The sequence below is a fragment of the Triplophysa dalaica genome, chromosome 3, assembly GCF_015846415.1.
Source record: "Triplophysa dalaica isolate WHDGS20190420 chromosome 3, ASM1584641v1, whole genome shotgun sequence".
NCBI lineage: Eukaryota > Metazoa > Chordata > Actinopteri > Cypriniformes > Nemacheilidae > Triplophysa > Triplophysa dalaica.
The window spans coordinates 5,461,790-5,590,162 of NC_079544.1; the positions used below are offsets into that span (position 1 = coordinate 5,461,790).

The following is a 128,373-nucleotide window of genomic DNA, read 5'->3' on the forward strand; positions in this document are numbered from 1 at the left end:
ATCCTTTTTTGCCATCAAACTATTATCAACAAAGTAAAACATATATATCTTTTCAGGTTTTTGTTTGTATTTTTTATTTGACTGTGTCACATATCTCATCTAAAAGGTTTCATTAAAGGTTGCGTGTTTATCTCAAGCAGCACTCATCGGGAACTGTGTTCCATAAAGCAACACCTGTTGCACATTTCCTGTCAGTGCCCCATCCATCCATACCATCATTAGCACAATCATCGTTTGCCTTTAGTCTTAAGCCCCGGGTAGTTTGTCATGGTCAAAATTTAGTGCTGTAGAAGAGTAGATAATGACTGGAGAAGTGTCCGTGGTCTGGACTGAATTTTATTACCACCTTTCCTTGAACCAGATCCCAATACTGTAATGGCAAAAATATTTCCATCTGTATGTACTGAACAGCTTGTAAATAAAGATGAATTGGAGGAATTTGAACATAAAATCTGCAAAATTGCAGGATTGAAGGGATGATAGTTGCCAGATTGTGATCAGATGTGATTTGCATCTGGAACTTTTGACCCAGATAGAAATGTGTTGAAGTGAGAAGTGAAGGTTAAACATATTCATACTTTTGTGGAGTAACATTTTTAACATTTAATACACATTACTAAATTACATAAAATGTAATACTCCGGCAGCTGGGGCACCAGAAAAAAAGCACATAACAATTGTTTTTTTAGTCAAGCAAAATTACACGATTATTTTATGACCGATTGTAAATTTTCTGTCATTATTTAACCGCATTTAAAAAAAATATAAAAATGACAGGGAAATAAATCATAAAAAAACAAATTCTGTAAAATATTGTGTTTTTTAGTCACTGAAATTAATGAATGTACTATAAAATACATGAATGTAAGTGTAAAACTAATATTTACTGCAAATATAAACATTTATTAATTCCTGAAAAAATCTGAAAAACTTTCAGTAGACGAGAATTATACTTATTAATTATATCCATCAGTTATCACAAACACTATTTTGTGTAGATTTTTTTATTTAAAGCCCCTGATAGAGTTTTGCACATCACTAACATTTATCATCATTTCCCCTTACAGCCAAATCTTTTTTTAGCTGTACATGAAGATAAACATGATAGTTGATGATTGTTTTTACTCTGTTTCTATGATCATTTAATATGACCCCACAGAAATGTTAGTGGTCTGTTAAGGCAGTGCAGCAGATATTACATTTAGGTCACATGATACAAATGAGATTGTTCGGGTTGTACTGTACAAACGTTGCTTCTCTGTTGAAATGAAGAAAAGATGAGGTGGCCAAAGTTTTTTGGAGATGGTGAATTATAAACAGTCTTGCAGCCAAGGGTGTTAGGAAGCATAGCAAAGGTGTAAATTCAGCACACAAACAGATTTAACATCAATATTTCCTTTGCTTCTGCTTTTTTTCTTTTGGAGGCAGCCCGCCCTGTTATAAAGTTTCTTCTGCAGGCGGCGACCAATGAAGCTCATCTCCTGTCCAGAGAAAACAAAGCCAAGCCACATTCCCAGAGTTCAATTTGCTGTTACATCGGAGGTCTGTGAATTGGGGTTTGAGCCATGTTGACTGAGGGGATCTGGCTGGAGGGAACTGGGCTTGACTGGAGACTTTATATTTTTAGTGTGAAACTGGACGTTTTCTTAATACTCTTAGATTTCCAGTGAAGTGGATAAAGAAGAATCAATAATGTGGGAAAGAATAAACTTTTAAAATGTCATCCATTTTGCTAAAATACAAGAGTTACAGATATTGTATATTTTTTTTGTAATGCAGGCGTGACTACCACAATTCATTAGGTTAACATGACACTGGATGCCACACTGGAAAATGAATGATTAAATATTTATCAATATTTATCAAATCGTATACTGCATATGTACAAGTTTTAGTCAGTAAAGTTTGTTTCACATTTTAATAGTATTTTATTATCTTATTCCTAAAACACATTTAGTACATTTGGGTACAAAACGTTTTTTTCTTTTCTTTATAAGCACAAAATAACAACAATCACCACAACACTTCTAAACACATTACCATATGCTGCATCTAAATATTCATGATTCATGATGTCAAAGAAAATGAAATGTAATCTTATTTTAACGTTTTTAATAATTTTTGTTTTTTAAAAATAACAATTATTTTTGTAAATATGTTTTTGGCTAATGCTAATGAGACTTTTAAAATGATCACGTATATTTTTAGACAAAAGGCTTGATCGTGATTTTCACTAACTTTTGAATAACTGCAGGGATACTTGAAACAAAATGCCTTTATGTGGAGGACTAATGCCATATTAAGATGTTTTCGTTCATATGTTTTAGAAATCAGCGAAAACATTTGCATTTATTTTTAACTTATTTCTCAAAATCTTTGATATATTTATCATTATTATGACCGACACATATCATTCAGCAGCAAGGCTAGGAACCAAAGTTACCGGTCGAGATTCCCCTACGACTACATATAACGTAACTCCTTTCGCTATCTCCTAATAGCATGAGAGTTATTCTAACTCCCACAGATAAATTATCCTGGTTTTCGCCAGCTCGATTTTATTTATCCCAAAGTACGTGTATTCACAGACTTTCATTTTATTTTAAGGAGTAGATTTATTTGAAAATAGCGATATATGAATGTCAATAACATACGAACCCGCATGAGCGTCTGCTAGAGATCGTGACGTATACCGACTGCTTAACGTTACTTGACAAAACATAAACATCTACAGATAAAGGTAAGGTGCGCAGTAAATGTGCTAAACGTTATCGTTTTGCTAAATAAAAACCTTACGTGATAATGTTTTCGAGTGCACCGTATAGATGATGAAATAGTCTCATCGTAATGGCAATGTTTGAAAACATGTTGAATCGGAACTGATGAAAACACTTGCATCTGTCAGACCGTAAAGCCGGTTATGTTGTTAATGTTATTATATGTGTGTAAGCGAGTTGTTGGGGTTGTTCTGCAGGTGTTTTGGGATGGAGCTGCAGGCGGTGCTGATGGCAGCTGGTGGAGGCTCCAGAATGATGGACCTCACCTATAACACCCCAAAACCATTGCTACCTGTGGGCAACAGACCCCTTATCTGGTACCCCCTCAACCTGCTGGAGAGAGTTGGCTTTGAAGGTAAACATCCTGTCACATTGATAAAGGATGTTCAGTAAATATTTCAATAAAGGGGACAGTTTGTCTTGTGTTTTTTCTTTCGGATACGAAGCCCCAATGCCAACGGATTTGCTGGTTTGATAAGATATATTTCACAAAGCGCCAACCCCATAATCAAAGTGAACAATGTTCACTGTTTTTATTTTTCTGCCACATTTTAGTTTGTGTTTGCAAACTCATAAAGAGGTTGCAGTTTGAAGTTCGATTCATGTTTTTCAGATTGACGTGTTAAAAATATTTAAATACAATCTTATAGAGACATCAGTAACAGTACTACTATCAAAATGTTGGCTTTCATTCATAAAATGATTGCTGTTAAAGAAATGTGTTGTTTCTACATTAATTTGAAGATTAAATGTGTTATTATTAGACCGTAAAAGTATATTTTAACACATTAATGTTAAATGCGATTAATCTTGATTAATCACAGAGAAAATGTGTGATTAATCCGATTTTTTTTAATCGATTGACAGCACTAATATTATATATAATGAAATAATAAAGATACAAAAAAGACACATTATTTTAAAACTAGGGTGGTTGTTGTGTATGTCGTCCATTTAAACCTATTGGTTGAGCTGCCAACATGTGATTTACGTCAACATAAATTAGGGTTAGGAGATCTTATTTTTTTTACAAGTTTTACGTCTATCAATTTACATACAGAAGGTTCAATTAAACCTTGAATATTGTCAAACTTTAACAAAATAACAAATAATACTACAAATAGTTCTATATTTTTTATATTTAAATACCTATAACGATTATATATCTATACCGATGAGATATTAAAATTGTTCAACAAATACGTTTTTTTTGCAGAAGTAAATTCGAAAATGATTAATTTATAGCCTAATCTTCCGTTCATTGCTTTAGCACATTTGAGAGTCAGTAAAGGTGGCATACATTCTTGGGTCTTTTTTATTTAATGCCTTAATCATAATTAAATGTTTATTGTTCACACCTAACAGTATTGACTAACCGTACAATCCAGCTGGTGTGGAGTTTGTGGGTATGGCCCTCTGCCTGCCCAGCAGTACAGTGTGCACCTTTATGTGTGGCACAGTCTGCCTTGTTTACAGTCTGAGTGCCAGCCAACAAGACCTTGCAATTAGCTTTTACAAGTCTTAGTACAAAATATAGTAAGCTGCTTTGCTAGAAAATATTTACCCAGTAAAGCAAGATTCGGGTACCACCCTTTTCCAACTGACCGAAATGCATATTCTTACTGGGCATACGGCAAATAATTCACAAAGACTTGATTGAAGGTGTCTGTGTAATATATTTCTTGCTGACTATTTTTCGTGAAGCCCGTGTAGTCTAAAGTGTTGCCAGCAAATGTTTGCCCTCGACAACTAATGGGAGCACCATTTTCAATAAAATCAAGTTGAATTGTTGTCATGTGCAAGTTTAGGTGAAATATAATTGTTTGTTATATTTTTTTCCAGAGGTGATTGTCATTACTACAAAAGAGGTTCAGAAGGCCCTGAGCACAGATCAGCGGCTGAAGATGGATGTGAAGATGAAGCTGGATGTGGTATGCATTCCGGAGGAGGGTGACATGGGCACTGCGGATGCCCTTCGACACATCCAACAGAAGATCAAGGTGTGTGATGTAAAATCATGGATTCTTGATTTGATTTTAAAGGAAAGATAAGCGATTTCAGAGAGGCTACAATATGGCATGCTAGCATTAAGTATAAGATTCCACCTTCCCATCTCATTGCTCACCAAAGCCACACCTCCTTTTTGCTGTGCTAGATTATGTTTTAGGATATTATTACAGATACAACAAAAACATTGCCGAGAACTTCATCTCAGAGACCTATAAAACCCCTTTCTCTGAGCTCAGAGTTTTTAACGGACAAGTTCAAGTTTGCTTTCAAAAAAGGGTGTTAATAGTCACTGGTCTCACGATTCGATTCCGACTATTATGTCAAGGATTTGATACCCCGATGCATCGTATCATCCATTTGTAATATAAGTGCACATGTAAGTCGGTCTCCTTAACACTCTGTCTACACCGCCACGAATGGCATGATGCGACACTACAAAAAACAACAGAAACAATTAAAAACAAGGCGTTTGATTCACCGCATCCAGTGGGGATAATAGTCTTTTGTTACGTTGCGCCGCTTGTGTGCGGTGTAGACAAGCTGTAACTGTTGCGGCTCTTTCTTGTCAAAGCCCCAAATATACGCTTCAGTGGCATGTGGTTCTTTTATAACGCGAGTAGACACTTCTAGAACAGTGTGGTGTCTTTAACATGTCGATCAATCGCTTTACATCTCTAACAAATTTAAACAGCGTTCCAAGTTAAAAAATATATTAAAATTTACTTTATTTACAGTACACATAGCTTCCTATGCGCACACACACTTCTGAACGGGGCAGAAAGAAGAGAGCAAGAAAGAGAGAGATGCACAGATACGCAAGCACTGTTCGCTCTGATACTACAGTCTGAAACATGCATTTTATACTTTCTGTCAAAAGCAACGTTTTCATATAAGATAAGACACTACACTACTCTACGATGAAATGATTTGGGCATATATGATGTTTAATTGCATGTTTTAATAATACATTATTTGTTTAGTAATTGTTTAAGTCTGGATCGCGATGCACCGTATAATTGTTTTTTAGCAGACCTATTGTCAAAGATGCCTTACAGAAACAATATGGGTTGTTCACCGGGATAAAGTATCAATATTTGTTAGTTTTTCTGTTCAATTTTTTGAAAATTGTATGGCTCTTGTTCTAGTTAGCATTCTTAGTGTGAACGGGTCATTAGAGTTGGTCTAGTAACACAATAATGTGTTATAGCTTCATTAGATGCTTCTGTCCTTTAGTTAACCCTATCATAGAGGAGGCATGTTAAAGCCTGGCATACATAAACAGCCTCACATCGCATGTGAACTGGCCTGGGGTCAGTGAGATGTTGTAAGGGACAGATCCTGTGTCCCACAGGGGGATCTTTGATCCGTGCAGTGCTGGGCCCAACTCCACAGAGTGCCTTATTTCGCCTGTCGAAAAACTCTCATACACATGATGTCAGAAGCCTTTCACAGTCTTAACAGACATTCCCGGGTCTGTAGGACTTGTGTGAGGTCGGGTCGATGGAACGGGCAGTTTAAGTGTGTGCAAAAAAGCAAAATGACCCGTTAGTAATTTGTTTCCTACCGAGCTCAAAATATTGTGTCTGTCAGATGCATTAGCGCTCACACCCTGCCCAACTTTAATACCACATTTGTTCATTATAAAGCCCACCATTGCAAACGATACCACAAAACTGCAAAGTATTCGAGAGCGGGATGTTTCAAACATGTGCGAACGCTCATCGCAGGAGATTAACTCTGCCACAGTAAATATCAATGCAGTGGAAAGGGAATGTTGAGGAGGAAGGCCTGCTGGTGCACGCTAACAGCGCAGATGCGTTTATTTCTAATCCTAGAGAGAAATGAGAGATTAAAAGCATTGAGTTTCAGAGCCCTCCAGTGCACGAACAGCCACGCTACGTGTTGAGAGACGAGAACTGGCTATAGGGGCCCTAAATCCCCGTTTATTGTACGGTCTAAACACAGAGTCTACTCCCTCACTTGAGCAAACAACACGGACATAATGGAAGAATGCGACGGTGTGCCTGCCTGTTAAACCTCTCTTTCATTAGCTCGTGTTTGTCTTCATACTGATGCATTGAGTCAATGTTTGTACAGAAACTGAATAATCTTCGCGTTGTGTACCTTTCTGTCAACTTTTGTTAGCAATAAGGCTCCGAGTTCAACGAGATCAAGAAGTTGTTCCCAAATGGCTTGAGTACTGAAAACACGTGTAAACATTTGATCATAATTTAAAGTCAAATATGCCAGTAAATGTCAGCATTTGATGTCATGTTTTGTTGTCCCTATTCAAGACCCAACACGGTCACGACCGGCCAATTATGGGCGAGTTTACATGTACGCTCGTAGCGTCAGATAAGTGTGAGCGTTTCTTCTTTTATTCCCTCTTATCCTGTGCTCTTTCTCCTCCCTCTTCCCCCCCTTTCTCTGCTCCCCTCTTGGGTGGTCTCACCTGGTTGGCCCAGGGGGCAGCCAAGCAGAACTGCAAGTGTCTGTGGGTGGCCTGACCTCCCTGTGCCTCTATAGCGCAGGCACAACTCTGGCCCGCTGAAAGGCCTGACGGCGGCGCTCCGATGATCCAACAGCTGACGCCCACTACAGACCTTCAGTGGCTCTGAGACTGAGGCAAGCCACGGATTCAATCCGCCCCCCGTGGCAGCCGAGAGGGCACAGTCCTTTGCCGTTCGGCCACATGTCGGGTGTCCTCAAAAATAGTGACCTCCGTTATGAAATGCTAAGTGGTTAGAGCAGCAGTGACGGATCGATTTACTTGGGTGGTTTATGATGGGTGGGCTAGCATTGGTCGCATTTTTTGTGTTTTAACGCTGCGCATTCCTGGCTAGCTGTGAAGTCATCGCAAAGGTTTGCTTGTAGAACTATAGCTGTTATGCGGTCGCGTTTTTTTCGCTCTGTGTTTCTTTTATTTACTCTGGGACTGATCGAGTCCACATTTCCAGACATCGACTGCTTGGTGCTTTGAGCCGCAGCAGTGACCGGGTTTGATCTAGTGAAGGGGAAACTGTGTGTAAAGTGGAGAGCATAATTAAAAGATTGCCCGTTTTTACCCACTCCGATGAAGAGGCATGAGCCAAGATGGGTTTGGCTTTTCGTCATCAAATACATCTTCCGAATGCCAGTGCCACTGTGGGTCTTTGTTTCAGATGGTTTGTTCCCGTTGCCTAAAGTTGCAATCTGTAACTTTTTTTAAGCGAAAATCAGTTGAGGAAAAACATAAGTGCTTAAAAATCATCTCTTACCTTACCTTGATTGTCAAAGGTAAGCTTATCATAGTGATTTATAAGTTGAGATGCAGGAAATGATGTCTTTTGACTTTTTATGTGTCAGACAGAGAGGGCTATAGAGAGGTGAAACTAAAGTATCTGCACTAAATCTATATCAACAAGGTTTTTTGAGCAATGTATAGAATTTCAAATTATTCGTACAAAATGATGGTATTTAATACCAAATATAACAGCCTGATACATTAAATAAGGAAATAATGCTTATGTCGGTAAGAATGTCTATAAGTTGTAATATTATGTAAAGTGATGTAATATTAGTTATAAATTATATAATAAATGATTCACAGGGTTTTTGATTAAAAACTACCCCCAAAAAAATTTGAAGGTAAAAATCTAATATTTTGGCTAATATGATCATATGTTTAGCTTTCCATTAACGTGTACTGCTTAAATGTGATTAAAATATGAGATTAAAGGGATAGTTCACCCAAAATTATTCTCCAGCTGTCCCAAGCATGTGTAAATTTTGTTGTTCTGTTAAACACAAAAAAGATATTTGGAAAAATGTTTATAAACTAACAGTTTTAGGGCACTTATGACTACTGTAGTAAGAAAAAACCTGCTATCGTAGTCAATAGTGCCCCTAAACCTTTTAGTTTCCCACATTTTTTAACTATTTAATGTAAACAGGTTTGGATCAACTTGACAGAATATTCTTTTTTGGTTGAACTATCCCTTTAAAGGACAAATTAAAATATGTAGATTTTGTTTAAACACTGCTAGAATACTAGCTACAATATGAGATGGGAAGGCAGTGTTGTCCTTCTTCAGTAGCCGTGCACCCTGTTATCTTTTAAGCATGTGTGCTGTAATGGCTTATGGGCCTTCAGCCACAGGGCCAGAATAAGAGAACCAGAACTGTATCGAAGCGGTGCGTCACAGCAGGGCCTCTCCCTGGGCCTCCCCAATGAGGCATGCAACGCCGCCTGAGCGGGCGCGCTCTAGCGGGCCGTTCCTCTCCCCCGCTCCCATGTTTATTTATCCACAGACCTGAGATGGGCAGACCAGATGGGAACCAGACAACTCAAACAGTAACAATGGCAAAGGCGAGCAGGATTTATCGCTGGTTTCCCCTCCACGCCTGCGCTCATATATATACACACACACATGTACACGCAAACTATGGAAGAGCATTTGGCCTCTCTGTCTCTCAATTTCTCACGCCATACTCATAAGAATTTTCGTTTGTTGAGACCGTCTTCTGGTAAAATACAGTTTGGAGGTGGTGTGTGAAGTTTTTATGGCGCACCATAGCAGGTCATGGAAAAGTTTGCTAGCTCTTTAACGTATGCCATTGTGAAGCTCATGGGGTTAAAGTTAACAATAGTTGTTGAAAAACGCTGTTAAGTAACATATTTACTGTAACGTTTTGATCTTAATAATATTTCAAGAGCTATCGGTTGTTTTTCAATTGGTATTTCCAAGCAGCTGAAAAATACAACATTGATAGTAAAACGGATGGTTAACACAAAAATAAAAGTATCATTTATTCAGCCGTATATCCTTCCACATCTTTTTGACTTTCTATCTTCTGCAGAACACAAACACAGCATTGCCACCAATTGACTTCCATTAACGGACAAAAGCATTTAGCAAAATATCTTCTTTTGTGTTCAACAAAAGAAAGAGTTAAATACAGGTTTTAAGCTACATGTATTGTCAAAATATCCAATAACTATTGTTATGTTTATCTAAAAGAGCAAGGAAAATATTGTTTTTTGAAGTGTTAGAGATGATACTTGGCCAAAATCTATGTTCTTTTGCACTAGTGGGCAACGAAAAAGTATTTCAACCCAACTGCTGATTTCAAAATCTGTAAGTAATCATTATTATTATGTGCAGGGAACACACAGAACCTCCAGTGGGCTTCGCAATCACATTGTGGCTGGAATAGCTGGGCCGTCCTGCATTTTATGTTGGTTTAAATATAACTTGCTTTTATTCGTCCACAGACAGACATCTTAGTGGTGAGCTGTGACCTGATAACAGAAGTGGCCCTGCATGAGGTCGTGGACCTCTTCCGTGCCCACAACGCCACGCTGTCCATGCTCATGAGCAAAGTGAACGACTTCACAGAGACCGTCCCCGGCCAGAAGGGCAAGAAGAAAGCAGGTACTATCATTCACCCAGACGGCTGTTTAACAGAGCAACACCAGCTGCCAGAGATCAGCTCCCCAATGATCAGCTAATTGCTCGCTTGAGCAGGAAAAGGCCGGTGTGGTTTTGAAATAAGTGCTGTTTCAGACTGGATGTTGGTGCACTGTTTCCAAAAGCTATTTAATGACCATTTCCTCTTTTCCTAATATGAACTCATTTCAATGGGCTATATTATTTCACATTCCTGCTAATCCAGCTTGTCGATTAGCTGAAATATTGTTTGATTATGGTGTGTTACAAGCAAACTGTGACCGATTGAAATTGTGGCCTGTTGCAGCGGAACAGCGGGACTTCGTGGGCATTGATGGCACTGGGAAGAGATTACTCTTTATGGCAAATGAGGCAGATTTAGAGGAAGGCCTTGTTATCCGAAAGTCCATCATGCGCAAGTGAGTCTCAACTTTATACTCATCTTACACTACAGTTCTCCTTATATCACATTTAGTCCTTCAATGATTTCGACATAGCAGGTTGTTTGCATCGTATGCAATTCATCCTATAGTAGAGGAGCTCAGATAAACCTGAAGACAGGTTTGGGGTCGTCCCTTTTTTACCTTCTCTCCTTCATCTGAGCAATAACAAAAAGTCATATATTTATGTTCCCATGTATTAAATCTAGCAGCATCTAGCGTTGAGGTTTTGAATTGCAACTAACGGTTCACTACACCGCTCACCCCTCCCTTTCGAAGCACTACGGTGGCTGACACAACTAAGATGTTGTCGTTTTCGCTTATTTGTTAAAGGTGATAACGTATTTACAAAACACGGTCTGTAGAGCAGTTTGTCTGTTTAGGACTACTGTAGAAACAACATGGTGAATTTTATGTAAAGGGTTGGTGTAGATAGAAATCGCTCATTCTAAGGTAAGAAAAACATAACGCTTTATAAGTTCTTTATACACCTCTGAAGACATAGCTTTTCTGTCAATAGATCCTCCGAAAAAGAACACACTGGACCTTCAAAATTAATGTTATTTTATATTGGACTCAAAATGATGAAACTCCAAAAGCACATGCATCCGTTATTATCCTCTAAATGAATTCTATTAAATCTACTTTACTTTAATAATTTAACATAAATTGTTCCCTTTAAAGCAAAATTACACTTTTTGTAATATTTTTTTGAGCAGATTAATCGCAGAAAAAAATTGTTAATATATATGGCAAGCAACATTGCAATCTGTTGTTTAGTTATATATATTTGAAGAGTTTGGTTCCAGAATGAGATAAAAAATCATGCTTTTTATTATGATATCATGTTTTTATTGTGTAAGTTAGCTCTATTTTTTGTTATTATGGCTTAAATCAAAACAAAACAACTGCTGTTTGATTGAAATTAATTGGAATGCATGATGAAAAAACATGATTTAAAATATAAATAAACAGAGTTATCTCATGTTGAAACCAAACTCTTAATTTATAACTTGATGAAAAAGTGCAAAATATCTGAACATTCCCTACCCCCAAATTTTAACCAAAATAAGAAAAAAAAATCAAAATTATATATTTATAAGGAAAATTATACATATTTTTTGCTTATTTACATTTAGTCATTTTGCAGACGCTTTTATCCAAAGCGACTTACAAGTTAGGTAAACAATGGAAGCAATAGGGTCAACACTAGGACAACAAAAAGCATAAGTGCAATAAGAACATGTCTCATAAAGCCTACTACAGTGTCCAGAGCTAAGTTTAGTTTATCTAAGTTTAAATAAACATGAATTTTTTTGATATCGTAGAAAAGATATTGAAATCAGAAATGAACGGTCAGGTGCTGACGGAAGAGATGTGTTTCAGCCGATTTAGCAAAATGTAAGTAATCAGGTCTGAGAAATACGTTCAAATAGGAAGAAAGAAAAAAAATACATCTGGGATGGCAAGTAGGTAAGATGATCACAAATGATCTGAAAATTAAACGATACAAATCATGGCCATTTCTATAGTACATCGACATTTTATCATCTATATTTAACGTCTCTGAAACATCAACAAAAAAATATTGACCTAGACAGGTCAAGGTTTTGGGTTTGAAGCACAGGGGTTCGTAGCGTTGTTGTGAAAGATTTGGACTTGGTCTAAACCCAGCTGAAAGCTACTGGCCTCATTGCAAGAAGCCGAAGGAGGTGGTGTGTGCTCAGAACAATGGTGACCTCACAGGGTGATGACCTGCTGTTTATGTGGGCCTGCTAATAAAACAGGGGCCTCCTCCACACTGGCCTGTCTTGAAAGCTGCCCGTTAGCCCCGCTTCAGCAGGCGGCTGCCTTTCTTAACTGTTGATCCTGCCTGTTTTCAAACCCGCCACCCTCCCTGACTCACGGTGAAGTTTCTTCTGCTGTTCTGCTTTCTCACAGTTTTCTCTTTTCTTTGGGTTTCTCTGCGTCTGAGGTTTTGGAGAGGCGTTTATTAGGTCCCAGCTGAAGGACGTTGGGAAAACACCATTCTGATCTTACGAATTTGTTATGTTATGTATGGATGCTTGATTTTACAATCCTTTTCATCTTAAGTGCAAATTCATCATTATCTCCTCCAGCCTTTTTAATGCTGTCTGATGGCAGTGATTTGTGAAGATTAAACTGATTTTGGAAAGGTTTTGTCAGCACCTAGTGTGCAGCCCTGCGGTCTGGGCTCTGGAGGCTGAAGGTCAAGCCCTTCTCGGTTCTGGATCAGACGTGTGCACAGGGAGATCAGGACTCTGGGAGCAATCGAACCAGGATGGGGCTCCGTGTGCGGCTGTTTTGGGAGCTCATAAATAATTTGGGGAGCCGTACCCACTGTAAATCCTGCCCAATAATAAAAGGGCTGAGGCAGCTGTAAGCAGGATGTCCTGTGGAGCAGAAGTGTGAAACACACACACACACAAAACTGCCTAATATAATGTCAATGATAAAAGATTTTATTGAACCGGACCAATGAACTCGCACTGTTCATATGAGCAAGTATTAGAAAGTATTAAGTATATTTAAAAACAACAACCAATGAGCGTATTTCACAATATTTGCGAAGAACCAAACACGTCCGGGTCATATTTCGCTCTAAAATTGATCATTTATTTCTTTTGAAGTATAACCTGGGTATTTTTTGCCCCAATAGTAAATTGAATTATTCTATAGTAAATAGGAGATAGTGGTGACCGAACTGTTAGCAGTCTTAAAACAAAGTTGTCTTTAAGAATTACAAATCTGCATGAACAGTGTGCAGAATTAGTTTTTGGATGAACTTTTCCTTTCAAGTCATCTGTCATCTTTTCTTTTATCAAACTCTTGTTCACATATTTGCTGTGATTCAAAGCAACTGCTTGCATTTAAATTTTTGTTCTTGTCAAGGACACACAGGAATTCTCAGTTCGGTACGAGACGTCTGCTAATGTTTAACAGCACTGCAGATTCTCCTCTGTTTGTCTGGGTCGTCTCTCAGCCTTGGCGTTGTCTGCATGTGTGTTTATACAGACACGGTGAAGCCTATATGTGCAGTCCACAAGTCTAACACCACTCCATTTTATTTATAACAGCTATAAAAACATTAGGTCTCATTCACTAATAATTGTGATTTTGCAAATGTTCTCAGAAATGGTACTTGAGCAGTTTCTGTTGGATTCATCACCAGTGCACATTGCATCATTATCACACTCTTGAACAACACTGAAGTACATCTTACAGGCGACCTTGCTGAGTTAATAACTGTTGAAATGTGAGAGATTTAAAGATCAGTTTTCACACCTTTAAGTGAGTCCTCTTGATTCTGGTAGTAGCAGAACTGTGTTACATAGAATACCGGTCGAAAGTTTTTGAACATTTAATCGAAACGCTTCTCGTCATCTTAAAAAGGTTTTGATCTGAAGGTGTATGTTTAAATTTGGGCTGATTTATCGCGATTATTCACATCCAGAATAAAAGTTTGTGTTTACATAATATATGAAGAGTTTGGCTCACAAATAAAATAACTCCGTTTAAAAATCATGCAGTTTATTATGTTATCATGTTTTTATTCTGTTAGTTAGTTGTATTTTTTTGTTATTATGGCTTAAATCAAAACAACTGCAGTTTGATTAATAGTAATAGGAATGCACAAAACCAAACTCTTAATATGTATGTGTACTGCGAATATTAATTGTGTATTAATTAACATAATATGCATATATTAAATACAAATATAAAAATGAATAAACTTTTATATATCATTTCAATTATTGGTTAATATAAATAAATACATGTAAATATTTCCTAAATATGTAATCATGTATGTGTATGTTTTTTGTTTACAAATACAAATTAATATGCACAGTCCACAGACATATCTTATGTAAATAAAAACGTTTGCATGCATTTGATCGCTATTAAACATTTCACAGCCCTAGTTTCAATAACCGAAGTTAGTTTTCTTGACAAAAATATAATTAATTTTATTTAATAAAAGTGTCTTTAAAAGAGATCACATAGATATATTAGAAAAAAGAGCAGCCAGTAAGATTACAGAATGGGTGGGAACTACTTTCATATTGTTTAAAAAGCCTCTCAGGCTGAAACCAGAGAACAGTTCTGCAAATTCTAAGCAAAATGTGACTTTACTGAAATATACAACAAAATAAATAAACATTCTTAGTTTAGGTTGTTTAGTCGCTACATAATTCTCATAGCTACCTTTGTAATATTCATTTATTTGGATGAGTTTACTATTTATCTAAAATGTGGAAAAATATAAATATGTGAGTAAGTGTTCAAAAACCAGTACGTAAATTCATAGGTGTATGTGGTGTAAATTGACGTTAGAATTCATTTTACGGTTTCCTACAGATTTGAAACACATCTTGCTGCATTTTCTACCTCAAATTGTTGACAGGTGAGGTCTCTCGCTCTCTATGCCTTTCAATGATTGGATATCTTGTTGTATACATGTTGAGCACACCAGATTTTCTCTTTCTATACAACAGAAATCTAGAAAGATAAACAAATTTAAGTCAGTCAAAGGAATGTATTTAGGGAAAAAGCTAAATTGCCCAATGCTGTCTCTCTCCATCAGTAATACTGTTTAACCCATGACACAAACACTTGAGCATGACATCATCGCTTGTACATGGGGCCCCTTTCTCAAGGTGGGGCCCCACGATTTGCCTGTATGTGTCTCATACCATCAGCAAAAGTAGAAAAATAACACAAACTAATAGTTAATATGACTTTTCTTTGACATTTAACAGTGTTTGTAAAATATCCATTTTCACGCTCACTCTCCTATAGACATAGTTTCATCGGAACGCGTGTGCGCCTGACCCCCAGTTAACTTCCGGTTTGTGTTTGGCTAGTTTCTATTTATATTACTATTTATATTTAATTTAATTCATAAATTTTCATTTATATTATTATTTAACTGTATCATAATTTATTTAATAAACAATTTGTTTTATTTTGTTGTATGTTTATTTTAATGAATAAATTATTTATTTCCTGTATTTACCTCTAGAGGTAGAGCTTGGTATCGCAGTCTAAATTCTAAATTATTGGAGAGACAAGTTTAGCCAAGTAACGGTTCTTCTCGGTTTCTTCTGCTTGTCATCAGAAATAATCTACAATCACTCTATTGTTTGTGAATGTGTACTGGAAGTTCAGATGGGGTCTCCAAAGTGCGTATAAGCAGTTTATGTTGTTAAGATGAAACCGCCTACACGTGTTGCTTAAAATGGACTTCACAGTCATCTGAGGATGTTTGAGGAAGGTGTCAGCTGTGCTACGATTTACCAAACCATCTGTTTCTTTCTCTCACACTTTGTTAGTTATTTACCTCGCCGGTTAAAATGGGCGAGCAGAGAAAAAAAGGACCTGCATCTTTGTCTCAGGCTCAAAGAGGCCTGGGTAAATTTGCTTGGGCTCCATGTCGATGTTGACAGCTCGCTGTGTAACGTATGAATGACCTCACTGCGCTGCTACACTCTTCTTATTGTCTGGCTGTTTAGTAGTAAGCCATTAAACTAATAGTGTGAGTCAGTCGGCAAGCCTGGAGACTGTTCGCAGATTTTTGTCGTCGTCGTCGGGAAGTTGAGAGGAATGCCAAGAGGAAACAGAAAGACGTTTGGTTTTCACTGCAGTGATACCTCACTGTGTTCTTCCAAACAGCACCTGTTGCTCCTTGTTTAACTGGTTTCTCGTGTTCCTCCTGACACTCATTCCTCGTCTGAAACCACGAGGATCTGTATCCGTTACTCATCACTCCTCATTCACCTCATCTTTCTCCGACTCACTCACTCTCCTGCCCGCAGGTGCCAAACCATGAGGTCACATGTTGGGTGTTCCAATAAATCAGCGTGTCACACAGTTGTTCATTCCTCTGGATCTCTCCCCGCAGTCCGTGTGTGCCGAGCACATTGATGCCATATGTAGCCGAAACTATCCGCCGCACGCACTACTCCTGCTTTTCAGGAATTCAGTCGCTGCTGGTTAATGGAACGGCTTAGTGTCATCATAATTTATTTCTAATGCGTCCGCACAGGAGCGAGTCTGTTTTTGAGTTTTGGGAGAGTAAACAGCACAGTGTTTCAGGGTCTCAGCGTGAGGTGTCGGGTGGCGGGAAGCAGTTATAGTGAGGGATGAGATGGTTCTCTTACGTTCTCGCTTCGTAAATGTCACCGGGAGGGAGACAGGGATTCAGTGCGGCGTCCAGCATTGTTTGTCAGGTGGTGGGTCCGCATAGACGGGAGTGTTTGGGTAGTGGGGTAAGATGTGCCAGTCTTATAATTTAGGTAGTAATATGTTTAAAAAGAACTCTTTATAAACAGTAAGGGATAGTTCACCCAAAAATTACAATTCTGTCAACATGTTTTCACCCTCATTCCATTTGAAACTTTCTATATGACTCTTTCTCAGGTGAATACAAGATAAGATATTTTGAGAAATGTCTCCAGGGGTTTTGTGTGCATACAATGGAAGTCAAAGGGTGTCAATGTTGTCTGGTGACCAATGTTCTTTTGTGTTCTGCAAAGTTTAAAATCACTCGAGGGTGAGTAGATGATGAAATAAATTTCTTATTGGGGTGAACTATCCATTTAAGAAGTTTTGTGCAATTTGCAAAAGTGAATTTTATACATTACAGGCATTGCTTGATGGACTCGCCATTATAAGTTACACAGCAAAACCTTTACCCCAGTAAACTTGGAGTACTTACTAATCCAACCAGACACAGCCTGGATGTGACTGGAAGTCCTCAAATACATTTGACAGCTGAACTCGCATTGCTGTCTAGTCTGCTTTGGCTTTGTTAACACTTCAGGACGGACTGGACTCTTTCTCCATGTGAATCGCCCCGGGGCGGCCATTTTGTGGGTCTCTCGCCCCACTGTGGATGGGCTCCAGGAGTATTTTCATGTCAATGGCACGCTATAAAACAGTCTGGGGGGTCCGGTGGAGCTCCTGACATCTCACAACATGCAAGCTGGGGCAGCAACCTTAATCCGCCATGTAAACGTTTGTTATGTAAAAAAGTTACAGTTTTTTGTTTGTTTCGGGACTGTATACAGATGCAACCGCGTTTCATTTCTTTGATGTCATGTCACTTGATTTACTTGTTATTCTTAGTTTGGGGGGGTCATTATAGCTCTCTTACCTCAAAGTGCCCCGAAAAGACCAATTAGAGTGGGAGTGAGACAGGAAAATGAAAGACTCCATGGAACGTTAAGGCGAGCTATATACTCTAATTATAAAACATCTGAGGAAACAAGGGTAGCAGGGTGCCTTCCAATGTTTTCGTCTGAGCGGTTATGTATTGACTTTTTTTCACAAAGACGTGTTCCACGCTCGCCCTACATGCACGGCCGCAGCCGTCTTCCGCACACTTATTGTCATTATTTTTTATATACCAGTCTTCGCTGTCCGCCTTGTGTTCTCGGATTCTCACACGTTCTTTTCTTTCACAGACATCCCAGAATGCTGATCAAAACAGGCCTGCTGGATGCCCACCTATACTGCCTGAAGAGATCTGTGGTTGATTTCTTAGTAAACAACAAGTAAGTTGGAGTTTCCTAATGAAACTAGAATTTATCCTTATTTCCTTCAGGTGCGTTGTTTACCAAAAATTTGCACTCACTGTGTTACTGCTGCAATGTTAAATGGTCACCAGGGAATATAAGGAATGTTTTAATGTGTGTTTATGTTTGTCTAGTGTGTAGATGTCATGTATAGTGACATATTTCTTAATTTGATCACATTTTGTGTTAAGGTTATAAGTAATGCGTGTTGTACGAAAGCATTATACTTGTCAGGAGCCTTGAATGCTCCACAATCTCACTATCATGTGTGGGATAGGTTGGCCCAAAAAAAAAATTCTTCTAAGTACATCATCATTTACTCACCCTCATGTCATTCCAAACCTGTATGACCTTTTTCTTCTGAAGAACATAAAAGAATATATTTTGAAGAATGTCGGTAACCAAACAGCAATGAGGCACATTGACTTCCACTGTATGGCCCAAAACCACTGAAATATTTCGTAAAATATCTTCTTTTGTGTTCTACAGATCAAAGAGTCATATACAGGTTTTAAATGACACGAGGGTAGCAAATCCTGGCCAATTTGCCCTATACATCCCCATATGTACTAATTGGCTTCGTAACTATGTCTCTTCTCCACCAATAAGCTGGTGTGTGGTGGGCGTTCTGGCGCAATATGGCTGCCGTCGCATCCTCCAGGTGGATGCTGCACATCGGTGGTGCTTGAGGAGATTCCCCCATCCATGTAAAAGCGCTTTGAGTGTCCAGAAAAGTTCTATATAAATGTAATGAATTATTATTATTATTATTAAATGACAGATTTGGTGAACTATACCTATAAGAAACGTCTTATTTTTTTAACTGGTGAATAAAGAAAACGAGAGACAAATATTTTTATAGATCCCTTAAACTTCAAATGCCTTTTATGCATCCAACCAAGACTCAATTTAAAGACAGAATCTCTCACAACAAACATCTTTTTATAAACAGTTTTCACTCCATCTGGTCGTCTCTCCGTGTCTGTAATCGTGGATTCGCCCAGTGTCCTCTACAGCCACCCCTCCACTCCACCCTCAGCCCTCCATTCATCCTCTCCAATAGCCCTCCGCTCCCCTGCCCCTCAAGTCCCCTTTGTGCTCCTGTAACTGACATTGTGAGGCCGGGCGGCCTGCTGTAAAGTGGTGCCGTGCATGGCCTCTCTTAGGTCCTCTCACATGCTTCAGAAAAGCGAGAGGCTTCTCTCCCCGCTTTGACATTTTAATTCGCTCTCCGCTGATATAAATATCATTTCATCTAATCTGGCCCGCAGACCCCCGTCTTCCCCTCTTCTGCTCCCCACTTTCCCTCATCAAAGTAGTTTGACTTTTTTATGCTGCCTTTTCTCTCTCCCATTCACATTCTTTTCCTCTCCCTCTCTCTCTCTCTCTCTCTCTCTCTCTCCCTCTCTATCACCCTTGAGCCATCAGTACCATGGAGTACTGAAGGAGAAAATGGACATAGTAACTGTTGTTTCTCTCGCCGCATTCAGATGGAAATTCTAATCTAGCCTTAAAGAAAATAAAGAAGGGAGATTTGAGGTTTAAGGATGTGGTGTAGATTCTGAATTGCTCCTCGAGCTTACATGGTGTTTTCGAACCATGATTCAACCCCTTTAACTCTTTGAAGACTGTAGATTTAACATTTAAATGTAGAAGTTCTCTCTTTTGCTCCGATTTTTGTCTTTATTTTGTGTGTAGGGCTGTTTGTGTTTGATGTATTACACACGTGCGGGCGTTGTGGGAGGCAGTGTGCTGTCTGTGTAATGCTTGACTGTCCGTGTGCTCTGTGTGGTCGTATTTGTAGTAAATGACAAATAGGATCTGTATGTTTTGAAACTTCAAAAATCTGCCCACTTTTTTGATTCAACTTAATTCGAGTTTGTGTTTTGATGTGTTTTCAATCGAAGTATTTTCAGAAACGTTTACTCCTGTGGACGTTTTCTTTTCGCAAATCCTATTGCTGTGAATCATTGATAGGTTTATTTTCAATGATGTGAAAATAATGTTCCACTTACTAGTAATGTTCCTGTTCGGTTCCTTAAAATGTTTTCAACGTTCCATGGAGGCAACTGGCAGAGTGTAGGATCAGCACATCAGGATCATGGGTTTGATTCCCAGAAAACACAGTTTTGTTTAGTGTCTTTGCCTACCTCAGTAATGTCTTTTTTATATTTTAATTTTATTAGTTATTTATTTGTATTTATTTTAATAAAAAAGAAATGCAAATATTGAGAAATGCAAATATTTACCTTTAGTTTTCTTGTGATGTTTCCTCATTTTTAAGTCCTTTTGGAGAATGTGTATAATCTGCGCAATTTAATACATTTTTATATTTACATCTTATATTCAAATACAATTGCATTTGAATCTCAGAGTAGTTTTTTGCTTTTTTTCAGGTCTGTCACTTCTATCAGGGGTGAATTGGTGCCTTTTTTGGTGCGTAAACAGTTCTCGAGGACCTTTAATTCTCAAAACACCACAGAGGATTTAGAGAAGAGTCAGAAAAAAGAGGATGTTCATGCAGGTTTGGGTAAGTTTCTTCTCTTAATATTTAAATGACATCACAGTAGCCCTATATTTCTATTTTTGGGGATTTTTTTCCACCTTTATTATTGAGAGAACAGTAGAGAGAGGCATGAATCAAATAGAGAAAGAGAGAAGGCAGTAAGACCCGGAAAGGACCATGAGCCTGGACTCGAACGTGGGTCACCCGATGCACTTTTTCTGTTTTTTTAAGCAAATATTACATACGTTTTCTTTCATAAACTGGCGTTTGCAGAGCTCCTCAGCATTGGCAAAGATGACGCCCTCCTTCAGCTTGCTCAGGAGAGGTCGTGCTGGAACGACCATCGCGGAGACATGTGCGATGCCTACCACGGAGGAAAGCTACGCTGCTACGTTCACATCATGGAGGAGGGCATGTGCTATCGCGTGAACACCCTGGCGGCTTTCATAGAGGCCAATCGTGTGGTGAGAGAAAGCAGCCGTACCAACGACTGTGGTTTAAATTGCACAGATTTTGAATGAGCGATATTTGAGACGCTGGTTTATTGCCAAGGAGTGCGCTAAATTTTGAAATGGTTTTCCTTCAGGTCCCTAAGCTGTTTGAGGAGCCTCCCATCCACCCGACTGCGATTGTCTCAGAACGATTTCTGGTTGGTCCATTAGACAGATCACTGATATGACATAATATATGTGTGTATGCTTAAAAAGTTTATATGGGGTCCACATTAATGCTCCACATTGTAAGTCTGGGATTAAAAATCGAATATAATTCTGGATATATTTAGATTTTTATTAGATTTCTATATATACCGTATATTTATGAAATATGATGTAAAATAAAGATAAAGAAAAATTTAAGAAGTTATAAATAAGCGTATGTTTTACATTTACTACTTTAACTCTTTTGTATGAAGTTCTTTGGTTCTAGGTAAGCAAACTAACATTCCCAAATCATGCTGGGATAAAAGGGATCATCATGTTTTGCACAAATTTGTGAATGCCATTAAAACAAAAAAGGACCTACCAAAAAATGACTACTTGTGTAGTTTTCAATTAATGATTCAGTTTCCTATTAAAATAAATATTATTTGTTCTTGTCTCTTTTATCAAGGTTGGAAGCGATAGCATTGTTGGGCCGAACTGTCAGATATCAAACAAAACATCAGTCAAGCGTTCAAACATTGGTGCATCGACTACGATCAAGGAGAAGGTCAAGATTATAAACTCCATCATCATGAATGGAGTGACTATTGAAGAGGGGTAAGAGATCTCACTTAAGCCCATGCTGCTCTTTACGGTAACAGTATTGAGGAAATTGTAGCTTGGTAAACGTATATTCATAATTTATGATAATTTATAAAGAAAAACAGTCATTGTTAAACTGCAATTTCCGTTGGATTGCAGACGGAGGAAACGCAAACTCTCAAAGAAATTTCACTTTTTGATGTTTACTGAAATTCAAGTTTGGTGAAACCTGACATGCAAATCTGTACCAATAGAAGATCAATTCTCTAATAACACTTATTTCATAATATGAACTTTTAATTTAATTTGTTTAATTTTATTATTTTTAACCCAGTGTGTGTTAATAAATTTTATAAAAGTCCCCGCGAACCAGAAGTTGCGATCGTTTTTACTTCTGTATTTTGACGCATTTCCGAGTGAAATGGAATTTCGAATAAGAAAAATAGAGGGCGTGGCTTTTTTCTATCTCTGCAATTTGATTGGATGTATAAAAGCAGCCGTTGCATTTTGAAATAGAACTTGCAGCAGACTGACAGTTAAAGGGGAGGAGTTAACGGATGCTCCGCCCAAGCCATCTTACTTATAAAATGCATAGTCACTACAGGTATGAAATGCATTTTCAGATCTTAACTTTCAGAAGGGTACATGAATTTTAAAAAGAGAATGACACACATTGATAAACTATTTACAATAAACTTTGTCTTTAAACTTTTTATTTTAAGAAAAAATAGGGATTGGAATTTTTTATTTCATTGGGACTTTAAGGCTATGCACCAAATATTGCCTCCCAGGTTGAGATCTGACGTGACCTCTGACCTCCCGCATGACGTAATCGTATTGTGAAGCTCACGAGTCTCCTTTAATAGTGTGCTACTTTTTTTTAACGACTGCAACATTTGGTAAATTCACTTACTGTAAAATAACATTAAATATTATGCGCAATTCCTTGCCCAAAAACATAACCCAGCCAGAAAAACACATTAAATAGCCATCAGATATCTACTACCATCAGCTTCATTATAATTAAGTTATTAAGAAATTGGCGGATCAGTTTGTGTTTAACTACATATAAGGTAAAACATAACCAGGATTTATGGCAAGGTTTTGGCACTTCCACACCCTCTTGTGTTCCACATACATTCACAGTCCAGGATGATAGACAGGTCTCCAGGGTATTTAGTGGTCGGGATCAGACGGTTAGCATGTTCGAGACAAAAGATCAGATTTTGTCTGTTAGGTTAAAAGCAGGCTGTAAAGTACACGTAATGTGCAGACAGCGCACTGGATAATTCCTGAGCCTAACCAGCATCTGCCTGCGGGCGGTGTCGGGGGGTGCTTGCTTTTTGTTGTGTTGAAAAAACAGAAACATGCGTTGTCAAACCGCTAAAGGTGTTCGCTGACCCGGAACAGACCCCCGGTACAACAAATTACCAGAAAAGTGATGAATGTATATGTAATGATTGCTTATGTGTGTTAATAGGAGCATCGAACGTCACCTATTGCTAAACTTCTTATTCAAGAGTTTTACATGGATGTCAGATTAAAAACTACTGAATGAGACGTTTTTCCTCACGTTTTTCCCAGAATTGTTTAGATTTAAGCTGATTTAGGTGAATGACAATCTTGTTCGCTATTGAAAACATGGAGGATCACATGAATTGCCGAAATCAGCTGTGGGCGGTAGGAGAAGTGTTGATCGGACGGAAGAGCTTTGGTTTAAACCAGTTTTTCCCAGAAGCAAACAAGCTCGGAGCCAGCATGTACAAATTAGGCCGTGCATAAAAACTAGAGCGGGGAAAAGAGTGTAGAGAGGATGGAAAGAAAGGAACGGCAACTCTTTCAAAACAGAAAAATGTAAGAAGGGATTAGGAAATCCTTGGCGTTTTGAAGCGCCACTTGCATTTTTCTGCCTTTGTTTGCATGTAGGAGTGGTTGTTTACAAAGCTTGGATGGTTCGGGGTGGGGGGCATGATGGTGGCTTGTGGGGGTGGAGGGCAAAGGGGGGGGTCACAGCCAGGAGGAGCATAGTGTCAGTAATTAGTGGTGTTTCAGTGCTGCATCTTTGGTGGTCTCTCTGTTTAAAAGTCCAATCCTTGTAATCTCCCATATACCCCCTATGTCTCACCCACTCTCTCTCTCTCTCGCTCGCTCTTGTACACACCCGTGCACCTGAATAGAGCGCCCTGTGTAGCTGCCAATAGAAACCTGCCTCCGTCAGCCATTACATGGCCTTGCTGTCTACCGCTCCTTGATCTTAAAGACAAGACTCCCTGTCTCTCTTCTTTGAGCTGAAAATCTTGGAAGGCTGTTTGACAAGAAGTTGCGGTTATACGTTTCGGTTCACTGGATCCGAGGTGCAGACGGGGAAAGTGTGAAACAGCGCTTAATGTTGGTCCTTTGACATCCGGACAGTAAACCGAAGAGCGTATTTAAAAAGCAGCGGGCCGGCTTTCTTGCCTTACGTCAGACGTCGGTGTTGTTTTTAATATATATGCTAATGAAAATAAATTAATGTAAGCCGGTTGAAACAAGCTGTGATATCAGGTTTCTCATTGGTGTGGGAGGTGGACTAGCGCAGGGGGCAGTAGGGGTGGGGGGGTGTGGGAGGGTCGGGTGAGGGAAGGACGAGACCCTAAGCTGTGCAATTAGTATAAAGACATGAAAGCCGAATGCTCATGGCAAATATGTTTCACCGCAAGAGAGTGCAGACAAAGCTAAGAGTGGGCCAAGGCACTGCAAGTAAACATAAAACTGGGCAAATAAAGTTTAATGGTGCCAAAGCGATCCTAGGAAAATATTATTCTTTGTATGGTGTAAACAGACAGCAGCACAGAGATGTGTGTGTGGGGGGGAAAAGTGTGTATGTGTTTGCCGGTGTGTGTCTAAGTGAACACGGTTTCACGCTGGGTTGTCCACAGCTCAGATATACAAATATCAGCTCTTTATTACATTTATAGACATAAACTGTTTTTTTTTCAAGAGGAGCCATGATGCATATAAGCACTGTCAGCCATTCTTTAGGGGCTGTGTCCACCGAGGCGCATTTACGGGACTGAAAACGGCAGGAGCTCGGCTGAAAACGGCAGCGGCAGGCGCAGCATTCTGTCCAAAGTTGAGCATTTTTTAACTCTGCGCGCCTGGTCGAATGCAGCGCTGAGCGTGGGAAAAATGCAGAGCGCCGGCGCTGAGCGCGTATAAAAAACCGGCAGCTGCTCGCGTCTTTAAAAAACGCGGCGTTTCCATTGGAAACAATTGAAAAGATACGCCCCTTACTCATTTACTTCCTGTACTATTAAAATGTAGCGTTTCTATCTGGTTATTATTTCTAAATAGACAGACATTTACATTGTAGAATGATTTTTTTTCACACCAGTCGTCTTTCCTTTTTATTAAAGCTGCAATCTGTAACTTTTTTAATAAATATAAATAAGAAATAATAGTTATTGTCATTTGATTTATGAGTGTGATGTGACTTAAACCCACGTATTATGTAAATTGCCCTGCAATGGAGTTTTAAACCGAGGTGGCGATAACGGGGCAAAAGTTACAAATCGCAGCTTTAGGGTATAACAAAACAATGTTCTAAAAACAGAATTTATAACTTTTGCATTTTTTATAAAGCATTTTTGAAAGCTTGCTTGGTCAGGCTCCCAAAACACATTCCGCTCTCTATATTACTTGCGGTATTGGTTTGTTTTATTTACTCGGAGAGCGTAGAAAAAAAAAACATGCGACGTGTATTGTCTGGACGGGTCCAAGCAGTAGGTATCAATGAGCTCTTCATGCAAATTTCCCACAAGTTGAAATTTTTCGATGTCATTGAGGCAAACAAAATGTGTTTGTGGCAATTGCGCCACCTAATTCACGTTAATGCCCTGCGCGAGTTTGCGTCTATTCACATCTTTTCATCTATTCACATCTTTTCATCTATTCACATCTTTGCGTCTATTCACATCTTTGCATCTATTCACATCTTTGCGTCTATTCACATCTTTGCGTCTATTCGCATCTTTGCATTGACGTTGTATGTAATTTACTCGCTCAAATTGTTCAATTCGCTCTTGATGTGAACACAGCATTATGCTACAAATATCAACAGAAAAAAAAAAAGATGAATTATTTTGTCAATCATTTCTGTCAATTTTATTTAAAAAAAGTCTAGTAGAACATCCAATTGTTTATTCATAGAATATTTCATTTTACTTTGTTTAAATTACAACTTGTAATGCACTCAGGACGCGTTATGATTATGAGATTATCAGCAGAAAAGCAATAAAATACATAAATCATTCATGATATGTCAAAACACAATTATCTTTATTATGATACTTGTTTGTGTTATCATACTGTATGTTTTATCATTCAAATGTTTACTGCCATGATGTTTTGCCGTTTTTGTGAGAATGACCCTAATAGAAAAATAAGTTTTAACTTCTGAGAGAAGTTGAATGTGCCTGCTTAGATAGAAAATATTATTATAAAAAGTATTTCATTTTTTCAGTTTGTTATTTACCTCATAAATAACAATATTTTTTTGTGTTTTTTTCGTGAAGCACTCTTTATATACACACATACAGTATATGATTCTCGTACAACATCTAGTGTATCACTAATCTGAGTCTGTGATATCTGTTATTATGAAATCTGTTTTATGGAAGCCGATACCATACTCAACCAAAACCTTCTCCACCACCAGGTGCAACATTCAAGGTAGCGTGATCTGCAACAATGCTGTGATTGGACGCGGAGCCGACATCAAGTACTGTCTGGTGGGGAGCGGTCAGCGTGTGGAGCCGGAGGGTGAGAACACCTCGGCCCGGTGCACTGTGTGTTACACTACACGCACAGAAAACACACACACTCTAAACTTCTGTAGTTCCGCTGTATGCGTATTAAATCCGCCTTTTGTGTTGGTGTTTATGTGCGCAACCTCACCGCCATGTCTGCCTTTTCGTTTGTGTGATCTTGTGTGTGTATGTGCGTTTTAATCTGTTTTAATAGCGTATTAAAACCTAAGCTTGTGTGTACAATTGAGCTTTATTTTTTAATATGCTTAATCCTCGCAGTCTCAGATCGCTGCTAGGTTTGTGTGCGTCTGTTTGTGCGTGTGTGTGGCTTCAGGCTCTTGTATTCCGGGTGGTCCGCGCCTGGTCTCTAACCTCTCCATCAATGACAGTGCCTTAAGGCGGCCCTAAGATGTCCAGAGGCTGCCCAGTCTAATTGACTGAACAACAGGGTGTTGCTGCCGCGACCGAACATCCCCTCCGACATCTCCACCCCCCACCTCTCCATCATCACTCGTGAGCTGGACTCGATTAGTTGGCCATAACCTCTAAAAATGCTCAGGCTTATTGAAGTGCTCCCAGAAATCCCAAATTACAAGCTAGACCCCCTGTACTTCCCCCAGCACACACACGCATACACACCCTCAAGCTTCACTGCTTAAAGCGCAGCCAGAAACCACGATTCAAAGTTATCCCAGAAAAACCCAGAACAGAGGTTCATGTAGCCTATTATTTAAAAAGCATTGCTTATAATAACTGCAATAAATTTCTCGCAGTAGCCATAGGGATGACACTCGTGCTTTTGTGCACGGGGTCCAAAATTAAACGCTCACTAAAATGGGAGAAATCTGTTTGTTAATCGACAGTGTTGGTTTGTTTTTGATGTTCACCCTGCTGACAGAAAGAGGATGCCAGGTTAGAAAATTGCTGAAAAAAATGGGAAATAAAGCTGACAAATGTTATGTCTACCTTAACAACGGAGACAACGGGTGTTAAAGTGATTAGTAGATAAAATTGATGTTAGAGACTTAGTTAAAGGCAGTGTTATCTTTTTCGTTGATTCATAGATTGTAATTTCAGTGTTCTCTCCTTAGTTATATTTTAAAGCTGCAATAAGTATTATTTCGGTTCAAAATCAGAATCAGTTATTGAGCAAGTTGATAAAAGTCAGTGTTCAAAAAATCAGTAGCAATGTTTCCATCGCCCTGTTTTATGTGCATTTTGAAGTTTCGCTTCAGAAACGAGTGGTGGAAAAGCCAAATTTAGGGAAAAACTTGGCTTAAGGTTTCTTTTTTACGAAAGGTGAAAATGAAACCCACATGTTGAAACGGCACCTATTTCTCATTATTTATTTTCTGATAACTGTCGTGATAACTTGCTGAATAATTCAATACGATTATGCTTGGTGTTTAAAGATATTAAAATATATGAAGTCAAATATATAAAAACTGAAACTGTACATGTTTCACAATCTTTCTGGGACAAGAAGGCAATCCTCGCCAGTCTCTGCTGTCTACGTCGACCTAAAAATTTGACTATACATAACTTTTGAAGTATTAAATGATTGTTATTTAAAATTTGATATTGCTGCAGTCCTTATGAAACCTTGCATTTCCATATTTCATGTTTTTTGGTCATAAATCTTCATAATGACTCACCCTTTATGTTTGTCACTGGGTTTTGCTAATATCTAACAAAAATAAAAAGTGCTAGTCAACTTTGGAATTGCAGCATTCAATCATTTAAAAAGTATGTTTCCTGGAAAACAGCGAATTTGGACATGATACGCTTGGGAAGAACAGCAACAATATTCACATTTGTGAGAGCAAGTAGCCTGCAGTTTTGTGTTTCAAACAGAGATGGCGATAGAGAGGCAAAAGGTTTATATTATGCAAAATGCGTTTTTCCCAATGCTCACTCCACATGCCATCAAATTGCTTATTATCTACAACATACAAAAATTGATCTCATGTCAAAATTATATATCTGTGCGTGCCTAGATTACATTTATGTATTGACTTGTTGTTTACAGTACGTCACCGTCACTTAAGACTGTTTTACACTGGTCACCATTTTAACTGGCTGTTGAGTGATTAGACAACTCCAAGTAGACTTTATAGCTGTTCCACCATGGTGGTCTTGTAGAGTCAGCTTCACACACACACACACACACTCTCTCTCTTTCTCTTCTGTCTAAGTCTTTCTCTCATTTACTTGCACTCTTGTCTATTCCTGGGCTGTTTACCACTACTGGCTGCTCGCGTACGTTGGCCACAAAGGAGTGATAGACATCTCATAAACTCTAGCTAAACACTTTCTCTATAAGGTCCTGTGTTCCCAGCATCCTTGTCCTTAGAGGAACCAGCCTGTTGGGTTATGACTGCTAAAAGCATCACAGGCCCTGGAGATTGGCTCGTACTTTAAGACCACCCGGCCTGTCGCTCGGCGCCGTGTTGTAAGGTGCAATAGATTTGCAGGTGCTGTGGAGGTTGTTGACATGTACCTTTCCTCAGACTGTTTAGACGCTCCTCTTTCTCTTTCTGTGTCTCACTCTCTGGCGTAGCACGCCCTTTTTGTCTTTCCCCAAACTCTGAACACAAAAACAGGCTTTTGTGCAGATTCCTTCACAGTAAAATATGTCTTAATAGGGATCATTAATCTTGCTTTCAAACGTTTAGTTTGGAATAGCAGCATTTCTGCAAGGGGATATCATTCTTCCTAAGCGAGTGTGTATATGCCTGACACGTTTGTAAACTGTTTGCTTGTCAGTATGTGATGGAACGGCCCGCAAAGGTATACACTCCAGATAAACCGAAAAAAGTGTGTTTAGACTTGTTTTCCTAGCTGTGATTCCAACAATTGCATCGATACTGAAGTTACTTTGAATCTTAACAGAGCATGCGATTCATCTCAGTGGAGGCCGACAGATGCCTCACAACTCGTTCTGAGAGTGGTCTTCTCTTTTCTCTACAGCTGAAAGAACCAATGATGTCATTGTTGGATCAGACCAGCTCATGGAGATCTAGAACCCTGGTGGAGATGGATCGCAGGACCGATGAAGTGCTGACCGACCTCCTTCCGTGTGCAGATCCATTTTTTGTATTCAAATAAAAAGTGGATTTATTTATCAAAATGACGCCTTCTCTTTTTAATTGCATTCTGTCTGATCATTTTTTTGTCCACTTTATGAAAAATGGTTTAGCAAGAGCGGTCTGTATATAAAGAATGGGATTTAAATGTTAGACCTCATTGAACCTCAGTTACTGACAGCAAACCGAGCTTTTCCTTCATGACGTGTTCTTGCTCAGGGCTGCTGGACAGAAAGGAATCGGTCGGCTTTTTTGGACGCTTAACGATTAATAGCAACTAATACGTTTTGTTAACGTAATATATGTTGGTGTACTGTGTACAAATGATGTACCCTGTACAACAAAACAGGTCTTAATGGTCAACTTTTCGAAATTGAGATGTTTACATAATCTGAAAGCTGAATAAATAAGATTTCTAGTTGATTTGTTCGAGTAGGACAATATCTGGCTGAGATACAACTGTTTAAAACTCTGGAATCTGAGAGTGCAAATTGCCTTTGAAGTTGTAAATCAGGGTCACTGCGGCAGGCCATCCACTCACAAAAATAAAGTTTTTATATATTTAAGGTATGAAATTTACAAAATATTTTCATGGAACATGATCTTTACTTAATATCTTAATGATTTTTGGCATAAAAGAAAAATCGATCATTTTGACCCATACAATGTATTTTTGTCTTTTACTAAAAATGTTCCTGTGCTACTTAAGACTTGTTTTGTGATCCAGGGTCACATATATAAAACACTTACATGCAAGTAAATATTTAAGAAATATTTACATGTATACACTGTACATATAAATATTGAATATATTATTATGTTATGTTACGTAAAAAAAATCTTTTATTCTGCAAATGATAAGTGTTTAAGCATCCCCAGTACATACTGACTCAGTTGTCGTAGCTACTTATATACTTTTTTAACAGTACATTCTATGTAATATGTGTGCAGTATGAATGCATCCAGACATAGTATTTCCAACATGTTTTTATGTGCACTTTGAGTTATGAACTGTCGTGAAAATAATGCACTTATTATCAGTACTTGCATTTATTAGGATTCATTTATATGTACTTATTGCACTGAAAATAGGCACTCTCGCCTTACAGTGTGCCACTACTTTCAATTTATTAACTCTGAATTTGGTGACTCCTCAGCTCTGTAGTATCATAGGATAGAATAGTGTCACAAATCACGGCGGAAATCTTGACCATCCGGGTATCTCTTGCTTACGTTTTTTTTTTTGCATACTGAGATTTCGAACATTCAGGATTTTTAAATAAACAACTATAGGATTTACTTTTTTGTGTTTATTTGCGGAAGTTTTGCACAGAGTTTTTTTTGTTGTAAATTTCACTTTTTTTAAACTGTGAATTTTTTGAAAAAAAAAAAGTAAAATTTAATTTAAAAAAATTATGAATTTTTTTAAGTACTTATTATTTTACATTGTGTCATATTTTTGCACACAGTTTTAAGTACAATTTTTAAGTACGGAAATATTACTAGGTGTTTTTACATTGTAGTACGGAAGTAGGCGATGTCAGATGCTTGGTGGGAAACCATGAGTCTGATTTAAAAATTGTTAGATAACATCGTAGGTAAACTCACAAACATTCATAGAACATAGTTCACTTGGAAATGAAGATTCTCAAACAGTCATGTCATGTCAAACCTGTATGGCTTTCTTTCCTATGCAGAACACAAAAGAAGATATTTCGAAGAACGTTTGTAACCAAACAACACTGACCACCATTGAATTGGATGGCCACATTCTTCTGTGTTCCACAGATGAAAGAGTCATATAAAGGTTTTAAACAAAACTAGGGATCAATAAATAGTAGGTTTTCTTATGATTGGGTGAACTATCCTGTGAAACTGAATTGCCATGGACAATAAAAGAGAGTATGAATATATTACAAATAGACTCTTTTGACTAAAACCACTTCTCATCTAAATTTGTTTGTTTCAAATTTTTCTTTTGTAATCAAATATTGATATAGTTATTAAATTATTAATTCTTGAAAATATACAATTAATGGTTAATAATATACAATTATATTCTTAATAACGATACTCAGAATAAAACACGAGTCTAGGTTATTGTTTGAAGTAGCTTATGGTATGTTTTGATACCGTGGTATTTAAATGTAATAAATAAATAACAAAATAAGTTGTACGTACAGTTCGGTTGAAATTGTATAAGGCCCGTTAGATGTTTCAGGAAAATAAAAAGATGTTTACAAGATATCTGTTTAGTATCCTTTGCTTTAGTGTACAACAGGCAGTACACACTGAAAAACTTTTCTTTAAAAAACGGATGAAGCTTCTGATGTGCTTAAGCACTGTATGTTTGTGTATACATCAACAAACGATTTTATAACCGTGATACTATCAGTTAAATATGATACTGCCCTACTTACTCCCCTTTATAAAGCAATGATTATAATGTATATTAATTATATTATTATAATGTGATTAAAGCTCTTTGGCTACGGTGGGACGAAAAAGAGCGATTCGACAAATATTGGGTTACCGTAGTGTGACTGATGTTCAGTGAAGTGTAACAGAGTTGTTTGCATGTTGTTTGGATGCGTGTGTTCCTCTGAGGTGTGGTTGCGCTGTTTGTCCAGTGGATATCCCATCAGCCATCTGCGTGACCACCAGCACTGGGGCTTCATGCTCTGGTGCTGAAAGGAACAGATAACCACAATGGGGATAAGTTTATTTGTACACAAAAAGCCTGAAAGAAACCCAGACCACCCAGTCAGATAGCGACTACTAACAGTCTCTCTTTCTTCCCCTAGTGCTCTCAGACCTTCACAAAATGCCTAAAAGGAGAACTTCCTAAAGATTTTTCTCCGTCTCCTCTCTTTGCCGTCAACGATTTATAGCATTCCAGCGCTCTCGTCTCTTAAATTACAGGCCTCGAGTTCCCCGGTGATGAGGGATTCAGAGCCTCAGGAAGATGCTCTGACTCTTAGCGTGATTTACAGCTCGTGCAACTTATTGTTTTTAAGGCAAATCCAACTCATTTAGTGTCACCTAGGAAATTATTGCACGTCTTCAAGTCCTCCCCGGTTTTGTTATCCGGGCGTGTTGAAATAATTTACAGTGATATCTTTCTTCCTCCTGCTCTCTCTTAATCCATAAAACAATAAGTGTATGAGATTGTCGCCGATTCGCGTGTCCTCCCTTTTCTCCGTTTACTTCTCATTTTGGTTCAGGACTTTAAAGTGATAGTTGGCCCAAAAATTAAAAATTGTTGTTTCAAACCGGTATGACTTTTTTTTACGGAAGATATTTTGAAGAATGTTGTTAACCGGCACCCATTGACTTGCATTCGTTTTGTGTCCATACAACAGAAGTGAATGGGTGCCAGTGCTGTTTGGTTACCAACTTTCTACAAAATATCTTCTTTTGTGACTGTGGAGGAAAGAAAGTCAAACAGGTTTGAAATAACAAGAGGGTTAGTAAATGATGACCGAATAATAATTTTTGGGTAAACTGTCACTCTAAGCTTCTGGAGATCCATGGTAGTGAAACGTTTTTCTTCCTTCCCCAAATGAGTTCTCCCCCAGAGAGATGTAATGTTTGTACGACTGTTCCGATGTATCACAGAAGCGAAAGATAAGTAGAAATAAAATAATTGGAGACCCCCTGGCGGATTTCTTTGAATGCCTGCTAACACGAACCATGTGTGTTCCATTTCGTCAGTGTGATAACTAATCAGATGTCGTGCCCTTCGCCCTCTTGCAGCAGGGTCTGCGCTCGGACCACCAGACCTGGCTCAGGAGATGTGGCGGCAGTTGTTTTTCAAAGGTTTGTATATTTAGACAAAGCCTCCCAGAGCTGGAGTCCCCATGGCTCTGTCGGTCCCGAGCTCGGCGGAGCTGTGTTCAGTGTCATTCGCCGCCCCTTTGGGCCAAATGTGACAGATGCTTGTGTTTTCCTGGGCTTGGGATCAGATGTCAACTGACAGATCGTATATCAGGCCCACCTTGCTGACGCTGTGGCGCTTCCAACTCGGGTTTTCAGTCGGAGTCAAGAGTCAGATATTTGATAGGCATTCGTACTTATTAAACAAATATCATGCAAGTCTTTTACACATATTGACATACTTCATAGTACGCCCATGCAAACTCTGCTTTGTTTTGGAGTACCTCAAGACGCCGACTCTTAAACGTCTCTGATGGTTTACGCTCTTTATAAAGGAGCTAATGTGAACAAGCTTGTGGGTAAATGGGCAGGAGGGGCAGTTACAGTAAGTACCGTTATTGCGCCGGCACTTCTGATTTCCCCATAAATCATGGAGACACTGATATAAATACACGATCCTGCCACCGGTCTTAAACAGGGACATCGTAGCTGGTCTCCCGAGCATGAGAGAGGCAGTGACCGGGTTGACCAAATGACAAGCATGGTCAACGCCTTTGCTTTAAGGGACTGTATGCATACACGGGGTGGAGTTTGGGGGTGGGCGGCGCGCGTAGTTGCCGGGGAGGGGCGGAGAGATGCTTGGCGGAAGCACGGTGGAGGGTGATGAGAGGCTTGTTGGCCACCCAAGTGGCAGAAAACCTGCGTGTTTTCTGCTGACCCCAACACACTAACAGAACACTTCCTCAATTTGTCTTCTGTGTTCTTGAGGCACAAACGAAATTTCCTCCTTTTAAGACGCCGCATCCCCCACAAGGCTTCTGCAAACCCTCACGCCCACCTTCAGTGCACACACACTTAACAATTAGTACTTTCTTACTGGTGAACAAAGACAGTATGGACGCTGTGTGGCCTGTAAAGGCCAATAACATCGATGACATGTGAGGGACCGCTCGCTCTTTGAAATGAACATGCTGGCTGTTTTAGAACGCACCCCGGGACGCTCGCTAAAACCGTCGAAGCTTGTTTATCGCACACATCCGTGGCAGTGTTACACCCCTTGGTTTCTGATGTCTCTGAGAGGAAGCGAGTAATAAATACGTTCATCAGATTCTCCGATTTGGTTGGGGTCACGTTTTAGTTATCAGATTTGTGGAATACATTTGAAGTCAAGTCATTTCATATACATATAACATCTATGAAGGAATGAAATAAGGAGAGAGAGAGATAAGCAAACAAAAAGGTCCAATTTCATTTTACCACCTGCTAGTGCTGTCCCAACAATACCTCTGTTAAAGGGCGACAAACAAAGACGGGTGAAAAAGTTTTTTAAGCGAGCTATTCATTACGATAACAAAGAGGGCAAAGAAATACATTATCATAATTAATCTTATCTGTGGCTGTGGGTGGCGGGACTTTTCCTTTTGTGACTGACGGACCCTCACAATGCTAACATGTACACATCAGTGTGTCACAATGCACTTTGGGGGCTAAGAATATTTTAAGCTTTGTAAACATTCGCCAAACAAGTCCTGAATGTTCGCTGGAGGCTAGTGTCTCCCCATGCCTTTATCCACATCAAAACACTCGGCCACTGCCAATTTGAATACAAATTTTGACTTCCTTTCTTAAGGATTTTTCCCGAACACAATGGTGCAAGTTTCTAGTATTTGGAGCTGTGTGAAAAAATCCATCGTGGAAAGTGCTATTTTTTGATGTGATGTATTCATGTTGACTCGGTTATAGAAGAAAATTCGAGAAAATGTGTTGTGTTTAGTATGGGATTGTACATTGGGAATTTTGATGATGTGTGATGTTTGAAGATATTGGTCGACAAGCAAAATGGGTTTTTCAAAAACATTTTTATCCCTGAATATTTAGGTACGTGATTGAGGTAAAGAAGATTCATGTGAAGTTGTATTTCTCTGAATCTGAATGTCTGTCCGTGATCCATCTATTGACAAACACTCACCGTGAGAACCGTGATTTCCTCCCAAAGTAGTTGTAACAGTAATAATCATCCGTAAACAATAAATGTGACTTCTTTGAATTTGTGTATGAAGCTTTCCAAATTATTTTGTCATTTTATTTATTTGTTCTCTAAAAAAAACGTTATTGTGCTAATGCTCAGTGAATTCCCTTTCAAAACTAAGTATACTTCAAGTATATTTTACATACTTAAGTGAAGTCCATTTATGTTTAAGTATAGACCACTTCACAAGATGTAAACACTGGTCCAGAGTCACTTCCGGTTTCATTTTTATCAAATTTATTAAAAAATGTTACATACATAATTAAATCTTAAATTTGTTTGACGTTTTGATTCGGTTATAAATCTTTTGTTATGTTCTGTTCAAACCTTCGTGTGAAACATGAAGTTCTGCGGACCAGCATTGTTTATGTCACCCGAAGTGGTCTACACATCATGTAATAAGTAGTGTACTAGCGGTATACTTTTAAGTGTACTTTTTCAGTACTACTTGGGACTAAATTGGCCAACTTTTTAGTTTACAAAAGTATACTTTTAAGTGTACGTTAAGTGTAACATTAATGAACCTTGTGTATACGACTAGTTTACAATTATGTTCTTCATTTGCACTCCAGCTGCACTACAGTTGAACTTATAGGTACTGATAGTTTACTAGTTTTCAGTTAATGGAAGTACACTTTGAAGTATACTTTCACTAAACTACTTTGTTAGTGGTTTTTATACATAGTAGTTAAGCAGACCTGTAAGTTTTATTTAGGCGAACTAAACATCATCTTATGCTTTATTTTTATAAAGGTCTGTTATTTGTGCTCTTTATGTACTTCTATGTTCCTATTTCGGTATTAATTTTATACTTAAAAACTGTATTTTAAGTATATCTTAAATGTAGATTTAGTAAAACCCAAATAGACTTTCTGTCTGTAGAAGTATACTTAAGTATAACTTAACTTCTCATAAGTATATAAACAAGTATACTAATAGCACACATGATTAAACTTCTTTTTGTAAAGGTTGTTATTGAACAATATTATCTTGGCGGGAATGTTTAAGCAGATCCAAGAATAAAATCTCATTAAATATTTTAATCCTTTTAGATTTAAACAGTCTATTGACAACTTTTAAGCGATCAAAACTATTCAATCTGTCAACGTTTGCTTAAAAATACTATTGTTAGTCAATTGTCCACGAGGTGCTGGAGAACATTGTAGGTAAACAAGGCAATCTTATTTATGTGTTAGAATACAAGTCACACCACCATCCCCTAAATCATTACTCCGCTAGTACCTTGGTACATATTCCCCAGTCCCTCAAAGAAAACAATGATGCTATGATATATGTCTAAACGCATGGTATTTCCATACTAAATGCAAAAGAACGATTCGGTATGTTTTGTTTACGTGTGAACCCAACTCCGAACCCGCTTACGCATACATCAACTTCGACCAGAACCCACTGGCAGGCTGGTAGTTTCAAAGCAATCTGTTCACCGTGCCGATGCCTTCGTAAGATAAATAAATTCAGCCCTGAGGCTTTTGGGGAAAATAAACACGTCTTCGCCTGCAGAGCCTCTCAGCTGTTGCGTGATATCTGTGCTCCTTACTTCTGGAGGTTACCTTTACACGAGCGGGGACGGGCTGCGGCGGTTTATGTTCAGGGCTTGTGTGATGGCAGATTTCTGGACAGCGCATGGTCATCTCCCTAGTTTATTTATCCAAAGCCTCTAGACCTCAGCCTAGACCTCCCTCAGTTTGTTAGGCTTAAAGGGGCCCCCTACCGCATGGAACAATTCCTCAGATTCCACATTAGCTCCCATTCCCAGCTGCCCTTACCCTCATCATATTAAACAATTTCGAGAAATGAGCTCAGTACCGCCGCAGCATTCAGGCATGCGCAAGGCACATTTCTTCGGTTCAAACTGGGCATGTGCACATTGTTTGAAGTAATGAATGGACCAATAAAGTGAATAATCTTCATACTGTATGAAGTGCATCAGGTTGTTTTTCCGCAGAATATCCACGTCAAGTTCAGTTCAATCAAAGTCTTTGTCATTATTATGTTGCGTTTGCATATATTTTGAGTAATGTTTCTGTTTTGTGATGCGGACGAGTTGAATTCCTGTTGTTGCTGTAGGATGGTTATGTTCACCGAAACTTGCTTACAAGTGTCAATGGCCAGCAGCAAAGCGACCGGCCCTCACGTGACCCATTGATTTAAACGTCCTGTGCGATATTGATAAATTGGCAATGTAAAAACAACACCATTGTTAACCGATGGAGTATCCCAGGATTTGACGTATATTGACATTTTGCCAACTTTTATTTTTTAACTTTTTAATTTATCAAAGAATTACGCAATTAATAAACTCCTGAGTAAATCACGGTTTGCAAAAAAAACTGCCATTTTATTTTGTTGTGTGACATAAGCTTGCCAATATTATATTACTTATAATATGTGACCCTGGATCACGAAACCAGTCTTAAGTAGCACGGGAACATTTGTAGTAAAGGACAAAAATACATAGTAAGGGTCAAAATTATCTATTTTTCTTTTATGCCAAAAATCATTAGGATATTAAGTAAAGATCATGTTCCATGAAGATATTTTGTAAATTTCCTACCTTTAATATATAAAAACTTTATTTTTGTGAGTGGATGGTCTGCCACAGTGCCCCTGATTAACATCTTCAAAGGCAATTTTCTCAATATTTTCATTTTTTTTGCACTCCTGTGTTTTAAAAGTTTGTATCTCAGCCAGATTTTGTCCTATTCTATCAACTCATACACAGATAAAAATCTTATTTATTCAGCTTTCATATTATGTAAAAATCTCAATTTCGCAAAACTGACCCCTAAAACATTTTTTGTTGTCCAGGGTCACATATAGTAAAAGTGTAGTTTATTTGCACATGTGTTGATTACCATCAGTTTTAGTAGATAGACCATCGTTTATCTATAGCAACCGTGTTGAGACCATAAAGTGAATTTGGGTTAAGTATGATTTTACAACAGATAAAAACAAACATGGGTCCTACAGCTAGACAACGGTTCATCTTCTAAGAGAAGTAACAACAAATGCTCTTGAAACAAATGAAATTTCTTTTGACATTTGGTTGGTCATTAATGTTATTAAATGTATTATTATTAGTTCGTTTCATAGTTTGCCCTTTCCCCAAAAGTGTTTTTAAGTTAGACTATCCTACTGTATAAGGCTACATCTGATTAACTTGTATTGCAATTCTCTGTTTCAGGCTGTCAGTAAAAAAGAAATCTGTGTGTGTGTAGATGGCATGTGTGATAGCGTGTTAAAATACGAGCTGAGGCTATTGGAAATGTGCAGAGCAGAGCAGAGCAGAGCAGCAGTGCGGTGAGCGAGCGGGCGAGTTCCTCTCGCACTTCCCCCTCCCGGCGCTGCCTGCCTGCCTGGGTGGTCTCCCTCTCTCTCCACTTTGGCGAGCTGTTGCTTAGCAGCTAATAATAGGAGATGTTTGCAAAGTAATTTGCCTCTTCCTCGGCCAATGAGAACCAGAGCACTTTTCCATCAAACCACCCTTTTCAGGATTCGCGAAGGGGCTACCTCTCCAAATGTTACTGCAACAGGATCAGAGGTAGACTGAGGGAATCTGCTCGCCACTTATCGCAGCTTTAAAACCAGTTACGAGCACCAGTTGTACGAATGAAGACCGAAGGATCTATACGGATTCGGGCGCATAATGTTGGGATGGGATTGGAAGACTTTGGCTCAAGGAAAGACTAGAGAATATCCTTTCAACTTTATCCCGACGGATGCGCGCGTCCTGTTTCTTGGATTATTATTGTTATTATCGCCGCTGCCTCACGCACCGCGTTCGTCTTTAACTTTCTTCGGCGCTTCTTCGTTTTCTCGCTTGGACTATGGCCACGGATCCCAGAGACCCGGGGGCCGGTGTTGTTTTTGGAGATTTACCCCCGAGCTACACGCGCTCTCCGCCGCCTGTGAACTCAGATCTCCTCCGGAGACCCAGTTACTGCCACGCCGCTTTTGCGTTAAAACAGATTTCTAAGGTGACTAACGTGTTTTCGAGTGGGATTTACACACCCACCACGATTTTTGTTGTTCATGTGTGTGATTTGCAATTTCAGGGAACTGTAAACTACATTGTTTTGCCAAGGTTTAGTGTGTTTGCGGTAATCTCGACTATCGTAGTGTAGATTTAATTTGAATGAGGCAAGTAGGACTGAAACGATTACGCACATTTACGCAGCGTCTTCATCTCGAATTGATTTCTGTAACCTAGTTTGATTCAACGTCGTTTTACGTAGAGAGTAAAACACACTAGTAGCAAAGCGTAGGTTCGGACAGGGACTTTCATGAATGAGAGCGGAGGATCCATTCATTTAGCGCAGACATACGCGCGTTTTGAGTCTATATGGTGCCGCACTGTCTCGGTGTTCAGTCTGGTATAGATACAAATGTAACGTGTTTGTTTGACAACGCGCGCGTCCTGATGAGGAATTCACTGATTAAGTTTGATCTGACAAAGCATCAGTGAAGCGCATGAACGCTTGGCTATGTGTCAAAACTCCCATGAGTGAAACCAAAACTTGTCCAGTTACACTGGGGCGCGAACACACTACAGTTATAAAAAACGATTCTAGCTAGGTTAATCTACACTTTCAATCAAATTGCGCATGAAAAGGTTTGTTTATCTTCAGTTTGCGATTTTATTGAAAGCATTAGAAAGTTTACAGTACAATTACCAGGCTAAGTGGCATTAATGGTAGACTTGTAGTGTCTAGAAATAATAAGGAAACGTTAACAAAAGTACTTGAGTAAATGTGTTTGATTGAAGTAAAAACTGGATCTCCTAATGCAGTTGTAGTTCCTAAACAGAGACTGACAGCAGTTCAAGTTTGATGCCCATGTCTTTTGGGATTAAATAAAAAATGTACAGCTGTGATGTTTTTAAGAAAGATTGTTAAACTTTGCTTGAATTTACCATCAGTTTTTTGCGTAATGCTGCTTACAGGCCTGCCGTGAAACTCCAGGCCTGTGAGATGTTTAGAAAAGTCCCTTTAATAGTTAATGAAGGTTCATGAACGTTTTATCATGTTTGCATACATGTATTGGTGGGTTTATAGTGTTAACCCCTGGTTCGAGAGGATTTGTTAAGAAAGCCTTAACTGTTCACACTGTTATTCAAACTACGTCTAGGAGTCATTCGCAGAATATGATGTTTATAGCGAACATAAGAGTAACAACTGATAAAGAATATAATGCCTGTGCATCTTTTACCTTCTCTGTTATACAGTGTGCCCGACCGTTTGTCATTCAAAGAGAAATAAAATAGGCTCGTTTGTAAATATTGATTCCTGCGTTGTCAAAACAGTTCGGTGTCCTGGCAGGGCACCGCCTGTTACAAGTGATCTGAAATAGCACCGCTGTACATGTGAATAAGTGTTTCTCTCTTGTGTCTCAGGGGAAAGCTGTGGGACAGAAAGCACCACTGTGGATTCGGGCGAAGTTCCAGGCTTTTCTCTTTTCTCTGGGCTGTCACATACAGCGACACTGTGGAAAAGTCCTTTTCATCGGACTTCTTGTATTCGGAGCCTTGTCTGTTGGTTTACGAGTGGCTGCCATCGAAACAGACATCGAGAAGCTATGGGTGGAAGGTGAGTCTGAGCTTTCGTATTTTGGTGCCGCATGGGTGGGTTTTGGGACTGCTTTTTGGTGATGTCACTGTCTATACGATCTGTCCAGACAGGGGAAGCATATTATATTGTTAGTACGGCTCGATTTTGTCTCGCCTCGAAACAAGTTGACTGTCTCTGCTCAACTTCTCTGATTGAAAAGTGTGATTGTGGTGCAGTTGTTGGGTGATGTTTGACCCAGACCTTGTGTGGGCTTCTGATATGAAGTCTCAGGATCTTTTAGCGGACATAGACCGTGGCCTCTGGAATTCCATATCTCCTGTCACGCACACGTAGCATTCTTGTTCCTAGCTCATGCAAGCCTTCTCTTGTTCTCTCCCCATCAGCCTATATTGTTTGGTGCGCTTGATGTTTTTCCCCCCTTTTCCCGTTTGACGTCCTTTCTGCGCACTTCACTTATCTGTGCATTTTCAGGCAGCTTTATTTGGTTTTCACACCGCCAAATTCCTCCTAAGCCCCCTAGGCTTTCGCCACACTGCTGATCCCATGCACAGATGGGCTGTGTGTGAATCGTTAGCCATCTTTGAGAGCGCTGACCCTCCCCCCTCCTGCTCGCTGTGTGGTCCTTCACTATTCTTGGATTCCATTCAACAATAAAGGCACCCCCCTCTACCAAAAAACGTGAATGCAGCTGAAGTTTACCCACCTGTTTCACACTCGCGCACACAACACACACGCCCATGTGCACAGTCAGTATTTCGGTCGTTTGACTTTTGATATTAAAACATGTTGTACGTGTACCTGCATTTAACATCAGTTTGGTTTAGAAAAGAAAGGTGAAGGAATTTTTAACTGTAGAGCATCGCATATAAAGCACTACATGCTTGCTCATTCAAGTAAATGACTTTTGAAAAGTTTAAAAGCCTTCGAATTTTGTTATTATAATTATTTGTGAAATACGCAGCAGTGTAGTAATGCATTGATATATGAACTTATATGAGCTCTCCAGAGAGAACGTTGGATGCAGTTTAAAGAGAAGGGAGTTGATGTTGTCAGCGAAATTTGTGGTTTAACGTTAAGCAGGAATAAAGTATGGGGCTCCTGGAGTGAAGTGAGCCCGAGTGTTGAAAAGGAATGCTGTGCCTTTAAGAGGCAGTCCCTATGTTTCTAAAGTTTCTGCCTGCGTTGTTTCCCCCAATAGCCCATTGACAAAGCTGCTCTGGGCTGAATGGGGAGTAAGTGGTATGGTAACAAGGAGAGGTTAGTTCTCACACACAGACCCACACATACTCGCTTCTGCACGCATGCACACATAAAAAGTCACAGGGAGAAACATGTTGTATAATGGGTCTGGTGATTAAAAATAGCATTCGCTACCTAGTGCAGTTGCTGACAATTACATACGTAGTTGCATGTATCCAAAGCATGTGTCCTAGGCCAAAAAAAGAAGATTAATACGTGTTTTACAAGGCAAGTTACTGCACTCTTGATAGGAATTACATAACATGATTTATAATGCAGTTGCATCTAAAAGTTGCATGTCCCACATCCGAACTGCTCGCAAACATTCAAATATGCTGTGTGTGGGAGCAATAAAGATTTGCTTGGCCCGTGGAACTCACACTTGGCCAGCTGTGCATTTCGGAGCATATGCCGCCTCATTACTTACCCCCGAGGTGGTAACTGTCCCTCCCTCACCCCTGCTCTTCACCCCCACCCAAATGTCACCCGGGCCACCAAGTGTCCATGTCCTCAGGGACCACCCAGCCATCCATAATTGCTTCCGCCTTCCATCAAACGATGTGCGAAAAGTAACATCCCACCATAGGTCTGAAGATGACTTACACCAACAGACCCGCAGAATAGACGCCTTTAGAGAATACACTGTATTTTGTCTATTGGGTCACAAAACACCTCCTTGTGTGTTATTCTTGTCCCTCTTTAATGCAGAAAATGCATGTTATTGAGGTTTTGTATGGTTTGCAGATGAAGTTATTTATGGGAAAGTGTGATGTAGCCTTCATCGCGTGGCAGAAGACAGAACGGGTAATACAATAAAATGTAGAATAGAGGTTTGACTGAAGAAACGTTCATCTTTTCTGAAGTGTTGGAATTTTTTGAAAATTAGGAGATGGTTAGAAAGATTGAGAAAGAGTTTTAATCGTTTCATCTGGTTTCTCACACTGAGCCGAAGTGCTACATCTTGTTGTAATTGTGAGTCGTTTGCTATTGGACTGAGTGATTCCGCATTTAGAGTGAAGGGTGAGGAAAGCTTTGTCCATGACATGTTACCCATCAGCTTTGGGGAAAAGAGCATACTTTGATATGCGATTACATGCTTGAGTACTTCTGGCCTCCCAAAAGGATTGCTGGCATTTAACAGTCATTGCAAAAATGTGCGCCGGCCTAAACAAATGGACAACTTTTTCAAACAGACGGACATGTTTATCTGCTCATATACGCCCGTAGCTTAATTTTTCTCATCCGTTTTGACACAATTTTGGTGCGCCTGACAGACGTGTACACACATACAAGCTGTGCAAACATTACACAAACGTGCGCAGGGATTTCTGGGGTAGCAGGCCTGGTTGAATTTTATAAAACCACAGAGCAGCAGAAGAGACGTATAATGAACATATACACCGTATGAAGGCCGAGGGCACAAGCGCATGCTGTACAGAGATATACGTAGAGCTTTCTGTGTGTTAGGAGCAGTTATCTAAATAAAATATGTTAGCTAAATGCAATAATTCATTAGAAAATACACAGTCTACCAGTTCTGGTGGCGGATTCGAGAGAAAGAAAGCTCTATGAGGCATTATTGGAGGTGAATGGCAAGCCGCAGTACCCCAGCTACGTAAATAAACTCAAACTGCCGAGACTGAGACCTCACCAGTAGAAAGTACAAACAAGGCCAGAGTCAACCTGGGTCAGTTGAAAATGTTTATTTCAACCCCCCGTCACACACACACACACACACACACACACACACACACACAGGCCGGCCTTCCAACATCTATTACTCAAGAACAGCCACAAGAACTGAATGCTTCCCTTCTCCGGGAGTCTACCCCAATTCAGAGCATAGCCAATTACAGCTTCTCTCTGCCAGCGTCTTCATTCTTTTGACCTAATCAGTTTGTTTGGCATCATGATTGTTTTTTAAACATTGGACACTGATGCCGTTTTAAAGGCTGTCAATGGAGCAATATCTAGGGAAAAATGAAATAGAGTCCCGTTGGCATCTGTGGTGAGAGTAAATCACAGCCTCTCTCCGTGGCACACCTTTGTGTTTATATTTTTAAGCTAATGTTACTAGAACAACGCCAGCAGAGGCAGGAGGAGTCCAGACCCCCATGAAGCTGCCCCTCTCACTGCTCGATTCAGACAGTATTTCTTACATTCAGCCAATGAGGGTCATTTCTTTGATCCACTTCTTAGAAATAAGAAAATTGTCACTTTTTGCAAAAAAAGTGTCCTTTTTATACTCCTCAACAGTTTGTTCTTTAAGATCGGGTATTTTTTTTCACATTTTCTTGGTGCTTGGTGGAAAAGAAATGGTTTCTGGGCTCAATAAATTCATTTCCAGTTTGAATGAGACCAGCAACGTGGAAAAATTTTGCCTTTCACCGTGGGATGAATGTATGTTTCAACCACACATTAAGCTGCATTAGCAGCCAGTGAAGTGCCTAATGTGGGTATTTTTCACAGCAGCCAACACTAGGACTGATTAGCATAATTAGTACAGGGACGGCTATACATATGGAAATGGCCAGGACCTAAATGCCAGAACCAGTGGAAATTTATGTCAATGCTGAGACAAGTATGAGGTCTGAATAGATGCTAGCTCAAGCAAGGTCTTGGCCATCTTGATTTGTTTTTAATATTTTTTCAAAAAGATGCACATTATGAGCTATCGTTTATTCACACTAGCCGAAAGTTACCTCAGAGATGTACAGGATGACACACACAGATAATTCCCATCCTTATTGTTTCGTTCTCTGGGAAAACTCTAGATCCAATTTGCTTTTGTGGCGACTTGCTCGCTTCATTTTATTCTGTTTGTTGGGAAACAACTGAGAAAGACTGAAAATGAGTGCAACAAAGGCCCGCATTGAGTCTCGTGTTAGCGCTCACAGAGGCAGAGGTGGAGCAGCCTCCATCTGCCACTGTATTGGGGCGAGATGGGGTGGTTCTCCGAGTCATGGTCTGGCCATTGAGACTTTCTGTGATTGAGAGTTGCAGTGAAGCTGAAATGTTTAAAAAGATTTGCGCTTGAGCCAAATCTATCCCCCTTGTCTACATAATGTGTATGAAAAGAAGAGGAAGAAAAAATCAAACAAAGAGCTTGGAATGGACTAGATGGGGGCTTGGCGGACCCGAGGCAAAAGAGCCGGACCGGCTCGTTTTGTTCTTGCCGGTTTCATATACTAATGCGTGTGGGAGAAAGAGGGAGAACAGAAAGAGCCAGTGAATGCACGTACGGGAGAGAGTGTGTGCTTGGGCACGCACTGGCACCCGGCTGCGTATCTGTGTGCTTGAGTTTACTTGGGTGGCGAAAACAGGTAAAAATGTCTCTTTCAGCACTTTTCCATGTGGGACTTCCTCCAGAACAGCGTGAGTCCTTTCAGAAGAATCTTAATCCTTCTAATCTGGCCCACAACACTTTGAAGGTGGCCTGTTCTAATGGAGAAAGCACTGGATTCAGAATTTGTTGCTCGGTGCAACTGCACCATGTGAGGATGGGCAAAACATTATTCCTTGCCTTCCAGAATTTTTTTAAAGCATATTAGAAATGTATTTAAGTGTTAAAATTGTTTTTTTATTTGAAAAGGCCATTTGAGAATTTGGATTGGTAAACGTTGGACATGAGGGTCCACTGCCGAGGCGACATAGGGGGCTTCTTCTCCATGGTTAATTACATGTCACTTTCCATACTGCTCCCTGGGAGGGAACCTTCTTACACCCGCTCTCTTTGCTGGTCTGCTCATGGGTGGGAGCTGAAACACTTCTAAAGGCTTCGCCCCATTGTGAACAACCCAGCAAAGGCAGAAGCATCCGTTTGTCTGGAGATTAACTTTAGCTCATAGCATTTTATGTGCAAGTGAGAATTTACAAGGTCCATTGCATAGCTGTGTAATATGCGAGACATTGAGGCTGGTTTCCTGCTATGTTGGGGAATGTTGGTCAGACCCTCCTCGTGGATAATTGGCCTGTGATGGTGATGTCACCCTTCGGGCTGTGAAAAATGAAGCACATCCAAGGAAGGAGGGTGATGGGAATCTCTGTTTACATACAAGTGCCATGTGCAGGTGCAGGTTTTAGCGTCATTATTTTTCTTTATTCTTTACGTGAGCGCAGACCTATCCAGAACCTTTCCCGGCACCATCAAATCCTCAGGCTTCATATAAATGAACAGACCTAGCTGTTTAAATCTCAAATTTACACCCCGGAACACTCTCGTGTCTCCCGGTTCCTTTTTTCCCTCCCACCTTGTGTGTTTCTGGCTGTGAAAGTATTTGCGTGCCTGTCTCTTTAAGCGTACAGCAGCAGCGAGCCGAGAGAACAGAGCAGAGCTCCCATCTGGAGGGTGGCTGAGTGGAGCGGTGACTGAGCGGCGGGGCCCACTCGGGCCTCAAGCTGGGTGGTCCAGATGGGAGGAACCAGACACAAATAGCTATAATTTACTTCAGGAGCCTCTGTAATTACAGGCCCAAGGATTGGAGCTCAATTCCTGCAGATGCCTGAATGCATTAAATATGAACACACTGTCTGTAGATCGACAAAAAAACGCGTTTGCATTCGCAAATGGAAACGGCCTTCAGATATAGCCGAAGCAATGTGTTTATGTAACCTAGATGTCAGATAGCTGCGTGAATGAAACCAGGAGGGTGAGTGTTTACATGGGTCGGGCTGTACGCGTCAGTGCGGTTTACAGTGGCTGTTGAGAAACTACGCAGAATTGATGACGTTCCTGTGCATTTACAGTCCAAACCTTTGTTTCTTCTGCGCAGAGACCAGTTTTCTTTTATTTAACAGAACCTTTCATGTATGTAAAAAGAGGATCTTAAAGAATCAAAGCAGCATACTCTGATAAGGACAGTAGTGTTATGACCCACAATCTTTCTCTTTTACTGTTGTTATTGCCTCTCTCTCCCTCTCACAATTAACACAGCAATGAGATGTGCAGCCTCTGCAGGCTTGTCTTCATGTATTGGGACACGGAGGGGCAGACGGACAGGCTCTGATCCGGGCCGGTTCATTTCATGTGCATTTGGCAGGGCCACAGATACCCAGAGACCTCTTTTCACTACCGCCTTTGTTAATTAGGAGGCTGGACTCCGGAGTTTCCTCTGTGCTCTTTGATGCTTTTTATCCCGGCTCAGCATACCACATGAACAGCGTTTTTGCCTCTACCCTTGTGCCTCACTCCCTACTTCCATTAACTACTCACATCTTGGATCCAGGCATTGTGACCTGTAGATCAAGACCTAAAATATTCTTGGGTTTTTCTTATGAGAAACCACAGTTTGTGCTAAACGTTGTCATTTTATTCATTAACTAAACCAGTGGTGGGACGGATAACCCGGGATAGAGTTTCTGAGGATTATTTTAGCCGACCAAATGTTGGACAATTTATGGGGGATTTGTTGCTAAAGCCTGTTTGTTAGCCTCGTGTGACTGCATGATCTGTGTCGTATGCTTTAAGAGAACACTTCCACTCACTTCTGAGTGCTGGAAGCACAAATCCGGCCCTCACATCTGTTTCTGTGGTCGGATGGACAGTACACAGGGGAATGAGAACCGTGGTGATTCTAATTTCAGTTTATTGAGGTTTAATTATGACATTAACCTTGTTGAAACATTATCACACAACTGTACAGTTCCTGCAACTGTTTATGCATAGGGTTAAATGAAATCCATTGGTTGAGCCAACTAAAAAAATTAACAAGTTCATTCTTTTTCTCAGCCGGCAGTCGAGTAAGCAAGGAACTGCGGTACACGAAGGAGAAGCAGGGAGAGGAGTCAGTGTTCACCACCCAGATGCTCATACAGACACCCAAACAGGAAGGAACCAATATTCTTACCCAGGAGGATTTGCTGCTCCACCTGGAGGCTGCTCTATCAGCCAGCAAAGTCCAGGTGTCTCTTTATGGAAAGTGAGTACAACCCCCCACAGGATTACAGGGAATTAAATAACGCTTTTACACACGGTCCTGCCCCAACATGATGTATTTCAATATGTGGCTTTGTGATATCTATCAACAGATCTTGGGATCTTAATAAAATGTGCTTCAAGTCTGGAGTCCCGATTATAGAGAATGTCATGATTGAGAGGGTAAGCATTTTTAAATGTTTGATATTTTTCCATTTTTGTATTTAATGCGTTTATGCTGTAGTTTCTGGTGTCGTGTCATTGAATTTATTAATTTGAATGCTTTTCTACAGATGATTGATAAACTTTTCCCCTGTATGATTGTGACTCCATTGGACTGCTTTTGGGAAGGTTCCAAGTTGCAGGGAGGCTCTGCCTACTTACCGTAAGCATTTTACACATGATCCCATTTCTCTTAATGATTCATTTATTACTTAATTTGACTGTTAATTATAGCCAGTAGTTAGGAGCTACAGAGTTAACGCCGGTTTAAGGGAGAGTTACTTAAACACACCCCCCCCCCAAATATAACACACTCTGCTGTAACAATTGGGCTTTACCTTCAACCAAACATGACCCTGGCTGGGACAAACTCTGACATCAAGCCCTTAGCAAAAGCTCTATTTAGTCTGTTGATAAGCTAAGGGCTGGTTCCTTCGTCGCTTGGACTTGAGCTGTCATCGGTGTGGTGAGGGGGCTTTGCAGGATAATCTCTAATCCTGCACCCCTGTCCCACCACCCGTTCTCCCCCTCCAAGACTGAGGAAGCCCTTACGGAACGGGGACAGAGAGCGAGAGATGACTGCTACTGGATGGGTGGGAGGGAAGAGTGGTGGGGGAACTGGGGAGCCTTTGGGTCAGACAATGGTAAGCATTCTTTTAGTTTACGAGTGAGTGTCCATCAGTGAGGGGGCCCTGGAGGGGGCACGGCTTTGTCAGCACTGGGTAACACTGTGCATTCTCATGGTAATTGCTCAGGCTCGGAGCTGTAAGTTGTCCAACAAATAAAATGGGCATTATTCAAGTCGTGGGCCCAGAAAGAGAGAAGAGTGAGAGATAGAAAGGAGAGGGAAATTAACAGTGGACAGTTTGGTAGTTTACACTTCCACTCGTAACATCTCTGTAAAATGCTCACTAAATTGTTGTCAATGTTTTGGATTATGAAATGTGTTATTTGATTCAGTTGGTGACAGTACAAAAATTCTCACTGCATGTTAGTTATCCTTTTTCTTTTATCACAGACAAAAGTAAATTTACAATGTCATTTATTTTCTTATTTATTTTGCTGAGCATTAAGAGAGGTTTGAGGTAGCCGCTGATGCTAATGTCCTCTCAGGCTTCTCTTCAGTTCAGCTGTATTTTTTTATCCAAAGGGAAAAGAGAAAGGGAGAGAGGCAGAGAGCGAAAGGGAGGGAGAGAGTGAGGGAGAAAAAACTTGGGGGAACAAAGAGCAGCAATCTATGGAAAAACAAAAGGGCCCAGGCCGGTTCACTCAAGCAAAAAATAGGAGATAAAGGAGACTCTCTTTGCAAGCAGGAGCAAAGGCGCTTGGTATGTGGGAATGGGAGAGGACCAGCTTTATTTGAAGCTGCTCTTCATGAGTTATTGGAGTGAGATTGGGCCTGGAGTTAGGACACTATTCACTTTTATTCTTCTTTACCCACAAATATTCATCACAGTGAATGGCCCCTCTCTCACTCGGGGGTATCAGCGTAGGTTCTATGGCATGTTTCGCTGAGATTTTAGCTAGGAATTGACTAGACATGTTTTCAAGGGCATGATAACTGGATGTGAAAATGACAGGATAATATAATTTTTCATGCTTTGTGGTTATCAGTGTCAGTTTTGAAGAACCACCCTGCTTACATGTTATGTTGCAGCAAATCAACTCGTTAATGGAGATAAACTGTAACTGTGGAGAATTAGCCCTTAGCACATCAATAGACGACAATCCAGTCTCTCAATAACCGTCGAAGACAGATTAAAACCAGAACACTGTGCTCAAAGCAGCATTCAGGAGGGTCGGCACAGCCCTTCCAAACTTTCCCACTGCCCGCCTTCATTTTTATCAAGATGTTTAGTGGCAGAGGTAATTGTTATGACTCGATGCACAAAGTTAAGAGACAGCAGCATGTAGACCGCCGGGACATTATGCCTCTCCGTGTAACAGGATAATAAACGCTACTTTATGCAGCATCTGTAGCCCGCCACCATCGGGGAGGGACCGGTGCCATCAAAGCAGTAGCGTAGAAGTTGCAATAGTAATGGGATAATAGGGTTTTCATGAGGACATTAAAAAAAAGATTAAAATGTGACAATTTATCAGTGTATATTCATGCATCACGTTGTTTGCTTTCGTAGGGGAATGCCTGACATTCAGTGGATGAATTTAGACCCCATCAAGCTGATGGAGGAGCTTAGCCAGTTTACGTCTCTGGAGGGCTTCAGAGAGATGCTGGATAAGGCTCAGGTGGGCCACGCCTATATGAACCGCCCTTGCTTGGACCCCAACGACACAGACTGCCCGCACAGTGCCCCCAATAAGGACCCGCAGCAGGTGGGCACAATGTTGCGAATGTGTTGTTATGGGTTTGACTTCTCAGTTTTTATGAGTTTGCATTAAACGCGCTGTCTGTGTTTTCTTTAGGTCCCTGACATTGCTGCGGAGCTTCAGGGCGGTTGCCATGGTTTCTCTAAGAAGTTCATGCACTGGCAGGAGGAGTTGATCCTGGGCGAAAGAGTAAAGGACTCCCAGAATGCTTTGCAGAGGTGAGAAAAGAAAGGAGAGAGCCAAGAAGTGGGCATGTGGGTGGGCCTCTCTTAGGAGGCCCTGATGAGAGAGAAAGAGAGAGGGAAAAGCATAAAGACAAGAGATAGAGAGAGAGAGAGAGAGAGAGAGAGAGGAATCTTTTTGATTCTTAATAACCTCACACATCCTAAGAATTCCTCGCATGAGGAGGGATCAGTTTCCACCTCTGACCCCGGTATAGGAAAGACCAATTAAACATGATGGACAGCCACGTAACCTATGGATGGATCCAAAATGTAAAGCGGAGAAAAACGAAAACACATTGTAATAGAAAAAAGGTGTATGTGATGCAAAGTAAACAAACTGTGCCTAAACCAGAAACGAAGGCAAATTTGTTTGACCCATGTAATTCAATCCCCTGTGTGTATTTTCAATGCGGTTTTATCTGCAATAAATGAAAGTCTGGGATAAGAGCTCTAGAGCCTTCTCAGTGGAAGTGAGAGGCCACCCGTGCCTTTCCAGTCTTTTATCTTGTTTTCTACTAAACGCTCACCTTCGACAAAATTTCATCTGTCCTCTACAGTGCCGAGGCCCTTCAGACCATGTTCCTTCTCATGAGTCCCAAACAGCTCTACGAGCACTTTAAAGACGACTACGAGATCCACGACATCAACTGGAATGAGGACAAGGCCACTGCCATCCTGGAGTCCTGGCAGAGAAAGTTTGTTGAGGTAATTTCCGATTTCATACTACATGTATGGCTCACTGTTAGGCCTGAATGGTTTGAATGATTTTAGAGGATGTTGGGCTCGGATGAAGAGGAAAACAGAAAGGAGCAATGGTCAGTCTATGAGGTCACAAGTGGTGCGGGAGGGTTGTTTTCCTTAGACCAGAGGATGGCAACGTCTGGCTGAATTCCATCAATCCTCAGCTGCCTAGTAAACGGAGTCCTCCTAGGAGGCCACCGACAGACTCCCAGTTATAGGAACAAGCTGTTTTTGTGATAACTGACACCTAGCCCGCTGACTGAAAGAGAGAGAGGGAGGGAAGAGCCTACAGCGATATCTGCTGCCTCAGAAAAAAAAGAGAGGGAAGTGGAGTCAAGGGAGGTTGGGGGTATAGGGCACTGTAAAAACAAAGTGCAGGGGTATTTCGTTCCCCTTAAGGTTGTCGGCCATTCATGGCGCTGATGGAGTAGCCAGAAAGACCATGTGATCTCATCTGATCCATGTGACCTCTGCCCTCTGGCATCTGTGCTGATTATTTCTCGCTTGTCGAGCATCATAGGGACTTGTGCTATCTTGTTTGTGTGTTATTGGGCTAAAAACAAGGTGGATATATTTGTGTGGCTCGTCAGAAAATGTAAATTAAGATTGATTCAGTATCACAACACATGTATTGGTTTAATATTTCAAATTGTGATTTTTCTTTCCAGGTTGTGCACGGTAGCATTCCTCAGAATGCTTCTTCTAACGTTTATGCCTTCTCTACCACCACTCTCAATGACATTATGAAGTCTTTCTCCGACGTCAGTGTAATCCGGGTGGCAGGTGGTTATCTGCTCATGGTAAGACATGTGCTATCTACAAGCTAACTGAAATATTTGTGGAGCTGTTTTCTTACCCATGCATTCTCTGCGCACAGCTTGCATATGCATGCGTCACCATGCTGCGCTGGGACTGTGCTAAGTCTCAAGGTGCCGTTGGGCTGGCAGGAGTGCTGTTGGTGGCTTTGTCTGTAGCTGCAGGACTTGGATTGTGTTCACTGCTGGGGCTTTCCTTCAACGCCGCCACCACACAGGTATATACACACCTGAACAACGTCTTCGGTTTACACTTTCCCTGAGGGCTGCAACTCAGTGCTGTGTATTTCTCTACAGGTGCTGCCGTTCCTAGCCCTGGGGATTGGAGTGGATGACATGTTCCTGCTGGCTCATTCCTTTACTCAGACCAGGTCCAATATCCCATTCAAGGTATATAGCCTCTAAACATTCTCTGGAACTTGAGTGTTGTTGCTCAAGAAGATCACAGCTCATGTTTTGCCCTCTCCTGTGTTCTGTAGGAAAGAACGGGTGACTGTCTGAGAAGAACAGGCACCAGCGTGGCGCTGACCTCCATCAATAACATGATCGCTTTCTTCATGGCTGCCCTAGTGCCTATTCCTGCTCTCCGGGCCTTCTCGCTTCAGGTACGATTGTGCGTTTTCTGCTTTTAAACATATCATAAAGCACTGCGCCCTGTGATGCCCATTAAAAAAGACTGGCAGGGGCAGTGACTTTGTGGAAAAGCCAGTAAAAGTGGCTTTAATAAAGGAGCGGTCAAAGTTAATTCAGAGTTAGGACGGCCTTTGTTCTCATCTCTTTCTGGCATTCTCTCTCTCTTTTATTGTCAAACCCCTTCATCCACCTAAATTCACAGCCTGGCTCTCAGGTGGGAAGGGAATACAGAGAGATAATGAGATGAGTGAATATATCAGTATATCACCCAGACTGTGTTTCTCAGATCTCCCCAGGCTAGCCCTGGGTGGTCCGTGCTGTAATGATACCGAATATAATGTCTGTCTGAGGCTGGCGGAGTTGGGGGGGATTGTTCTGCTCAGACTCGTTGTGACCTTGGGAGTCCCCTTTCCTTGGCTTGTTGACTGTTTGGGGTGTGTGGGGAGGGGTTGATTTAGGGTGCATATTTTACTTTCTGGGATTCAATCCGAGGTACTAAAACAGTGAGGGATCCTGAATGCAGAGTATTTTTTCTCAAGTTCAGACGGCAGCTGTGGAGTCGGATGGCAACGTAGAACTCATGAAGGAAAAGACTTTGGCCTCTGTCCTGAACTCTCTCTCACTTTTTATTTCAGGCGGCTATTGTGGTGGTCTTTAATTTCGCCATGGTTCTTCTGATCTTCCCTGCCATTCTGAGCTTGGACCTGCACAGGCGTGAGGACAAAAGACTGGATATCCTGTGCTGTTTCTACAGGTAACTAAAATGGCCTATTCACTTATTTCATACTCAGTTTTTGGTTATTAAAATACTGATTGGTGCATGACAGAATTGTTTAATATGTTGCTTTTTTCCATCCCTTCCAGTCCCTGTTCATCTCGAGTTATCCAGATCCAGCCTCAAGAGTTCTCTGATGCCAATGACAACCACCAGCACGCCACTGCCACCCCCACCTATGCCGGTTCCACTATTACCACCAGCACCCACATCACCACAACCGTCCAGGCTTTTACTCAATGTGATGCTGCTGGCCAGCATATTGTCACCATACTGCCTCCCACCTCCCAGATTTCCACCAGCCCTCCATCCATGGTTCTCTCCACCCCCACTCCGACCACCGATCCTTATGGCTCCCAGTTGTTCACAAACTCCAGCTCCACCCGAGACCTCCTGGCCCAGGTGGAGGAGCCCAAAGAGGGCCGCGAGTGTGTGCCGCTCCCTTTCTTCCGCTGGAATCTCTCCCGCTTTGCACGAGAAAAATACGCCCCCGTGTTGCTTAAGCCAGAAACCAAGACTGTGGTTGTTGTCGTTTTTGTCGCTCTTTTGGGCCTTAGCCTCTATGGCACAACAATGGTTCATGATGGACTCTACTTGACTGACATTGTCCCTAGGGACACAAAGGAGTATGACTTCATCTCGTCCCAGTTTAAATACTTTTCCTTCTATAACATGTACCTGGTTACTATGGATGGCTTTGACTATGCCCATTCCCAAAGACAGCTTATACAACTTCACAATGCCTTTAACACTGTGAAATATGTGATTAAGGACAGCAATCACAAACTGCCCAGAATGTGGCTCCATTACTTCCAGGATTGGCTCAGAGGTAAGACTTGGTTTCACAATGTGTTCTTATTTAGCTTTGCTTGCTAAAGCAGTTTTTACTATTACTACAGTACTGCTACTGTTACTATTTACTATTACTATACAGATAACCCAAAATAATAAGGCCTGTAACTCACCCTGTACCGTTTGAGTTGTAATTCATGTTTTTACAACTAATAAGAATGATTTTGTTCTAAGTATGTATTTTTTTGCCTGGACAATGGCATGAATTTTATTGAAGGAAAGGCCGGCACCATATTTAGGAAACAGAATGTTGTATAGGCTTCAAGTGGGCTCTTGACTTGAAAAAAATCTGTATGAACATTGCAAAGCCATTTATGATCATTCACTTCTCAAGATACGAGTCTATATTTGAGTTTGTGGACATAGCGAATCTGCCAAATAATGAGGAAATATGAAACATAGCTATGCTAAAATAAGCCAGATAAACTATAATTTTCATTTTCATAATTTTCGTTCATTCTTTATGTGAGATCAGGAAAGGTCTTATCTCTTAGGAAAGGTGAGAGAACGAGTTCAGGGAAAGTTCATTCCTGTCATCTGATTTTGTCTGCTTTCCACCTGGCCAAATAGAGTATTGTGGGTGGGTCAGGGGTTATCTCAGACGTTTTGTGTACCCTCTGCTCACATTATCCTGTCATAAGACCTTAACTGTGATGTGATGCTACAACAGTTCAAACTCAGTGAATTTAAAAGAAGTGATTTCTTGTGAATGGCTGTGGAAACTGGGAGTAGTTGAAAGACTTTTTCTCCCTTGACTCTCGGGCCCCCCATGCCATTTCCTTTTCTTGTGAGAAGATGTCTGTAATTACGGAATGGTTGTGGAAACTGTTTTTCTGCTGTTGCCAGACTTTTCATTTGGAGAGCTCGAAATGCTTTCTCTGGTTAGTTTATTCAGCCCACACACACTTATTCAGCAGCAGGCAGAAAGATGGAGAACTCAGTGAGGGGAGGGCATTTGGTTTGAAAGTCTGTTTGTGTGATTGGCTTGGCAGTAAATATGCTAAAGAAGCTCATAGCATGCTTGTGAATGGAAACTTATAAATATGTTTGCTTGTTGCAAGTCAGAATTTGTAGGTCTAATTCGCATTTCTGTGCTCCACATAGGTTTGCAATCTACATTCGATGCTGATTGGAAGGCAGGCAGGATCACCCGTGACAGCTATCGCAATGGCACTGAGGATGGAGCACTTGCGTACAAGCTTCTTATACAGACTGGCTCCAAGAAAGACCCTTTTAACTACAGCCAGGTGTGTGGTCAGCTATTGAAGCATGAAGAAATACTACCTAACAAATTTACTGCCTAAAAAATTGGTTATTTACATGTTTTGCTTCGCTTAAAGCTCACAACCCGTCGGCTGGTGGATGAGGATGGTCTAATCCCCCCTGAGGTGTTCTACATTTACCTGACAGTATGGGTCAGTAATGATCCACTGGGTTATGCTGCCTCTCAAGCCAACTTCTACCCTCACCCTCGGGAGTGGATCCATGATAAGTACGACACCACTGGGGAGAACCTTCGCAGTAAGTGACCATCCTTCTCGTGTCAGCACTCGTTCATGAACTCAAATGCTGTAATGTTATTTTCATTCTGAAACCTGTTCTCTCTTTAGTCCCTGCAGCTGAGCCTCTGGAGTTTGCACAGTTTCCTTTTTACATGAACGGGCTCAGACAAGCTTCCGACTTCATCGAGGCCATCGAGAGTGTGCGCTCCATTTGTGAAGAGTTTATGCGCCAGGGCATCAAGAACTATCCCAACGGCTACCCATTTCTGTTTTGGGAACAGTACATAGGTCTACGCCACTGGTTTCTGCTGTCCATCAGTATCGTCCTTGCTTGCACCTTCCTGGTGTGCGCCATCCTCCTCCTCAACCCGTGGACCGCAGGCGTCATTGTAAGTTTACCTCTTCCTCACCCTAATCCACTTCCAACTTGCTCTCTGACTTGTCTTTCTCTTTTCTACACTCTTCCTCTATTCTCTCATTTCTCTCGCTCCCCCTGATCCCCTCAGCACAGCTTAATAACTTTGCCACCAGGGCGGTTTTCTGGGGAGGGCCTTGGCGGGTTGTCTAGAGGGTGCTGCGTGCATACACACATATACACACAGTCACACACATACATAGTCTTGCCCTCATCTCTTTTGTCATTTAAATGGGTGCTGCAAGACTTTCTAAAGGCGAAATGCAAAGCTCTCCTGAAGGCTTTTACCTTCAACTGCCTTTGTCCAGAAATTTAGGGACAGGACTGATCTGCCCAGTCACGACCTTGGCCTGCTAAACCCATCCGTCAGGGGCCGTATGTAGTGGGGGGAGCCGGTGGGTGGGTTAGTTTAACGTTTTAAAGGCATTTCACAAGCTGCTTGGGCTTTGTATTTAGCATGCATAGTATTTATGTATGTATTTTTTGTTTAGCTGTAGAGTTACAGCTTGTTATGTTTAAGTGTTAATACCTAATAATGTAGAGCTGTGATTTTTTTTATCATATTCTCCCACATACATGTTCAGAAAACCATCCCTGCTCTCTTCAGTTTTACAACCTATATGTGGCCGCAGTAAAATGGATTTTACCATCTCCAATTTAAGCGTGACCAAATTGTGACCCCTGCCAACATCAAAGACTTAACCAAGTGCCCACTGTATTGTATCAAAAAGTTGTTGAGTAGAAAAACATGGAGGGCTAAATAGTACCAGGAACATGATGGCAGACGGGAGGTCCTTGTGTGCTTTAACGTATAGTGTCACTCGTTTCCCTTGCTCTGAAACTGAGAAGACATGGGGTGGGGGCAGGACATGGGTCGTGAGGTAATGTGATACTTGGGGCATGTGACAGTGAAAAGTGGAGGATGCAAACCCAAAGAGACCCAGTTCTGGATTGTCACTCATTTATTTCAACACATACTTTCTCTTGGGGTCAATGAATGGACATATAGGCTGTTACGAAGCATGCAATTTTTGAGACCTTAGCTAACATATATTCCTTTATATTTGCCTTTCAGGTTTTTATTTTGGCCATGATGACTGTGGAACTTTTTGGCATCATGGGATTGATTGGTATTAAGTTGAGCGCCATTCCCGTGGTCATCCTCATTGCCTCCGTTGGTATTGGAGTGGAGTTTACTGTGCACATTGCACTGGTAAGGCCCCTTTTCATAACTTTCAGTCCTTTAGTATTTGTATTTCTTCAAGATACATAGAATCAATCAGTCAATTTTCACTATATAGGGTTTCCTGACTGCTATCGGGGACAGGAACACTCGTTCAGCTGTGGCAATGGAGCATATGTTTGCTCCTGTGATTGACGGCGCCATCTCCACTCTGCTGGGAGTCCTTATGCTTGCCGGCTCAGAATTCGACTTCATCATGAGGTGAGTGACACTTCTCCATGCTGGTTTCTGCAGTTGGCCCGTGTGCCGACTTTGAAAAGGGTGGCAGGAGGAAAAAATTGTCCATGTGGCTCAGGGGTACAGGTGGTAACGTTTGCCTTCCACCTCTCCCTCATCACCTGGTGTTGTCAGTCTGGATACTAACTCCCCTCAGACCACCAAGGCACTCTGACAAACATCCTCTGACTTGCTTGAATGCGCAACAAATGGAGGGAACATCAAGGGAGTGTAGCAGCTGCTTGTAAACATGTAAATATACAACCCACTGAGCGGTGACTCATACACGATCATAATGTCACCCCCCTGATTTTGGGGAAGACATCACCTGTCCAATCATTTGGTTCACAGCTTTTGCACCTTTTTCTACAGTGCATGCATATGAAAGTTCGCTCTGTCCATCCTTGGTTCGATACAAAACAGTCGGAAGTTACCCTGCAACCAGTACATTTGGGAGTTTTTTTTGCCTGGTTTAATGTTTGCTTCCCAGGAAGCATATAACAGTGTTTTTCAGTTGGACGTGAGCTTTGCTGGAAGCAAACCACAACATTGAAAGCCGCCCCATGAGACTCATGAAATAGAAATTCAATGTTATAAGATGTTAAAATGCTTAGAGGATCAAACGTAGCATTATATCCAAAAAGTAAAACTTACAATAGTCTCCCAACTCCTAAGATGTTAAAAAGAGCCTTTTCTTTTTGCACCGAAGATTGTAAATACAAGGAAAAGCAGCACAGTTTGGGTGTCCAGGAAACTGCAGGGGGGTGTTAGACCAGATTGCTTAGTGGTAAAGCTGAGGAAAAGATTGGGGGTTGGGCATTGGAGCGAACCATTTGGTGAAAGTGGTGTGCCAATAATGGGGCATTCACAGTGGGAGGTCCTGTTTAGATGTAGAGAAAGAGAGAGAGAGGCCTAGCCCTCTAGCTTGGGAGTAGCATAAATACATTGCTGTAAACATCTCCTGGCTGTGGGACACTGAATAAACAGGAGAACAAGCTCAGCGGCCCCTCTCAGAACGAGCCACCCCTTCCAACCCCTGACTCGGAATGGAAAAGATTACAGTTTATATAAACAACAGAATTCCTAACACTAGGTCTACTCTGGAGGTCTGACCCAAGCAGGGCCCGTGGATGGTTTAGTCTTTTCTCCTTTTTTTACTCCTTAAATAAATCACGCTCCACTTTCGGAATGTTGACTTAGTAAAATAAACAAGCGCCTTTTTTCCAGCCTTTTCATGTATACAGGACCGTCAGACAAAATGAGTGCCTTTAACCAACAAAAGGTGGATGTAAGTGCAGCCAGAGATGGTTGGCTCATTTTTTTTAAATTCTCAAACAGGCCTCATGTTCACATTGAACATTGTGTCTAAAGGATGATTGTGCCTTTTTCGCACTCCTGCCGAAGTGTCACTCACACTGCACAAGTCGTCTAAGTGTTTTCAGGAATCGGTGTAGAAAGTTTCGAAGAGTTGAGCAAAAAACAAAACGGTTCACCCTCACGCTGTCTGATTCTTGTGTGTTAATGAGGCAGACATGAAAAAAGAGGGAGGATGGGGTGGAGAAAATGAAACCTATAGCGTAGCTCTGCCTCTGGTCTAAATGTGGCATATAATTCTGGTAGTGTTGCATTTTACACACAGACCCCAACAGGCCACCTTGGAAATTTGGGTTTTAGAGGTCAGTTTAAATATTATCTCTGTTTGACTGTGCAAAACGACTGAAATAGGTAATTACAGTCTTTTTTATATCGTGATACAGGTCTCCTCAGGGAGCCGTTATAGAGACGCTAACTAAAATAGATCCAAAATGAATGTTCAACAGCGCGATGAGCGTCAGACCTGTAATCTTTTTAACAGGGTTGGTTTATTCATTTGCTTGACGGTTCTCATACAGCCAATGCAAACACATTGCCTCATTGGAGGAGACGGGTCAATGGACAGCAGTTTCCACCGTACGCCTGGAATGCTCCAAGCAGATACGCCAAAGATGAACGTTTTCATTCTTTTTGAAACCCAAGGTTCTTGTAGATGTGACAGAAGTGAAAATGGTCAGAGGGTGGGAGGTTAAGAGAACATACCAGACTTTTTTTTCCGGATCCTGTTTCTCTTTTTCCCTACCTCCAGAAGTCTGAACCACAGCTAAAACAGCTGAATTGTCTCTTTTCAGTGTAAGCGTTTAACCGAAGTGCTCTCTAATTTTCTTGTGCTCGCTCTTTCTTGTGGTGAATCAGAGCCTTCCCATAATGCTCTGAACTGAAGCACAGAGACACAGACACCCTCGCAGCCCTGTAGCCTATTAGCGAGCTCTTCATGTTAACACGCCATCCGGGGCACATACCGCAACTAGCGTTTGAGCCTGAAGAACCTCATTCACCGTCTTCTCCCTTGGCCCCTTCGTTCAAATACACATTTCTGATGCCACGTGCAGCGTTTCGCATCTCTGCAATGCATCACCAAAACTGCTAGTGCCATTGCCAACCAGACCTCCATATTTTTGGCTTTGGCGAGTGAGGGTGGTGTCTCCTGCAACATTTCAGTATTGCGTTGAGGTTCCCCTACTGAGAAATGGTGTGGTCCAAAGAGTTTCAACAGAACAGCTAGTCTTAGTGCTTGTTGACTGTTGGAAGCGTTGTTGATGGACTCTAGGGTCAGTTTTACTGGCTCAGTCTGTTCCACACGTGAAAGAAATGGCTTTCAACAGATCTCATTGCTAGCGTTGCGTGATTACCACTCGAGCCAACATGGCTGTCGGAGGCAAGGAGGAGGGAGAGGGCGGTGGAAAGAAAGAGATAGAAAGCAAAGGTCTGCCCAGCGTAAACATAGAGGTGGTGTGCCCTGGCCAAGGAGAAATACGATCTCAATGAGAGGGGGTATTAAGTTGCGGAGGGGAAAATTACATTAACAGCAGTGGCAGCTTTCGAGCCAGGGAGAGGGAGAGCGAACGAAAGCAACCGAGTGTTTCTGACACGTAGAATCTGCTCGCTAATGTAAACACATCCCCTCAGGAAGTGGCAGGGCAGTGATGATAGATGAGGGTTCCCAGAGGGAGAGAGAGCAAGCGCTCGCTTCGAAGATGGAACCCAGGAATTTCCCTCCAGCATTGTCAGGTTGCCAGAAGAAAGGAAGCAGGGAGAGGAAATTCATTGGATAAGGGGGCCACTTGCAATAGCTGTCAAATATTGACACCTTGTTCCTGCATGATGCTTATACATCTCTTTATTTGTGCTTTCTTTTACAGATACTTCTTTGCTGTGCTGGCCATTTTGACATTATTGGGGATCCTGAATGGTTTGGTGCTACTTCCAGTACTGCTGTCGCTCATGGGTCCCCCTACTGAGTCTGTGCCTGTTAACAACGCCAATCAGTTGCAAAGTCCCTCCCCTGAACCCATGCCACCACCTATGAACCACCACGGGTACTACACTGGGAACATGCCGAAAGCACCGCGTCAGGCATTCTCTGAGCCCTCCGAATCCGACTACTATTCTGAAACTACCACCACCTCCGGCATCGGCGAGGAGGAATACAAGTACTGTGACAGGAGCCCCTACATCACACCCCCGGCTCAATCTCCCACCTCCCATATTTTACTGGAAGCCAGCAAAAACCCCAGCTTCCCTAAGCTAACAGTAAGTTTATCATGTCGAGTAAAAAAGACAACATTAAGGAACAGTTTGTTTCATTTTTTAATCCATTTCCATTTGTTTTTGCCTCGAAGGTGGTTAAGCCTTTCCACGAAACAGGCACTAAAGGACAGCTGAGCGAGTCTGCCCAGAATGCCGTCAACTCTGTCAGTTCACAAATCACGCGATGGGATAACAAACACGAGTACCAAGGGCCAAAGCGACAACATTTACCAAGTGACAGAACCCACTGTCCTCACAGGACTACTCAGTGTGGCCCAGGGCCACAACCAGGGAGAAGGCAGCAGCAAAACAGGACTACAGCCCCAGCCAATGGCGCCGGGGCATTGCAGCGGCCTAACAATGCCATCACCATGGTTACAGCCACAGCTTCTGTGACAGTGGCAGTGCACCCCAGTTTGCCGGGGTCATATCAGGGTTACATGCACGAAGGGTTTGAGGATACCGAGTCGGACTCTTTCGAGGACTCTAAGAGAACTTCTCAAACATATGGAAAAACTTCAAATTATAAGACAGACTCTTTGGAACTTCAAGATCTGGAACCCACAGAGAACAGCCAGCATCAATCTAACCAGGCGCTAGGTAAGAACTAATGGTCACTTCTAGTTGTAGATATAGAGATCACTCATTTGTTATAAATAACTGGTAACTGATTTCTAACCATGTTTTTAATACTTTTTTTCTGTGTGTGTTGCAGGTGGTGCATGGATCCAAGCAGCCAAAGATTGCTAGACTGCTCCCATCCCCCGCATCCCTTTGTCCGAAATCTTTGGCTGCCTCGGGCAATCCCCGACCCCAGCCTGGTGTCTTTGAACTGTACATAGACCTCACACAAATGAGAGGATTTATTTTAAAAATATTAAAAAGGTCTTTTAAGACATTTATAAATATATATATATATTTTAATACTAAAAAAGAGGGAAACTATTTTAAATCGTGCTGTATAACTTGTGTATTCACTTGTGTATAAGAGGATTTGGAGGCCTTGTTTCCTCCATTGTATAGATTCTGAAATGTGCTATATGTAAAAAGAAGTTAATATTAGGTTATTGAAATGGAAGGTCAGTGTTCCTTTTTTGCTGCTACACTTCAAATTTAAGATGACATGTCTTGAACATATGCAGTGCCCCTTTCCCCATCACAAGCAGAGATATTACTTTTATTTTTAACAAGTTCTTATACCGCAGCCAATAGGAAGCTTATCTGTGTTGGTTGAAGATGTTGACTTATTGCACTGTACAAAATCTATATCTACACAGATAGCAGTTTCTGTAATTTCCAGTGTTTTTCATTTATTTATTTAGCTTTTTTCCTGACAGCAACCATTGTGCCTTCTTTCAGTCTTACAACTTGACTTGTCTGTTCATTAATAAGTTACTATATTGTTTTCATTTCATGGTCTCCTTGTTAGTGCGAAACTCTCTATGTGTTGTACTGTACAGTGTGCAGTGAACAGACTGTGACTCAAATGTTACATTATTTCATTTTGTGGTCATTTGCAGTCTACATTGACATACTTGAAGAGTGGTCAAATTTATCTTCGGTTATTTCAGCAATACATTGTGTAAGCTTCAGTTTGTCGCTATATATGTCCCAGTAAATGTTTGGGAGATATCATGCAAACACGTTTACCCAAATATGATTTAGAAAGGGAATACTACATAAGTGCAAAAGGAGATTTTCATTATTTTATATATTGCTGGCTGCTTTGTACATAGCGACTGCCCTTCGCATTCGTTTACCAGGAAGTTGCCCTCCGGGCTTCTCCCTTAAGGCCAGTGTAGGGACAGGTAACAAATTCTGGTGCTAGACTTCTCAGTATTTTGTCTTAGGTTCAGTTCTCTTTCTTGGGTCCAATTTCAGGCAGTATTTCAGCTTAAAAAGCTCACTCGTTCAGTGTTGGTCAAATCACTGCCAGATTAAATGCAGGGAAATGTGTAAATTTAAGTGGCAGCTTCTCACACGCTATTTCTTTCTGTCTGTATATTTAACAAAATAAGTAGCTACTGTATCTGGAAGACAACACAACATAAGCAATCGAAAGCACATGTACAGCGTAAGGACAGGAGGGGCACGGGGAGACAGGAGAGGGGGTACGGGATGGGGTCCTGCATAGGGGTTTTGTTTCAAATGTATGTCATGCCATATAAATTATTTATATAAAATTTTTATTTTTGTAGTTTGTACAGATGTTAGTCGCTAGACTGAAGTTATATTTTTAAAGAGTAAATATATTATAAATATAAATATATAATTATATCTATTTGTTTTTGGGGTGGGGTGGGAATTGAGATCTTCATATTGCTGTTGGAAATTATGAAGGAAAGGGGTGGCTACAGTTGTCCACCTTGCGACTCTTTGCCCTTCCTTCTCCATGTAAAGATTTGAAGAGTTTCTGTTATTGTTGTTGTCTAAAACACTGTGACTTCAGAAAACTTTGTTCGAGGAAAAAAGAAACGATGTGACCATCATTTCCTTCACCCTTTATAGGAATTCAACTAACAAAATAAATGCGGAAAAAAACCTCTTGACTCATGTGTTTATTTTAAAACATCATGTTGTTTGCACTGTTGTCATTACACAAAGAAAAGCTGCGATGTGATTGAAAAGTCACACCACATTAGATGACTAAACATTCCACAGATGTAGGAGTGTGAAAGGAGGGAAGGAAGTTTAGATGTATCAGCTCCACACTTCCTGTTTTATTGTTGTGACTCCCCAGGCTAGTGTCTTCAGTACAATAAGCCCACCTATGGAGATGAAAGGCGTGTGCTGTAAATTCCTCTGCTTCCCACAACACGGGCTCATCTGTCAGTTACCTCGGGCCTGTCTGAATCTGATACACTTCTGCCTTTTGAAGTTTCTGTTGAGGCCCCTTTAGTATCGCAGGAGACAGAGAGCATGTCACAGGCTTTGCCTCGTGCGGTCAGATACATGAACTTGGCCCGTAGGGCACAATCTTGTTCTATATGTCAAGAGTTAAAGTTTCTCAAAAGGGGACGTGCGAAAAGTGTTGCTTTGTGGAAATGGCTGATGTAAAAGCAGGATAGTATGAAATCTTTGCAGAAGAACTGCAACATAAGACAATTCCTTGTTGTCTCCTAAAGGACTATTTCCATTTCAAGTGAGCTCTATTGACAACACATGTGGCATCCTGTCAATGATCAATGTTAGACATCTTCTATAGCCTGCAATATTTCATTAAGAACTCGCATCACATCTTTTGACCTGAATCAGTTAAAGCGACAGTTTACCCAAAAAGAAACATTCTTCTTAACTTAGTTACACACCATCATGTCATTCAAACCTTTGTGACTTTCATTATTCTGCAGAACACAAAAGAAGATATTTGAATGTTGGTTAGCAATCAACAAGACCCCATTGACTTATTATATGGATACAAAATCACATTTCTCAAAATATAACTCAATGTTATTCTAAGGTTTTGAATGACCTGCAACAGGTAATTAATGACAAATTGAAATGGTAACCATCAAATAGGCCAATAAGCCTTGTGGTAAGAAATTGGCTTGAATCATCTATTAAAGATTGTGGCAAAAGAGTGTCAGATAAAGTTGACCTCAAAAATGTGTGGTGTCAAAAGTTTTTATTTAAATTCGATGTTAAACTGTATCCTTAGGAATTTAACAGGTTATAATCATTATATTTATAACAAGGAAACGGGTTAAATCACTGTTTGCATAAAAACGAACAATGTAACAGGTTAAAAAACACCATTTAGTTTTTTAAACCTCTTTTATTTTGGTGCTTCAGTGGTTCTTCAGTGGTTCTTTGGGATGACCAAGGTGCTATATAGCACCGTTTCCATATAAAGAACCTGTTAAGCCTTATGGTTCTTCAGCAATTCTACATAGCACCTCAGTCATCCCAAAGACCAGCTGAAGAACCATTGAAACACCAATATATGGTGCTATAAAGCACTAAAAGTGGTTCTTGGCTCGTAATCATAGGGGAACCTCTTTTCGTGCTTTATAGCACCAGATCTTGGTGTTTCAGTGGTTCTTCAGCTGGTCTTTGGGATGACTGAGGTGCTGTGTAGAATTTCTTTTATTTAAGAGTGTTTTGTTAATAATAAAAAAAAAAAAATGTAACAGATTATATCTGTTTATATATAAAGAAAAACATAACAAAACATGTTATAATTTTATTTAAAGAAAAAAGTATGTTAATATAAAAGTACTATTTTATAAAAAAAAAGAAAAACTTACCAGGTTGTTTCACTGTTTTATTAAAAATAAAAACATAACAGCTTAAATCACTGTTTTTATAAAAAAAGCTAAACATAACATCGTTATAATCGCTATCTTTATAAAAAAGGGAAAAAGCTACGGGTTATATCTATTTTTTTTTACGAACAGAACATGTTATAATCACTATTTTTATTAAAAAAGAAAAACGTATCAGATTATATCTATTTTTATAAATGGAAGATAACGTAACAGATTATATCACTGTTTTTATAAAAAAAAGAAAAACATAACAGGTTATAATGTCTATTTATATAAAAAAAAGAAAAATGTAACAAGTTGTAATCACTATTTGTATAAACAAAAAGAAAAAAGTAACATGTTCTAGTCACTATTAATGATTAAAAAATAGAAAAAAGTACCAGGTTATTAACACTATTTTTTATTTTTAAAACAAAAACGTAACTATAATCACGCTACTTATATGAAAAAAGGAAAACAAAAAAGCGCAAACAAGTGCTTTAATATCCACCAAATATCTCAATGCAGTGTCACTGGAGGTCCAGAGCCTTCAACAGTTTCCGCTGGGAAGCAATGAGATTAGAACAGCTGACGTAGTTTAGCTCCATCTTCCTAAGGAGCTCTGTGACGTGCCGAACATTTTCAGGAGGAAACAAGACACAGCGAGGGAGAGAGAGAGAGCTGATCGCAGGACTGATAGGGCTGTCTCTCATTCATGTCTGGCTTTGGCTGTGTTTCATGAGCCGCAAAAGCCAAACGGCACTGGCACTGTGCGATTCAAAATGGGGGGTCTGACTCTCCCTCCCACTTCTATAAACTTTATCAGACCAGATTGAGACTGAGATTTAAAGGGACAGCATGTGTGTTCGAACACAACTGTCAGAGCCGTTCAGAGAGAAAGCAATGGAGGGCAGCAGCTGGCACAAACTGAAAGATCTCTACCCCCTTAAATAGTCTGTAATATACGGGCGAGATAACAGCTGACACATTTAACAACAGATAGCCGCGTTCGGCAGCAATCTGCGTCTATACGGGGCGGGGGAAGAGGGGGAGGAAAAATTGGGTGAGAACAAACGAAGGAACACATGATCTCCTGTGCAGCTTGGGTGGCCGGAGGATGAGCGCTCATTGTCGCTTGAATTCAATAGGGCTGATTAATTAGACGTGTGTGTGTTTATGGTGACTGGCACGGGTCTCTCCTTCCCAGCATGACTGAAAATGGCTAAAAAGATTACACTTCTATTCCCTGTTTATCTCAGTTAGCCACTATTATGCTTCCAGGAGCGTTGATGTGGCTGGAAAAAAGGTGGGGGTGATGAAAACTTTATATAAAGGCTGGGCTGTAAGAACGACAGTGTTATTATGTCTAAACGTTTCTATTATTAAACCCATCGGAGGCTTTTTTCATTCAAAACCCAAAGAACCCTATAGGTTGAAATAGCAGGGTGCTCTCTGTAGGTTTGTTCATCCATCCAACTATCTTCATTAGCTCACCGACCTCATCGTACAGAGCACAGATCAATATTTACAGAAACAGCTTCGAACTAACAAATGTGTTTGCAATTTCTAAGTCCTGATCCAGCGCAGGAACAATATGAATTTTCAGGCAGGCCCCTGCAGTGTAAACATGTTTTAAATAAACAGGAACTAACGTAATGTTCTTTTAATTGATTCATTCTGCCCAATGATGTTTACAGAAGGGCCTAAATATGAACTTGTAATGCAAAACCAGTGTTTAGATGTGGTTTGTTTGGTTAAAACAATAACAGTTTGAATGCCAGCCGCGTCGGGGTTGCATTGTGTGCGTCAAGGGGCTCTGTTTGGGGATGTAAATCTCTGCAGGCTGCTCTCCGGGCCCTTTTCTTGCAGGGCAGAGCTGTCGAGGTTGGAAATCGTAGAGGGCGAGTTGCTGCATTTTGGTAAAAAAAAGACTGCCGGAAAATAATGAAGCACATATGAGAGGTAGTAAAGCGTAATGAACGTAGTGCGGAGACTGGCAGAGCTATTTTATGTGGCCAGCGCAACATGTGTAGCGCTAAAAACTGCGCCATATGTGTCCCCGGGTGCTCTGGGTTTGAATGTTTGTCCATATATGGAGTCTCCAGGGGTTTTTAGACATTTTTGCATTCACATATTGACGGCCTCGTGGGTAAAGATGATCCAAAGAAATGCGTTGTGATGTTTGCAATATTGGAAAAAAAGAAAGAAAGAAAAAAACTACTGATGTGGGAAGGTCTTGCTTACAAACTCTAAAAGCAGAACAGGCAGTTTTGATAAAACACTTGCATCCTGACACAGCTGCTGTTTGTAGCCGCTTAAAGCCTGACATAAGCCCAAGCAATTTTAAAAGATCAGAAAATAAACATCTTGATTCAAAAACTGGTATCTACCCCAGGTAAAACAGAAGAAGTAACAGACCGATTGTTACTTTTAAAGCATTGTTAGTAGTTGTAGTGTAGTGATGTTGATGAATGAATGTTGTTTGTGAGCATTACATTTCTTTGGTTAGATGTTGCTGTTTATAAGTCTAAAATAGGTAATGTTGTTGTACTTTATCTTTACTGCTTTCTGTTAAACAGTCTTGGCAATGTCTGCCAGTGCCAATATTAAGAAGCATATGCATTAATTACAAACAGAAAGACTAAATCTAAAGCTATTTAGGCATTTTATCACCAGGTGGTGCTGTTACTACTTAAGTTCCGCAACCTGAAAGTCACTTTTCCACTGGAATGGAGGTCACTGCATGTGTGATCCTCAAAACTATGATACTTTGTTGATATTATATACATATAATAGGTCTTTTGAATGAAATAAACATGTACACCAAAGGTACACCGTAGTTGAATATAGAAACTGTTATTTGAAATTACTAATGGAAATAAAAGTAACTATACCAATTAGTCATTCATTTCACTATAATTTTCATTAAAATATTTTAGAAATAGATGAAAAAAATAAAAAGGCCCAAAAATGAAGAAAAAACCAGCCGATAAGAGTCCGGTAATAAATGAAAATCCAGTTGTTTACAGTTGAAATAGCTTCCCAGGGTGAGATTTCAATTACAAATCTGCAATGACTGTAAGTTTCTTGCTTTGCTTAATTTGTTCTATTGACACTTTATAATAGAAATATAAGACATATACCATTTAGTAAAGCTGAATGTCTGTATACTGTATGAGTTTAAACAATAAACCCTCTTTGTTAGTGACTGTGGTTTGCACACCTGTGTTGACGGTCACACTGTCCTCTAGAAACATTGAAATGGAAGCATAAACAGGCAAACCCAGCTGGGAAAACCCAGACTCACCGCAGCCCCGCAGACAGCGCCTGCCGCCAGTGCCTGTACCTTTTCGTTCCACCTTTGGAAAAGAATAGAAAATTGATCTCAAGTTATGTAGAAAATATTTTGTGGAGAACATTGCTTAGACTCGAAATACTCAACAATCCCCTCAAAACACTGTGAAGCATTCATGTACAAAAGCAAACATTAAAACATCTCTGTGAATACATTAATACCAGGCGCCCAGTGTTGGTGCCAATGATCATGCCAAGGGATGCCAAGCTGCATAAAAATAAGCACCAATGTGCCTGAAACTATTCTAATAGAGCCAAATATTATGCTGGGAACTTCCTAGTGTAACATATTGATTTTTAACTTGTAAACACACTCAAGCAAACAAACTTACATTTGGATATATTACCCAATTTCAACTGCAAGTTTTTTTCTACATGTAACATCTTACTGCACAGTTTGACTGCCCTCTATTGGTAGCAACATTCCAGACTGTCACAATCTTGACCCGCAATCACCAAATTTGGGGCATATCAGTTACACAGGATTAGATTTTTTTGGATGAAATATTTATAATAATAATCATAATAAGTTAAACATTATTTTCGACACTGTTAAAATTGATGCGCTCAAGAAATAATGTTAACACGTTTTTCTTTACTTTAACTCTTTTCACTTAAAAATTCTAGTTGCATTTCTTATAGCTTCAATGAAGTATAAATCGGTAATTATTTTAAAGTCGGATTAATATCATTTAAATTCAAGTGACTTTTAAAGCCAATTTGATTAAACCTTTTTTTGGGCCAAAGTTTTTGTACAAATTATCACTCATACTGGTTGAAAGCAGAGTTGCCATGGCAACTGCCTATTTCATAGGGCCGTCGTGTGAAGGTTAGTTAATTCACTCTTCTACATCCGGATTACTACGAGTTAACAACTAGACTATATAAAGACAGAACTGTCATAGCAATACTGGTTAAAGGACTAGTTAACCTTCAAAATGAAAAGGCTGTCATCATTTCTTTACCCCCTTGTCATTTCAAACCTGTTTGACTTTCTTTCTTCCGCAAAACAAAAAAGAAGATATTTTGAAGAATATCGTTAACAGCCCCCCATTCACTTGCATTGGTTACAATTGAAGTGAATGGTGGGCTGTTGTGTTACCAACATTTTTCCAAAAATCTTCTTTTGTGTTCTGCAGAAGAAAGAAAGTCATACAGGTTTGTAATGACAAGAGGGCGTGTAAAGTTTAAACAACGACAGAATTTTCATTTTGAAAGTGAACTACTTTAACCTTTCTATACCAATTTTGGAAGCTGAGGAAATCTGTGAAAGCTATGAAATAACTGTGACATGCTTTTGGAAAAAGCTTTTCTCCAAAGCATCAAAGCAAATTTAGACAAGGGCTAAACTGGCATTGATGATCACTATCGCATCCAAATCCGTCCACAGATAATGCAAAGCCAGAGAATGATAGAGTGAGGCCATAGAAGAAAGACAGAGGTTACAAGGAAAATAAAAAAACTGAGGTTGTTCCGCATGCTCCTCTGATAGGCTTGCTGGGTGGTTTGTCTGTTTATTTAGTCTGTAGAGGTGATGGGAACTGAGCAACGGCCACTGCCAATTTTCTTCACACTGAGAAAATATTCCTGCGGACAGCTGGAATTCAGAGAGGAGACTCAAACAGTCTTGGAGCCAACAGATACAAGATTCTGCTCACATGAGACACATTTGCTAATCAAAAATTCCCTTCAAAAGTTCCTGTAGGCTTCCTTGACTTGGCGGATAACTGAATTGAAAGGGGCAGGTCTATAGCAGGTCCACTGTGGCTATTCTAAAATTGTAAATAATGTTGCTGTATAAGCTTCCCGTGGGCAGTGCAATACACATGAATTTATTTCCTAAGCTGATGGAACCGGCGAATGCAGAAACGTCGTTTGGAAACCCCAAACTGTGTTCCATTTCCCTTCAAATTGCGCATTGAAAATATGCCCAATGGAAACACGTCAACTTCACAAAAACTCCCATGCATCGACAAATTTCTCACGCTCAAATGGGGTGATTTTTCAGGCAATACGATAAAGGCATATTTTGCGAAACTGCAATCGATTTAAGGTCGAAAAACTACAAAGAGTTGCTAAAAAAAGCAAAAACATGATGCCTAAGCAAGTTTTAATTAATCATACATAATTAATGAATTATATTTTAATAAAAAGTGATACATTAAAAAATTTTAATGTGGAAAACCTGTATTTGTGATGAGAATGGAAAAAGTTGTGTACATGTGACAAGAGAATATTAGATTTTTAACTAGAAAAATGTAAAGTAATCCATAGCCGCGGGAAGTGCCAGACGTCGTTAAAAAAAATGGAAACAGTGTCAAAAATTAATAAATAAATGCAGATACTATTTGCACTAGGTCAGCCCACCAATATATGTTTGGAATATAGAAAGTATAAAACCACACCATTACAAACAACAATTCTAGTGGCACCTAGTCTCTATAGCACCACCCAGGTTCAAATTCAACTCCTGCTGAATACACTCTTTTACCTTTTTCTATCACATTACATATCATAAAGGCATTTGTTTTCAATAAAATTGATTTAAGACTTTATATATTTATATAAATTAATAAAGCTTAGGTTTATAGTAAGGTTGGGGTGTAGGGCTTTAATATGTCAACAAGTTGCAATCATTTTAATAAACGTAATGATTTACACATTGCATAATACTTAATGCGCAACAATACTGTGCAAATAGTAACGTTATCTGTACTATTTCGATAAATCTAACTAATTCTACCCAATCCAAAGAAAATACAGCTATTTTTCGGTTTGTGTAAAAATGTTTTTATTGTTATTTGGTCTATTTGTACTCCGTATTATTTGGTCTATAGACACTCCGTAAACGAGAAAGTATTATCAAAAATAAATATTATACGTTTTCTTAATGTGTCTATTCACTAATATCCATTGAAAACATGAAAAACATTACGTTTTTTGTTTTTAATAACGTTTCTGTTACAATAACAACACAAGTGTCTCATGACGCCCCCCCTTTCAAGTGTCACAACCTTTATCATACGTCAATGTTTGGGTGGTTGAGCTGCCGCCGTTCAGCTAAGTTAGTTTGTGCTTTGGCTATATGTATCTTTATGTGTTTATTTTCATGCTGTATCCTATAATCACAGTGGCACTTTATTCACACTGAACTTTACACTAGGCAGCAACTTATTTTTCCCTCCGTAATTTATTAACATTAAACTAAGCGGCTCGCCCATGGCACAGTCATAACTTCTGCCCTGGCAAAAAAAAAACACAGCACTCCCTGCTCAAAATACGTTCCCGCGGCTATGAAATAATCTTTTAACCTGTTGGTACTGGTAGATGTGTTTCTTCACATAAAATCAAACTCAATGTAAATATCTTTGTGTGTTTAAACAGCCTTTTAAAATGTTACGAAGAATGAAAAACATCTGTCTTGGACACTCAATTTTATTTTTTATTATACATGAATATTCTGTCATTGTTTTTTATTTGATGACATCTAGTCGAACATCCACATGTGTTTTCAGAGTTTAAATTTTACTCGCAACACAACTCAGGATGTGTTGCGTTAACCTGCATTAAGGAGAATTTCAGCAGAAAAAGCAAATAAATACATAATAGTTCGTCCCTAAATGAAAATGATGCTTTGTGCAAGGTAGAGAAACCAATTATGTTTATAATGATTATTTTTGTGTTAAAGCATTATGTTTAATAATTTAAATCTTTACTGCCATGATGTTTCATTGGTTTCGGTGAATACATGAACATGGCTATCGGCTTTTTCAAAACGGGTGGGTTTTGGGGGGGGGGGAGTGGGGGGACGGGAAATGCCACCCAGAGAGGTTAGAGGAAGCAGTTGAGCTTCTAGGCCTCACATGGAGATGCAGGGCCACCCACTCGCAGACCGTTTTGGTTTATTTTCATTCACTGTTCAGTGTGAGCTGTTTATTAGATCTTTGATTTGTCATGTGTCAGCTTGTGCTTGCAGGGCAAGTGTATACAGTGATTGTGGCTTGTATATAGTAAAGGTTTGGAGGTCAAGGCTGTTAGGGCATGGGTGGGGTGATGGGAAGGGGGGTTTGGTATGAGGTAGAGCTCTTACTGTGTGGCATCAGCAACATTGAAAACAGTTCAAAAGTGAAGATGTGAAATGTGAGATTCGAGAGATTCGAAACTGCTTATGATCTGAACTTGCAGCAATGAAGGTATACAAGAGATTCATCAAGATGGCTTTGAAAGCTATAGGAAGTTATTTAAAATGTGATTTACACGATCAAAGTGGAGCGGACAGGTGGAAAAAAAATATTATTGGAATAGCATTCGTAACGTACTGTCCAAACCTAAAGAAGCAGGATCCAAGTGCGAGATTAACCTCGATCGACTGTTCCTGACCCAACGTTAACTTCCGGTCTGCACTCTGGTTAATAATATGACTATTTATATTTTAATTCATTTACATTGTTATTAATTTATATTAACATTTGATTGTATAATAATTGTCATAAATAAATAATTTGTTATGTTTTATTGTTAATTTGTTGAAGGGGTCGTGTAGCCAAGTAACGGATCTTCTACTGGTAACCCAAAATAATACTACTGGCTGGACATACTTTTAACTTGCTAACTACTGTCATTTACTTGCTATTTCTTTTGCTTGTTTTTAGAAATAATCTACAGGGACTCCATTCTTGGCGAATGCGTACCGTAAATTACGTTTGGGCCACAAAAGCACCCATGCGCATGTTTGTATATGTTGTTGCTTTGAAATCGTCCATGGGGAACATTATTCAGCTCTTTTAGTTGTGGTTTAGAGCTTTTTTAATCCCCTTGGGGCAATCGTGGTGCTTCACATACACATACAATACACTAATACATAAAAAGAAACAATTTACATTCATATTCGTTAGCTGAGATGGACTCCATAGCCATCTCTGTTCAATAATAAAAGACGACTATAGTTTGGAAGCAACTGCATATCCTATCATTCACCCACCTGCAGAAAGTTTGTTGTACCATTCCCCACTGAAGCTCCCTTTTACACACTCCATTCAATTCTTTCACCTGTCAACACTACACAAATCTGACTGCATCACCCAAACGAACCACCAGAGGGCCTTCTCGGCAAACCATCCCTTTAATCTGCTTTATACGGCTTTATGCCAGTGTTAAATACACCATACAGGCAACTTGACTTGTTGACATAACATATTCCCTATGAATTAAGACTTTCTGTAGGGAAACTAAGAGGAAAGCCATGGAGACAGAGAGAACCCTAAAATCTAAGCCATATTTTTTTGCGCACATCAGTTGCCATTGCGCACATCAATATTACGTCATGTTAATACCCACTTGTTAATTTTATACAGCTACGACAATCTGATAGGGATAGTTTACTCCTTCTACATATTTATTTATAACAGGTGGGACAATTGTACATGTATCATACCTGTTTACTATACACTGTAGGATAATCTGGGTATTTACGCTGTAAACTTTTTTATGTGCTTATTTTAAGATGGTAGGACTATCTGACAGGATATTTGCCATTGTAAAATCATCATCATACCTGTTTATTTTGTCGACTTGGTTTAGATTATATAAAGTTTTGAACTTTGGTAGGGAAATCTGACAGGGAAGGACAATTCAGCGGTATTACCACGTTCATTTGCGTCTCTTTCCGACTCTTCAAATATATTAGCTTACATTGTCCAATTATATTTGTTATTCATAACCAATGATAGGTTTTTAAAAGGTTGAAGCATCGTAGAAAATACCTTATATGAACTTCGAGAGATGTATCGTGAAATAGATTTTGAATTTGCCTCCTGAGCACTTGTCCATTTTTATACCGCACAAACAGGCAGCTGGACGCGATTATGTTATCACGCATGCGCAGAACAGCACATTACATTAATTGAGGGGTTTGGTTCCAAACTCCGGTTTTAAAAATCATGTTTTTATTATGTTATCGTGTTTTTTTAATGCGTTAGATGTGTTTTTGAGTTATTAAGTTTTAAATAAAACCTTACTGACTGTAGTTTGATTGATATTAATTGGAATGCACAATAAAAATATTTGATTTTTGAAAACTGTTAAAAAGTTATCTCATTATGGAACCTAACCCTTAATTTTATATTTTTATTTAGCATTCGTGACGTACAAATAATAGCATTTAACAATTTGTAAATTACTCAAAAATAATTGCTGCCTTAAATATCAGAATAAATCAAAATAGCAAATAGAACTAAAAAAAAACACACAGAAAAACTTTTCAGGGTATTTTCATTTATTATGTTTGAAAGTAAAACATTTTTTCTTTTAAGAATGTTTTAGTGATTTCAGAAAAGAAGAACCACCTCTGCTCTGCATTAGCGGTGGACTGACATGGATGGTACAAGCAAAAAATACAGAGGTTGTTCCGCATGCTCCTCTGATAGCTGGGTGGTTTGTCTGTAGAGGTGATGGGAACTGCCAATTTTCACCACACTGAGAAAATATTCACGTGGACAGCTGGAATTCAGAGTGGAGAATCAAATAGACTCGGAGCCAACAGATACAAGATTCTGCTCACATGAAACACATTTGCAAAGCAAAAATTCCCTTCAAATGTTCCTGTAGGTTTTGGTTCTTCCTTGTGTTGGAGGATAACTGAACTGAAAGGGGCAGGTCTCGAGCAGGTAATACAGGCTAGTTATTAGCAAGAGAAAAACAGAACCACAAAGAAGCATAAAGTCTACTCTACTTAAGTATAATAAACAACTTAACTCTGAAGGTCTTAAGAAGGTTTTCCTAGAAGGAAAGTAAATCTGCAATTCCCTAATAACATGAATGTTACAACAGGCAAGAATATTAAAAAAGGAAATTATTTAGACATATACTACCCAGAGAGTTTATGGAGATGTGGGGCCACTGATTTACAACCTATTTTTTCATCATTGGAGAACACTGTTTAATGTAATCTGTTTATTAGACCTTTGATTGGTCACGTGTCAGCTTGTGTTTACAGGGCAAGTGTGTACAGTGATTTGGGATAGCAAATAGTGAGAGTTTGAGGTCATGTGGCATCAGCAACAAAAAACAGAGTTCATAGAGATATGAAATTCAAGAGACACATACTGAAAAAATATATATCAGTGTGGATGGAATATGGTACAAGTGATTCATCAAGAAAACTGATACAATTAATTATATGATTTACAAGATCCTAGGAGATGCCACACGTGCACATACGTTTTAACAAATAAACATTAAATCAAAAGGAACAACACAGAAAATATATAAAGAAAGGGACTAATGGACTGGAGAGACTACGAAAACACGGCTCCAATGGTCAAAATCTCTTCTCCACGCATCTTGAAGCACCGCTTCTTAATTTAGAGATTATCACAGGTAATACTCCACACCTGCTCCTCTCATTTCTCCTTAAGGAGAGATCAAACCGACTTCCCCATCTAGTGGACAAGAACACACATAACACTTAAACCGTAACATCCAATAAGAGAGAACCTTTATTTAGTAAACAAAGAAACATAACACTACAAAACTTACAAACAAACACACACACATATAAATGAGTATACATGGATCTGGTAAGATAGAAATTACTTATTGAAATAGCATTATTAGTTTTTTTAGTTTGAGTGTTTTGTCCTCAGCCAAATCTCAGACTAGTTTGGGCGACATCCTGATCCTCTGTTCTGCTTCAACGGCTGATCTCAAAGCCTGGTAAGATTCTACAAAAAGGAAAAGAAAAACGATTTCAATGCTTAGCAAAAAACAGCAAGCTGTTCTCAAGGCCCTTTCAAACTACATAGTTTTTGACGCTCAGTCAACTCAATTGGTATGTAAACTCAGGGTTGTATGGGAGAGCGAGGATTCTCATGTAAGAGACTGCACTCTCCCAAGATCATATATTTGATGGAAACATATGTCACAGAGGCAGTCTTCAAAAGATCAATGCATCATACAGTACATATACAGCCTTTGAATGCAAACCTTACATTGGTTCAACGTAACAATTTTTGCTTCGAACAAATCCTTTATGAGTGTATGTATTGTCATAACCGAAGTAAAATGACCTTACAACAAGTTAAAATTTCAAACTAACCATCATGTGCTTCAATTTATGCATCACCTATGAAGCTGTTGTCATGCCCTATGTTGCGGTGGCGCCGCCATCTTGGGAGGATAATACTCCACTGCTATTATTGTTTTGATAATTTGATTATTGTATTATGTACAGCTACTTGTTTTGTTCGATATATGGAGAAATCGAAAGAACCATGGGCCTTTCCTGAACGAAGTAATGATATTGCAGTTTTTTACACCACAAGACCGACCTACCGTAGTTATATTTCCTAATCAAACAAGAAAAACAAAAAACACTGCATTGAACACGTTGATTAACAAGCTTTATATGCCCTAAAAAGGCCATCTCGAAGAAGTTCATTCCACATTGTGGACACTTGGTATACCACACCCTACAGGACCCAGCCTACCCTATCAGCAGCAGCTTCTAAAAAGTTAGATGACATTAAATATGAAATACTGTATGAGAGTTCATGCACAAGCTTAAAACACCACATGTCAGTATGTATGGATTAAAATGAAATACCTTGCAGTTTCCCCATGAACGAATCAATTTCTGGAAGACTTTTTACAATATCAAATGAAGGATATTGCATGGACTGGACAATCTCATTGCAACCCTGGAAAAAATAAACTGATGAATATCTAATAATGACTAAGAAAATAAACCAAGGCCTTTAAGCAGTAGTTAAAAGGAAATTTCATCTTAAGCAATGCATTCAAGGATTGACATATAAGGACAGTTTTGAAAAAATTGAATAATGGCAAGGTTTAAAACAAAGTCCCCACACAAACCACGGCCTCATGTATAGAAATGTACGTATGCACAAAAGCTAGGTTTTGCGAACGCAAAAAGTTTTTCAGATTTATAAAACCATGCTTGCGCCAGAACCTCCACAAGTATCCCTTTATAATTCCCGTGTTCTCCCCAAAAGCAGCAGTTGAGTTCACAACACCTAGTTTTACTATACAAGCTTAGCCTATAAATACCATTTGTGCCATACATATTACATAATACTGAAAATCATCCAGTATCATCAGGTTTTAAAATCCATAAGACTTATTTTAGAATGGAGATGTCATTCTTTTCCACTGGCCATGAACGGTGCAAAATATGCAGTACCTGTTACAAAAAAAAAAGTCTGTGCTAGAATAGTGGGTATGCATTGATATCACTTTCACAGGTGAACAAGCCCCCTTGAGTGACAGAACACGTTCCCTTGAGGGGTAAAACACGCAGAAAAATGGCTGCTTTCAATAGGAGAAACAAAGAAACCGGGACTAAAACACGCAATTATTTGCTGAAATTTAAAGCAGTTGGACTCGACAGTGATCCTTACGACTTACAAAGGCTTGGACACTGATGTGTTGCGCGGAATAGCGTTTCCTGATATTGTAAGCAGTCATTTTGCTCAGTGTTATGGCACTCAAAGGAGTGCGTTTACTTTTGGCGAGGAATGGATGTCACATACATACCCTCAATAAATTGAATAGTGTAGCCTGCGAAACAGTTTGTCAGGTGCATTAGACATAGCTGTGTTTGTGTGAATTTTACAGTTGTTTACTATAGTAAATACTACAGTAATTTATGTGGACAAATATACCATAGAAAAGAGCTTCGAAAGATTAAAAAAAAATCAATGGCCCTCATTTATTCATCTGAAGCCCATATAACATTTAGTGTAATTTGTCTGTTACCCATCTATTCACGTGATATACTGCACTTGCATATTTTTTTTAATGATAACATAAGACGTTTTATACTTCTGCTATAACGGTTCGGCCTGTGCTACAAAACTTTAAACCTCTGTAGCACCAGTGCTATGTGCAAAATAGTAAACGTACAACCCAGCAAATATTAATTAATTTTTTTAAAACAAATACCAATAAAAATACTAATCAAACTAAATGTATCTAGTTTTGCTGATAAGGTTAACATCTTTTATCTATTTTTAGTGGAAACGGATATATTTATTGCGATTTAACCGACAATTGTCTGACTCGGCACATCAATGACAGTGAATTTTAAAAAGGAAACGTTCAACTCTCACCATTTCCTTTGTATTTGAAGGATACATATAACACAACTCAGTGGTATTTTTCATAATGCTGTGGAAATGCCTTCACATAATATCAACCCCTGTGCAGCTGCGGTTGTACAGAAAGCTATTATCATTAGACCTTTTCAAACCTGACAATGGAACGTTCGACCACCAAGTCCAGCAGTGCATCATTGTTCACAATAAATATTGATATTTTTTCATAACCTGTGACATTCTGAACCTAAAACATGCACTTATGTCATTAAAACATAGCATGCCACATGAAAAGTGATCAAGCACATCCACTTTAAATAGGTCTAAAGAAATGTATATCATTTTTGTTTAACTTCTGCGTAATGTCATGCATATACCCCATTCACAAAAGAGAGATACAGCTGGACGATTATTTCCAGAAAAAGATGAGTGCACATTACGTCGCAATAATCCCTTCATGTTTTTTTACATTATGCACGTACACGCAGACTGCCAAAAAAAAAAATAGACACATGACTTAATTTGACTTACGGCGTGCAATTCATGTCCGGCATCTTTTAGCGCTATCAGTTTCAAAGGATCTCCAAATCCAGCGTTATATCACCAGTTCATATAACATTCATCACCAAATTGTCGTGAACAAACAAAAACACTCTCACTATCGCAAGAGTAACAAACTGTAGCTGCAGGCCCACAGCGCAGCCAATCTTGACATACAGCAGCCAATCTTGATAAGTGGGTCTTCCTATCGCTCGTCAGTTTGCGCATGAACGGGCTATTTCTTTCGCCTTGGGCATGCTTTTCCGGGAGAATTGCCCAATAAAAGGAATAGGATCCCTGTTACGGTTTACACATATTTACACAAAGATTTTTTTATAAATCCCGACACGTGCATGGAAAACAGCATTGGCAAATTTCTATGCCCATTTTGTGCATACGACTCTTTTATACATCAGGCCCCTGGTGAGTACATGATAGATGTAAAGCTACAGACCTTGAGTTCTTCATAAAACTTCTCTTCCATCTCAGACACTTGAGACATGGCCTCGAGTGTTGGAAGAACAGACTCCTGAAACATATTATGTACACTTTTTTTCAAAAGTACTTATATCTCAATCTAACATTTTTGAAATGGACTCATCCCAAACAAACATGATCAGGCTTATTAAATGACAGACACTAAGACCGCTTTCCACCATCTCGCCGAACCGCTCTACGCAGTTTGAAACGGTTACAGTTATGTTTTCACGTGAGCCTGGTTCAATACGGCACGATCACAAACTGTTCTCGGCTAACTGTTGTCTAAACGTGATAAAAAGTGCTAATGAATGCGTGCAGAGGCTTTATAGCGCAGTCTCTTGTGTTACCAAGGCAGTGTGTAACGCGTTTGTGTTTACATTCTAAAGAAATTCTTGAAATTAAACTATTTACGTACCGGCTAACATGGATCGGCATAGAGTGGATGGTAAAAAGCGCTCTAACTTCCTTATAAAAAAAAGAATATATATTGGGACTGGCGGTTTTCCGGACAGGGATCATCTTAAACCAGGATATTTAAGTAGATTTAACAAACATCCCTGCCTTACAAAAAAATGCAAAACAATGGCACTGATGTATTTTAGGATATATGTCACTGGCAAATGTTTTCAGTTTAGATAGCTCTAACATTTAATTTAGTCTAGGACTATTTCAGAATATGACCATAGCTTGAAACAAATAGCATATGCATTATTCACTCACCTCCTCTGAATAGTTTCCCTCCTCTACAGAAAATTCAAGATTTGTACCATTCGCAGCTGAAACTCCTTTAGACACTCCATTCAATTCTTTCACCCTGTAAACGGCAAACAAATCTGACTGTAACACCCAAACAAACCACCAGAGGGCCTCAGTCAACCAAATGCAAATCTTGAAGGAAGCAAATGGATCCGTTTGTTTTTGTTCCTTTTGCATCAGCCGTTTGATTGAACTCCAAAATAGTAAAATACCAAAATTAAGTAAAAATCTTTTTCGTTTACGCCAAGGATATAAAGAAAATAACTGCACCTGTTTGCATAGCGTAGTGTGTTCAGAGTGTAGTCACAGGAGTTCATGCCCGGTGAGATCATTGCAATCTAAAACAGGCAAAAACGCACAAACAAAATGACTGTCACAGTATATGATGGTATCTAGTCAATCGTTTAATAAAGAGTGAACAAAATCACAAATACACATTATCACAATCTAATGTCACTCTTACCATACAGGTCCTGGAGTTTTCCCCAATGAAGGAATCTCTAAGCACCTGTGTGAGTTTACTCATCCTGAATGGGATGTGTTCATTGTTGTGACCCAGAGACCGGATACATTCCTGAGGAGTTTGGAGAGACACACAATACATAATCATAAATGATTTCGTTTTATTCCAGTTATTTGTATTTAGAGACACATAAGATATCTGCTTGTCTGCAATGGCAGTAAAGGAAAGGACAGCACCTTCAAAGCCAGCAGGCTGCGGTTGATCTCCGCAGTCTCCACTATAGTGTTACGATCATTACTGGTGACATCAGTACCACGCTCGTTTCCTGCAAGATCCACCAGAGAAAACTTCCCGTGAAGGAAATTCCGCCTCCTCAGGATTACCTGCAACACCGCATGTGACCGCGACGAGCTCAAGTTGGCAAACGTCTGGCCAGACGTTCTGGAAAAAAGTTCGATACAAACAGTGTTGACATCATTTCTAATGATTAACAGCCCATAACATGACTAAAGTAGAAGTACATTCTTTTCATACCTGCATGCACTTCCCCGCTCGATCAGCTTAATGACATTATCAACGGATGACACCGGCACTTCTTGCAGGCCGACGACATTGACCTGCTGCTTGTCATCCTCCAAAACGCGTAGCATTGCCTTCTTATTCAGCAAATCGAACACCTGCACAGTGGGCAGAAACAGTTTAGCATCATGCCCGAGCAAGTACTTGACGCACACAACCACTATCTGAAACCAGATCAGCAGAAAATCAAATCATAACATCACATTTGTTCAATTGAGCATAGAGTTTATTAACCGTTAAAAAGTTTTTGCTCTTAAACAAACAAAAGCTGACAGACAGCTGTTTGAAAGACATCATGTCGCATTTCGATAACACTACGTGCAAACCTTGCCATTGTAGATCTCAAAAAACGTCACGTATGGGCAAAGGTCCATATCGGCATACCGCTTTTGCCTCAGGAGGGTAAATACATCCTGCGCTGTGAGGCAGACAGATTTATACATGAGCGAATAAACAGAACACTACATACAAGTACGTTTGATAGTCACATTCACCTGCCAGGGCGTAGATCCCTTTAGAGCTATTTTGAGTTTTGCCAGAGAAGTCTCCACCCATTGTCTGTGAATTGAATGTATATTGTGTGAAAAACCTCTGAATGTTTGAGAAAAAATTTAAAGTAAATGAAAATCACTTACATGGGTTTTTCCACTACCTGTCTGACCGTATGCAAAGCAAGTCGCCATACCCCCTTCAAATATGGTCTTAAGCAGAGGTTTAGCAGTGAACCTAAAAATCCAATTGATAAATATCTAATTAAATAAAAGAGTGAATTGGATAAACATTACACATGAATTTTTTTAACAATGATTTTAAAGTGGTCATATGATAGCCAACACAAATATTATCGTTTGTTTTAGATGTAATGCAATGTATAACACGATTTAAGGTTAAAAACGCTGTATTTTCCACATACCATGCATGTTTGTATCTCCTTTTTGCCCCGCCTCTCTGAAACACATTTTTTTTTCAAGTCTCATCGCTCTGAAAAGCGAGGTTTGCTAAGATTGGCCAGCTAACCAGTGCGTAGTGATAGGTCGAATAATGCAAGCGTGTGACAGAAATGTAACTCCTTTTACCATATTTGGAACATCAGGTTACAAAGTAATTGTACTGACAGGTACACCCACCTTACTTGCGTATACATTTGGGCGGTCTTAGTCAAGTCATACAACTGACGTAGATTTGTGGGGGTGTGGTTACACGAGGCATTTCAGGCAGGTCTGTGTGAGCATTCGCTTTTAGATAGAGTGAATCTTTTGTTCTGACAATTTTGCGCGTCTTTTACATGCACGGGCAACTAATAACACACCAAAGACACAGAAAAACACGTTTTCCACCTTATGACCCCTTTAAACAAGGGTTGTCTTGAATGAATCTACCTGTAAACAAGGTCATTAGAGACATCGTCGTCGAACGAGTAATCAAAATGAAACGTCTGATTCTCCAGGTATTTGGTCAGGTCCACTTTCTGCTTAGGTTCATGTAACAGCAGGGCTCCATTACCAGGGATTGTCACCACATCAATCTCTTTCTTGGCCAGCTCTGAACACAACAAACACTCAGTGAAATAAGAAGCACAAGGAAACCGTTCAATTCAAACAAGAAACAACTCAAGAGCCTACCTTTTTTATTCAGTGGCCGTTTGCGAACGCAGACACATATTCTTTGAGGTTTCACCTAACAGATGCATGTTGGATTAGAATGGTTATTGTAGGTTTCTAAGAGTTTTCAGAAATACATGTGCATTTACTCACCATATCAGACAAAGACATGGGCACTTTCTCCAGGGTCTCTCTGTATTCCTCTATCATCTGGTGAAACTGTTTGTTAGGTCGACATGCATCTCCAAACTAGCATAAAGATAGTTGACACAGAAAACTAAATTTGATCAATCTTTTCGTGAAAACAAAATGTGACATTAGGTGAATGTGCATTTATGACAGGATATCTGGATGAATCCGTACCTTTCCTCTTTTCTGTGTTTCAGGGATTCTTGCTACAGACAACCGTTTGTTTGTCACCTTGCCACTGTTCATCTCCGAGACCTGAGACATGCGATGGCCTAAATGATTTCAAAGATAAAAAAATGACAATCTCTCAAATCAGAGATCGCAAGATAACATGCTCAAATTGTGTAGTTACGAATTCAGGAAATTACAAGGGAGGGATTCACCACCTTTTCAAATACCTCTGTAATATGGAACCGATAGGAAAAGGAATTGTTATCCATTCAAAACCCTGATACATGAACATTTGGATAGTGTGATCCTCATGAAATCTTAGATTATAAGATTCAAACAAGATATTTAGAAAAATACTTGAATCAACAAATTTCCACTGTAGACATTAAAAACAAGCTCTGACATGTTTAAAAGCATTCATTTAAAACCTTTACAATATAAAAAAAAAAAAATGTAAACAAGACCTTGTAATTCTCATTATCCTAAAAACAATATAAAAAAGTCTTTGAAAAAAAAAAAAAAAAGCAAGCCATAATTTCTTTGAAAGTTCTTATTCATCATACATAATTAGACATTAATGAAATGTCATTTTTCTTAAATGTGGAAAACACCTGTCTGTAATGATAATCAATAGTCGTGTACACAGTCCAACAAGAGAATATTACACTTTTAACTAGAGCAATATAAAGAAACTTCCATAAGTATACTCTACATTATAAAAATATCATATGTCTGATTTTAATTGTAACTGTCGAAGGATTAATTGAATCCAGAATAAAAGTTTGTGCTTACATAATATATGTTGGTGTTTAAAACGTTTATAAACATATATATTTAAGAAATACTTTGTATTCAATTATATTTAGTTCATTTAAATTATATATAAACGTTTATTTTTTACATTTTTCTTAAAGGTACAGTTTGTTAGAATTTTGCTATATATGTTATATGTTATATAATGTTATATATTTTTTTCAGCAGAGTAATTACAATATCTCAAATGTTTCCAAATGCTTTTGAATCCTGAGAAAATCGGCATTCTAAACAGCGGACCGGGACCGTTTAGTCACTTGTTAATGGCGTCATATCCGCATTACCCTTTGTTACGGCTTGCCGTATCAATAGTGTGACACTGTCGTAGACAGATGCGGAAGTAGTTTGTACCGTCGGTCGTCTAGCATTATGTGAATGATGTTGGCAAGTTCAAAATTACTTTAACACTTAAAACTGCGCAGTGTTAACACACCATCGAATTGGACAATTACTTTAACATCTATGACTAACAATTTAGTTTTAATCCTTACATTACTCGGGTCAAAAAAGGGTTCATATGGCGTAATACGAATTTTTCACAGTTATAAATTACCCATGCATGTATTAGACCTTTTAAAATGGCAAAAATGAAAGTCTCGGAAAAACAAAAGATGCATTCCATCGAATAGCAAATGCTCACCAAGACCTGCCTGAAAATGTCTCGTGTAACCACAACCCCACAAATCTACGTCAGTTTGTGATATGATTTGATAAAGATCGCAAAAATCTATATGCAAGTCAGATGGGAGTACCTCTCAGCACAATTGCTTTGGAAGACATGTTCAAAATATGGTAAGAGGCATTACATTTCCACCACACGCTTTCAGTATTCGACCAATCACTACGCACTGGTTAACAGGCCAATCATAGCACACCTCACTTTTCAGAGCGATGAGCTTTGAAAAAAAAATGTCGGCGCAAAGAGGAGATACAAACATGCACGGTATGTGGAAAATACAGCCTTTTGAACCTTAAAATGTGTATACACATTGCATATAAACGATAATATTCGTTTAAGCCGTTATATGACCCCTTTAATGCACAGTTCAGAAATATATTATGTAAACACAAACTTTTATTCTGGATGTGATTAATCGTTTGGCAGCCCTAATAGAAATATATCCCTTTAACTGACGCGCCCAGATGCAAATTCAACATGCTGAATTGGCCAAGCTGCTGCCAACAAGGTCCAACAGATTGGAACACACCACAAAAACTGGCCTGACACTTTTGGAGTTTCCCCGGCTACATTATAAGACCAGCACTGGTTCTGATAATCCAGCCTTTGCTTACATTTGTGAGCATAATTCACTGGTCCAAGTTTCACCAGTTATATATTCAATGATATAAAAAAAAAATGACATCCATAATGTCTGACAAACCCAGAAGAGTACATACTTGGTGGACCCATGGGAGCACATTTGGAAGCCTCACTCTCACATATAGCCTCAGCGGTTGGTAATAGAGGAGATGCTGGCTTTGAAACAAGTCGCCTCTGGTAACCTGAAAATCCATCAACATCAGTTTTACAGCAATGCACCACCACCTGATTACACCTCTGAACATCATGCAAATGTAAAGGCACACCAGAAGGTTTAGGGATTGTAGATGAGGAAAGATCTTGAGACAGGCTGTCCTCTGCAGTTGTGACAGATACCGCAGAGGGAGGGGCAGGATGACGGAACAAGCATGTCTGACGTGTGGTCATCCTTCTGGAAGCTAGGGAAGATTATGACAAGATTATAACATTATGATTCTTTATGAATTATGCGGTGTTGTTAGATAATTTTAAGCAATGTGATTGATTTAGGATTTATATCTATACAACTACCAAGTAGATTTTACAAAGCTATTATGGCCAATAAATCTCATGGTAATTATTTATGCACAATTTACAAGCTTTTAGAATAAGAGACACTTCTGGACAGATTGCTGGAAGAGGATAAGATGCACAATAGAGAAACATGTGGAAGTGGAAAGAAACACCCCCACTAACCCCGATGATACCAATCATAACTATTTCAATCATTTGTGAGAGTGATTGGTTCAGGACATGATGAAAACATGCACTTAATGTAAACCTGGCTGTTCAGATGCACAGTCCTGAGATGTAGCTTCAAATGGGAAATACATCATAAGGTTACTGTGTAAAGTCAACTAGGAATTTGAGATGTTCCTACCGGGAGTTCATTGGTACAGGGAAAAATGTAGTACTTAACGTACCTTCTGGTGGTGCCGGTAATCTTGTTGACCTCAGAGGAAGTTCAGATGCTCTGGTATTCTGAAAATATAAATATTTGTATGTGGTTGGAAAGATCACGTCAGACTTTAGTGCATGCATCTTAGTTACAAAGAAAGACTGAACAAATGAGTGATTTTAGAAGGAATAAATGCATATCTGTGAAAACAGTATTGTAATGTTACTCGTCTTATACGGCTATCCTGATTTTGCCAAGCAAGCGGTATTCTTGGGTCAACATCATTGTTGATGCTGCAACAACTCTCCAATCAACCAATTAGATCTAAGGAGCAAGTTGACAGTGACAACACAACCAGCATTTTGTTATTCACCCATTGTTCCATCAGATTTTAAAGGGTCATGTGACATGGCTAAAACAAATATTATCGTTACCTTACGGCAGTCTTGGTCAAATCATACCACGAAGGGTATGGTTACACAAGGCGTTTCAGGCAGTGCTTCTTTTGTTCAGACATTTAAATTTTTGCATTTTTACATGTCTAATACATGCATGGGCAACTTGAAACACGCCAAAGTCACAGAAAAACACATATTCGCGCATATGACCCCTTTAAGGAAGATGTTTAACTTGTGACCAAAGGAAAAGTTTTTTTCTACAAACTTTGTTTACCCAAGAAAATCTCTCACCTGGAGAACCCAGATTGAGCTTCTTACGTACATCATGACTGCAGCGCCATAGTGAGGAATCTAGAATCTATATTTCCAGTGTCTCCAAACACTTTCTTGGAGTCACACTTATGGTAGCGTTAATACAGAAATATCATTGTAGAGTCTTGCTACACGGTGTAAACAAACCAATCACATTTTCTCACTTGCAAACTGACAGTGCAGTCAATTCTTGAGATCATATTTAAAAAACAAAGAACTGACTTTTGCCACTTTTGCCACAGGTAACGTTACAGGGACAGGCACTTCTTGACGGCATGGCTGGAGGTGTTGCATAAGGTCGGAATTGAGTTGTTGAAGTTCATCCAGGTCAACCTAGGGGACGATTGACTCATTAACCTTGATGACAATGACAACATCTGGGAGCATATAATACAAAAAACATAATACTGTTGTGTAAACCAACATAAATCTATAACAAACCTCTTTTCCTTTGGTCAATCCATTCTCAGCCCATTCCACACTCACTGAGGATTTAGTGACACTGGTATTTTTCACGGTTGCACTGTGTATTCTCCCTGTTTTGACAGAGAAATGACATTAACACAAATCTTACTTGAATGAGCTCATAAACAACTCGTGTCAAAGAGTTGACATAGGCTAGTTATGCTCTAACTTATTTCAAAGAAATGACTAAAACAGGTTTATGCTATTCTCTTTATTTTGCTTTTTGTGCAACTTCACCGAGTAGAATCGCATAATTGAGACCAATTGCAATTATAACACACTAGCAGACGACACAGGTTAACTTTGATCTGCTATCAGCCAAAAGCAAAAGATTAGCTTCTTAGCAAACAAGCATCTTACCATCACTACGACTTATATTGACAGCAAGCCCAACGAGCAGTTTCGACAATACAGGATCCATCTTAAGTTGTTGTAGCTTTTGATCAACGTCTTTAAAACTTCGAAATGAAAAGTAGTGCTTTTTACACCTTCAAACTTCGCCTCTGTAGGCAGTAAATCGCAATAAAATCAACCGCCTTACTTTCAAAAATCGTCAGCGGAAGTTATCGGGTTGTTTGAGGAGGAGGTGCTTCGTCTAGTCCAATCGGACTTTCGTGCTGTCTCGTGCGAAAATGATTGACATTTCTGTTCATCAATCAGAGCCGTGCGTGGTCACAAGCTGTTCCACCACGTTGAACCGAAATAGCCTAGAACAAACTCGATGTCCTGGTAAACGTGACAGAAATAATTGACAGAAAACGCGGGTTATAAACCAGTCTTATGTGGGTCAAATTATGTTCATTAAATATTAAAAACCGTAAATGTTTATTTAAACCCACCATTGAATTAATACAATATAACCTACTAATGTGTTAAAAGCTTCAAATAAATACAGAAATGCTGTGAAATATGTAATAGCAATGACAAACAACAGATTAAATGTGATGATTACGTAATATTCGTAACAGTGACATGTGTAGTCTTTGAAACCCTCATCGTGACACTGATTGTAGACTCCGTTATAGAGCGCGCGCGCACGCACGCACGCACGTTTAGTACTTTATCTTTAACTGTTATATATCTTTATTATTTTTTCCTCACAGAAGTTATGCTATTAAAAGTTCTGTTGCCATGCAACACATTGCAGATTGTAGAGCTGTGTGCAATTATAATTGAGATTTATCTCGGTTTGCTGTACTCAAGCTGAAAAGAAATGTGCAATTAAGCTAAATTCAAATTAAGCTTTTTATTAATGAGGTGAATGTTCCTTTTTGTTAGTTGTATTTATTGGGATTTAAGAAACACCACAATGAAAATGTGTTTATTTATTTCACCGCCTACAGGTGAGAGGTGTGACTGGAAAACGTGTCACTGTCATGTCGGAGGTTGTTGGGTCGCAGACTCAGTGAGTACTTTTTGATTGTTAGTTTTTTCATCTTAGACCTAAACCGAGGTGTAAGTATGATCTGTTTCTGTTATTTGACTGTTGAGGTTTCTGACTCATATAGAAGTTAAAAGTCTGCATGAACAAACACACTCTGTGACAGAAGGGTTTAACCGCATAAATGAAAATCTCACAAATTAATAAACACTATATACTATCATGCCATTTCACTTTTCGTCTTTTGATAATGCTTTTGATACTCCACTTTTAGCTTCGATGGCTGAGCTTTAAAAAATGGTGTTTTCCTGTTACCTGTGCTTGATAATTATATGTTCTGTATTTTCAAGCAGCACCTTTTTTTGTAGGCAAAAAGTTTTGCATTTTCAATCACCGGCACTGCTTGCCAGAAAATGACAGATAATTGTGTAAAATATTGATAAAAAAAATACATTTTTAAAGAGTAAACTTAAAAATGTACCTATGGAACTAAGGCCTGTCCACACCGTCACGATGATCGTCACGATGATCGCTAATTAACAATTAATTAGGCAAGGCAAGGCAAGTTTATTTATCACATTTCATACACAAGGGCAATTCAAAGTGCTTTACATAAAATGATTGACAGAAAGAAATAAAACATATCTTTAAAATGCAAATGATTTAAGATCACAAATACTTTAGATTTTAAGAAACAATAAAACAGCAATAAAATTGATTAAAAATGTGAGTGTATATATATAAAAAGAATAAGAGCAAAAATAAAATAAATTAGAAATAGAAGGGCAGTTGATGTAAACCACCACAGTGCTCAGGTTGTGAATGCACAGCTAAACAAATGTGTTTTTAATCTGGATTTAAAAGGAGCTACTGTTGAACGTCTGATGTCTTCTGAAAGCAGATTCCAACTACGGGTGGCGTAATGACTAAACGCTGACTCCCCCTGTTTTGAATGAACCCTTGTTATCTCTAACTCACTTGATCCTGATGATCTGAGAAATCTGATTGGTTTATATTCAATGAGAATATCTGAGATGTATTTGGGTCCTAGACCATTAAGTGATTTATAGACAATTAATAATACTTTGAAGTTGATTCTAAAAGTAACTGGTAACCAGTGTAAGGACCTGGATTGGAGTGATATGCTCAGATTTTTTGGTTCTGGTCAGAATCCTGGCAGCAGCGTTCTGTATGAGCTGCAGCTGTCTGATGGTCTTTTTGGGAAGACATGTGAGGAGTCCATTACAGTAATCCACCCTGCTGGTGATGAAAGCGTGGACTAGTTTCTCTAAATCTTGGCTTGATACAAAACATCTGATTCTGGCTATGTTTCTGAGATGGTAGTAGGCTGATTTGCTTATTGCTTTGACATGACTGCTGAAACTAAGGTCAGACTCCAAAATGACCCCAAGATTTTTTACCTTGCTCTGTGTCTTTAGACCTCTTAAATCAAGGTATGTGTTTACCTTGTTAGTTTCATCCTTGTTACCAAAAACAATGACTTCAGTTTTGTTTTTATTTAACTGAAGGAAGTTTGTACACATCCAGCTGTTAATTTCATCAATGCATTGGCAAAGAGAGTCAATAGGCCTGTAGTCATTGGGTGAGAGGGCTAGATAGATCTGAGTGTCATCTGCATAGCTGTGGTAGGCAATTTGGTACTTTTTCATTATTTGGCCAAGTGGGAGCATATACAAATTGAAGAGGAGCGGAGCAAGAATTCAGCCCTGTGGAACACCACAAGTCATGGGTTTTCCAGTCAGATTTATGGTTGCCTATGTTCACATAGTAACCTCGCCCTTTAAGTTATGACCCAAACCATTTAAGTACCAACCCAGAAAGCCCTACCCAGTTTTCCAGCCTATGTAGGAGTATAGTGTGATCTACCGTGTCAAAAGCAGCACTGTGATCTAGTAAAACCAGAACTGATATTTTGCCTGAATCAGAATTCAATCGAATATCATTAATTATCTTTATGAGCACTGTCTCCGTGCTATGATGCTGACGGAAACCAGACTGATAATTGTCCAGGTAGCCATTTGAGTTCAAAAATTTGGTCAACTGATTGAAGACAACCTTTTCAATGCTCTTGCCTATAAAAGGAATATTTGATATTGGTCTGTAGTTAGACAGTAAGGTTTTGTCTAGATTGCCCTTTTTTAGAAGAGGTTTGACAACTGCATTTTTAAGGGACTCTGGGGAAGTTCCTGAGAGCAGTGAGTTATTAACTATTTTTAGGAGATCTGCTTCCAAACAGTTAAACACTCTTTTGAAAAAGGATGTGGGAAGTGTGTCAAGGCTGCAAGTTGACGCCTTAAGATGCTGTACCATTTCCTCCAGGGTTTTGAGATCAATTGTCAGAAATTCAGACAAAGTTACTATGCACTGATGCACTGAAGTCAGACTGACCTGACTGCCGCATGGAGCTTTGCTGATTTCCATTCTGATATTACTGATCTTTTGAAGGAAAAATGTTGCAAACTCATTGCATTTGTCATTAGACAGCATTTCCCTTGGAACTTGACTAGGGGGATTTGTTAGTTCCTCTACAGTTGCAAAAAGGGTGCGAGTGTTATTTATTTTGCAGTTTATAATGTAAGAGAAAAACTTCTGTCTAGCTTTGCCAGGTCAACATTGAAGGCATGCAGACTGTCTTTATAGATGTTATAGTGAACTTCAAGTTTGGTTTTTCGCCACATACGCTCAGCTTTTCTTCATGTTCTTTTCATGTTTTGTACTGCTGGTGTGTTTCTCCATGGTGCTTTATGCCTGCCAGTTATCGCCTTGACCTTAACTGGAGCAATGGCATCGATAGCATTTTTAACTTTTGCATTAAAGCTATCGAGGAGAACATCCATAGAGTCTGCAGATATACTCTGTGACAAAGACATAGCATTCATAAATAGCTCACTGGTGTTCTCATTTATGAATCTCTTTTTTATAGAGACGGGTCTATTTTCAGTGTTAGGACTGATTGATATATCAAAGAAAATACAGAAATGATCAGAAAGTGCCACATCTCTAATAATAGTGGATGAAATGTTTAGGGCCTTTGCTAATAAGCAGATCCAGAGTGTGTCAACGATTGTGTGTGGGACCGTTCACATGCTGGATCAGATCAAAAGTGTTTAAAACATTTAAAAGTTCATTTGCAGTGTTGTTTTCTGTCTTGTCTACATGCATATTAAAATCTCCAGCAATAACAAAGCAGTCAAATTCTGAGGAAATAGCTGATAGCAGTTCTGAAAAATCATCAACAAAGACTGGGGAGTATTTGGGAGGTCTGTAAATAATTGTAAACAGAATGCGTGGTGCACCTTTTAAAGCAATACTCAAGTATTCAAAGGACAGGTAGTCACGAAGTAAAACTTGTTTGCAGTCAAAGTGATCTTTAAATAGAGCAGCTATTCCTCCACCTCTCCTAACAGCTCTGCAAACATTTATAAAAGTATAGTTTGGGGGGGCAGATTCATTGAGGATTGAAGCACTACAACTATCATCTAACCAAGTTTCATTTAGAAACATGAAGTCCAGTTTGTTACTGGTGATGAGGTCATTTACCAAAAAGGATTTGTTTTTTAGTGAACGGATATTTAAAAGTGCTAATTAAATAGTAACTGTTTTTAGTTTTTTACCCCTGTCATTCTCAGGGTGACGTCTAAAAGGTATTAGATTAGATAGCTTTGCCATAAGACTGGAAAGGGCATTCATTTTTTGTTCACTTATCAGTACAGATATAGGGAAAACAAAAGGAACACCGGGTTCCCACTTATTCTGTAAATACTTGAGATTGTTGCTGTTATCATTAGATTTTATTGGTCAGTTTTTTTCACAATGGTTGCTTCTGAATACAAAATATTATCAGTAAAAATAAAGGTGAGGTGCAGTAAAAAAATAGAAATTCTAAAAAAAGATTTTAAACTTTAGATTTTGTTAGCAAATAGTTACAACGCAATAACTTGGTGTTAAAGTGATATAACCTTCAGGTTAAAAAGTATAAACGTATTATTCTCTGCATATGTGCATAGTAAAAAACATTTTTTAATTATCATTATTGATATGACCCAAACCAAACAAATGTAAAGCTTGCATAAATATTTTAAAAAACTCCTTCCTGACTTTTTCTAGCATTTCTTGCAAGAATTTTGTTAAATATAAACAAATATTTAGAGTTTATAAACGTTTATCATAAGAAAGTTGTTGTATTATTTAAAGATGAGGTAACACACAGTTTCTGCAAATCTCACATTAATCTTGAGTTCCTATACAGTAGTATTTCATACTTCGTATCTATGAGGAGTATTTAGTTTGATCAAATTTATAAAAGAGAGATACAGCTGTGCGATTATTTCGGGAATAAGACGAGCTGCTGAAGGCGGGCAGGGGTGACAGAACTACAGCATGAGCACACAATATGTCCTCGCATTATTCCTCCATGTTGTTTACATTATGCACTACGCGCAGATTGCCAAAATAGACATATGACTTAGTTTGACTTACTGCATGCGGTTCATATCCGGCATCTTTTAGCACAGAGACCATGATCTATCAGTCTCAATCGATCTCCAAATTCAGCGTTATATCCACCGTTTTGATAACATTCATTACCGAAATGCAGTGATCAAACAAACACAGCTAAACTTTCATCAGCCAAGTGAAGAGACATTGATGGGCATGCTGCTCTTTCTAACTCTGGCTGGTTGACTCTCGTAGACTTTCACTCGGTGCCTAAAGGATCCCTGTTACAAAATCGGGATCCAGACTTCTTAAAAACTTTCCGAAACAAGTTGAAGTGCTGGGGGAGTGTATTGAGCGCAGAAATACTATGTCATACGTCCAACTCGTTTTTTGTTGAGAAGTCAGAAATCGCATGTTTCCCAATCTTTAAGTGTTTTAGTTCAGGTCTTAGTTCAGGCCAATTTTACAAACCTAATACCAAACAATCCCACCAGAGGGCCTGCTGAGCCAAACAGAAGCAAATTTTATAAAATTAAGTATCTCCGTCCATTTTATGGACATCTTTACTGGAAATTTCAGGATAAGGGGAGTGAACAGTGTTAACTAACCAGACACAAAAAACAACTATCTGCACTTCTCAAGTTAATGTATCACATTATTCACAGCCCATCCCTAATGAGATCATGACAAAGTGATTAATATTGCCCAACCTCATGTCATCACTGTATCAAGCCTGCGTACATTAAATATTAAATGTGACAGGAATAAAAGCCTTATCCCACACCCTTTGGAAATTAGGTTTCTTACTAATAAAACTGATCATAGAATTTTATATTTAATGATATGACTAATGATTGGTAAATATCCTCCTCCTATTCTTACACATCAAATCATGAGACATTTATTTTCTGAGCTACATGTGTTTTTATTGGCTTTTTTCATTCAGTAAATATGTCCATTAACTGGCATACCGTAATCTTCATTTTAAACATTTGTTTCTACATTATACATTTGCTGGCCCTTTAAGTTGTCATGTAAATTGCCTTGCACATTGAATCTGCAATGAGAAGAAGAATGAAAGTGTGCTTTTACCTATAACTAAAGTTGTGTTCTTCTGTTTTTCCTACAGTTCTAATATTTCACCTGATATTAAAAAAATGTAAATACTATTATTAGAATTTAATAATTCTGCGTACCTCCAAAAAGATTCCTTTTCTTAAATCCAGTATTCATACCTATGCACAAAAGCTACAAGCACTTTCACCTCTTTAAGTGCAAAAGTAGTATCACAGGTATATTTTAGCAATAACCAGCAATACATTGGGTCAAAATTATTGATTTTGTTAAACCAAAAAGATTACTCTGATGGACAACTTTTCACAATATTTAGATTTTTTTGCACCCTCAGATTCGAGATTTTCTCCTATAACAAACCATACATTAGTGCAAGGCTTATTTATTAATTTGTGTATTTGGCAGATGCTTTTATCCAAAGATTTACATTATACTATACACTTTACATTTGTTTCTAAGTATGTGCAATCCCTGGGATCGAACCTGTGACCTTCCCGTTGCTAGCGCCATGCTCTAACCAATAAACTACAGGAAATCTATTCAAATGATGTTTAAATCTAAAAAAAATACTCATGTGACTGGTTTTGTGATCCAGGGTAACATATTTGAATAATTTGAAGTTGTCAAATGTTTAATCATGCTGTGACGTATAACCCTGAAAGCTATCATTGCATAGCAAAGCTTATTAAACATAACATAAAAATTCAGTTTCATGAATTCATTCTTTATTTGTATTTTTCTCATTTTAGAATGATAGTACACTATCAAATGACACAATTGCAACTTTGGGAATTGTGTTTTAACCAAAAAATCCCAAATAAATTAATACTTTTTATCCTGCAACATTCATTCTTCAAAGGCTTAGCCACTCTTTGCCTAGAATTAGCAAAATAATGTACTATTGGCATTTTCATCATAGTGAGACGAAGAATAAAATTTACCAGATAGCTAAAAGATAGCTCATTAATCTCCTCATAGCCTTTGGGTTAAATTCGCAAAAAGTACTTTTGGCATGTTGTCAACCATCTTCTATCATCTTGTGATGCAGTTCCCATCTATGCTGGGCTCCTTTTGGCTCCTTTTTCTTTATTATTTAGTCCAAGTCATACATTTCAAAAACTATTGTCCCCATGAGTATATTACATTATTATAAACAAATGATTTATCTGTGCATGTCATTTTTTTTATTTGTGTGCATAATATTTTATAAAAAAATATTACTGTTCCTCTGCCTCCTAATGACATATCTTCATGGTGATGGTTTTAGTCTGAGACTATATCAAAGTTCAAACTTGAAATGTTATAATGTTTATGAATTTCATGCATCTTAAGATCAAAAGATTTTTGAGGGGTTATAAAACCACTTTAGTCAGAAGACTCTCTAGTACTTTTGTACAGCACTTAAATAAAGAAACTGCAGTATGATATGCCTAAATTTATCATAAAGTATATACAATTTTTTTATTAGAATACTGTGGTTCAAAAGTAACATATTAGAGTCTATACTATTTTTTTTTACACTGTAGGATTAATAACCCCTAAAAAAAACTGGATGGGGTTCTTACATCACAGCAGATGTTTTTGACGGGTGCCTTCTGTATTCTTGCTCCATCATGCTTCTGGTAGATGTAACTGGGTGGTTCCCAGTGGCTGGCTCTCCGAGCCCATTTTGGGACATGTGCTTGAGGCTTTATTTATTTATATTAAAGGAACTTCCAGTTCTGTAAAGCAGTCTGATTGATATTTGTCCAAGAACACTTCACAGCAGGTTAACATGTGAAACCAAAACGTTCTACCCACTTCATAATGTTTTTTTAATGAGTAGTTGTATGTAATCTCATTCAATAGCTGAAACACATTCACGTGATTGTACGTAAATCATGTTTTTATAACTCAAAAAGAATTGAACAGCAATAAAATGATTGTAAATTTGATGTCAACTTAACGCTATTAAACAAAAAACACTCCACATGAAATCATTTATTTTATAGCAGTTTACATAACCTCTGTCTGTAAATAAAAACATAGTATATGATTGCAAAAAGTAGAATACAAAGGAAAACACAGTGTATTTTAAACTATTGACAAAATCATCCTTACAAAAGATATTTGCTCTCTCAGATGAGAAACAGATGAATAGTTTTTGTCATCGGCAAGTAGAGGCGGTGACTGCGATAAAGATACCAAAGATTAAAAATTTGTTTGTAGTCTTAGGATGAGGGTCTTTATATTATATCGCCAATGTAGCGTAACTATCTTGGAATCAGTGAATGAGTCAGAGAGGATATGTTTTTACGGCGGTTGCCAACATGAATCTTGCCTAGAGTTTCCATTTATAGGGAGGGCAGTTAAAGGACCATATGAAATATATTAGATGAGGATGGTGGCATGGAATAAGGAGGGGTGGGCCCCTGCGGGGTTTGCATGTGAACATTGATGAAAAGAGAACAGACGCTCATGAAAAACTAAAGCGAATACATACACCAATGCAGACTGATGCATCTCAATATCGCCAAAGCAGAAGCCTTTGAAGTTATTTGCGTGCTTAATAGTAGGTAAAGCTTTAACTTTTATAATAACGTTTTATATAAGAAATGTTTGGGTTATGACTATATACTGTATATCTGCACAGATCCTTACGAACACCCAAACCAGGTAACACCCAAACATACAAATGTATACCTCTAAAAACAAACTGCTTGCCAGATGCATGAACATCAATGTTTCTGCAACATGTATAGAATGATTCATAAATACTGTACTGCTTATATCCAGCAACAGAAAATAACAAGCGTGAACTGTGCTTGCAAATAGCTTCACAGGCTTGAAAGAAACATTATCTGTTATTAATGGGTTTACCTCTGCATTTAACTGTCTGCTGGTCTATTTTGAGATGACAACGAGGTAATTTAAAATGTAGAAATACCTCTTGATTACAAGACAACATCTGAACTGTCCCACCCTCCTTAACCACAGTATGTGTTCATACAGAGTAATTACCCTTCGCTCTCACACACAATCACATCATACACACTCACACGCTGTGTGTTGATAAAAACACACACAGCTTGGGATGGGCTGGTTTTCATTACAGTGGTTATGACATCTTTTGCTTATTCGGGAGTGTAAATCAACGGGAAAGAGAAGCTGTCGTCACAGAAACTTCTCAGGGTATTTATATTGGATGAAGATGTCTAGGATGAGGTTGATAATGGAGCTGTAATGTTGGTGGAGAAAAGAGCAGATTTATTAAGTAAAGATTTCTTCTACTTATTAGCTCGCATTAGGTACAAAATAAATGTTTTTGCCTATTGAAGTCTTGATGATGTTTAAAGAACAAACTATCTTGTGGTGATGTTTATTTTTAATAAATATTACACTTATTTAAAGAGAAGTTGCGGCTTTATAAGCCTTTTTCACCACTTCAGAGAGTGCTGTAACATAAAAACCACCTTTATCTTTGAGATATACCCACAACTACAATAGACCTAATAACATACCTTTAACTTTTTTGTGTGTGTGATTTATATTTTTTTGCAATAATCAGCTACTTTTCTTTTTTCAAACGAGACCAACCGTAAGACTGTATTCCAAAGAATTCATGAGTTACTGCAATTTTTAGTTCCAACATGCATTTCATGTGTAGGCTCAAAAGGTGATCTGACAGTTAACAGAAATGTCATCCAGAAATGACAATTCTGTCATCATTTACTCACCCTCAAGTTACAAACCTATATACATATCTTTCTTCTGTTGAACAAATAATAACATATTTTGAAAAATGTTGTAAACCAAATAGTTCTGGAGCAACATTGACTACCACAGTAGTTTATTTATTTTTCTACTATGGTGGTCAATGGTGCACCAGAACTATTTGTTTATGAACAATCTTCCAAATATCTTTCTTTGTGATCAGCGGAACAACATTATTGATACAGGCTTTCAACAACATGATGATTAACAAATGATGACAAAATTCTTTTAGGTGGGGGGGGACGAACTATCCCTTCAATGTTTATCTATAAAGTGATGTCGTTACCATACACTTTAGGATCGTATGGTTTGCTGGTGGTCTATGTCATTTATTGTATGTATGATAGTCATTATATTTTTGTCTAATCAGATGATATTGTCATCTCCTCCACCTTCTCATCAGTCCGAGTTCAATGAAAATCACCGGGGCTTGAAGTGAAGCTGCCCATGAACACTGAGAAGAGCTTTACTGAACTGCTTGGGTGAATCTAGTGATGTAATGCATCTTAATCTCATCTTAGTCCCTTTCTATAATCATGAAAGCCCACATTTGTTCTTCTGTTTTTGGAAAAAATTGGAACCACACTGACAACTGAAACAGAGGTTCTGTGTGTTTTAGGTGGGCATTTGGCCCACACAACATCCAGGAGCAGAGCAACTGAGAATGACTTTTAAAGTGGGTGGACTCCTGCTATTTAGGGTCTGATCAAGAAAAACAGTTTGCAATTTAAAAGCAGCATTTCTTCGCTGTCACAAAGCGTCTGTCACAGTGTTGTCTGTAATAGTCAAAAGAAACTCTATGCTGGTGTGTGGCGGAGAAGTAAGTCGGCAAAAATTGAGCTTTCGTTTCAATTCAGTTTCAACTAAGCATTTTAAGCACAAATCATTTGTTAGGGAAGTCTTGGGTTAGTTGGTAGGTTTGGATACATTTTTTGGGGTATGGTTCTTTTAGGCAAAGTAAAAGTAATTCTTCGTTCAGATAAAGGGAAAATTCACAATTTTTCATAAATTCAAAAATTCATTTTTTTTTTCATAATTTATTAACGTAGTTCCAAACCAGTACGACTTTCTTTCTCTTGCAGAACATACAATAAGTTATTTTGAAGATATTTAGCTTTCCTGTAGCTCAGTGGTAAGAGCATTGCGTCAACAACGCAAGGTTGTGATTTCGATCCCAGGGGATTGCACATACCTAAGTATACATGGTTACATTTTCATGTCATGTAAGGTTAATGCAATGTAAGTCGCTTTGGATAAAAGCGTCTGCCAAATGCATAAATGTAAATGTAGATGTGAAGAATGTTGGTAAACAAACAACATTGGACCCCATTGACTTTCATTGTATGGACACAAAACCACAGAGACATTTCTCAAAGTATCTTCTTTTGTCTTCCACAGAATAAAGAGAAATATACAGGTTTTGAATGATATGATAGTGAATAAATTGATTTATGGACTAGCCCTTTAAGAGTATATATAAATACAGTATATATACAGTATACAGTGAATACAACAATTTATTAATTCATGTATTGTCTGGTATATTATGTGACCCCTTCTTCAAATATTGTAAAGTTGGTCTGCTGGGTGTGTGCAAAAATCACAGCAGTCATTGGTCATTGCTCTGTTTTCTACCTACTCTCAGTGTTAGGGCAGGAAAGGTTTGATGGCTGGCTTTGGCCGAGGTTAAATAGGCTGGAGTATTCCAAACAAACAACATATGCCACCCACCACCAAAACCACCTGAAGGAAGCCCAGCATGAAAATGTAATTTAACGGATTCTGCATAATGACTTACAATAGATCACAGGTCTCTTGTATGTACCATAAATTTGTGTGCCAGAAAGAGTTGGCCGTAACAGAATGATTCAGGAACTCTTTTGACACATAACTATCTTTGTTCGTCATTTTTCCACTCTGATGTGCTTAAAATATGGGTAATAGTTCGCAGTGATTGGATTTTTTTATTTTACCCTTAAAGCAGAGATTTTGCTCTTGATAGAAATGTGAGTACTGAAAATAGTTTGCATTAACTGAAAGGTTAATTTGACATGCTGACATGAAACGTTCTTTATCAATCTAGCCGTTACCTTTGATCCTCTTTTCATTTTTCATTTCTTTTTGCACTGAATCATACTAATGCTTTTCTCATTTTTTTTATTAAGTTTGTTCATCATTTTGCTTTATGAAGAAAAAAAAACCCATCTCCAATTCAATGAACCATATTAAGTGGCTTCTTAATCCACATATTCTGTTATTGGCTGTCAAAACTGACAAAAATGGCACGTGTTTCAGCAAGATTTTCATTTTTGGGTTATGCCAGTAAATATAGGTGATGTTTTAATATGATTTGCTTGACTGGTTGGACTTTTTTACAGTAAGTCACACATTGAGGGTGTATCACTTTTTAGCGTTCTTGAATGATATATTTAGAATTTCTGAGCAAGAAATTGACTTCAGCCCTGGCCTCATCTGTTGTGTAAATTGTATCTCATTATATTGTACAGTGCATAGTAAACTATCCAGCTTCATTCCTTTGTTTCATTCTGTTTCACCATGCTAATACTTATACATTTCAATGGCCCTCTGATTTATTGTTTTATACATTATTGGACTCTGGTACCAGCCAGATTGTCTCATGACTAATATAATATAACTGTTTGTGAGGGCATGTCCACTTTAAACAATTGCACCACTTGCCCATCTTATTGCCCCATGCGTTGCATGAGGTGTATACCCGCTTGGGTATTTTCAATTCCATTAACCGAGTGTAAAAACAAAGCCGGTAAGAGTTTTATAAGTATTTTTATTGACTGACCTAATGCACTCATTATTAAAACAATGAAGAAAAAACATCTGCTCTTTTAAATTGAGTTGTTTTTTTGAATTTTGTTTATAATTTCAGTTTCAATAAAACTCTGTGACAAATAATATGTAACAAAAAACAAATGCCACATCTTGATTAGGTAATAACAATTACTTTAAATATATATCAAAAATATCATATTTTTTACTGTAATTTAATAATTTTGTGTTCACAATAAAAGTCAATACACCATGTACTAAAATCCCTTATAATCCTCGAACTCTCTTTAAAAGCATAACTCAAGTTATAAACACCACGTGTAAATGAATTATTGTTGACGGTAAACATTTTGTACAATAAATCAGTCAGATATATTTAGATATTAAAACGGTGTGCACACAGCAGTGTGGCTTTCCTTTCCATCTTACCCAAATGCTTTGCTGCAAATACGAGACGATATCTTGAGATTCAAACTACGATAGTTGGTAAACTGCAGATGATAATTCCAGATGTTATAAATTCTGCACAATTATTCGGAACTGAGTTTAGATCTACTTCTTATTTCCACATTCACACTTACTTCTCTCCATGCAAAACCTTTTCTCATCTGTTTATTTGTTTAACCTTTTTCAGTTTGAGTATCTCGATTCATTTTTATCCAACAGCACGACACACATCCTACCACAACCTAGTCCCCTCGACAGCCGGCTAATTGACTTCAGGCCGGTGAGACGCTCAGAGCAGGGAAAAACAACACAACAGATTTACATTTGAGGGTTCAGCTACGGATAGTTGTGACAGTCTTCTACCTCTTTTTGACAGAAAGTTTGGCTTAAGCTCACAGACCATATATCTCCAACAAAGACCCATCTGTCGCTGCTCCCTGAGCGTGAGAGGATAGAGGCGAGATGATCTCGTCACACGCGAGCCGCCTAAACGCTTGTTATATAACTGTGGAGGGTCCACAGCTGCAGTGAATCTGTGTGCTGCGTAAACCTGAGGGTCTCGCTTCATGTCTCATCATGTGGCAAGTTTTTTGCTCCTCTGCATTCATTCTTAAAAAAAACACAACTGAAATATTATTATTTTTACAATCACATTATTTTATTATTGCGGTCTTCACTCTACTCCATTTTCGAACTGAGGTGAAATAAAATACAGGTCTGTAGAGAAATAAGATCGACATATCAGCGAGTAATTAGCTGAATTATTACATTTAGCCCCGGCATCAACGATCCAGTTGGAAATGTATCTGGAAAAACTCTGCTCCTATTATTTGTTTAAGCCTCAAATTACAGGAGCAGCCTTCCTCCATGGTTTTTAGATGTTGCCAGATAACATCAAAATTGATTCTGTGGAGTATGATCCATAGAGATGACTGCACTTTTAGAAAGCCACGGAGTCTCCGAAAGCTTTCTTGGTCTGTCAGGGGCTTAACTCCGGTTCCTGCTGAACTGAGCCAGTGCTAAATACATCAACTGTTATCAGCTCAGTAGGCACAGGAGGTTGAACCCAGGGCGGTGCCTCACTTCCATCTCTGCCATGCGGTTGCATGACTCTTGTGGAATATTGCAACATCCATGTTTGATGTCTGTTTCAACATATTAGAATCCAAAATATGAGTTTTCACATGCAGAGATGTCTTTAGGACATAAGAAAAAGAATTGCGTCACAGTTGAGGCTGAATAAAGAGTTGTGCATGAAAGCCTACAAAGGGTAGAAGGAGGGTAGTAGGCATTGTATCAGCATTTGAAGGTTGGACGTACTTTAAGATGATGGAATTCAAAACAGTGAGACCACAATATTTTTAAGGACAGAATATATTAAATATTTACATGAATTTAACATGTTCTTGACGAGCTAAATCCATGTGTTCCATGTTTTTAATCATGATCTGAGAACGTTTCACAATTTTCTATAAAGAAATCTGATCACACTTCGCAGTTAAGGATTTCCAAATTGTTTGTCTGTATGTGTATTCAATCCATCCATCTATATATAGATTGAAGGGGCATTCAAGTTCTATCTCTGCTAGGTTGAATAGGGCTCTGGCTTAATGCCAGCTTGACCAGACCACCCTGTCTGACTGAGCGGCTGGGACCGAAGATTACATTGAGACTGCTTTCCCTAGCGGGTCATTTCCCGTAGTTCCTCTGGATCAGGCCTGTGTCTTTTTCCGGTTTGTCTGTGTTCTCACCTCTTGACGGATTTCGAGCGTGAGCCTCAGAGAAGCGGAACTTAGCCACTGTGAACATAGGATATCCGAGATCTGTTCACAGAGTGAGCTAAGTCCTGCCCCTCATGAAACTTCATCAAACGCCATCACGTGTTTGCAACAGGATACTAAATCCATATGCTCTCCTGGGCATTCGCCAGAATTTCATTGAATCGGACATCAGAAATGAGCATAGACTGTAGTAAAAATCGTAAAAAAAGTAAAATCGTGAACAAATAACAATTTTGTCATCATTTAATTACCTTTATGTCGTTCAGAACCTGTATATGTCTCCTTTTGTCTGTAGAACACAATAGAAGATTTTTTTTTTTCTCAGACAATGAAAGTCAATGAGGTCCAGCCTTTTACAAGCATTTTTTTCTATATCTTTTATGTTCTCTAGAAAAAGAATGTCATACTGGTTAGGAATGACGTGAGTATGGATAGATGCTCAAAAATGTTTTTGTTTGTTTGTTAGTGTGATTAAACGATTAGTTCATTTATTATTTTAATATCTTTTAAATATATATTAATGTTCAAATATAAATACAATTTCTACATTATATCTTATAAGTTAAATGTAAGATGATTTAAAATATAAGATATGTAAATATTTTAACATTACATCAAATTGTGCCTTTATTTTTCTTTATTATTATTATAAAATAAATTATAAATATGATTTATTTATTTATATATAAATATATTATTTAGATATTGTTTTCCATTTATATTTTGTGAATGTACAGCCATCATAGAATATAGATTTTATTACTTTATCGTTTATAATTTTACATTTAATAGAAATTGAAAATTATATTAAATTTTTAGTATCTGACATGAACGAAGCTCAAGACTTTATTTATTTTGTTGGAATTTTAAAATGTACAGAATAAATAATTATGTATATTACAGAAATTTTCAGAATGCTATAGGTTAATATTAAACAAAACACTACATTGCTGTGCTTAAGAAATGCATTATCACATTTTTCCTCACATGTCCAATTGCTGGTCGGGCGCTAATTCCACAATTCACCACACGAACGAAAGGCTGCCGAAGCCACAGCTTTTTCTATGTGCTGTACGTCTGTACGGCACCATAGCCTAATATCATGTTTCCAGTTTCCCAAAACCACAGTCATAAGACCCGAGCTAGTGTTTATCCAACGAACAAAAAGAGGCAAAACAAAACATATGTGGGAGCTACATATAGCAGCTTTCTATGTATACCACCCGTATTATTTCAACCCCGAGTTATAGGTCATTCCGAGGCTAGCTTATTCAGTCCCCTTGGCCCTATTTCATGCTCTTTTTCATGAATTGAGTACGGGACAGGTTTGACGGCTTCGTCTATCAGGGCGTGAGCAGGGTCAGCTGATGGAGACTTTCCCGAAGTAAACAGTTCACAGCTGGTTGGAAATCCCTGGCAATGTGATTTTATGGTATAATTCCAAATCACTCTGCCAGGAATCCCTCCAGCTGGCCCATTGATGAGATGACCAAGAGGAAGAAAAAGTCATATCTAGCCAATCGCTTAGCCGTAGCGACACACTCCGTTCCTCTTTGCTTTGGTGTCACACATCTCCGGTTTCGCAGTCTGCTCACAGGGACCATTTGCCCAAACTGGCGTCTACTCTTGAGAAAACAGACTTTCAATGGCGGTATAGTGCCTTTTGTTTACATGACCCTGGGACAGCCAGGGTTCCGTGTGCGTTCACCTCGCCATTAGATTTTGTCATTACGGGTGTTGACAAGACTTGTCCTCATGCCAGCAAATTGTTACCAACTTTAGCCAAGTGGGATCCTCACATCAAAGGCTTTGCCCTGTTAAATGGTACTCATTATGTGGAACGATTATATCATATCAAGTGACTGACATAATGAAAAACACACAATTGTCGGGGACACTGCAACGGCTGGATAATAGAGGTCATTTTCTGCATGAATCATCTTGGCTCCCATTGCGTGTGGTGACCCTGCTTCTCCTCACGTGTCCTCAGAGATGTTTAGATGTGGCCGTTTCTCATCTGCGTGACTGTAGCCAGAAACTAATTGCGTTAAAAGCCAGGCGTGCATTCTGTCTGAAGGAAATGCAAATGGTTGTTTTTACAAAAATCTGGAACCTTTAATACAATATTATTGGTCTGTGTTTTGATAGGTCGTGTTTTATTGGCAACTGCACGTATCTCAACATGTGCATGAACATGTTTTTTCTCATCACTGTATTAACTCACCAAAAGCTGCCTTTTTGAGGTGGTCTCCAGACGGACGTCATGGAAAGGATCTAAAAAAAGAAAGGCAGATAGACGTTTGATTCTTTATGAAAGAGATTTATGGAAGTATCCATTATCTCTGAACACATGGGATAAGTAGATTGTTTAAACAGTTTCTACCTTTGTGTTACAGGTATAGAACAGAGCAAGCTTTGAATCAGAGGATTGGACTCATTCAAACGTTTAGAATATTTTTATTGTTGGATAATGCATAAGAAGATGAATTTTTTGTTTGGTCTGTTATAGCAGGTGGGGTGAAAGCAGTCAAAGCCGTGGCCTAGCAGATGGAGCACATGCTCCGACATGTTAAGCCATGGCTCTCACGCAGGAGAAGAGAGTTCAAATCTGGCACGTAATTTTTCTTCTTTCTTTTTTTTCTTCTCTGATTTTTTTGATCTGTCTAATCTGTACACTCACTATGAACATAAACGGCAGGAATGCAAAAAATGGATTTTGATTATTCAATTTTTTTATTGCGCTTTCCAATGATATCTATCAAACTGCAGTTGGGTTGTTTTGATTAAGTGATAATAACTCAGACCATACAGCTAAGTACGGAAATAAAACACAATAATAACATAATTAAGACATGATTATTTTTAAAAACAGATTTTTCGTTTTTTGCAAATAAACTCCACGTAAATTATTGCAAATAAACTATGACGTAAAAATGAAATCTTCAAACATCAAGTTTATTCCAGCTTTGGAGAGGCCATTTATATTTAAGCATAATATGTTACTCCTAGTGGAGCGATCTGAACTGCAGTTCTAATTCATATTGCCCAAAAAATCCTGTCTTCCCTGGCCAAAAGAAGCAAACAGGGTCTTTCAAAAAATTCAATTGAATATTTGTAAATTGCCATGAGAAAATTTAAAAGCCGAATTGAAAAACAGATTAACAAATCCATCATGTCCATAAAATGCAAGTACAAAAAATAAAAAGTTACAAATTAACTTAAATTAAATGTACGAGAATGCATTTGCACGTGTGCAATTGTAAAAAAATAAATACAATAAATGCAAGTTATAATTTAGCTTGTCGTATTTTTTTTAATTGTGCATTTTGTAAGGATTTGAACTTGGCTGACCTTACGCAACATGAACTAATGGGTAAATGGGTTACATGTGATTTAAAACCGTCCAATCAAGCGATCCATTCAGTTGTATAACCCTTGATGACATGTACAGATGTTCTAATTGGCTCATTTGTCCATCAAGCTTGAGCTATTAGCCGGCAAAGTCAAGTTAGTGAGCTGTTACTATGCACTCATTCAGAAATCTCCATGGCTGCATGTTGGAAAGTGTGTTTTCCATTTCCATTTGACAGCTTAATATGTGTTACTTAGTCCAGTTCCAAAGAGAAAGCTCAATAAAACCAAATCATTGTCACGTCACTTTTGAAACAACGATAGCACCTTTTAGGGGTCTCATTTGAAATAATAAAAGGCTAAGTTACATTTGCTCAATCATGAATAAGTACTACCAAATAAAAGAATGAAAGTGAAGATGAATACCTTTATAAGCCCTCAAACATCTAGATGTAAATATTTCAATAATAAAGATGTATGAGTAAGAGTGCAAAACAGTTGATTTTGTAAAAGACTTAATAAAAAAAGGGCGCTAGAAATGGCCAGTTTACACATGATGAGTCATAACTCTAATTTGCGTGCTCAGGTTTCCTAATGCGGTTTCATCGATAGCCATGTGAAACGGGGTCACATTGCAGAGCGTTTGGAAAAATCATGAAGCTTGTTTTCTCAAATCCTTACGCTGTTTCGTTTTTTTATTACAACTCACAAAGTGTATCAAGATAAGTGCCCGTATAATTCCTTGTGCTTTCAGCGTTCAGCAAAAGCTCCGGTTTGTATCTTTGTCCCATTACCCCTCAAGAGTGTAAATTAAGATATCAATATCAAAAATGATTCTGAAAGAACATGGTTTTAGGTTCTCTTGCTCTCGAAATGTCCATCATTTACTTGCCTTGAGGTGCCACAGCATGCCTCCAAAATTACAGGCAATTGAAACCAGCACCTTGTACTTTCTGCCTGCGTCTAGTATCTGACACCACGTTGTGCCGCTGGCACACAATCACAGGACTTGTGCGGCATGTCTGAAATAATGCCAGGGCCTCTTTCCCCATGATTACCAATGATTTTCACAGTCTCAGCTGTTATGGCTAGACAGCCTCGGGGGTAGCCCGGGACACACGTGATTGGTCTGGCTGCTCTGACGCCATCGCCTCGTCCTGCCTGGGAGGAAACACTTATGTGGACAAAGGGAGGCATTGGATGCTGGGAAGTGGGCGGGCGGGCGGGCTTCCCAGACAGATGCCGCAGATAAAGTTGACTGCGTGCCCGCTGCGTATGGAAAAGGCCCTTTGGCGGGGGCCTGAAGTTTGGACGGGGGAACCGTGATACATGCGGGGCCAACTGTGGTGTTGAACTAAATGCAAAGTTCATGACAACGTAAACACTGGAATGGCTGACCTGTTGACTCGTTATAGCAACCGTAGTCCATAACACACATTCAAACAAATACACTAGCGCACACACACGTGCTGGTTTGTTTTTCTACTTTACTCAGAACATCTCATAGACGTCCATGGTTTCATACAAACTTATGATATTTTTATACCCTAAATGAACTCTTTTAGTAGCCAGGACGACAGATTATATCTAATGGTCGTCACTAGTATAGCAAAATCTGTGTAGACAGACACACAAACACACACACAGATAAGAAGGAGTGCTTTCAGTTGAAAACTCGATGTTTGCCCGAAGCTCAAGGTGTCAATCATATTGTTATTTTTTCTAATAGAAAAGCAAAAGGTTTAGTAAGCATATCACTATATGCATTTCAGAATGTGTTTTGTCTTACAAAGAGTATATACTGCAGTAACCTCAAGTCCTTTAAGAACTTGTTTTGACTTGATGCTTATTAAGCATTCAGACAAGCCATTTAAATCTGTGGCGTCATTAACCATCATTTTAACATGAAACAGAAAAGGTTGAGGTTTTCATTTACAGTATATAGAAGCCACATGTTGTTGTTCTTGTTGTTTCAGTATTGTATAAAAATAAGTATTTGTTCTAACAGTATCATAATTGTTACTGAACAAAATCTTATTCCATGCAGCCATGTGTAAAGGGACAGTTCACCCAAAAATGAAAATTCGGTAATCATTTACTCACCTTCAAGTTTTTCCAAATCTGAATACATTTCTTTGTTTTGATGAACACGGAGAAAGATATTTGTAACCACAGTTGGCCACCATTATCTACTCCAATAGTATGAAAACTAACAATGTGTAGTCAAAGGTGCCACAAAACTTTTTGCTTTCCCACATTCTTCAAAATATCTTCTTTTATGTTCAACAGAACAAAGAAATGCATGAAGCAATTTTTCCTGCTATGGTAGTCAATGGTGGCTAAGAACTCTTTGGGTTCCAAGCATTCTTCAAAATATCTTTCTCAGTGTTCATCAGAAGAAAAATGATGCAGATTTGGAATAACTCGAGGGTGAGCAAATGAAAACCGAATTTTAATTTTCCATTTTGCCTGTTCCTTTAATATCAATTCATTGCCAACGTATTCATATTAAATTAAATTGTAACGTTAGAATCAGATAATGACACCCTCATGGTTAACATTTTCTAGTGGGACCACATCAGAAAAAGAATCACTTTCACGGCCACATTATCTAAAAACACGCAAAGTAGCTGGTTTTTGCTGGCTTAAGCTCGTCATTTGCTGGTTTAAGCTGGTCCTTAAACCAGCTCAGGACCAGCTTGAACCAGCACGTGATCAGCTAAGGGCCAGCACATGTTCATCTTAAACCGGCACAAACCAGCTACCATGCTTCAAAACGTACGTTACCAGCTGTTTTTTACAACAGGGTAACTAAATATCTAAAAGGCTCTTAGCTGAAGGAAAGGTCAGGAACCGTAATAACTTTTTTCGAGTGGAGAATTCTCATCATTTTCACAAACCGCATTGTGAGGACACGAGATGGTGAACATAATCAGCCTCAGACTAAACGAAGGCTTGCTTACATAAACCCAAATCAGCTCCTAAAAAATGTGCTTTATCTAAAAAGACAGCTTAAGTGCTTCTAACGCTGAAGGTTGCCATACTCGCAGTGCAATTTTTGCTGAACATTGTTCAATGTGAGACAGTGAGTTTCGGTCACTGTTATGTGTTGTGGACTTTATATCCAGAACGCAGTTTCCTTTTAAGGTACCTTACCTTAAAAGAACATTATGGACACCAATTATTAAAATTATAGCAATTTTAGCTAATTAACCTGGCGTACTCTTGCCGACCGTTTGCCGATTATCAGACAAACAGCTTCAGCTCGCTTTCCCACACATAAATGAAGGTAGGGAAAATTTGGGGACTTTATAGGACTTGGAAAAGTGCAATAAAATCTCTCTCGCTGAATGCATCCCATCTGTTGAACCTTAGAAGACTTCCTGTAAACAAGTCGTAGAGAACAAAACCGCTCACACCAGGTCGTTGCCCGTAATTGCTCTTTCATCTTTATTTTCCTTGTTTCTTTTCACCCCGCTGTCTGCCTGCTGTCTTCTGCGTTCAATTCACATTATCACTTTGACACTTAGCAGGATCCTTGACATCCTGAAGATTTATTGTGTTTGCTTGCATTTATCTTCAGCACTATTATTTTACTTGCCAGATCTAAATATATAAGAGATTGGCACAACAGATGGAGCCTGCACGTGAAATATAATTGCGTGAGAATGCTTTGTCCGCCTAGATTAACTTCAATATTGTGAGACATTTTTAATGAAGTCAAAACCCAGCAATGTGGACGCGTGCACATGTCTCTTCCATTTTGCTACTAATGAATGTTATTACTTTCCTGAGCATTGTTAAGGAAATTAGTAATGAATCCTAACCTGATTTGTTCAGATACAGTATGAGTTCAGATATCCGTCATGATGTCATTTCCCTCCACCCCCCCCTCATAATTTGTTTGCGTGCATCGTGCAGCCATTTCCTTTCCTCAGCTCTGCTCTCGTAGCCCATAAGCTGCCAAAAAGGGGCATTTTCATACACATGCTCATTTACTGGTAGCAACGCAACACAGGAGGTTTTGTTTAACTAGAACTCTATCAGATTACCCCCGTTGCTCGCAATTTACCCCGGTGTAATGTGGCTGGAGGATAACAGGCTTACGTCACAATTGAGTTTGACTTTCTGTTAGGTTTTCTTATTGTGAAAATGACACAGGCATCAAAATCCATGTCTGGAGTTATGTTGCCAGGCATGCTCAGGTTGGTCTGAAATAGGATTGCGAACATGTAAGCCGAAGTTAAGGAACACCTCAATGAACAGGACGTGTATGGATGGAGTCAATGTGGTATTAACGTGCACGGCACACAATGCAGAACTTTAAAAACGTTCTTGTTTTTTTCCTCACAGACGTTTTTAGATTTATGTATGGAATGCAATTATTTTTGTAATATGTAAATGTTAACATTTAAAATGACGAAACATGAAATCCCAAATGTAGGTAAATGGTTGTTTTGTAAATATAATTTTTGAACAAAGCCGCAAATATATTGTTTGTGAGAATTTAAGAAAAATTCAATGACACACAAAAATCTCAAATTCATATCTGTTGTCCTACACACATTTTGTACAAATGTATGCGCAATCTATTTTTAAAGACAGATTTTCTAATTTACTTAGAGTCTTGAAACCATTTTAAATGTTGTTTTTAAGATTGATGTTTTTATTCTTTTTCAGGAAAATTATCTGATGTGATTTGACAGTCGGTACTGTGTATGAATTAAGTTCTGTACATTGAATTGCAGCTTCAGGGTCAGCACACAGAATCTAATCCACAGTGTTGTTCTAATTACATTATGATGTCAGGTGGAAAAGATGGCTTGCTTCCTCTTTCTCTGCCAGCACCCAATTGAGACAAAGCACATGCATGCTCTTGGTCTTTTTATCGTGACTTTGAAGGGATCCGGAATGAAATTAAATGTAATTTTTCTGCTTTATTCTTATCTTAATAAAAATCTTTGAAAAAGATTTAATCACTGCAAATGCGCTTATCGTAGTTTTATGTATGCGGGGGTCATTGGTTGGCATGTTCTTGGAATCGCATTGTTTAACCATAGTCACACGGTTATAGTTTTAAGACGTGTTTTTTAGAATTGAACAAAGATTTTGTTGCGTTGTAAAAAGCCATGACGCCCTAACAAATTGTAGAGAGTATCAACAGAATCCGGCTGCTATTAAATGCAGTTTCGATGCATGGGGAGTCTAAATGGTAGCATGCGTTTATTTTCTAGTATTTTCGAAGTTTTACTGCGTGTTAAATTCATTTTGTATTTTCTCTTTAAAGCGTGTTTGATGTCAGTTTACTGTGAAACTTTATGTAAGAACTGCGGTTTTTCACAACATGTGCGGTTGAATGCGAGCTCCAACATTAAAATCTCGGTCCAAGCACGATAAACACAGGCCCTATAAATGTCTCCCGCCACATTATAATGAGCGTCAGTTTCTAATATTTCAGCAGTAATTTGTGTCTTACAGCTCGTAAATAAAAAGTGGCAAGATAGGGCTTATTTTTAAATCATTTGTGATAAACGACAATAAAATTGTGATTTTTAACATACATTTTTTTTTAAATATATATCTTCTGTGTTTTGCTTCTTTAAGTGCATGGATGAAATTGCAACCAGCATTTTTTATATAACTCCTGAAAATGTTTTTTTAAAACTACTGGTACTTTTTGCACTTATTTGAACATTAAAATGTTTGCATCCCGAGTGTTCCCGCACATTCTAACAGGTGAACACTTGCTGGCACAACACAACATGCAGACGAAAAGAAGAAACCTGCCTCCAAGTTCAAGCTCTATTATAAAATCCAGAAATTCCAGTCAAGCAAACCTAGCGACAGCGGCAAATTTTGCCAATGAAAATAAATCAAACATGTTATACCCTCTGCAACTATTTAGAAGAAGCTGCTGTGCTTCAGAGCCAACAATAAAAAGTTTTTATTTACTCACAATAAAGTCCTGAATGAAGATGAAGATGTTGTAATACAGCAACACTTTCATTGTAATGGCCTATGATGATCCTCACAACCGGACTAGCGGGGCACCCGGGCCATACACGCGGAGCCTGATCTCCACCGTAAGCGTCCTGAGCAAAGCTCGGCTCGACGCTCCTCCTCTAGTCAGACTCAGGAACTGAAAGTGAGGCGTACACATCATTCAGAAGTTTGTCTTTGAAAACCACACCCATCCCAGAGAGCGGAGAGAGGAGGGAGAGGCTGCCTTTTCCTTAAATAACACCAGTGAGGGGAGGAAACTTGTGTTTTCTGCCTCAAAACAAGCCTCAAAGGAGCAAGCAGGAGGCTGCGTTTGGAAAATAAAACGGAAACAGAAAGTTGGTGATATCTAAGGTCAGGCAGGAAGTTGAATGTAATGAGAGGAAGACCCATAAAATTGGAGCTTTTAGATAAAATGGTGGGCTTATTTTACTTGGAAGATGACGTCTGTATGTTTGATTCTAGGCCATTGTTCTCTATGCATCAATCTCGCAAATTAGACACTGCGTTATGATAATGCATAATTATTATGTCCTACATCATGGCCTGTTATCAACCAACATGAGAGCGCAGATTTTCGACACGTACGAGCGACGTGCTTTATGTTTAATGGCCGGCTGCTGTTTACAGCATAACTGTTTGCGTTGCTAGGTAACAGGCTTCTACGTTATCATCTTAATCCAATCAGTCTCAATCACCGTCCACTTGCCCTGAAACTAGATACCACGAATCCACATCCATCGATACTTGTTGTTCAGCAGCGTAACCGATGGCTCAAGTCGTCTAATGTACGCATTAAATAATGTTTGCTTCATATCTACCATCAGCAGCACGAAGGCCGACTACTGGACGGACTCTAGAGATTTGGCGGACATTACGCTAAAAAGAAAAAGTCTGATTATCCGATTCTCCAAAGGGGAGACGTCACTGCAGGTTATAGCTTTCAGTAAGCGGGCAAGAGGAAATGACACAATTAACAGCCCTGTGAGGACCCGCTCACAAAGGAGAGGCCTAGAAACAATGTATAAAAGTCCTACTTGGTCTGGCTGCTCGCCCGGACAGCAAGTGAAAACAAAGTTTGCTCGCACACTCCCTATCGGGGACTTCAGACAGCCAGACAGCCAGACCTCGGTGAAACACTTTCACCTGTAACTCCCAGAGTAGGAAATCTACTGGCCGGGAAACCGCGCATGTGTGTGTGCATGTATTAAGTTTGTGTATTTATGAGTCATACTGTATGGGAGACTCCACCCTGCGTGGGAGGGCAATTGAGCCTGTCACTTACTCCGTCCTGGGAAGAACTGCCCAGACAACAGCTCTCTTTGTTCAAATGTCAGTTAAACTACGCTAATGATGAGATCTTTCCAGCTGTCCAATCCCAAAGCTATTTCGCCTTTCAATATACCAAATGACCAATGCTTTAAAATTATAGCACGGTTGTTTACATTTCTTGTTGTTTATTGGAATGACATAAAATTGTAAATTGTACAAATTCCATCAGGAGATATTTTGAGTATTTCGCGGTGGAATTGCTCTTGTAACCTGTACTGCAGTCACACATTCTTAAATTACGCTTGTAACAAGCATGCTGGTTTGTGACGGTGCGGTTATATTTTGTTGCCTAATCGATAAGAATCTGGGCTGCTCGGTCTAAAATCTGACGAAGCCAAGATGTGGAAAATATATGGGATCGCAATCTTGCTTCATTGTGTCTCCGAGCAATGTGCAGGTTAGTAGGGCCCTTCAGAGGGGCTGTACTGTCGTATTATCGTGGACCCAATTAAAAAAGTACTAAAATATAAGAGCGTGTCTGTGTGTGTGTGTGTGTCTGTGCGTGTTTTTTTAAGCTGTTAATCCAACAAAAGCAAAAAATGCAACTGAGCCTGACATCCATCAGCCATTTTTATTGCATGTAAACGTATGATAATAACTTCTTTTGTATTTCACAAAAAGATTTTGGAGTGACAGAGAGTGGGTAGATGATGAAAAGAAATTTCCCTTTAAAGGAACTGGTCTGCAGAACATGCAACGTAATTCTAATGAATAAAATTTCACGATGTTACTTGATGATTTCAGAAAAATGAAATTAATAAAAAATATATAAATATGAATTTTATAAAAAATGTGCCTGGATGTTTGAATGTAGCTTTTTATTAAACTTTTTATAAAAGAAACAGTCAAACACCACACTGTGTATGTATTTGGTTTAATATAGGTAGTTTGACAACTCCAGTTTTTCCTTCAACCAGCATTTTTTTTACATGTATTGTGGCAATTCCAGTCCAGTGTCTAATGAATTTCAACAGAAACAAACCCCAGGAATGACAAAGTCACCCAACAGCAATGTTAATGACTGAGAGAATGCAAAGACGAATGAAAGTTGTGCAAACAATCAGGCGTATTCCATGCTTTCCAGGCAAAATGCATCTAAAACATAAGTATTGTGTTGTTTAAAGATGAATATGAGATCTGCATTGCATCAACCAGTTTGTCGGGTTTCAATTTTCTGCAAATGCAAATTCAAAACAACATTTTCATTTGGGAGTAATGTTTCACTAATGAAACAAAAACGATCATTTTACTTAAAGCATACCTCTAAACAGTCAATTCAGAAACTGAAAATTATTTTGAAGTGATCTCTTTATTTTTCCACAGCCCTATATAACACAACTGATGGTCTGTCTGAACCCAGACTGAATTTTTTTCCATCTTTCTAATCTGAAAAAATTGTCTTTGGTCGCAAAATTGCCCTCATTCCTCTTAAGTCTCCGGTGTCTGTGTGGATCAAAACGCACCCTTATCCAAATCTGAAAAACAACCTCATATTTGGATGGTAACTTTAGGCCATTGGAAAAAATTTAAGCCCATGTACTATAGTCACATGTGTGCCACTTAATAGGGTTGGGTTTTGCTCTCAAGTAATATGCCAGCTGGCTACGTAGCCAGAATCAAATATTTAGTTTGCTTGCCGTTCAGTCCAAAAACAGCATCCACGTCTCTTTCTTGCCGCCTGGCGATGGAATCCCACTGCGGCCGGTTTGTTTGTACCAATTAAGAATCATTCATGTTAAATCCACGCTCTGCTTTAGCCTACGTGGCATGTTGTTATGGCTTTTTAGGGCGTGCGACAATTTGAAACGTAACCCATGCTTTGCGAATGTTACAAACATTTACAGATTTTAATGATTGTCGTGTTGAGACGTTTTAGTTTTTTACAGCTCGTACATCGCATTAATGACTGGTGGACCTTTCACCTCACTGATGTATTACAGTGGGGCGCGGGAACAAGGCAGAATTGTTTTCAAGAAAACAGTAAAGCAGGAATGGTGTCTGGAAGCACTTATCCGGGGGCCTGACTGATTATGGCGGATAGAAACTGCTTGTGCACTATAGTTTTATTTAGAAGACTGCATGGCAATTTACTAATCACTCTGGCCTAGAAACAGGTGATTACGCCACATCTCATTCAAACGTATAACTAGCGTTTTTTTTCCATCTGTGCGCTGTTGATACACATTATCAGTGTTGTCTTGTAACCTTTGTCTTGTATAACTGTGTGCAATTACTAAACACATGCGAGTTCAGCGACCTTTTTAGTATAGAGTGGCTTTACATTATTGTTTCATGATTTCAAAAGCCCAGTCACTGTCCCGCATGAGATTTCTTTACTCGAAGAGTGATTCATTATGTGGGTTAGTATTAGTACATGAATACGTTCCACTTTCACTTAACTCATACCTATCACCACACCTGTAGTACTTAGGAAAAGGATCCACTTTATGGACTGCTCGAGACCTCGTACATGCAAAACTAGTGCCTTAAGGCACCCATTAAGGGATCTTTTTCTTTCATTTCACCAGGTCTGACTGTACTACTTGAAATAAAAGGCACGTACATTGCTATTACTGACAAGTTCTGACAACCTGGCGATGCCAGGTTCAGAGATGGATTTCGGGCCACACCCTCTTTATCCGCTTAGAGACTGATGTGTCTTTTATTTAACCAAATACTTCTTGTCAAGCTAAAAAGAATGTCAAATGAACTCAGCAGCTTTTGTCTTGTCTAGCGGATGGTAGCGCCTTCGTTGTAAATGAATATGTGTGCCACACCATAGGGAGCCAAATAGATGGCGTGTTTTTGTATGCCAACCCGGTAGTTAGCGGCGCACGGCTTCCCTCGATCGAAAAGAAGATGCATTTTTCCCTTAGACTTTTGGAAAATCGCAAAAAATAAGCTCTGTGTTAAACAAAGGATTATGACATGTACACGTCTTGTCTATCAAGATCATCTTTAGAAGTTGACAGGACATTTGTTACTTTTGAAGCCGAAATACAATCGTTAAAAACTAAAGCAATGCTAGCAACAGACTACATTTAAGGTCGCTCTATATCAACGTAACCACCAAGACTCTTCAAAACTTTATTAAAAAAGTGTTCCCTGGTGAGTAATTTCTCCGTGAATGAATCCACATCTACGTTTTAAGAGAGTTGTGCCCATGTTGCATTATTTGTGAGCTTTATGTGCGCGATGACGTTTAGCGTTCCCTGCCTAAGAAAGTCGTTGCTTTTAGCAACTTGTTAGCAACTGCCGTTTTTAAGACACAATAAGTATTTTTAAATATCACAAGCGGGTTATAATTGACGTGTTTAATGTCATAGAATAAAACGTGAAAATATTTAGAGGTTTCGTTTAACCACAGACCTTATTTTGGGCGATTTACCAAAAACCCACATACTGTGGAATGATGGAACCGGAAATCCTAACTCGCTTCCAGGTTTCGCATACAATAATACGTCATCTCTGAGCCTCCCTATTGCATTGGATTCAACCTTTGGGGGACGCGTCTGAGAAAGCAACAGAGATGTTTGCTAATAAACGTTAGCGCCATCGCACATTGCCTGGCACTAACTTTTAATATTTCAATTTTTTAATATAATGAATGCAGCAGCCAACACAGTCCTGACTCTCTGACCTGTGGGCCATATAAACACCTTACATTTATGCTTCTGCACAGCATTACACCCAGAACACTGTGCATGTTAAATGAGACCATAAATCCCTGAGGAATGAGAGGTGCTGGCTTTTTGTTCTCTGTGCATGACTGAGAAAGAGAAAATCGTCACATGACACTGATCTAAGACCTGTGCGCTTAAGCACACTAGAGCTGCTTCTCACATCAAAACACAAGACATTTCATAGCTAGTTATAAATATAGATATATTATTATTTTTCATCATTAAGGCTATGATTGTTATTAATCACTTAATTCAAATCAGTCTTAGTCAAACAGTCGTATAACCTTAATTCTATCTCCTGCATACATTTATATAATTATTTGTGTTTCATCAAATGTTCTATTAACACTGCTGTAGTATTAATGTATAAATAATAACAATGACCTTTTTTAAAATGTCAATACAATGAGACGTGTATTACAGTCTTGGGCTGATAGTCCACCCAATATTGTGGCCAGACCTGTTCATTTTGATTTAGCTGAAATCATATTTCAGTGTTGCTTAATCGATTTAAAACTGATCCCCAGATTTACCTTAACAGACAGTCTAACAAGATCCCCTGGTTCTAATTTCAGATCATAAGACAGAGGAAGTCAGACTACGCTTCATATATCATGATAGTGCAATCTCCTGAGCACTCGAACATCCATAAAGTAAATCCACATGTGCAACCGATAATGTCAATAGAAAAAGTACCATGTTCATGAAGAATATTACATATCCAGCATACAAATGAAACACATTTGAAATATTTTTACACGCATATTTCTCCAGCAAATTTGCATGATAAACATTTGTATGAGTATCAAAATAGTTCTCAAATGATGCTTAAGCCATGAACAATAAACAATTTGTGTTTTTCTAGTAGTATACTGTATAAAAGACCAGTGTTTTTATAAATCACATTTAATAACAAACAATTACAAAAAAGTTTTTAACTTATTAAATCCTAAATAAATATAAATCAAAAAACTATTTGTATAAATGAAAAAATATTTTCTGTATATCTTTGTATAAAAAATGTATCATTTAAACAAAAGTTTTAAAATCTTTTGCAGACTGTAATATAATTGTATGTATTGTTATGTAATAACAAATAAGAATACTTCTCTTTGCAGTTTATGTATTCTTTTGCTTTCTTCTGGAAATATTTGGGCAAAATTCAATATAGATAGATTTCACTCGCAGGCAACATTAAAACACTGATTTTATGTTGAACAGTGGAAGTCACGCTGAAATGCAATAACAGAAAACAATCTTTGTCTTGATTTACTGCAGATGTTCAGCTGCAATCTGAAAAGAATTTTAAATTTTACCCATAACTTATTATTTTAATTTATATGCTGAAGTCCTGGAAAAACTATTCATGCTGTCCCTTTGATTTTACCATGCATTTGCAATATTTGCATTATAATACACTACATGCATTACTTACTGTGTGTTTAACCAGCAAGGGCATGTTGCATAGCTGTAATATTAGAAACCTCTTGATGAAACATCTCTTAAATCCTAGTACAACAACTCCTTGTCTTCTTTCTGCACTACTTTTCATTTACCATGATGACATGACATGATAATTGGTTGTCACATGTTTTCATGATTCATATCCGTTCATGTTCTTCCATCTGTACGTCATGTTGGGATCAAAAAAGAAAAAAGATATTCTGATTGCATGAGTAGTCATGTAATATGACTGGTGTTCTTGCTCTTATCATATTTTTTAGCAATTGTAAAAGGAGATAATGATTGAAGTCGTTTTTTTATGTGCTTATGTTCGCACCTCATGATTGAAAACAAATGGATTTGGGTCTCATTGTGATTGGAGAAACGTTAGCGAGTGCCATCGAACCGTGTGTTTCTGGAGGCATCTGGATCCAATTTCCACCTCTCGCTCTGTCACAGAGAGCAAGAGAAGCCTATGCCATGAGTCACTGCCCTCAGGCACTCTGTTCGGTGGCTAGCCGTGTGCACGGGAACAGTTGTAAAGCCAGCCATTGTAATCTCCTCTATTCTAAACACCAAACCAAGAGTTGTCCTGAGGTTGGGGCCATGTCTCTTTCCCACACTTGTGCAGTACTTCTATGAGAATCCTCAGTCTGGCTGGGAAAAAGACAGACAGCTGAGAGCTTTCTGTCAGCGGTTCTCTGATATTCACCAGATGCTGGATAGTTAGTGTAGTATCTATTCTTGGTATACCTCATTTGACCTGCCCAGAGGTGCTGGGAGTTTTTATAACTGGCACAGAGACCAATTTTCTGATGCAACTTAAGAAATACAGTGGAAAGCATTTATTAAGCAGTCTGTTTTCCTTCAGTCCGATTTTACTGCCATTACATCAAAGTAAAAACTGGAATCCGTTTACCTATGTTTACATGCAGCCTAATAATGCATTAATGATTTGATTGACTTCTCGGTCGGAATAAAAGCCTTAATGTTGTACACGTCAATGTAAATAACATCAGCCAGTCTTCACTGAAAGCAGCAATGTTAATATTTCTGCAACTGCACATCCAAAGATCATGTCAATATTTAATAGGCCAGATATAGAATTATTATTATTATCATGACATAGCTTTGGTATAGAAATTTGGTAAAGAAATTGTTTAAATACATAATGAATACAATTTGTGAATAATAAAAAATTAAAACAAAGATGAAATGAGAAAAGAAAACATTCCAGTGTATTTAGCAGCGTTTCTAAGGTTGGAAAGAAAAATGTTTGTTTCGTTTTTTTGTTTGTTTCTTAAACTAAAACTATGGTAAAAAAGGACAATTACTATCAAAACTTTAAAAATCTAAAAGCTACGTCAATAAAATAATTTTCAATATGATATCATCATTTCTCATTTCTCATGTCACTCCAAACTCTTTCTTTCCGCCATGGGTCAAAAAAAGTAATACTTTAGCATACGGTGACATAGGTTTACTTCACCTGTAAAACAAAAAAAAGGAAATAAAAGATGAAATGTTCAGCTAAACTGACAACTGACAAATTCTTGCAGGATAAGTATTTCATTCTTTAACATTTGATGTGGTTTGTTTAAAGCAGCGGACCCCAGACTGGGGTATGTGAAGTGACAATGGGGTTATGCAAACTAGACTAAAACACAGTTCAAACCAAGTTCATGTTTTTCATAGTGCACCTGCTAGTGTACAATGCTAGTGTCCATGTAAAATAAATGGTCCAGTCAAATTAACCAATCAATTTTTCTTGTGCTGTCCATTGTGAATATGCTTCAAGCATTCAGCATATACAAAAAACTGGGTTAGCTGTACATTCCCTGCCACACCCGCACCACCCAATGTCGCTCACAAAGCCAAAGTGCTGTATTTTAGGGTGAGTTTCTTAATCTGAATCACACAATCCACCTTGAGAGCGCGGCTTTTGTAGAAACACATTGAAAATGCTCACTCAGCTTTGCTCGGTATGCACTCTTTTTTAATCACGTAAATCATTAAAGCTTCCCTTTTAATTGAGGACACTTTAATCAGAATTGGTTATTGCCATGTACAGTGAGTTAACATGTAACATGTTAAAGTAATTTGGATACAATTAAAGAAACAAGACTTTTAAAAGACAAAATTTATATATATATATATATATATTTATATATACAACGTTAACGACAACATAAGGGATACGTTTAGTTATTTTATGTAAAATTCAAGCATTCCTGTGACTTTAAAGGGGAGGTTATGTTTCAAAATTATTAACTGAAAATAAATAAATACCAAAAAGTGACATAAATAAATGACAGAAGCACGTAACAAAATACTGTAGCTTACAATTAAACTAAATTGACTATAAACACTAAAAGTATGATAAAGAAAGCCCATTTAAATATAAATAAAACTCCAATTAAACTATAACACATCTGAGTCACTTCTAGCACACCTCTGTCATTATTTATAAATGAGTCCTTTATTTAATATTCTTTTATTCTGTGAAATAATCTGCTTGTTAAGTCTGACGTCACACATAACCACTTCCAGGTCCAAATGCTCTATCAAAATAGACAAACAACAATAAATCATAATATACACTAGCGGTGTGCTGTAAAACTGTGGAAAAACCATGATCCTTAACTTAATCTCTATAACGAAATCCCAAATGATCAGACAGCGATTCATTTTTTATAAATGATTAAAATATTGATTCTGTGAGTCTGCTTGAGACTAGTGTACATATTCTGAATTTATGATTCACTTTTTAAAAGTGTGTTGAAAAAGATGAAAAGAAAATGGGCTATAAATGATATCCCTACAACACGATAAGATTGTTGCACGGCTTTAAATATGTAACATCTAATATTGTACAAAATATCGACTATATTAATACATTATGCGTTGTGTGACTATTCAAGACATGGTTTGTGTAAGAAAGCTTTTAAAAACACTGGTTGTGAATTAAATGTGTGTTTTGACAGGATGCCTGCTGTTATGTTTCAGTAGCTATGTGTTTTGTTTCTTTTACTCACACGACAGGAGCGATGTGCTGAGGGACTAAATGTAGCTGTAAGACCTAAGTCTAAAAACAGCTCCATTTCCATCGCCTGTGTGTTTTCCTCTCTTTCTTTTGTAATAATGGCGGCCTGCTTGGTTTTAAGCCAAGTGTTGAAACCTTACAGTGTGTTCAGGCTTTTACACGGCTCTCCACACCTCTGTCCACAGCTCTGGATATGACCTTAACAGTTTCACATCCCATGTATTGTGTGTGATGGAGGGACTAGTGATTGAGATTACGGGTTTAGTACACTTAAGATTTGACTTATGATGTGCTTCCTACATTTCCTGTTTGGATGTTTAGTGATTTGGGGTTTGGATTGATGCTGGATGTAACAATGAGTCATAACAAAACAAACATCGGCAAGGATAAATTAAATAAATTAAATTGGTGATTTGTCGTATAGGCGGATATGTTCAGCTTCAGATATTTTTCTGAGATATTAGTGTCGTTGTATTTAAAGAAACATTTAATGTCCTTAATATGTGACTTTGCAAATGTTTTCATAAATGTGCAAGGTTTTCGACAGCAGATGTTTTGAAGGCCTTCTGAATGCAATTTCAATACACGGCTCTTACAACAAATGGTCGGCATGAAAAGCCTTCGAAATATCAATGTCATTAATCTTGTTTACGGATGAATTCAAAACCAAAAACACTGAGTTAAGTGTTGAAATCTTTCCTGTTTTCATATTTCAATTGTTGAATGAGGCATTTATATAGCGCTTTAATTGTGTATTGCTGTACACACGAAGGGCTTTACAATCATATATCAACAACCACCAGTGTGCAGCATCCCCCTGAAAGATGCGACGTCAGCCACAGGACAACGGCGCCAGTTCACTCACCACACACCAGCTATAGGTGAAGAGGAGAGAGAGATAGAGCCAGAGGGTGGGGATTATTGTTCAATGTAAAAGAGCTTCTTTGGTGTGGTTGTTATTAATACGAAGCATAAAATGACAAGTACAAAAAATTTACATAGAGAAAAAAAAATTAACAAGAGGAAAAAGCAACAAAGACAAGTTTAGTCGGACCACCGTGTCGATTTGACGGCGGCGCATGGTTTATTATTTCATACAAGCAGCAGTTCAAGTCCTTCTGAATTCCCTCCTTCCTTCACTTCATTTGGGTTAATGTCCTTCTCTCATTTCCATATGAGTCATTGTGTGGTTTGGAAGCGCGTCAGGATCTGGAACTCCCGCTGGAGACTGACTTTTGGGGTGGAGACTGGAGGTCTATGGATTGGCAGTAAAGAGTACACATAGTAGTCTTGCATCTGTGTTCTTGAACTCAGGGGTGGTTTTCTGTGTGCTTCTGGTATGGGTGGGGGAGGTAGATGCGATGATAGATACCAAAAACAAGTAGGCAGATGTAGAGCCCGTTTCAGGTGAATGATGGCCTTGTTTGCCCTCTCAGAGCTGGATTTATCGAGCTCGCGTTTTCCAACCACTGCACTCATACAGTATGAGAAGCTTTTGTTGTTATTGAGCATGATCATTAATCTTCCATCATCTAAGACAACAATCCAAAGAAAAAAAAGATTAAGTTCAGATGGCCATCAGCCATTCGTTTTTTTTCTTTGTTCACAAACCAATAAAACTTTAGAATGGTTTCGAAGGCGTGTGTATTTACATTTATTCATTTGGCAGACTCTTTTATCCGAACCGACTTAAATGAGGGCTGCATTTTGTCAGAAATATAAACAGCAAAAGTAGTTTACCATGCCATAGGAAACATGGTAGGTTCAAGTAGGATTAAAAATGATTTAAGGGCAAAATAGAAGAAATTGACATGTTTTATTTATATAAGTAAAACTAGAAAGTAGAAAGTTAGGGCTTAGTCATGTAAATGCAGAACAGTTTTTTGAAGGTTTTGAGAAACAGAACAGGTGATCATTTACAAAGACATAGTAGCAAATAAACATAAAAAATACAAATGTTATGCAAATGTATTATTATTAATAAATATATAAATATACAAATATTTGTACATGAAATAGCACATTTATTAATTCAAATTTAATTAAGAACAAATACTAAATAAAATGTACAGTATGTTAAAATATTAAATTTTACTTCAATCACCTTTTTAAACAAAATTTTCAACAATTAATAATATGTTCAACGTTAAAAAAATATTTTATTAAACAAAAGTTAAATGGTTCTCCCGGAAAAAAAAACAGCTATGTTCTGGCAGCTGGGGCACCAGATAATGTTCTTTAAATAAATAAGTAAATATATATTATATATTACAAAACAATTTAAACATTAAATAAAGATTAAATGAATTTAAACAAAATCAAGTTAAAAAGCCCCCCCCCAAAACATTTATGTCCTGGCACCTGGGGGGCCCGAAAAGAAAACTTAAAATAACATTATAAAAATATTATTTAAGTAAAAACTATTTTCTAAACAATTTTAACATATTTTTTTTAACATTAAACAAATATTACATGAATTTAAACAAAATACTTTAAAAGTGCCCCACCCCCCAAAAAAGAGAGAAAAACTTCAAATATTTTTTTTGCAAGGTAAAGTTGCATGTTTTTTCTGTTATTTTACACCAAACTTGTAAATGTAGCATTTTTTTATGCATTTTCATATTATATTTAAAAATATGATAATGATATCATAATAATGATATAAAAATATGTGACAAATTCAATAAAACAAATAAAATAAATTACAATTTTATAAAGTGTAGGTTCAAGCCTGCTGGATCTCATTTCAAGTTAAACTGAGGATTGATTTAAGAAAACATTTACATGTCACTCTAAAGCTGAGAACTATATGCTGGTATACTAAGCTGTTTATCTGGGTTGGATCACTCTAGTCATTACCGTGCAGTCCTGGCAGCCGCCGCACTCAGTCTGCTCATTCATTTACTTGTAATTGGGGATCTAAGGTGGGTGCCAGCCATGGAGATGCAGAGCAGTGTTTTATCCTAAGCATCAATAAACACTCACACAATCTTTCTACAAGCTAACAGAAACCAGATAGTGAGGATGCTTTCTGTGTCAGTGATCATTACAGCCGACTTCACAAGAGACTCTCCAGACTCGCTTTTAAATTGTATGCTTGTCCTGCACTAAACCACACACCATGAAGTGTTTTTTCTGACCATGGCACCGCATCGAATCACAGCTTTACAACAGAGACATCTAAGGTTTTCAATTTTCACTCGTGACCTTAAATAAAGCCCTTAGCTCCGACACACTCCAAAGTCCACAAATAGGTTTACGTTGGGTTGGACCTCACCCGTGAATCAGCCAACGGGCCAAGAGCCTCTGTGTGAGATGAGACATGTTTTCATTTGATCAATCAATTTTACTGTATTTTCGTCTTTTAATATTTTTATGTTTATGTTTTTATATTTGCGTCGTACTGCTTAATGTTTGTGGTTACCACTTCAAACAGGTGTCACTGACGCATAAAGGGACATTTTGTCCCCGTTTAAATCTCGGAAACTGTAATTGTTCCCAGAACATCAGGGAATATCTGTGTGTCAGTGCGTGCAAGGAAGAGGGGAAAGTTGGAGTCAGCCTTCAACATTAAGCTTTGGCAACATCAATGTCTCTCTCTCTCTCTCTCTCTCTCTCTCTCTCTCTTACACACATATACTCTTGGTCTCTCTTGCTTTTTCTCTTCTTGTTCTTCTCTCTGGCCTATGTGGAATAAATTATGTTCAGCTTTGGTATGGGTTACCCAGTCCTGATGAATCATAAGCTTGTGATTTCAAAATATAAAAATATCACAAAGAGCTACATTGTTTAAACAAGCAATTCTCGGACAGTGAGTGTTTTTCTCTCTCAATACAGTACATCAAAGCTAGTGAATGTAAATCAGTAAAATTCAAATCACACACTGTTAAACTTAATTTCTTATTATTCCACGATTTTAGAACAGCCATAAATCTTTCGGCTGGAAAAAAATAGCTGTCCAGTGTACACCTTTCTGAATTTTAAATCATGTATTTGCTTTTGAAAACATTGTCACTTACTCTCTTTCTTAGACATGCCAATTCCTTTTTGAGTTTTGAATCATCAAAAATATATTTGCGTTTGAAAACATCACCTCTCTCTCTCCCCTCTCTCTCGTTCTTTACACAATTTGAGCAATATATATATATATATATATATATATATATATATATATATATATATATATATACGAGACTGGAGCCGTCTGGCAGAAGCCCCTCCTCCCATGATGCGAATTCTCATCTGTAGTCAGGTAGGTTATTCCCAGTTATTAAATGGCTAATTTGAATGCTTGATTCAAGTCGCGACAATCCAATGGTTGTTATTTTCAAATAACAACCGCTCATAACTTATCACACCCTGTAACCCGGATGCTGCACATCATTTTGAGAGGGGCAGTTTAATATTATACAAAAAATAAATATGAATATGTATTTTAACAACATATATGACATTATATTTACAAATTATCAAACAGATTTGCCTGTTCCTGTCCTTTTTATACTTTAAAACCGAAACTAAATGGCTTTTCCTCGCAGAAGGTCTGCGTTCTGTAAAAATTTGCTAATAAAATATTTCAAATTCACATTTTATATCTATTTTTTTCTCATGTGACAAGAAGCTGTGTAATAAGCAGGATAATGTACAAGCAGCCGGCTGTTATTGTGACATAAACCCCTTCAGTGTGATACAAGCCCCTCCAGTTCGCTTCGGGTCCTGATCACACTGTCGGGGCTTATTTCTGTGATAACAACCGGCTGCCTGTACATTATCCCTTACAACCTCTCAAAACTTATATCTGAGCAAAAAAATTTGACAGGTTTTTTGATAAAATAAATATTATGTCTTTTAATAACATACATGACATTATATTAACAAATGATTTAACCACCGGAATTTTGAATTACCGTTTAATTCAACATTGATTCAACAGTAATCAAGCACTGTTGCTATCTTTCATTTATTTGACATAAAAGCAACACTAAATCACCCATAATGTGTTATTATTTGACATATCCTGTTGCAAGGTTG

General features: G+C 38.7%; 3 protein-coding genes across 4 annotated transcripts; 2 read left to right on the forward strand and 1 right to left on the reverse strand.

Annotated features, from left to right (window-relative positions):
* The first annotated feature begins 2,479 nt into the window (after positions 1–2,479).
* Positions 2,480–29,921, forward strand: eif2b3 (eukaryotic translation initiation factor 2B, subunit 3 gamma). The gene is made up of 12 exons (XM_056744365.1): positions 2,480–2,740; positions 2,975–3,132; positions 4,620–4,777; positions 10,042–10,201; positions 10,524–10,635; positions 18,144–18,233; positions 20,651–20,784; positions 21,034–21,224; positions 21,347–21,409; positions 21,871–22,019; positions 26,701–26,804; positions 29,762–29,921. The coding sequence occupies exons 2-12, from the start codon at positions 2,985–2,987 to the stop codon at positions 29,812–29,814; spliced, it is 1,362 nt and encodes a 453-aa protein (XP_056600343.1). The 5' UTR covers positions 2,480–2,740; positions 2,975–2,984; the 3' UTR covers positions 29,815–29,921.
* Positions 29,922–39,193: 9,272 nt separating this feature from the next.
* ptch2 (patched 2) lies at positions 39,194–64,196 on the forward strand. Its single transcript, XM_056744379.1, has 22 exons — positions 39,194–39,780; positions 41,196–41,388; positions 48,338–48,527; positions 48,637–48,706; positions 48,817–48,908; positions 50,884–51,079; positions 51,170–51,291; positions 51,855–52,002; positions 52,707–52,838; positions 52,916–53,071; positions 53,151–53,243; positions 53,333–53,458; positions 54,122–54,240; positions 54,351–55,090; positions 56,218–56,360; positions 56,454–56,634; positions 56,724–57,004; positions 58,106–58,243; positions 58,332–58,474; positions 61,726–62,116; positions 62,206–62,713; positions 62,829–64,196. The coding sequence occupies exons 1-22, from the start codon at positions 39,631–39,633 to the stop codon at positions 62,861–62,863; spliced, it is 4,347 nt and encodes a 1,448-aa protein (XP_056600357.1). The 5' UTR covers positions 39,194–39,630; the 3' UTR covers positions 62,864–64,196.
* Positions 64,197–76,084: 11,888 nt separating this feature from the next.
* On the reverse strand, positions 76,085–89,344 carry kif2c (kinesin family member 2C). Of its 2 annotated transcripts, XR_008906323.1 has the most exons (22): positions 89,152–89,344; positions 88,768–88,862; positions 88,549–88,659; positions 87,642–87,699; positions 87,006–87,137; positions 86,817–86,921; positions 84,609–84,706; positions 84,399–84,494; positions 84,267–84,321; positions 84,024–84,186; positions 83,280–83,370; positions 83,139–83,202; positions 82,971–83,062; positions 82,600–82,742; positions 82,302–82,506; positions 82,066–82,176; positions 81,873–81,940; positions 81,567–81,660; positions 80,821–80,895; positions 78,317–78,410; positions 77,308–77,435; positions 76,086–77,153 (listed from the first exon to the last, which is right to left on the reverse strand). XR_008906323.1 is itself a non-coding variant. In XM_056744525.1 (21 exons), the coding sequence occupies exons 1-21, from the start codon at positions 89,210–89,212 to the stop codon at positions 77,365–77,367; spliced, it is 2,082 nt and encodes a 693-aa protein (XP_056600503.1). In that variant the 5' UTR covers positions 89,213–89,344; the 3' UTR covers positions 76,085–77,364. The 2 variants fall into 2 exon arrangements, 1 of the variants encoding a protein (XP_056600503.1); XM_056744525.1 differs by having other exon boundaries at positions 76,085–77,435.
* Between the last annotated feature and the right edge of the window lie 39,029 nt (positions 89,345–128,373).

What these genes read in the sequence shown, in the direction of transcription:
- ptch2 (XM_056744379.1), top strand. Translation starts at nt 39,631, where the DNA reads ATGGCCACGGATCCCAGAGACCCGGGGGCCGGTGTTGTTTTTGGAGAT. An exon ending in TCAACGCCGCCACCACACAG is followed by an intron (nt 53,072 to 53,150) that starts GTATATACACAC and finishes ATTTCTCTACAG; the next exon opens with GTGCTGCCGTTCCTAGCCCT. An exon ending in CACTGGGGAGAACCTTCGCA is followed by an intron (nt 56,635 to 56,723) that starts GTAAGTGACCAT and finishes TTCTCTCTTTAG; the next exon opens with TCCCTGCAGCTGAGCCTCTG.
- eif2b3 (XM_056744365.1), top strand. Translation starts at nt 2,985, where the DNA reads ATGGAGCTGCAGGCGGTGCTGATGGCAGCTGGTGGAGGCTCCAGAATG. An exon ending in GATTTCTTAGTAAACAACAA is followed by an intron (nt 18,234 to 20,650) that starts GTAAGTTGGAGT and finishes GCTTTTTTTCAG; the next exon opens with GTCTGTCACTTCTATCAGGG. An exon ending in GGATGTTCATGCAGGTTTGG is followed by an intron (nt 20,785 to 21,033) that starts GTAAGTTTCTTC and finishes TGGCGTTTGCAG; the next exon opens with AGCTCCTCAGCATTGGCAAA.
- kif2c (XM_056744525.1), bottom strand. Translation starts at nt 89,212, where the DNA reads ATGGATCCTGTATTGTCGAAACTGCTCGTTGGGCTTGCTGTCAATATA. An exon ending in GATTGACCAAAGGAAAAGAG is followed by an intron (nt 88,660 to 88,767) that starts GTTTGTTATAGA and finishes ATCGTCCCCTAG; the next exon opens with GTTGACCTGGATGAACTTCA. An exon ending in TACAATCCCTAAACCTTCTG is followed by an intron (nt 86,922 to 87,005) that starts GTGTGCCTTTAC and finishes ATGGATTTTCAG; the next exon opens with GTTACCAGAGGCGACTTGTT.